General features: G+C 37.8%; 1 non-coding gene across 1 annotated transcript; it reads left to right on the top strand.

Moving 5' to 3' along the window:
• Positions 1-136,136: 136,136 nt before the first annotated feature.
• Positions 136,137-136,243, top strand: LOC111886734 (small nucleolar RNA R71). The gene has a single exon (XR_002848537.1). It is a non-coding gene; the product is annotated as a small nucleolar RNA R71 (small nucleolar RNA).
• The last annotated feature ends 7,936 nt before the right edge of the window (positions 136,244-144,179 follow it).

Raw genomic sequence — 144,179 nt, 5'->3', positions numbered from 1 at the left:
TGCTAAAATGCAGACGAGTACCCAGCTCATCATGAAACTTCCTCCAAAACCTGGAAGTGAACCGCACATCCCTATCTGAAATCATAGAAGCTGGCACACCGTGCCGCACCACCACCTCTCGGATATAGACGTCGGTCAACTTCTCGACCGAGATGCTCTCCTGAATCGGGAGACAATGGGCGCTCTTGGTCAATCGATCGATGATGATCCATATCGAATCCACTCCCCGCACGGTCCTGGGAAGCTTGGTGATAAAATCCATCGTGATGTCTTCCCATTTCCATAGCGGAATATCCAACGACTGCATCTTGCCGTGAGGTCTCTGATGCTCAGCCTTGACCTTCCTGCAGGTCAAGCACCGCTCCACGAACCATGCCACATCCCGCTTCATGCAGGGCCACCAATAGTCCAGACGAAGATCCCTATACATCTTCGTCTCCCCGGGATGAATGGAGAACTGAGATTTGTGCGCCTCCTCCATCAGAACCTGGCGCACACCCCCATGGTATGGCACCCACACCCTACGATGTAGTGTCAGTAATCCTCGGATGTCATAGTCGAAGGAGGAAACCTGCCCTACGATCCGATTGCTCTTCCGACGTTCTTCCTTCATGCCCTCCTGTTGGGCTTCCCGAATCCGCTCCAACAGCGGAGTCACCACCGTCATCCTCAGGAAGATATCCCTGATCGGCGCTGCCTTGCGGCTAAGCACGTTAGCCACCACATTGGCCTTACCCGGGTGATAAAGGATCTCGCAATCGTAATCCTTTACCACGTCCATCCACCGATGCTGCCTCATGTTTAGATTTGGCTGATCCATGAGGTACCTCAAACTCTTATGGTCCATGTAGATGGTACAGCGAACTCCGTAGAGGTAAGATGCCAAATCTTGAGGGTGAATACAACAGCCCCCAACTCCAAATCATGCATCGGGTAGTTCGCCTCATGAGGCTTCAGCTGCCTTGATGCATAGGCGATGACATTCCCTCTCTGCATCAATACTGTTCCCAAACCTGAGATGGACGCATCGCAATACACAACAAAATCCTCCATGCCCTCTGGCAGGGCTAAGATTGGCGCCTCGCACAATCTCTATCTCAGTGTCTAGAATGCGGCCTGCTGCTCAGGCCCCCAACGAAAGACCATGACCTTCCTTGTTAGTCTGGTCAGAGGTACGACTATCTTGGAGAAATCCTGGATGAATCTTTGATAGTAGCCGGCTAATCCTACGAAAGTCCTAATCTCGGATGGAGACTTCGGAACCTCCCATCTCATCACGGCCTCCACTTTGGGCGGGTCTACTGAGATCCCCTTCTGGTTGATGAGATGACGAAGGAAATGCACCTCGTGCAACCAGAACTCACACTTGGAGAACTTAGCATACAAGTTCTCCCTCCTCAAAGTCTCCAGAACCTCTCGCAGATGCTCCTCATACTCCTCCTGCGTCTTGGAGTAAACCAAGATATCATCAATAAACACTATCACAGACCGGTATAACATCGGTCTACAAACGCGGTTCATGAGGTCCATGAATGCGACAGGAGCATAGGTGAGCCCGAAGGGCATCACCACAATCTTGTAGTGGCCATAGCACGTCCGAAACACAGTCTTCCGCACATCCTCCTCTCTGACCCTCATCTGATGATATCTTGAATGCAGATCAATCTTGGAGAACCAAGATGCTCCCCGTAGCTAGTCAAATAGGTCATCAATCCTCGGGAGTGGGTAACGGTTCTTCATCGTTACCTTGTTTAGCTCCCGATAATCTATACACATCCGATCTGACCCGTCCTTCTTTCTCACAAATAGATTCGGGGCTCCCCAGGGAGAGCTACCCGGTCTAATGAATCCCTTATCTAACAGCTCCTGCAGTTGTGTAGACAACTCCTACATCTCGGGAGGAGCCAACCGATACAGTGCCTTGGCTATCGGAGCCGCACCAGGGACTAGGTCAATCCTGAACTCCACCTGCCTCTCTGGAGGTATCCCTGACAACTCCTCGGGGAATACATCTATAAACTCTCGCACTATGGGCACATCGCCCACTGTCTCCTTATCCGCCTCCTGGGTGTCCATGACATAAGCGACATATCCTGTGCAACCCTACTGAAGGTAACACCTAGCTCTCAGTGCTGAACATACCGCTGGTCCTTGCTGTGGCCTCTCGCCCTGAACTACCAACTCTCCGCCACTTAGGGTCCTGATCCGAACCAGCTGATGTGCGTAATCTATCACTGCTCCATTGGGGCTAAACCAATCCATGCCTATAATCATCTTATTCCCTCTCAACGAAATAGGAACTAGGTGCACCAGATAACGCTCCTTGAATAATCTCATCACACAGTCTCGGAATACCGTCGATGCTCGCACCGATCGGTCATCTGCAATCTCTACCTCTAAATGGCAATCCAACATGCCCGAAGACTCAGGAAACTTCTTGCTAAGCGCAAGAGAGACAAATGATCAGGTAGCCCCTGAATCAAATAGTACCTGAACTGGGATACCGTTCACATGGAACGATCCTAAACATAGCACATACATAACATATCAAAATTACAGCAGCGCATCATAAAGCATAAGGATAGGAAATCATACCCGTCACCACATCAGGTGCAGCACGTGCCTCCTCAGTAGTCAACTGGAATGCCCGGCTCTTCACCACTGGAGCCTCTGCCTTGCCCTGTCGGCCATCAGTGATCCGCAGGATTGTTGGAGTTGGCGCCTTCACTGGCGCTGATGTTGTTGTCAACTGGGGGCAGTTGGCCTTCTTGTGGCCCTTCTGGTTGTAGTGGAAACATAGCAACTCAGACGTTTGAATAACCGGTGCAGGGGTAGTACAATCCCCGCTGAAATGCCCCGTCTTTCCGCACTTGTAGCAGCCCAACGATCCCAATCTACACGCCCCCTTGTGTGGCCTGCCGCATTTCATGTAGCGGCCCGGTCCTGACTGGCCTTTCGGACTACCGTCTGATCCTTTGGGCTTCTTCCACGAAGCCCAGTCGTCTGACCCTCCTCTATCTTTCTTTTCCTGACATGCTCCAGATCAATCTCCCTCTCCCTTGCCCTAGTAATCATGGAATCCAGGGTAGGGCACGCTGAAAAACTAACATGCTCCCGAATGTCGGCCCGTAGAATGTTGTGGTAACGGGTCCTCTTTATATCCTCATGTCCCACATATTGGGGCACCAGCAATGCCCTCTCCCGGAACTTGGCAGTGATCTCCGCAACAGTCTCCGTAGTCTATCTCATGTCCAAAAACTCTCTGGCCAGATGCTGAAGCTCTACAGCTGGCACAAACTCTGCTCGGAATCGGGTCACAAAATCTAACCATGTCATAGCCTAAACAGCCGAGGCTCCCAGAGAGTCACCAACCGACTACCACCAATCCCTGGCCCGGTCCCTCAAACACCTGCTGCAAATCGTACCTTCGACCCCTTGGGGCAGAAGCTGGTCAGCTGCGCAGACTCAATGTCCGCAATCCATCGTCTGGCAGCAATGGGGTCCTTCGCCCCATGGAAATCCGGTGCACCACTGCTCCCGAAGTCCTTAAAGGACAGTGTGCGGGATCCTGACTGGCCAGACACCATGTCACTCCTAAACGCCCTGATGCGATCCTCCATCAGCTCGACTATCCCTTCCTTGATCGACCCGAAGATGATGGGGGTCGACTCAAGGATGCCTCTGGTGATCTCTGACGCGATGAACTCGCGTAGCCTCTCATCTACTGGCTCATAACCTGATCCCAAACCCGATCCCTCTCCTGAACTGCCAACTACTGGCCTCTGCCGTAGTACCACCCTTCTGCAAAACATAATACCAACCGTTAGTGATACCGATACATCTCGAGGGATCACATCCACCACAAGTTCCCTGGTCTTGTCTCAGCCTTCCTCAATTTAGGTACGCATCCTCTGCTTTTAGTAGTACGGGCCCATACTACCTTCCACGTCTATCCGTACCTTCCTCAAGGACTGCCTTGACTCCACCAAGTCCCCTTTTACCACTGTTGATTCTCTGTTATTCTCATTTTAGGCTTACCCTAGGGAAAATCTCTAACTCCACCCCAAACCGGGCCTCAGCTGCTGAAAGCCTCCTTGTAATGCCAATTAGCCATTACCTGAATACCATCACATGTGAAGAGGCTCAGATAATCCTTCGAGTAACAGACTCGTCCCTACAATGGTTAGACTCAGACAAGAGCTGCGCAATAGGGCCAAATCCAACACTCTGAGATTATTCAACCCTGATCACATGTGACGTGACGTATTCACCTAATGGCTAACTCCCATCACTCAGAGTCCCACAAAGCACAAAGCAAGCGACATTTGGATGCAGGAAAGCTACTCAAGAAAATCTGTCCTCATAATAAGAAGCTGACCTAGCATATAATGTTAAGCTCATACTACCAGACATAACCTAAACAGGCTATCCTACTACTGTCTACTCAATACTAGCATGCGATTCTCATAAGCTGAAGCACATAAAGCAGGCACATAAGACATCATTCCTAGATCCTCAGTCCTATTCTAGCATGTTGTTCTACTGAAACTGATAAACATAAGATAACTGGTATGGTACTATGGGGAATACTTACTTGAGCTCGGCCGGTTGCGCACATCACACACTTGTTCCTTCTCAAAACTCTTTTATCTTAGATTTTAGAAAGTCATTTTCCTTGTAAAAATCTTTTAATCCCTTGGTTTGAGTCCACACACCCCCGAAGGTGTGTCCGAATCCCTCAAACCAGGGCTCTGATACCTGATGGTTTTTAGGTAAAACAAATAAACTAGAAAACAATTCCTAAGTTCACATGCAACCTACTTTGGATATATGTTTTAACTATTGAACATACAACTTTGAATTATAAAACAAGAACCCTAGAGGAGGAGGCTATTTTCGAAAATAGTAAAATAGGGTTAGGATTACATACCTTTCAATTGTTATAGCAAACAATTGATAATTCCCTTGATCTTAATCTTCTTGGAAGCCTAGCACCACAAGTGTAATGCCTCTAATGGAATCACACCCAAAACTTAGCAAGAAAGGAAAGTAGAAGAGAGAGGGGAGGGAGTATGCAATTTGGCCAGGGTTTCTTCCAAAGAAATCAGTGTCCTCAAATGTGAACCAGGAGGTGCCTTATATAGTTGAAGGATCTATGGTTAAGGGGAAACCCTAGTTATCCTTTGCTTAGGGCCTAAGCAAAACCCAAGGGCCTTATCTTGGACCCCTTGGATGAATTTTCTAGGGTTTCCCCTAGGGTTTTCGTCCACCTCCTTCCAAGGGGGTTCTGGATCCTTCCATTCAACTATCAGTTAATTGCAAACTAGTCCCTGCACTTTATAATTAATTCTTTTAACCCCAAAATTAATTCTAATTAATTCTTGGTTAAATATTAATTAAACATAATGATTTCTAATTAATATATTAATCTTTTAGCATATTAATAAAATCATTTATATTAATTTATTAATCTTATAATTAATTAATATCTCTCCTTTCATAATTTCTTTGTCCGGTTGCTAGGTTTGAGGGCAACCCAAAAGGACTGTGCTGCTATCAATTCAAGTACATACCATTTATAGTTATGGGTTTAGACACCTAATCCAACAATCTCCCACTTGGATAAGTCTGTAACTATAATTGCTAGTATGCCTTCTAAATTTGACCAGCAAATTGTAGCTTCCAAAAAGCTGCTGCCGAACTCTGACCCAGTCACTTACGTGTCCTAAGATAAGAGATCATATAATCCTTCGTTCTACAAGATATCCCTAGACAAAAGACATGGAATGTAATCAATCTCTTTGTCCAGAATCTATGTTTCCCGATTCCTGATTTGTGATGATGTAGGACTTCTAATTGAACACATCAATTTAGTCCTGGCTGGGCCCAGCACATAAGTCAACACCAAATCATCGAGGGGCCCATAGATATCGCTTTTCTGGTTAGGGAAAAGGAACGAATAAACGTTGAATCATATGCTTGTATCTTTTACTCATCAAATTATACATGAATATACGTTTTATAACACAAAGTTACCGATGCGTTTTCGTATCACCAATGCATGACCGACTCGAAATTACAACTCATATATCTTCGTTTCAAGATTATAAGATATTATCGTCTCAGTATTACTCGTGATGAATTCCATGAAGTAATACTCTAAGCGAGGGTTTATCCAATACTCGAATCTCAATTTCTGAGTACTCATGAACGTTGCAGCAAATCTATTGCCATGTCTATCCTTAGACAATCTGCAATCCAGTTCATGACAGTCTTGATTCACTACTTACTTCCAAAAGTACGAGCGACTGTGGAGTTTTGAATAATCTTATTATTTGGGAAGTAAAACATGCAAAAAATGAAACACAATAATAAACAATTGACAAAAGGTAGAACCCAAACTTATAATTAATACTTTATTATTTAATCACCAAAAGTCAATTACATTTACTTTGTTACAAGTTTCAGAACAAAACTAATCTAACTGCTAAAACTAATATCATCTTTCAGTCCTATGCTCCGAGCATGCTGAATATGCTTAGCCCTACTCAGACCCTTTGTGAGGGGATCTGCTGGGTTATCTTCAGATGACACCCTCTTCACTATAAGATGGCCTTCTTCTACTCTATGTCTGATGAAATGGTACTTTCTGTCGATATGTATGGTTTTACCATGATCTATCGGTTCCTTTGTCAAGGCAACCGCTCCTTCATTATTGCAGAACAGTTCCATAGGCTCCTGGATGGTTGGAACAACTTCGAGATCCCCGATGAAGTTCCTCAACCAAGCTACTTCTTTCGATACTTCACTTCCTGCTATGTACTCTGATTCACAAGTAGAATCAGCCACCGTATCTTGCTTGGAACTCTTCCAAGTAACTGCTCCTCCATTCAGTAAAAATACCCAGCCCGAATGAGAACGGAAGTTATCTTTATCCGTCTGAAAGCTGGCATGACTGCAACCATCTACTCTCAAAGTATCATTACCACCAAGCACAAGGACCCAGTCCTTCGTCCTTCGCAAATACTTGAGTATATTCTTTATGGCTATCCAATGAGCTCTACCTGGGTTTCCCTGATAGCGACTGACCATGCTCAAAGCAAAGGCCACATTAAGGCGAGTACATGTCATAGCGTACATGATCGATCCGACAGCGGAAGCATAAGGTACATGACTCATGTCATCTATTTCCTTATCTGTACTCGGGCATTGAGTCTTACTCAATTTGGTATTGCTCTGGATAGGTAGCTCTCCCTTCTTGGAATTTTCCATACTAAAACTCTTAAGTACCTTATCCAAGTATGTGCTCTGACTAAGTCCAATTAGTCTCTTCTTTCTATCTCTCAATATTCTAATCCCAAGAATATAGGCGGCTTCTCCAAGGTCTTTCATGGCAAAACACTTTCCAAGCCAAGACTTAACTTCATTCAAGGTTGGGACGTCATTACCAATGAGTAATATGTCATCGACATATAACACCAGAAAAGTTACTATACTCCCACTAGCCTTTATATACACACAAAACTCATCTTCACTTCTAGAGAAACCAAACTCTTTGACTTTCTCATGGAAGCAAAGATTCCAACTGCGAGATGCTTGTTTCAATCCATAAATGGATTTCTCAAGCTTGCATACTCTATTGGGAAACCTTGCATCAACAAAACCCTCTGGCTGACTCATGTAAACATCCTCAGCCAACTTCCCGTTAAGGAAGGAAGTCTTGACATCCATTTGCCAGATTTCATAGTCATGAAAGGCAGCTATGGCGAGCAATATCCTAATAGATGTAATCTTAGCTACTGGCGAAAAAGTCTCATCATAGTCAACCCCTGGGGTTTGAGTGAAACCTTTTGCAACCAGTCAAGCCTTGAATGTATGCACATTCCCATCCATGTCTGTCTTCTTCTTAAAGATCCATTTGCACCCAACTGTCTTACGACCTGGTGCACTATCAACCAAATTCCAAACTTGGTTGTCATACATGGACTTAATCTCGCTGTCCATTGCCTCTTTCCACTTGGAAGCCTCTGGGCATGCCATTGCTTCCTTATAAGTGACTGGTTCATCTAAGTTTACCAGTGTTCTGTCACTTATGAATGTGTCACCATCTGAAGTAATATGAAAACCATACAATTCAGGTGGCACACACCCTAGTGGATCTTCGAAGAGGTAATGATTTATCAACCGGTTCAACAGGAACTATTTCCTCTGGTTGAGTGCTAGTGTCATCTAAGGTTCCTTCATTGGTTGACTCTTGAATCTCTTCAAGGTCAATGGTACTCCCACTGTCCTCTTTGAATATGAGCTCTCTTTCTAGAAAGACTCCTCTTCGAGCTACAAACACCACGTTCTCACTAGGTCTGTAGAACAAATATTCAAAAGACTGCTTTGGGTAACCAATGAAAACACATTTCTCACTTCTAGCTGCTAGCTTGTCGTGAGTCTCTCGTCTTACGAAAGCTTCACAACCCCAGACTTTAATATGTGCTAATGAGGGAACTTTCCCTGTCCGCATTTCGTGAGGTGTTTTGGCAACCTTCTTTGTAGGGACAAGATTGAGGATGTGGGCGGCTGTCTCTAAGGCATACCCCCAGAAGTGAATAGGAAGCGATGCACGACTCATCATAGAACGAACCATGTCTAACAAGGTTCGATTACGCCTCTTAGCTACACCATTTAACTGTGGTGTCCTAGGAGGAGTCAATTGTGAGACTATCCCACATTCTTTCAGATAGTCGTTGAACTCGATACTAAGATACACCCCGCCTCTATCGGATCTAAGTATCTTTATCTTTCTGACAATTGATTTTCGACTTCATGTTTAAACTCTTTGAACTTTTCAAAGGTTTCTGACTTATGTTTGATCAAGTAGATGTAACCATATCTGCTATAATCATCAGTGAAAGTCACATAGAATCGATTAGCATCCCTTGTGGTTGATCTGAAGGGCCCACACACATCTGTGTGTATGAGATCCAGCAGACCTTCACCTCTTTCACAAGACCCTGTGAATGGTGATTTTGTCATCTTTCCCAAAAGACAAGACTCACACATATCATGTAATTTTAGGTCAAATGATTCCAACACTCCATGCTTTTGGAGTTGGGCTATGCGTTTCTTGTTAATGTGTCCAAGACGACAATGCCACAAGCATGCCTTGTCTACACTATTAGACAAGTCAATATTAAGTACACTATTTCCTAAGCTATCAACACAAGTCACTGTTTCATACACACCATCACAAGGTAAAGCTTCAAACACAAAAACACCATTCTTATAAACAGAAATTGAACCATTAAAATCATTAAAAGAATATTTAAAACCTTGTTTGAACAATGCATGAAATGAAATAATGTTTCTCGTCATCTCAGACGAATAGCAATAATTTAGTAAATCTAATCTAACATCATTACTGAGCAAAAGTTGATAAACTACGATATTGGTAACTAATGATGACTTTCTGTTCCCCATGATCAAGTTTATCCTCCCATGCTCTATCTCCTCACTTTCCCTTAGCCCCTGCAAATCAGAACATATATGAAAATCACATCCTGTATCAAGGACCCATGAACGAGAAGATAATGAGTTATTAGCAGAAATAGTGTAAATACATGCCGAGGATGGCTTCACTTTGCCATCCTTGATATCTTGCAGATATTGTGGGCAAGATCTCTTCCAATGCCCCTTTTGATTGCACTAAAAGCAAACGGCCTCTTTTGGATCAGAAACTTGGGGAGTGGAACCATTAGGCTTAGCCTTTGGGCCATTACTAGATGACACAGCTTGAGCCTTTCTCTTCCAATTTTGCTTGGGAGGACCTTTCCTCTTCCTCCCCTTTCCTTGTCCAATGGCCAAGACAGGGGCACTTGCAGGTGTGGAGGCTATACTTTTACCCTTCATCCCTGCCTCAGCTGTCTGCAACAAGTTGTGCAATTGGGCCAATGTCTGCTCAGTGTTGTTCAAATGGTAAGTTAAGATAAACTGACCATAACAATCAGGCGATGAGTTCAAGACCATGTCAATGGCCAATTCCTCATCGAAGTGAATTTTGAGCTTGACCAAACGCTCTATGTAGCGTTGCATTCTTTGCACATGAGATACAACAGATTCCCCCTCTTTCATCTTGCAAGCCATGAGTGACTTGACTACTTCAAACTTTTCTTGACGAGCTCACTTATGGTACTTTTCCATAAGGTCCTTGTTCATCTCAAAAGGCCAGTAGTCCTCATAGTACCTCTGTAGTTTTGAGGACATGGTTACGACCATGATGCATGCCACTTTGGTAGCATCATCATAGTGCTTCTTGTAGGCAGCATACTCTTCGGGAGTGGCTTTGGACTCATCAAGTTCTTTGAGCTCCTTCTCAAGGACATACTCTTTGTCCTCGAATCTAAGCGCCATCTTGATGTTACACATCCAGTCGTTATAGTTTGAGCCATCCATAACGACTTTAGAGCAGATGTTGAGTAAAGAGAAGTTGTGGCTGGAGGATGATGAAGCAGAAGTGTTTCCAGGAGTAGACATCTGAAAAGAAATATAGTTTTAGTTAGATTTCATGACACCTCAATATAATAACCCAAATATATCATATCAAGGTTAGGACCCAACTATGACGATTTACAACTTAGAAATGGGATGCCGAAACCCAAGTTCAAATCTCATAAAGGTAGGTGAATGACGATTCACCAATTCCATCATTAGACAAATAAATGAAGTGAAATTCCTAATTCTTTTGAGATACATGAAATTTTTTTAATGGAATGTTTTAACCTCGGATTATGCTCTACTATTTGTGACTGGGATACCGAACATCACAAACTAGATGTGAATAACCATGCAAATGTGCTTGGTAACCTTATTGTCTTTATCATTAACTATTGATGTGCCACTAAACCACACACGCTCCATTAAAATGATAATTATAAGATACCCATTACTACTCTTTATTAGTGTCTATTAGTGTGCCAGTTATCCACACACGCTCCACCAACGACCAATAAAGCATAATGTGCAATTTCATGGATTAGCATACTTTTCACATTTTTACTAAAGCAACTAGAGTTGGGATTTTGGAAAAATAATGTTCTAGTACTTTCTTTAATAGCATTATAATTTTAATGAGAAGTAGTTGTCCTATCAAATCCGTTCTGCTAACGACCCTCCACTAATCAAGGAAGTTGTGGGTGAGAGTGGACACCCATTCAACTACCATTTTATAGGCAGTTTTCTTATACCCCCTTATAGACTAGCTTCGTGAATGAGACATACTAGCGATTTGACTGACCATATTCTTATACATATATAATATTTAACTTTTAATTATAATATATATAAGGTGTGTTTTAAAACATTTTAAAACTCCAAGGGTTTATATAAATTTCGAAATTTAAACTTATAAATTTTAAATTTAAATAAACCAATTAACTAGATTTAAGATTTATTTGTTAATTAACTTTTAATTAATTTATAAAATCTTGTAAGGATTATCTAATTAAATTAATCAATTAATTTAATCCTAATCCTTATCCCTCTAAATTTCGAAAATTAGGGTAAGGATAAATACCAAATTAATCTAATTAAGTAACAATTATCCAAAACAAGAAACCCTAAAATACCTAGCATATTTCGAAATTTACAAGGGAGGAGGCTAGGGTTTTCAAAACCCTAACCCTAATTTTGAGTAGGGTTCTTTGGAGGCTAGGGTTTTCGAAAACCCTTTGATCCACAACCCTAAAAAATCGAAAAAATGGCCTTTAGGGTTTAATAGCTATAAACCCTAATTTGCAATTCAACAATTATAGCAATTCAATTTAAAACAAACAATGGCTCTGATACCACTGATGGTTTTTAGGTAAAACAAATAAACTAGAAAACAATTCCTACGTTCACATGCAACCTACTTTGGATCTATGTTTTAACTATTGAACATACAACATTGAATTGTAAAACAAGAACCCTAGAGGAGGAGGCTATTTTCGAAAATAGTAAACTAGGGTTAGGAGTTACATACCTTTCAATTGTTATAGCAAACAATTGATAATTCCCTTGATCTTGATCTTGATCTTCTTGGAAGCTTAGCACCACAAGTGTAATGCCTCTAATGGAATCACACCCAAAACATAGCAAGAAAGGAAAGTAGAAGAGAGAGGGGAGGGAGTATGCAATTAGGCCAGGGTTTCTTCCAAAGAAATCAGTGTCCTCAAATGTGAACGAGGAGGCTCCTTATATAGTTGAAGGATCTAGGGTTTAGGGGAAACCCTAGTTATCCTTTGCTTAGGGCCTAAGCAAAACCTAAGGGCCTTATCTTGGACCCCTTGGACGAATTCTCTAGGGTTTATCCTAGGGTTTTTGTCCACCTCCTTCCAAGGGGGTTCTGGATCCTTCCATTCAACTACCAGTTAATTGCAAACTAGTCCCTGCACTTTATAATTAATTCTTTTAACCCAAAATTAATTCTAATTAATTTTTGGTTAAATATTAATTAAACATAATGATTTCTAATTAATATATTAATCTTTTAACATATTAATAAATTCATTTATATTAATTTATTAATCTTATAATAAATTAATATCTCTCCTTTCATAATTTCCTTGTCCGGTTGCTAGGTTTGAGGGCAACCTAAAATGACTGTGCTGCTATCAATTCAAGTACATACCAATTATAGTTATGGGCTTAGACACCTAATCCAACAATACCAACTTGTAACGACCCAATTCTCACGTCCAAAAATTTCATTTTAGATTAAGTGATTTGCAAAACATTTGTAAAAGAATATCATCCGATCATATCATTTAATAAAAACATGTCTCGTTTCTAGAAACCGAATCGTAAAACATAATAATGTTAGAGTACAAATCCCAAAATAACTTATAGTGCGGAAAACAAAGAGTGTGTGTATGATGTGTCGCTACCGTGCCAGGTCCTTCCCCTTCGCTGAAGAGGTACCTGAAACCAACACTGTAAACTGTAAGCACGAAGCATAGTGAGTTCCCCCATCGTAACATAACCCCTATAATCACATAGCATACATACTGCTGGGAAATTCTGGGGTGTCCGACCTACCCGATACGGCCATTTTGGGGTGCCGACCTACCCATGCGGCCATTCTGGGGTGCCGTCCTACCCATGCGACCTTTCTGGGGTGCCGTCCTGCCCATGTCATGCCATTCTGGGGTGCTGACCTACCCGTCGGTCCTAACAACCGACCCTCGGGGACTATTCCACCCCTTACTGCCACTATCACATATTTCATAACGTAAACATACTATCAGGCATATCTGGGGTGTTCGAACTACCCTTCGGTCCTAACAACCGAACATGGGGACTATTCCCCTCCTACTACCGCTATCACATATAACATATCATGCCAGCATATAAACATATCAACACATATTATCAGACATATATGGGGTGTCTGACCTACCCTTCGGCCCTAACAACCGAACTCTACTACTATCACATATAACATATCATGCCAGCATATAACATATCAAGTAGCAGCAAACCTAGATTATATCACAAAAACAATCATCTAACATACAATTCCTACTGGTGGGCCGACATTGTGGCCGTAGACCCACCGCTACTGGAAGGTAACTCACCTCGTAGTAGCTGTTGATGTGTGCGGGAATCCTCTGATTGTTGCCGTTGCTGCTCCAGAAATCCTCTGACTATAATTCCCACAAAACACTTAGTCATACACTGCTAACTGCTCTTAGGTTAAAATAACCATTTTACCCCTGACCAAATCAAAGTCAAAGTCAACTTCTAGTTGACCTGAATCGCCGAGTTGGCTCGCCAACTCGTCGAGTCCCTATCCTTCCATTTGTCCTTATACACGTCTCTACTCGTCGAGTTAGGCGATGAGTCGACGAGTTTTCCTTCTAATGAACATCGAGTGAATCTTTATCCGACTCACCGAGTTGTATGAACAACTCGTCGAGTTCATCTTCAACTGATACACAGGTCCTGTCCTTGACTCGCCGAGTTGTATGAACAACTCATTGAGTTCATCTTCATCCTTAAGAAGATTGCATTGGACTCGCCGAGTCTACTCATGCACTCGCCGAGTCCCATGAACTTCCAGAACAATGGCTTAGTCCAGAACGTTGGGTCACTCCCCGGGACCCCGTAAAACCTTTCCACACTCAACTGGGTCCTCATGACCCTCAACTGATACGGGACAGAAGCCTAGGACTCGCCGAGTCCAAGAATGGACTCGTCGAGTTGGTCACATCCATTCACTAGATCCTCGATTTCTGATGTACAACCCTTGATCAAAAGACAGATCTATGCTTCTACAATCGATCTAGCACGTAAAGTTACAACCTTTACGTTTTTGCATGGGAGTTTGAGCTCAAAAGGTCCTTAAACAAGCTCTTTTAAAGCATGGGGCCCTCTTTGAGTGCAAGAGCCACTCCTTTCTGCCTTGTAACCCCTCTAAGGGCCTAGATCTGAAACATCAACCCCTAACCATGCTTGCAATCATGGTTGGTGACCAAAATGGCTTAGAAAAGCCCTAAAACTCCACAAAATGGGATCTATCAAAAGTACAAACAAGATATAGACTTTATACCTTCTGTAGACTGTAAATGATGCTCAAAATCGGATCCTTCTAGCCTCCTCTTGATCCTTCAAGCTTTTCCTTCCTTCCTTGGGTCACAAATAACCAAAATCACTCCAAATGCCTTAGATTGCTTCAATAACGGCTAGGGTTTGCTATGGGGGTCTTCTGGGAGCAAATGGGATGAAGGAGGCCGAGTTAAGGTGTTTAAATAGAGTGCAAACCCTCGGATTAGGGTTTTTGTCCAAACAGGGCCTATTCGCCGAGTCCGAGACCCGACTCGTCGAGTCCACTACTTAAACCCCGTGTCTCATCCCGCTTCTACTCGGCGAGTTGGTCCTTCAACTTGCCGAGTCTAAGGCCAAAATGCAAAACATTTTAAAGAATTAATAAAAGAATACGTACCAAGAACCAGGTGATACAGATACAAGAAAATGTTTTGAAAAAGTATTAGGTGTTCGACACGGACATATCAGAGGAATTGGGCGTAAACCTCCTACCGTTGTGTCTATGTACGATCAGGAACAACCAATGGCACAAGAACCACCACAATCACAAGTAATTGTTTGTTTAAGTTGAAAAGTATAATTCTACAATGGAAAACGAAAAAAAGTAGTATGCTATAATGATATGTTGGTAATTGTGTGTTTAGTCTATAGTACAATGCTATAATCGAAAGTAGAACGCTATAATGATATGTTGGTTACGGTTTGATATGTTGTAGTTTGGTGATTTTTGGAAAGTAGAATGCTATAATGATATGTTGGTTATAGTTTGATATGTTGATATTTTGTAGTTTGGTAATTTTTGGAAAGTAGAATGTTATAATGATATGTTGGTTATGGTTTGATATGTTGATATTTTGTAGTTTGGTAATTTTTTGAAAGTAGAATGCTATAATGATATGTTGTTTATAGTTTGATATGTTGATATTTTGTAGTTTGATAATTTTTGGAAAGTAGAATGCTATAATGATATGTTGGTTATGGTTTGATATGTTGATATTTTGTAGTTTGATAATTTTTAGAAAGTAGAATTCTATAATGGTATGTTGGTTATGGTTTGATATGTTGATATTTTGTAGTTTGGTAAATTTTGGAAAGTAGAATACTATAATGTTATGCTGGTTATAGATATGTTGGTATTTTTTATTTTGGTAATTTTTGAAAAGTATAATACTATTATGATATGTTGGTAATATATTTTGTTTTCTTTATAGTTGGAAATGCTGCAAATGATATTGAAAGACCCGACATGTTCTGCAGCATTTGAAAAGTGGTTTCATTGATTGCCACCACCAAATAATGAAGGAAATGATGAGAGTGATGACGATGAGTATAAATTTTAGGATTTTATGAAATGTTTGTTTAGAAGAATACTTTAGGTTGTATGAACTAATATTTTGGATTGTGGATCAATATTTTATAAAAGTTATATTGTTTTTGGTTGTGTATGAGTTAATTGTAACAAATTTTATAAATGCGTAATAGATTTTATAAAATTGTGGAGGAATATTTTATAAAATTTTAACAGATTTTATAAATGTTATATTGTTTTTTTTATAACTTTAATATTAAATAAACCAAAAAAAAAAAAAAAAAAAACAGTTTTTGCGGCAACGCCTTTAGCGGCGACGACATAGAAGTATTAGCGGCGATTTTGAAGAATTAGTGGTGACAAGTCAATAGCGGCGACATGTTTGTATTAGCGGCGACTAACAAGGCATTAGTGACGAAACATTAGCGGCGACGTATTTGCAGCGACATGTCACCGCTAATACCTTTGGCGGTGACACCCGCTATCTTTTGCAGCGACGGGCGTCGCCGCTAATGTCCACATTTCTTGTATTGTACACATGAAGCCTTGCTGGGAATCGACTAGAAAAAAAACGTTTCCTCTATGATCGACGTCCCTTTGCTTGTCGATATTTTTTTCAAACTTCAATTGATTGCTATACATTAACTTGTTCAAAAAACATTGAGGTTTTTATTTATTTATTTTTTTGGTACGTTTTTTGGCATTTTAATTTTAAAACCAAACTATAGCTATTTTTCTTTTTATTATCGACAGTGGGCATCAAACAAAGAAAAATAAAGAAACTAGATGTTTCCTGCCTTTCCATTAACGAGGGATTGTAGACATATATTTTTTTGTTTGTTTCCTTTTCATAACCCAAAAAGCAACACAAAATGAGTATTTTTTGCATTTATATTTCCGTGTTTGTGAGTCTCATCGAATCTAATGCACGAAACTAATTCCAATTATCAATTTTCGGTTCTAACCAATTTGATACCCACTTTACACGGTCCAATACCCGAAACCGAACCAGAACCAACTCCACTGTAGCGGTCGTGTTTCGGGTCTCCAAAGCCTTCAATTTGGACTCCATGTATAAGTTCAATCGGGCCGGGTTTGAAACCACTTTCCTCATTAATTGCAACTAATGATGTGACATTTTTTGCTGCCTTGATGGTAAAGTGCACAAAGTAAACAGTAAAATACAATCTTACCAAAAAGGCATGGGCAACTTTATTAGATTACTTCCTTGCCGATATAGCATTTTTTGTTGACATGGTTATTAAGTCTTCAATCATTGCAGGATCCATCTTTATCCCGACTTAACCTAAAGACTCAAAAAATTTATTTCCTCATACGAAATTGACATCTTGACACTTTAGCATATAATTTCTCTTCTTTCAATGTCATGAGTACACATCTTAGATGCTCTTTATGCTCCTCTATCGTCTTTGAATAAATAAGAATGCCGTCTATAAATATTATCACAAACATATCAAGATACGATTTACAAATCCAATTCATAAGGCCCATAAAAATTGCGGACACGTTGGTTAAGTCGAAAGGCATCACCAAGAATTGAAAGTGGCTTTATCTAGTTCGGAAAGTTGCATTCTCTACATCATCATCTCCTACTTTCAACTCATGATAACCAGTTCGAAGATCAATATTTGACAAATATCTTCTCATTTCACTACAATTGATCAAAGAGATCACTTTTAGGCACGTCGTTTACACCTAAACAAATAATAAAGGTGACCGCTTTATTGCACTAATGGGTTGCACAACTAAGCATAGTTGAATCCACGGGGACACAACCTGAAAGTCAATTTCTTTTTGCATTGGACATAGTTACTACTCCAAACAAAAATAAAAAAAGAGGGTTTTATTTAGTATTAAAACATAAGTAAATATAAAATTGAAAAAAAATAAAGTGCTGTGACTCTCATAATTTTACAATTAATCTAAATATGGTTATTTAACAAGTGTTCTATCTAAGCTGATATTTAAAACTACTAATAAGTTCTAACATGTTTTCTTTTACCAAATTAATTAACTCTTAAAGCTCTTCGAGTTAATCCTAATTTTTTTTTACTAACCTAATCAAATAAACTCTTAATTAAATTAGAAAAGTTGCATTATGATATGTGTAAAATTCACAGCAATATGCAATAATTCTCACAAGTTAGTTGATTAAAATAATTACAAATTCTAAAAACTGATTAACTAGATTGAATTAATCCTATTTCAAATGGCCAATTTAAATAGAACTAAAAGCCAAACATTTATTAAGAACAAATCGAAACCACTAGGGATAGAAACACAATTTAAAAATCAAATCTAATGATTAATCATAGAAGTCAAAGTATTTGATGAACTTAAAAGTAGATGTTTTAGCCAAACATGGCTAAAAGTAAACTAATATTGTTAAAATATAGACGATAAAGTAAATACGAATAAACTAATCTAATTGGTCGAGTCATAATCTTCAGGTCTTTATAAATCATCGGAAAATGTCTGAAACAGCTGAAAATCATCTGAAATTCATCTAGAAAAGTTTTGCATCAGTCTTCCAGATCTGGAAGTAATGGGGGGGGGGGGGTGTATTTAGAAGCAACTAGAAATGTTAGATTAGGATTCTTGGGTTAAAATGGTCGTGTTTTTGAAAAACATGTTTGCAAAAAAAATGCAAAAAACACGCTTGGATAAATTTTAATGAAGTAGGTTGATATTTTTGGAGTTTTGAGCCAAAACTGTTTGGTTGTGAGGATCTTTGGCCATAAAGACACATAAAATGTAAAACAATAAATCATGTACCCAAAAGAAGATTTTTGTTCAACCAATCTAAGTAACCAAAATCAACCATAAAAAAGGAATAAAAAACATAGATTCGAAGTCTTCGTACTATTTCTTCTCACCGGTTGATTGGATGGGGAGGATGCTGGAAGTACCAAACAATTACCAACACATACCTTAATCGAAGAGGGTTTCTGATTGATTTATGTGACGTGTGTATAGATCTACGTGGCATATTAGATGTGGGGTTTTGGGTTTTAGAGAAGGGAGAGGTCCACCTTCTTTTAGGGTTTTCACAATTGCATCAACTCTCAAAGCGATTCTAGAGGCATCTATTTATAGAAGAAGGATTTAAACCCTAAGGGATAACACTAAGTAATTATCCTTATCTTTGGTAATTATCTGATTTTTGGAATGTTTTACTTAGATCTTATACTTAGTCCCTTCTAGATCTACAAGTTTCATTTAAATAATTAAAGACTTAATTAATTAACAAACCAGATCCCTATAAATAATCTCTAACCAATGTTACATATATGTGTTTTTACTTATAACTGAAAAGAACCCTAACGTTAATTGTAATATTACAAACTATTGTGACTATGGACACTATTTCCAGCAGTTTTTTACTTGCATAAGTAACTCGACGCGTTTGGTACAATATTTACTAAAAATTGACACAGAATGTGTCAATTAAAGCAGCTACTATACTTATTTCAACTTAGCAACAAACAGCCCTTGTACTGTGATAACATACTCCTTTACTCTTTAAGATATCTATATGAACATGAGTGATGGATAACATTTAAATCTTACTGTTCGATATTATGTTTACCGATTGAGATTTCTAATGACCATATTAGACAAAGAGGGTGTCATCTAAAGCAACTGCTATACTTATTGCAACTTAGAAACAACTACTATACTTATTGCAACTTAGAAACAAAACAACGCTCATACTAGTGATAACATATTCCTTTGCCGTTTAGGATATCTATATAAACTGAAGTCATGGATAACACATTAATCTTATTGTTCAATATTATGTTTACCAATTGAGTTTTCGGATTGCCAATCAAAAAATAATTGAGGGGACCAGAGATATCGATTTACCTAGTTAAAGCAGAGGGACCGAAAAAACTTTGACTATACAGACTTGCCCTATTCTCATGTTATATCTGATCAATCTCTATATGGCTACCAGTTATAAACAATGTTGTGGAAAAACCAAGGCATAAGAAATTGTATGACAAAATCTTATGCATCTTCATTTGAAGAATATGAAATATTCTCATCTTAGAATTTCTCATGGCATAATGCACAAATAAATCTCTAAGTGTAGTTCACTCCAATACTTAAAATCTGCATTTTCAAGTACTCAAGAGTATTGGTAATAATCTTTATGCTATGTTGATCTCCATAAACAATCTACCAATTCTCCATGACAATGTGTCACACCCCCAAACTAGAACGGCGGAATCGTTCGAGGGCGGATGAATTCATGTAGTATCGTAACAGTTCAATACATAGCAAAGAAAGTAAAGCAACCATCATATATATATATATATATATATATATATATATATATATATATATATATATATAATTTTAAAGTTACATTGTTGAATGATACTTGTTTCAAATCAAATTACAACATGATGTCAAAATGAGTTTTAAACTAACGCCTTAGCGTCACTTCTCCAAAAGCTGAAGCTTACCTGTATTACCGAATCCCTGAGAAATACAAGTAGATTTGAAAGAGTAGATCAACATTTAAGTTGGTGAGTTTATAAGTATTTAATGTCAATGTTTGTATAAATTTGAATGAAATTATTTGTAGGTGTTTGAAAACTCCTAGCAAATCCCATATTTTCTACTATTATAAAAGTAGTCTTCTAGCAAGACCTGACTGTTTTGAATGTTTGCTTCTAGAAATCCTAGATTTTTCCATAAGTGTGTGGTAGTTTAAAAGTTCCAAAACTGTAATGCAGTAGTGTTTTTAATTCCTAGAATAGTAGATTTATGTATGTATAAAATCACTAAGGCATTTGATATCCCTGTAAATCAATGAGTTTTTAATACTCCCTAAGAGTTTTATAACCATGTTATTGACCCAGACTACCTGTAACAACATTCTTCATGCATTGGAATGTTATGACGTTTGTCACCCCAGACCTGCCGGTCTAACTGTAGCTAACAGATTAGGCACGGGGTTGTCAATCCCGTATAGATCTATACACAAGTATCACGCTCTCCCTACAAGAGATTATAATATATAATACAGGACTTTAACTACATACTTGAAAGTACGTGAAGTTGATTGTCTCACAAAACTTAGTATCAAATAGATTTACGTACGAAAAGTGCATTTGTTCTTGTACATGAAAGTATTTCCTTGATATAGTACTTATAGTATATAAAATCTCATGAATATCTAGTAAACTATACCTATTATAGTTTTTCCAAATGTGTGATTCGTTTGTATGATAAACCCTAGTGTAGTGTCGACATTGTATGTAAAGTATAACATTTGTAATAACGTTATTGAACATTTATATTCAAAATATAAATAAAGTTTTTGATATTTATATAACAACATGTTTCATTCCAAAAAGATAAAGTGTTATCATGATATGTTGTATGAGAACGTTTTCGTATGATAGTTATAAATCACATATGATTTAGTATATAACAAATGTATAGCAAAAGATTGATGTTTTTCACACGAGATTAACCGTGTGTGTACTTGTACTCCCCCCCCCCCCCCCTTAAAATTGTATAAAAGAATTTACAAAACATTTGAAAACGTAATTATAGGGGTATGAACTCACTTGATAGATTGAAGAAGGTGAGACGAAAACCTAGCAGAACTTCGACTTGAGAATGTTGATTTCTTAGGATTCTCGGGAATCTCGGGAATCTCGGAAGTGTAAAACCTTCCTTTGGAACTTGGATGTGAAGACCGGGGCTTCGGGATGGTTTCGAGGGTTTAAACGCAGAGTTTCGACACGAGAAAGAAGAGAATTGAGCAATGAAAACCAGAACCCTTTGAGCTCTATTTATAGCTCAATTTTTGGGTCCCACGCCGTGGCAAAAGGGTTTGCCATGTCATGGAGTCGATCCTATACCCTTCCATGGACGAGACGTTTGCTTCCAAGCCTGAAAACCCATCAGTCATGGTCCCACGTCGTGGCCATCTGTGCCACCTCATGGCCAGCCTGACAACCTCGGATTTTGTGTCTCGAACTTGTAAAATCCATAACTTCCGCGTACGAGCTCCGTTTTCGACGTTCTATATATGCACACGTAGGTGAGAATATGCTCTACAACTCTCGTTTAGATTTCATCGATTATTTTTGAATTTATTTTGAATTAATTATTTTTAACAGGCCGGGACACGAAAACTACGTCATAAATCCATAACTTCTTCATCCGACGTCCGTTTTCTTCAGACTTTTACCGTTGCACTACTATTGTTGAGATCTTCGATTCTCATCTAGGTTGTTTTGGCAAAAAGTCTCTCGATCTCTATTTCGAGTTTTTAGCTGTCTATATGTAACGACACTATTACATATTATATGAAGACACTATTACATATTATATGAAGAGATACTATTACATACGTTACGGGACTTACCATTCTACACCCGACTGTTAGCTACGGTGGGAAAATGCACATCGGCGGATGTCTACAGTTGTACTATTCGGCGAGTTACTATGCCGTGTTTATCCTAGACAAATGGATATGATTTCTTATTAGCCTTTATTTTGTGACACATTCACATAAACGATTTCAATGATTACATAAATTTCCCTTTTACTTTTATCTTGTGACACATTCACATAAACGATGAGGTAGACTATATTTTGATAATAATAGTTGTACATGGGGAAAAACCTTCATTCATACGGAGAAGCAAACCTCTAACACTGTCGGGTCTTCGTAGAAGACTACATTTTATACTAGTAGGAAATATGAGATTTTCTAGGGTTTTCATACTTATACGAACTTTTTCATCAAACATTTACAAGTCTTTTCTTTATAGTTTTAAAAATCAAACACACTAAAATAATTATAAATTCACCAGCTTTATGCTGATCTATGCTTTCAAAATAACTTATATTCTCAGGTCACCAGTAGACAGGTACGACGACCAGGTTTTGAGAAGACGGAGCAGTCAAGACTCGTCTTTTATTTTGATTACTTATTTTCATGTCCTATTCTATGAAAGAACAAACTTGTATTAAAATTATACTTTACACTGTTGTGATACTTTACTTGATGTCCTCCACCCCAGAATGTTTCCGTCGTTCTTGGTTTTGGGGTGTGACAGTGTCTCCAGATCTTTAGTGCGAAAACGACTGCTCCCAGTTCGAGGTCGTGTGTAGTGTAGTTGACCTCGTGCGTCTTGAGTTGTCTCGAGGCGTAAGCAATGACCTTCCCTCGTTGCATTAGAACACATCCAAGACCTTGATTAGATGCATCACAGTAGACCATGAAGTCTTCCGTTCCTTCTGGCAATGACAATATGTTGGGTTTTGAGCATTCTAACACTTCCTAAGTGGAAATGCAACCCTAGTAAACCTTGGATCTATGTTTGTCTAAGGTACATGCAAAATATTATTTTCCAAGGTTTATAACCTATCTAGCATGGCATGGGGTACTTTTAAACATAAAAGAACTAGATGAATTACATACCTTATTATTGATTGTTGACTCCTTGGAGTTTGAGACCCAAGCACAAATAATGTGAATGCCTCAAATGGAAATCACAAATCACCACAAACTTGGAAAATGTATGAGAGAGTATACTAACACTTAGAAATTGGCCACCATTATTACACACGCACTAGGGTGTTTTTCATGCAAGATAAGCTTGTTTATATAGTGTGCATGGTTAGGGTAAAACCCTAATAACCTATGTCTTTTCCTCTTCCAAGGATCCATGGATTAAAGCTCCATGGATCATCCATGGACTTCCATTTTAAGCTTAGCCCATTCCCAAATGAGTGTTAGCCCACACCATATAAATATAATAGCACATGATTTAATTAGTCTTCCTTTTAATCACTAAATTAATTCATAATTAATTCAAGATTAAAACTAATTAAATAACATGACTTTATATTAATATATTATAACTTATAATATATTAATAAATCATAAGTATACAATTCTCATAAAATTATCCATAAATAGTTTGGGTGAAGTGCAACCCAAATGGACCATGCCGGGTCGGGTCAAGTATATACCAAATAAGTTATGGACTTAGACACCTTATCCAACAGACTCCCACTTGGATAAGTCTAATAACTGTATTTGCCTATATTACTTTAGGAACCAACCGGCAATCGTAGCTCTCGAAAACTCTGTTGAACTATGAAGCACCATTTTAGATAAGTGATCATGTAGTCCTCTGTTCTCATGATATCAGCCGGACAAATACATGGAACAATGTCTTACTTATTGTTTGGCAGTTGTTTCTCGATTTCCGATTTTTTTGACAAAGAAATTACCTGAGCACATCAATTTAGTTCTGACCGGGCCCGGTACATGGGTCAACACAAAATCATCGAGGGGCCTAGATATCGCTTCTATTTCTAGAAGGAACAGATAAACTTCGACTCATATGCTTGTTCTACTACTTGTTGAATTGTACACAAAGGCACGTTTTATAACATCAAGTTACTGATGTGTTTACCTGCTATCAATGCACAACCAACTCATAGGTAACAACTCATATCTCTAGGTTTGAAGAATTGTATGATATTATCATCTCACGATCACTCGAGATAAATTCCATGAAGTGATACAAGTGAGCGTGGGTTTATTCCAATACTCATAACTTATGAGCACTCATGAACGTTGTAGCAACCATTGCTATGTCTAAACACCTTTAGCCATCTAAAACCCAATTCATGACAATCTCGATTACATTTTACAAGTTTCAGAAAAGGCTATCTAATCTGTAAAACTAATATCGTTCCTCAGCCCGATGCGCCTCGCATGCTGCAAATGCTTAACCCTCGTCAGTCCCTTCGTAAGGGGATCCGCAGGGTTCTCATCTGACGATACCCTCTTTGCCACGAGGAGTCCTTCTTCAATCTTGTGTCTTATGAAGTGATATTTTCTGTCAATGTGTCGGGATCTACCATGATCTCTCTATTCCTTGGCTAAGGCAACCGTACTATTGCTATCACAGAAAATCTCCATAGCTCCTTAATAGCTGGTACAACTCCAAGGTCTGCAATGAAGTTCTTCATCCATATCGCCTCCTTCGCTGATTCACTCGCTGCTATATACTCTGATTCACAAGTCGAATCAGCCACAGTCTCCTGCTTGGAACCCTTCCAAGAGATTGCCCCTCCATTTAGAGTAAAGACCTAGCCCGACTGAGAGTGGAAGTTATCCCTATCAGTATGAAAACTAGCATCACTATACCCTAATTCTCTCAAGTCATCACTCCCACCAAGGGTAAGGATCCAATCCTTAGTCCTCCGCAGGTACTTGAGAATGTTCTTTACCGCTGTCCAATGAGCCTTGCTAGGGTTCCCTTGATATCTGACGACCAAGCTCAAAGCAAAGGCCACATCAGGGTGGGTACAAGTCATAGCATACATGATCGAGCCCACAGTGGAAGCATATGGTAATCGACACATTTATGATATCTAGGACTCTGTACTCGGACTCTGAGTCTTACTCAGTTTGGCATTACTTTGGATCGGTAAATCTCCTTTCTTGGAATTCTGCATGTTGAACCTTTTCAACACCTTATCCAAGTAGGTATTCTGACTAAGTCCAATTAGTATTTTACTCCTTACTCTTAATATCCTTATCCCTAGGATATAGGCAGCTTCCCCTAGGTCCTTCATAGCAAAGCACTTCCCAATCCTGTACTTAACCTCCTGCAACGTTGGGATGTTATTTCCTATAAGTAGTATGCCATCTACATACAGTACCAAGAAGCTAACTATACTCCCACTAGCTCTGACATACACACAAGACTCATCTTCACTTCTCGAGAAGCCAAACTCTTTGACCTTCTCATCGAAACAAAGATTCCAGCTACGAAATGCTTGTTTTAATCCATAAATGGATTTCTCAAGCTTGCATACTCTATTAGGGTATTCTGCACTGACACAACCCTTTTGTTGATTCATGTACACATCCTCAACCAACTTTCCATTAAGAAAAGCGGTTTTGACATCTATTTTTCATATTTCATAATCATGAAATACAGCAATGGCTAGATTAACCCTAATAGACTTAATCTTTGCTACCGGGGAGAATGTTTCATCATAATTAATACCCTGAGTCTGAGTAAAACCCTTTGCAACCAGTCGAGCCTTATAAGTGTGCACTTTTCCTTCCATGTCGGTCTTCTTCTTGAAGATCCATTTGCACCCGACTGTTTTACCACCTGGTACATTGTCAACCAAGTTCCAAACTTGATTGTCATACATGGACTGTATCTCACTGTCCATAGCCTCCTTCCATTTAGCAGACTTCGGGCCTGCCATGGCTTCGTTAACACTGTTAGGTTCATCCAAATTTACCAGTGTACTATCGCTGATAAATGTATCACCTTCCGTAGTAATATGAAAGCCATAATAAAACTCAGGTGTGTTCCTAACCCGTGTGGAATGCCTTGGAGGTACAGACTCGTCAGCTGGCTCAACAGGAGTTTCCTCCTCAGGTTGATTGCTAGTGTCTGAGGTTCCTTCACCAATTGATTCTTGAATTTCTTCAAGATCAATTTGCCTCCCACTGTCTCCTTGGCTCATAAACTTTCTCTCATGAAAGACCCCTCTTCTTGCTACAAATACCACATTCTCACCGGGTCTGTAAAAGAGGTAACCGAAGGATTTCTATGGGTAGCCGATGAAAATACACCTTTCACTTTGGGGTTCGAGCTTATCATGAGTCTCACGCCTCACGAAAGCCCCGCAACCCCAAATCTTGATGTGGTCTAAATTGGTAACCTTCCCAGTCCACATCTCATGAGATGTTTTGGTAACCTTCTTTGTAGGGACTAGATTAAGGATATGGGCGAGAGTCTCTAAGGCATACCCCCAAAAAGAGATTAGTAGCAAAGCTCGATTCATCATAGAGCAAACCATGTCTAACAAAGTTCGATTACGTCTCTCAGCTGTGGTGTCCTGGGAGGAGTCAATTGTGAAACAATCCCACACTCCTTAAGATAGTCAAGGAACTCAGTACTAAGATACTCACCACCTCGATCGGATCGAAGCATCTGAATGTTCCTGCCCAATTGATTTTCTACTTCCTGTTTGAATTCTTTAAACCTTTCAAAGGTTTCTGACTTATGTTTGATAATGTAGACATAACCATATCTACTAAAATCATTAATAAAAGTCACATAATACCGATTAGCATCCCTTGTGGCGGTTTTGAATGGTCCACATACATCAGCATGTATTAGGTCCAACAAACCCTTACCCCTTTCACAAGTACCAGTGAAGGGTGATTTTGTCATCTTTCCAAGTAGACAAGATTCACAACTATCATCTTATTTAAGGTCGAATGACTCCAAGACTCCATTCTTTTGGAGTTGGCCTATGCGTTTCTTGTTTACATGTCCAAGACGACAGTTCCACAATGATGCTTTATCTAGGCTAGTAGAAGAATCAATATACAATACATTATTTCCTAAGTTGTCTACAATCGACATAGTTTCATACACACCATCACAAGGTAATGCTTTAAAATAAAACACATTATTAAAGAAAGCATTAATACCACCACATTCATTATCAAACAAAAAGGTAAAAGCTTGTTTGTACAAACCACGAAAGGAAATAATATTTCTCGCCATTTCAGATGAGTACACACATTTATTCAAATCTAATTTTAACCCATTATTCAACAACAAAGTATAAAATCCAATCTTGGAAACAGGTGAAGCCTTCCTATTCCCCATGATCAAGTTTATCTTTCCGTGCTCCACATCCTCACTTCTTCTTAGGCCCAACAAATTTGAACATATGTGAATACCACATCCTGTATCAAGCACCCAAGAGTTAGAATATGGTGAGTAATTAGACAATATTATGTAAATACCTGCATGGGTGGGTTTCACTTTCCCATCCTTTAGATCCTACAAGTACTTAGGGCAGTTTCACTTCCAGTGCCCGTTGTCCTGGCAATAGTAGCAATCAGCATCCTTGGGAATGGCAGAAAGAGTGATAGAACCGCTCTTGGTCCTTGATGAGGAGCCTTCAAGAGACTTTCCCTTGGTACCCTTCGAAGGGGACTTCCTCTTTTTCCCTTTGCCTTGCCCGATAGTCAAAACAGGGGTAGACGTTGGAGTAGGAGTAGTAGAGGTAACAACCGCCTTGCCCTTAAGACCGGTTTCAGCGGTCTGCAAGAGTCCTTAAAGTTTGCTAAGAGTAACTTCCTCCTTGTTCATATGATATGTCATACAAAATTGGTCATAACAATAAGGTAAGGAGTGCAAAATGATGTCAATTGCCAACTCCTCAGGGAAGTTCACATTCTGCTTAAGCAAACGGTCCACATACCTTTGCATCTTTTGCATGTGGCCTATGATGGATGCACCATCCTTCATGCGGGTTGTTATCATGGTGGAGATTATTTCATACCGCTCCTGACGAGCACTCTGATAGTACCTTTCCACCAGATCTTGGTGCATCTCAAAAGGGTAGAAGTCCTCATAGGACTTTTGGAGCTCGGCTGTCATCGTGTCCATCATGATGCATGCCACCTTAGTAGCGTCTCTCTCATGTGTCCTGAATTAAGCGATCTCCTCAGGAGTAGCAGTGGATTCATCAAGCTCCTTTAACTCCTTATCAAGGATATATTCCTTGTCCTCATAACGAGTAACCATCCTGATGTTCCTAATCCAGTCCATGAAGTTGGAACTATCAAAGATGACTCTCCCACAAAGATTCATGAGAGAGAAAGAGCCAGTTGGGTTAGAGCCCGAAGCACTAGTGTTGGAAGACATCTGAAAGAAGAAAGCAAGTTTAGATTAGATATATAGAGTCCTTAATAAGACACCAAAATGTAATATTAAGGCTAGGATCCAATCACAATATATTATACTTAGAAGAGGGATGCCATAGTCTAAGTAATAACATATTTGAAAGGTAGGTGAATGGCGATTCACCAATTTCCACCACGAAAAACAAAATGAATTATTAGGTTTTAATTGGATTTGAAATTCCTAGATTCTTTTGAGATTCATTGAACTTTTCAATGGTATGCTTCAATCTCGATTGTGCCCTTCAAGTTTTGTGACTGGGATGCCGAGGATCACAAAACAAGGTGTGAATAACCATACTTATTCACTTGGTACCCTTAATATTATCACCTAATCAATGTGCCGGTTAACCACACACACTCCATTGATCTATGAAAAACATTAAGTCACCCTTCGTGATCCTTACTAGTCCAAGTTAGTGTGCCGGTTAACCACACACGCTCCACCAACAACTTGGTAAGGTACAAAGTGTGAATTCCATGGACTAGTACCATGTTCACATTTTTCCTAAAGTAACTAAGATTGGGAATTAAAATATTTAGTTACTTTATAATCATTATACTTTTAATGAGGATTTAAAGTCATTGTCCTACCCATTTGGCTAACGACCCTCCACCGATCAAGGAAGCGGTGGGTGAGAGTGGAGACCCATTAAGCTAACATTTTATATGCAACAACCTTATACCCCCCTTATAGACTGGCTTCGTGAATGAGGCCTACTAATGGTAGAACAACTTATTCTTATACATATATATATATATATATATATAATAATTAACCATTAATGCTATAAATAGTATAAGTGTCGAATTTTAACTATTAAAACTCTAAGGGTTGGAATTAAAATTTATTAAAGTGTGTGAAACTTTACAAATTCCAAAACTTGAGGACAAATTTTGTAACTATCCAAAACTTTTCATTTCATAACTTATGAATTAAAGGTTCATAAAAATGAAGACTCTTCATTTTTGTGTAACTTATGTGTTTTAAATGTGTGTTTAAAAGAAGTGACCTTTGGATGTCCATAACTTGAGGACAAATTATGGACTCCATTAAAACACATAAATGATCAAGAATTAATCCTAAACAATTCAGCAAATAATTCCTATCATCTTCTAAATTCATAAGAACATGAACATGATCATCAAAGTTTCAAGAATCATATGAACACATACAAAGCATGAAATTTTGATATAAGCTATTGTAAATGGATTAGAACAACCATTACACCAACTAAAACAAGTTTTAAAACACCAAAACAGTTTAGGGTAATGTTTCTAGTCCATTTCCAGCAGCAAAAGTCAAAAATCTGCATTCTAAGGCTCCTACTCGCCAAGTGCACGAACCTACTCGGCGAGTAGGATGAGTTTACACATGAACTCGGCGAGTCCACCCATGGAATCGGCGAGTTCATTAGGCAGAAAGCATAAAATTCTACTTTTTTCATTATTTTGCATCAAGTATCAAACAACCAAGCCTAGGCTCTGATACCACTGTTGGGTTTTGAGCATTCTAACACTTCCTAAGTACACATGCAACCCTAATAAACCTTGGATCTATGTTTGTCTAAGGTACATGCAAAATATTATTTTCCAAGGTTTATAACCTATCTAGCATGGCATGGGGTACTTTTAAACATAAAAGAACTAGATGAATTACATACCTTTTGTTGATTGTTGATTCCTTGGAGTTTGAGAGCCAAGCACCAATAATGTGAATGCCTCAAATGGAAATCACAAATCACCACAAACTTGGAAAATGTATGAGAGAGTATACTAACACTTAGAAATCGGCCACCACTATTACACACACACACACACTAGGGTGTTTTTCATGCAACATAAGCTTGTTTATATAGTGTGCATGGTTAGGGTGAAACCCTAATAACCAATGTCTTTTCCTCTTCCAAGGATCCATGGGTTAAAGCTCCATGGATCATCCATGGACTTCCATTTTAAGCTTAGCCCATTCCCAAATGAGTCTTAGCCCACACCATATAAATATAATAGCCCATGATTTAATTAGTCTTCCTTTTAATCACTAAATTAATTCATAATTAATTCAAGATTAAAACAAATTAAATAACATGACTTTATATTAATATATTATAACTTATAATATATTAATAAATCATAAGTATACGATTCTCATAAAATTATCCATAAATAGTTTGGGTGAAGTGCAACCCAAATGGACCATGCCAGGGTGGGTCAAGTATATACCAAATAAGTTATGGACTTAGACACCTTATCCAACACAATATAGGTGCGTGCATAGTGCTTGCTTCAGTGTTTGGAATGAAGTTTCTTGTCTTTCTTTCCAATTGAAAGTTACACCCTTATGGGTCAAGGTGGTAAGTGGTTTAACAATCTTCGAGAAGTTTTGTATAAACCTTCGGTAATAGCCACCAATGCCCAAGAATTGTCGGATTTCCGTTGGGGTTCTGGGAGCTGACCAGTTCTCGATTGCCTTGATTTTGGAAGGGTCCACGTGTATCCCGTCTTTGCTAACCACATGACCTAGGAAATCTACTTTCTGAATCCAAAATTCACACTTTGAGAATTTTGCGTATAGCTTCTATTTTCTTAGAGTTTCCAAGATTTTTCGGAGGTGTTCACCATGTTCCTCTTTACTCTTCGAATAGATGAGTATATCGTCTATGAACACGATCACAAATTTGTCCAGGAATGAACGACACACTCGGTTAATTAAGTCCATGAACTCTGCCGGTGCATTTATAAATCCAAAGGGCATCACTACAAACTCGTAGTGACCATAACGAGTTCGAAAGGCTGTTTTATGAACATCTCCTTCCAAGACTCGCAGCAGATGATACCCGGATCTCAAATCGATCTTCGAGAAATAACTCGCTCCTTGAAGTTGGTCGAACAAGTTGTCAATGCGTGGTAGGGGATATCGGTTCTTAATAGTGAGCTTGTTGAGTTCCCGATAATCGATGCACATGTGGAAAGATCCATCCTTCTTCTTTACGAACAGGACTGGTGCTCCCCAAGGTGAGAAGCTCGATTTGATGAGTCCATTGCTGATTAGTTCATTTAATTGGCTGGATAATTCCTGCATCTCAGCTGGCGCTAGACAATACAAAAACTTAGCTACTGGGGTAGCTCCGGGAATCAAATCGATCCTGAACTCGACTTGTCGTTGTGGTGGGACTCATGGAAGATCTTCAGGGAAGACATCGGGAAAATCGCAGACCTATGAAATGTCTTTGAGGTCTTTTGCTTCTTTTTCCTTATCTACCACGTGGGCTAAGAAGGCATGGTACTCCTTATGCAGGTATTTCTGGGCTTTGACGCAAGAGATGATTTGTAAATTGGTACCGGGTTTGTCACCATAGATGACAAGAGTTTCGCCGTTTGGCAGATTTAGGCGAACGACCCTTTCGTGAAAAAGTATATCGTCATGGTGCAGGATTAACCAACCCATACCGATGATGACATCAAAGCTCATTATAGTGATTGACATTAGATCGATTTGAAATGAATGTTCGTTTAGAGTTAGTGTGCAACCTACATATATATATCTTTTGTGCTTTCGGTTTTACCGTTTGCCATTTCTACTTTAAATATCTTATTGAGTGATTGAGGGTTCTGTTTTAGTAAGTATTTGAATTTATGACTCACAAAACTCCTCTCCGCATCACAATCAAAGAGTATGCATGCATAGACATTATTAAGGAGAAACGTACCCGTGACCACCGTGGGATTAGCTATTACTTTGTTCTGCCCTATTGCCATCACTCTTCCTATGCCGTCAGCATTCCTTGCATTAAGGAAGTCTCTCTTGTAGTGTCCAACCTCACCACACCCATAACACGCCTGGCCCACACTGACTCCAGGGACTTGGGTGATTGGTCGTGCCGGTGCCTTACAGAAACGGGCAGTGTGCCCTTTCCTGTTGCAGTTGTTGCAGTGAATCTCCCAATAATTTCCGTTGTGATGGAAATTGCATTTGCTGCAATTCGGTAGGTTCCTAGCATATTGCCTTGCTGGTGTAGGGGTAACAGGAGCACCAGTGGGGGTAGTAGCGGCATGGACTGCCACTATCTGTTGCTTCTTGGAAGGTTCTTGTGAAAACTGACTCTTCCTCTTGTTTAAAAACTTCTTCTTGCTGTTGTTGTTGGTACTGTTGTTGTTGTTGTTGTTGTTGTTGTTGTTGTTTCCTATGGTTTGCTCCGGAACCACTGTTGCGAAGTGTCACACCCCGAAACCGACGGCGGAAACGTTCCGCAGCGGAGGACGTCATGCGTAGTATCACAACAGTTGTATCATAGTAAGTGAAGTAAACACAATCATTACATTATAATATGAATATTTACATTGTTCAAAAACATGATTTATACATAACAATATATAGCAAAAGTAAAAGACGTGACTTCAGAATGTTCCGTCTTCTCCAAAAGTTGGCAAGAGTACCTGTCTATTGATGCCCTGAGATACAAGCAGTTTTAAAAATATCAGCATAAAGCTGGTGAGTTCATGAGCGTTTAATTCTGGTGAAAGAAATGTTTCTTTGATTCTTTGAAAAGTTATATCCTAATAAAATCCTATATTTTCTTATGAAAAAGATTTGACTATCCATTAGTTATACGTTAAACAACCTGTTTATGAAAGGTTAAGTTATCCTAGGAAAATCCTATATTTTCCTTAAAAGTTGCTAGTTTATTTTCGATTCTGATACGAAGTGTACAAGTATCCATCATACCTGTATCGATAGATGTAGTTTCTTTGAACAAACCTTGATTACTCGCTGTGAGATATATTAGCCTTATTACATAAATAAAACTAATAAAAATAGGTAGTGAACTAGATCCTAAGGGCGTTACTGATGCCCTCTAGTAATCAAATCGGTTATTACTTTGAGGTTAGTTCACTTGTTTCATTATTACATAAGTAAATTCTCGCTACTAAGTTGTGAGTGCCATAACCGTACTTAGACTGGATAAGGCACGAAATGGGGGCTAGTATCTTTTATGACTTTGTCACCCCTGAACCTAACGGTTCTGCTGTAGCTAGAAGCGAGGGTGCGGGAGAGTCAATCCCATATAGATCTATACACAATAGTCACGCTCTCCCTCCAAGAGATTCTGGTTATAAGTCGTAGTCCTCCACTCACGAATCCGATGGAGTGTTACCAAGGACATGTCTCAAAACTTAACCTAACAAATTTAAAAGTAATAGCACGGAAAATCCTGTTTATGATTTGCATGAATCCTTTATAATATAATACATATTATTACGTGATTCACAAGTTTCTTGCTTTAGATTTGAAAACTGTTTCTACTAGTTGATTTCCTTAATCGATTGGTAAAACGGTTTTCTGAGTTAAAAGCATACTGAACATAAAATCATGCTATCTAAAATGAGATAATTTGAGCACAAGTCTCCTTGTACTTTTTGCTTATATTCCCCCCTGAAAGCATGAAAAACTCAGAAAAAGCGTAGGGGTATGAACTCACAGTTGACGTAGGATCTGGGTGTATGATCGGTTACGAATGCTGAGTGTAAACTCATGTTTCTTATGCAAGTGGATCCTATTAACATGTGATAACACATATGTGTGTTATAATTTGGGTGTTTCATGGTAAACATGACGGGAAACCACCCTAAAGACTTGGAACTGCTTGTCGGGACCCCATATGATTAAATAAGGGAGGTGTACGACCATTTGAGTGAGTGTGCGGCCAGGGTGTGCGACCAGGTTGTGTGTGCGGTTGCACATAGGAGTGTGCGGCAGTACAGAGGATGTGTGTGGCGGTACACTCCTCATTCGTGCATGAAATGTCAATTTTGAAGTGTTCTTGTGCTAATATCAAGTCCTACTAGTGAATGAAGACCAAACTCTTCACTTTGGAGAGTTTTAGTGTGTGTGCAGCCACCTTATGAAGGTGTGCGGCCGTACACCTTCAAAAGATGCAGAGCACGAAGAACACTATGAGTTTTACGCTTAGATTCAGGTGTCTTACCAATATAACAAGCTAAACAATGAAGTAGTTCACGTTTTTGGGGCCTTTTGAGTGTTTTTGGATGAAGTTTTTAGAAAGAGAAAGTAGTGAGAGAAAGTAGAGTGCATCCAAAGGAAAGAAATGAATGAACGGGGTCTCCTTATATATATAAGGGGGAGTGTGCGGCTGGAGGGTGGGTGTGCGGCCGCACACCCATATGTGCGGCCGTACACACCTCTCAAGAGGGTGAATGGTCCGGTTTTGTCTCTATACGACTTGTTGACTCATTTCCAATCTCATTCCCGACTATACTCAAGCTTAGAACATTTAAACTAACTCTTAAACAGTGTTAAAAGATGATAAAATCGAGTTTAATATTGATATACGGATCAATTGTACAAGATAAAAGTTTCGGGTTGTCACACAAAGCTTTGGTAGACTCCATTGTCAACGAGAGTTTGTGCCAACTGTTTGGCACTATCGAAAGTGACAAGTTTCGAAGCTAGTACACTTCCTTGAATCTGGGGTGACAGTCCCTAGATGTACCTCTCGATCTTATTGCTCTCTAGAGCAACCATCCCTGGCAAAAGGATTGCCAAATCACTAAACCTATTGGTATAGGTTGTGATGTCCGAGCCTACCATAGTAAGGCCCCAAAGTTCCTACTCTAGCTTTTGTACCTCGCCCCTTAGACAATACTCTTGCATTAACATTTGCTTTAGATTCTCCCAGCCCATAGAATTTGCCACTACCAGAGTTAGTGACTTGATATGGCCATTCCACTATGTCAGAGCTCTCTTGGAGAATATAAAAGCAGCAAACTTTACCTTGCTCCCTTCCAGACATGCACAGATCTCGAAAAATGCTTTTGTTTTCTCTATCAACTGTGATAAAGCCATTATCCCTCTGGATCCATTAAAAGATATGGGCTTGCTATTGGTGAAGTCCTTGAAGGTGCAATCCCCTGAATGACCCTGATGTTGGCCATTCGTAGAGCTATTTACTCCCCCTCTAGACCCATTATTACTCATCTGAGCCATTGTTTCTGTCAATGCAGCTGTTACAGTAGCTATTAAGACGACATTATCCGTTGATGGAGGTGGTGGTGGTGGAGGTGTTACGTTGTTGACATGGCGTGTAGATCTACGGGGCGGCATGTCGGCATCGTGCTGCTAAAGAAATAGAATGAAGACCATAAGTCTTTAATGATTGGAAGCCGTGTGTTAATAATTTGTTATTTTCATCAATTTATGAATTTGACTGACCTACCCAAGGTTTAGAGCTTGATTCATTATAAAAGTTTGTATAATGATAGATAAACTTATGAATCTGAGTGGTATTCAAAGAATTAACACACAAAGGAATTTCTTCATATATATTAAACATACGTTGAGTTATATTTTGAAGTTAGGAAAATTTTGACCCTTCTAAGGGTCTCTGATACAGAAATTAAAGGAAAGTAAGACTTTTAGCCGAGTTCCTATTCTATAACAATTTTTTTGGGATTCGGGCAAGTACTACTTGCGACGTAGGCTGCGCTCAACCTCGCTTCCATAAGGCGCCTATCAAAGGCGGCTTGCTGTTCACTCATTTCCCTTATCTCAGAGAGGGGTGCAATTAGTTGCTCTTGGAATGTGTCGGTGCGGAGTTGGGCATTATCCTGTAACCTGTCCAGTCGAAGGATGTCGGAAGTGTGAACTTGTACTTCCACGTTGACTTCACGAATCTGGTTTGGTTGAACCCCGGATTGATAGTAGGGGTTGGCTGGTTTGCCCACCATGACCGGGAGTGCTCGGTCGGCTGAACCTCCACCCCTGACGTCGTAGAAGTCCCGACGCATACCGTAAGGAGGACGTAATCCTTACTGTCGGCTCCAATGGTGAATGTGACTTCCCGAAATGGGAGTTGGTCTCTGAAAGTTTCCCCTAAATGCGCGAGGTTGAGCGACTGGTGCGTCGATTACTTCTGGCTCTGAGTCTATCCCAGAGTCCTCCCCTTCCTCGAACTCTATAGGTTCCTCATCCTCATTGGGGTCCTCCTCTACCCATCCTCCATTGCCCTGATTCGGGTAGTAGGGATCCCCGGGTGGATAGAACCCAACCATTGCGTCTGTGTGAGAATAGAGATATGAGAATTGTCTAGAAATTAAAACATGTAAATCTAAACATGTAAGTGAAACTATTGCATTTAGCAAATACTCCTATAGTATTTAAGTTTGTATGTTTGATACAGTGTTATTTTGGTAAGTTTTGACTTGTTGCTCACTACGACCATTACTTGACATACATTAGTCCGATCTCGGATAAATATAGTTGATCAGGCTATATTCGCCCCAAATCCGATTACATATTTCAAGGCCTAGTTGTATTGTCCAACTTGTCTTAATTCTTCTTGTATAGTTCTAACTATGAAAATAAATCGTTGTATTGGAACCCAAATAATTGAAGTTAAATGAAACGCGGTTTAGGTGTAACAACTTTTTGTCAGAGAGTTTTAGTCCCCATGCATTTATAGTTTGTGTATCCTATGTGGTTCGATATACTTAGTTCACTATAAACAATGTTCTGATACCAATCTGTCACACCCCCAAACCAGAACGACGGAATCGTTTGAGGGCGGATGACTTCTTGTAGTATCATAACAGTTGAATACATAGTAAGGAAAGTAAAACAACCATCATATATATAATTTAAAAGTTACATTGTTGAATGATACTTGTTTCAAATCAAATTACAATATGATGTCAAAATGAGTTTTAAACTGACGCCTTAGCGTCACTTCTCCAAAAGCTGAAGTTTATATTACTGAATCCCTGAGAAATACAAGTAGATTTGAAAGAGTAGATCAACATTTAAGCTGGTCAGTTCATAAGTATTTAGTGTCAATGTTTGTATAAATTTGAATGAAATTGTTTATAGGTGTTTGAAAACTCCTAGAAAATCCCATATTTCCTACTAGTATAAAAGTAGTCTTCTACTAAGACCTGGCTCTTTTGAATGTTTTCTTCTAGAAATCCAATACTTTTCCATAAGTGTGTGGTAGTTTAAAAGTTCCAAAACTGTAATGCAGTAGTGTTTATAATTCCTAGAATAGTAGATTTATGTATGTATAAAATCACTAAGGAATTTTTTGATATCCCCGTAAATCAATGCGTTTTTAATACTCCCTGTGAGTTTTATAGCCATGATATTGACCCAGACTACCTGTAACAACGTTCTTCAGGTGTTGGAATGTTATGACATTTGTCACCCCAGATTTGCCAGTCTAACAGTAGCTAACTGTTTAGGTGCGGGGTTGTCAATCCCGTATAGATCTATACACAAGTATCACGCTCTCCCTACAAGAGATTATAGTACATAATACAAGACTTTAACTACATACTTAAAAGTACATGAAGTTAATTGTCTCACAAAACGTAGTATCAAATAGATTTACGTACGAAAAGTCCATTTGTTCTTGTACATGAAAGTATTTCCTTGATATAGTACTTATAGTATGTAAAATCTAATGAATATCCAGTAAACTATACCTATTATAGTTTTTCCAAATGTGTGATTCGTTTCTATGATAAACCCTAGTGTAGTGTCGACATTGTATGTAAAGTATAACATTTGTAATAACATTAGTGAACATTTGTACTAAAAATATGTTGTATGATATTTATATAACAACATGTTTCATTCCAAAAAGACAAAGTGTTATCATGATATGTTGTATGAGAACGTCTTCGTATGATAGTTATAAATCACATATGATTTATTATATAACAAATTTATAGCAAAAGATTGATGTTTTTCACACGGGGTTAACCGTGTGTGTACTTGTATTCCCCCCCCCCCCTTAAAAGTGTATAAAAGCATTTACAGAACATTTGAAAACGTAATTATATGGTTATGAACTCACTTGATAGATTGAAGAAGGTGAGACGAAAACCGAGCAGAACTTCGACTTGAGAATGTTGATTTCTCAGGATAATCGGGAATCTTGGGAATCTCGGAAGTGTAAAACCTTCCTTTGGAACTTGGATGTGAACACCAGGGCTTCGGGATGGCTTCGAGTGTTTAAACGCAGAGCTTTGGCACGAGAAAGAAGAGAATTGAGCAATGAAACTCGGAACCCTTTGAGCTCTATTTATAGCCCAATTTTTGGGTCCACGTCGTGGCAAGAGGGTTGCCCACGTCATGGAGTCGATCCTATCCCCATCCATGGACGAGACGTCCGCTGCCAAGCCTGAAAACCCATCAGTCATGGTCCTACGTCGTGGCCATCTGTGCCACGTCGTGGCCAGCCTGACAGCCTCAGATTTTGTGTCTCGAACTTGTAAAATCCGTAACTTCTACGTATGAGCTCCGTTTTCGACGTTCTATACATGCACTCGTAGGTGGGAATATACTCTTCAAGTCTCGTTTAGATTCCGTCGGCTAATTTTGACTTTATTTTTAATTAATTATTTTTAACAGGCCGGAACACGAAAACTCCGTCATAAATCCATAACTTCTTTATCCGACGTCCGTTTTCGTCAGACTTTTTACCGTTGCGCTACTATTGTTGAGATCTTCGATTCTCATTTAGGTTGTTTCGGCCAAAAGTCTCTCGATCTCTATTTCGAGTTTTTAGCTGTTTACTGCTATATCCGAAACTTGGAAAATCATAACTTCCTCATTTGAAGTCAGACTTGGACGTTCTTTTCACGTACATTTACGGTTTAATGATATCTACAATTTTCATTTAGCTACCGAAGGCTAAAAATTATTGTATTGAAACTTCGCGTTTTACGTTTAACAGTGTTGATGGTTTTGCTGTGAATCTTAGGTTGATCATAACTTCTTTGTTATAACTCGGATTTCAGTATTCTTTATATTTCTGAAACCCTTGACACGATATATATCATTTATGCAACCCATTAGAGACTTTTGAACATTTTATTTTTGACGATAATTTCATTATATCAAAAGAGATTACAATTTTTGACTTTTTAGGTCATTACATTGATTCGAAATATCGGGTTGTCACACAATGTTTAATCATTACTTACTTCTAAAAGTAGGATCAATTATGGAGTTTCGAAAAAACTAACATTCTGAAAGTGGTTCAAAACATTAAAAAAAGGAGCACATAAATATATTTATGTAAATGGTAGCAATACAACTTATTATTAGGTCTCCATAAAATAATTAGCAAATCAGATCAAATATCATACTATATACTAAGTAATTAAACCAACCCACTAGAAAATCTAATGACCATCGATCTAGTATAACCATCATGCTTGATTTGTGGCAAAGTTATGGCCGACAAATTGTTGGTGGTTTTAGTGTTATACATATATTTTAGTGCAACTATAATTACTATTGAGACAGACTGCATTCAGTTTACTATCTGATAGTGGAGGTGTGGGGTGCATACGTGGAGTATTAAATATAGACTCGGGTATATAGGAGTTCAAGATTTGTGTCCCTAGTAGTGGTTCCGATCACATATTTTTTTTTTTGCCAAAATAAGTTATGACATCATGATTTTGTAAGAATCAATTTTGTCCTATAACCGCCATTCAACCAACTGATTTTGGTTCCAATTACTTGTGTAGCCACTTTTAACCACCTTCTAAAGGAAGTTGAATGTTCCATGAAATGGTTAACAAATTTGATACTCGAAATTGATTGTTTGAATTTATCTTCCAAATTGTTATCTTTGGATTATCCCAAGTTAGATTTTGTGATACTCCAAGCTATAGGGTTGAAATCTTAAATTTTGGAAAGTTTTGCAATCATGATTCTTGAATTATTCAAGTTAATATTAATGTTTTCTGACCTAAACTCTAACACATATTAGCTAAGTTGTCATCAGATGGTACACGACTCATTATAATGCCTCCTTCTTCCATGGGCTTCTTGATGTAGTGGTATTTTCTGAGCATATGTATTATGCACTTGTGTTGTCAGGCTTCTTTATCCAAGAAGAATGCACCCCCGTTGTCACAGAATATATAATAGGATGACCTATTCTGGGAATAACCACTACATCGCTAATGAATTTCTTCAACTACACAACCTCCTTTGTAACTTCATTAGCTACTATATGTATTGACCTAGTTGCTGAATCCACTAATATGTCTTTCTTGGAACTCGTTCGAGTCACTGCTCCTCCATTCATCAAGAACACGAATCCTGACTTTGGTCAAGAATCGTCTCTATCAGTTTAGAAACTTACATGCATGTAACCTTTAAATTTTAGCTCTTACTTAGGACGATAAAACAACAACATATCGTACGCCATGCTAAGAAACTTCTTAGTGTTCTTCACTACACTCAAATGATTCTCCCAGGATTGGCTTGATAATGGCTTAACATGCTCAGAGCACATGGGACATCAAGTGTAGTACATATCATGGCGTACATAATCGATTGTCATACCCCTGACCTGCGGCGGAAACGCCATGCTGTACAATGTCATTGTAATCAAATTCATTGAACATACGTTGCTCTATACAAACGTATAACATAATTAGTGATCGTATTATTCTAAAAATGATTACAATAACATTCAAAGTTTACAATAATATATGAGTCAAACATCAGGCTACAACCTTCATTACTATTCTATAGGTGATGTTGACTTCACATCTTGACTTCCGGGTGTGCAACTTCCATCTCTTGACTTCCTAGGAATACATGCAATTTTGATAACGTCAACATAATGTTGGCGAGTTCATAGGTTTTAGCAGTTTATATCGTAAGTATGAAATATTTTTTTATAAGTATTTTTACTTATACTACTTATAAACTTTTTAACTAAAGATGGCGTTTACATATATAATTAATATTTCAACTTATAGTTAGGGGAGTACATTTATTCCATGGGTGTTTTACGATATATATAAGTGTTGTTTTAGCATTGTACCTTTATCCCAAAAGTTAATGTTTACCAAATATAAGTATTGTTTTAGCATTTTACCTTTAACCCAAAAGGTTGATTGTTACCATTTATAAGTATTATTTTAACTTATATAAATAAATGAGGAATTGTTATTCCATAATGGTGTTTTAATAAATATATGTTTTGTTTTAGCTTATTTTAGAATTTTTCCTTAAGGCACACTGGAGGTGGTGTTGAAATGAGTTCCCATAACCGAGCTGAATGACATGTGCATTATCTGCCATCCATCGACACTTCATTGACGTCAAAAAATATGTTTTAGACATCTATCGCTGCTATGAATCTACCTTTAAGGATGTAGCTAGCAACCATAAGTGGGCGTGTCAGCCCCGTATAGAACTATACATAACTCTCCCACTTACTTAAGATTTAACGACTACGGGGCCAGGGTGTCAACTAAATATTTAGCATAATATGATGAATAAACGTCATTAACACTGAGCAAATGTGCCTTATTAGTTTCCAAGATTCCATGTTTCCATGTTTCCAAGGTTTTAGGATAATGTTGCCATTTTAGATAATTATATTTGCTATATAATTATGAAATATAATTGTCTTTGAAATAGTACTGATATAATTCTTTATTATTATCTATTAAAATGAGCAAAGTAATGACATAATAGTTATCTATTACACACTTAAAATGGATAGACTAATGACATAATATTTATCTATTATCCATTTAAAATGACTAGATTAACGACATAATATCTTTATTATTATCCATGAAAAATGGATAGCATAACGATATAATACTTTATTATTATCCATTAAAATGAGCATAGTAAAGCCACAATATTTTATTATTATCCATTAAAAATAGGCACGATAGTGTCATGATATTATTCATTTAAACGATCAGGAAAATAATTTAATTTTGAATAATACTCTAATAATATCATACCAATAACTAACTACTTAAGCATGTATCCCCCTATAAATTTGAGAAAAGTGTGAAAAATAGGTCGTGAAACTCACCCTTCTACCGTGCTCTTACTGGCTCTTAGTGCTACTGCTAAAAGACATTGGGAGGCTCGAGACTGCTTGAAAGAGGGAGGAGGGTACCTTAGTCGAGATTGAGAGAGGGAGGTCTAGAAATGGTATGAGAATGCAGGGTTCAAACCTGCTATTTATAATAAGTCTTTGGGGGAGCGTGTCACACTTTAGGTGGGGCGCACCTCACCATGGCTCCAAAGAGGTGTTGCCACATGTAAATCTCTCACTTGCTTACATCAACTGAATCTAGACGAATCTGCGCATTAGTGGTGCCACGTGGCACACTATGGGCATACCAGCATGCTTTATTCAGTTAAAATCTCTGATTTTCAAAAAATCAGAACTTTCACATATGAGCTCTTTTTTCGACGTTATTTATATCCACACATAGCTATCGACGAGTCCTAGAACTTTCCTTTAGATTGTTTTGGCCAATTCGGTCTTTATTTTAGCCCATATGTTTTGAAAGGGGTATACCTAAATGATCTTTCAAAAAATAGAACTCTCTTGTACGAACTGCGTTTTTTGTGAGCTTTATCTCACCGATTTTATATCGAGGAGTACTACGATTCTCCTTTACATTATTTTGGCTAAAACTCAACCAATTTTCTCTACCTTTTTACGACACACATTCTTGTGTGTGATTGATTTTAAGACTTACGTAACTTCCACATACAAAGTCAAACTTTTTACATTCTTTATATTTACAGAATCGCATCGACGTGTACTTTCCGAGTATGTTATTATTTTTATAAAATATTAGAACTTTTTTGCACACCTAATTTCTTGGTTTTTGGACATTTCGACCAATTTTTCTTACATATGGGAATGGATAATCTCATGTTTTTATTTTAAAATGATCAAATATTATATAGCAGGCTATTACGTCGTAGTTCATCATGGTTGTAATCGGTGATTGGTGATGATTCTTGGCGATTGTTACATTGATCCGATAGAACTCGAATCATCCTATGCAATTCCACATTGGTACTAGGACACTGAATCAATTAACATATTATTTTTCTCCTTTTCCTTATGCTATTTGGGTCATGAGGCCAACCCAAAAGGCTATAATATTATTAGAATTATTGCCAAAATAGTTAACAACCCTAGACATTATTTCCAACAGTCTCCTACTTGTACATTGATCAACTTTTTGCAATAAAATATTTCACTAGCAATTAACTGAGAGTAGTTCTCTATGCAACTGCTAAACTCTGATTAGAATTCAATCCTTAGACTAGTGATCCATTTATTACTTTGTTCTCGATATATTTATGAATATGTGTCAATCTTAATGTTCAACATTATGTTTCCCGGTTAACAGTTTCTGAAATTACATCTAACTAGTAAATCGAACACATCAATTTAGTTTGGGCTCGACTAAGCACTTCATATGTCGACACCAAATCATCAAAGGGCATCTTGGATGCTTTTGTTCGCCGATTTAACTAGTGTTGATGGTCATGTTATCCATTTTTCTTTTAAAGGTTGTTCTTCAGTTGCAATTTGTAATTCAGAATGTCCATAAATCGGAATGTACACAAATTGTTAGACAGGCCGAATTACTTTGACAAAAACCCTTTGAAGTATAAGGTTCATACCATCCTTAGCATTGATCTCTTTCTCTAGTATCTGAATCTGCTTCTCAGGACAAACATGAGTTTGCTTGATTAGTTCGTTGGTGTTAGATTTCATGTCATCATGGATCTTCAACATACGTTCCACTATGTCAATTTGATTCTAGAGATTAGATTTGTAGCCTTCCTTGGATTCTTCCATAGTGTGCTTCAATCGAAGAGATATCATCTCATCTTGCTTCTTTTCACGGTCTTAAATAGAAGGAGTGGAATACTTGATCTTAGAAATAACTTTGAGAACTAGATTCATTTTAGAATCAGGTGAGCCAACCTGAGCATTTACTAAATCGACCTTTGCATCAACCTTGATGACATCTCAATAATGGAAAAAGGATCACAAAATAAATCATCCAAGGATCTTGTATCCGAAGTGGAGTCCTCTTGGATATTAACAACCATATTATCATCATCTTTACTTTCCTTTTCTTCATCATCACCTTCATCATAACATTCATCATCTCCATCTTCTTCTATATCTTCTAAGGAAGATTGTAGATCTATTGTAGCTAGTGCTTTGTAAGAAGATGGTTACATAAATAGAATCAATGAAATAGGTTTTTGAACACCGGTTATTGTAGTCTCACCTTCTTCAAATATCATATCAACACTTGCTTTATCTTCCTCTTCATCATTGATGTTGACATGAGGATCCTATAAAACCTTAATGGAGTTAAGCACTTATCTTGTCGGTTGATCTTTTCTGAATGGTGGACCATCTGAAAGAGGATTTGAATCGGGGACATCACCTTTATCTTCATTACCAAGAGGATCATCTAAGCATATTATGTGGTTAGGAACATCTAAAATCGGTTTGGAAGTGTTTTTATAGGAAACATAAACCGATGGGTTATCCAAGATGTTTGGAGCCTCATCAGTGGTTTATTCAAGATCAAATTGAGAGAAGAATATGGCTGCTATTGAAAAGAGATCTTCATCGGCAATAGAGCTATTATCTATTTCAATAGGAAAAATAGCAAGATCTTGTTCCTGCTTTTTAGAAGAAAGAAAAAAATGTTCTATAAAGATTGCTTAGGGTAACGTTTGTACAATCTGAGAACAACAGGATGAGAAACCATGATATTAGTAGCAGTTGAACATTCTTTATTAGTGGTGGGTATCGGTTTGGTTAAGGCGACATAAGTGGGATGGACTCTCATGACTTCAAATTGCTTAGGAGTTCCAACAAATGCCAAAAATCATGTATGTGAAGAAGTTGAATGCTTCTAAATGACTTGTGTATGTGTGTGTCTGAGGGGGCTACATGTAAGGCCCGCAAATTCAATCTAGATGTTTAAAGTATAATTATAATAATTATACATTTTATCGAATTAAAATCTGTAAATATGATAATTGTTTTTCGTACGCATTACGAGTCAAATAAATATTTATTTACACACATTAGGGGGACAAAAATTATGAGTATATAGTAATTGTATAAAATCATTTTTAAATTATAATTTATCGTTAAGCGATAAATAACTTTTTTAATAGTGGATTATTTAGGTTAAATAATTTTAACGAAAGTTGTAGTAATCATTATTACAAAATCAAGAATATAAATAACACCCAAATATGACATCATATGAGTAAGTTAATTATGGTAAAAGGATAGTTGTATATCATGTTGCGACAATATAGCTTAAATACGAAATTAGTTTTGTAAGATTGATTACAAGTATTATAGTCTTGCCTAATAATGAAATAAGACTTACAAATGATGCTTAGTTAGTTTAAGGTTGGATATTGGGTATCATCATATTAATGGTATGTATTACTTTTGGACATCTAAATATGGTGGGTCGAAATAGGCAACTAAAATGATATTTCTAGTCATCTCCTAGATTAAGATGACAAAAATTGATTATTCTAGACGGTCTTGTGAATTATATGGCTAGTGTGGATTTATAACCCGCATATGTATATGAAATTAGATACCTTATTCATTAAATACTCTGATTTCTTGAATTACCTTTATGAAGTACATTCGCCAAGGAAGCCCCTAGCTGTGTAGTCAAACCATTGCTCTCAACGATTCACCAGGTGAGTTGCTTTTTTTGATAATCTTGGAATAGGATTTGTGATAATCGGTTGGGATGCATATTTATGGGTGTAATGTTTTATAGATATGTAAGTTATGGGATATGTCTATATTATTTCATAACAATTGGTTTTCAGGGTTGATAATAATGGATGCTAACATAATAATATTGTGGGATTGAAAACCTTACGTGGCTTACTAGATTTCCAAAGCTAACTCACCCAAATTATATGTAACACACATAACATGCCTAAAACTACTGGAACTTAATTAGGATGTCGAGTAATTAAGAGACAACATGTAATAGTGTTCAAGACCATTAGGACTGTATGTTGTAACATATTTTGTGTATTTATAATGACATCCATAGGGTTTTGTATTTTGAGACTACATCTTTACTCAAGATACAAAATATTATGTTGTACTATGATTTTCTACAAACAAAGATATTTTGACTTTCAAAGCATAAAGAAAACATTTTTTTTTTCGAAAAATAGGGATGGATACGAGCTTTAGGGTTTACCCTAACAATCTATTTATGGACAACTTTTAGAATTCCACTCTAGGGTTTATCCTTATTTGATTTAAAGTAGCTCTATCCCTATTTAAGAGATGTAGGAACCCTGCATAATATGTCTTCCAGGACATTCTGGAATATTCTATTTAATCCCTAAGATTAATTAATATTGAACCTCTTTAATTAATTAAATCCTTTTAATGAATTTATCAAAATAATTTATAATTAATTTATTAATTCCTAAATCAGTTAACATATTACTTTTTTCCTTTTCCTTATGCTATTTGGGTCATGAGGCCAACCCAAAATATTATTTGGGTCATCAACTTTTTGCGATCAAATATTTCACTAGCAATTAACAATGAGCAGTTATCTATGCAACTGCTAAACTCTGATTCGAATTTAGTGCTTAGAAAAGTGATCAATTTATTACTTTGTTCTAGATATCTCTATAAACATGAGTTAATCTCAATGTTCAAGATTTGTTTGCCGATTAACGATTTCTAAAATTACATCTGACTAGTAAATCGACCACATCATTTTAGTCTGGGCTCGACGAAGCACTTTAGAGGTCGACGCCAAATCATCAAGGGGGCCATAGATATCACTTCCCAATTAAGATAAGGAACAAATAAACTTAAAATACATTGTTTTTACGTACTCATCTGTTCATATACGGAAATACCATTGTGTCACACCCCAAAAGCAAGAACGGCGGAAACGTTCTGGGGCGGAGGACATCATGTAAAGTATCACAACAGTGCAAAGTAGTAAACAAGCAACAACATCATCCATCGCATTAATAGTAAAATTTCAATACATGTGTGTTCTTTTATAGAATAAGACATGATAATAAGTAATAAAAATAAAAGACGAGTCTTGACTGCTCCGTCTTCTCAAAACCTAGTCATTGTACCTGTTTACTGGTGACCTGCGAATACAAGTTATTTTGAAAGCGTAGATCAACATTTAAGCTTGTGAATTCATAAGTATTTTAGTGTCATTGATTTGTAAACCTATAAAGAAAAGATTTATAAATATCTAATGAAAAAGTTTGTATAAGTATGAAAACCCTAGAAAATCCCATATTTCCTACTAGTATAAAAAGTAGTCTTTTAACAAGACTCGACTGGTTTGAAGGTTTGCTTCTCTGTAAAAATGAAGGTTTTTCCCATGTATAACTATTATTATCAAAATATAGTCTACCTCATCGTTTATTTGAATGTGACATAAGATAAAAGTAATAGGGAAAATTATATAATCATTGCAATCGTATCCTTTTATCTAGGATAAACACAACGAGGTAAATCGCCGAACAGTACAACCGAGAACATCCGTAGATGAACAGGTCCAGCTGTAGCTAGCAGCTAGGTGTAGGATGCTCATCCCCCTAGCGTGTAGTGTATTTACTGGTGTAGTGTATGTCTTCCCTGATTCTTATCATAGTAAGTTCTCTAGTATAGAATATAGTGTGTATGAGTAGTATCTCTTCATATAGTATGTAGTAGTATCTCTTCATATAGTATGTAGTAGTATCTATTCATATAGTATGTAGTATATTTGTATAGACTCATGAATGAACTGACTCCTGTGTGATGCCTTGTACTATGAATAGTAAATAGTATCTCGTAAACTATACCTATTATAGCTACTAGTAATGTATGTATATGAATGAATGAAAGTATGCCTTTGCTACCCAAAGGTACTGAACTGACTGATAGAACTTTTATGTCTACACATGTATACATAATATATAACTAATATTTAGGCGACAAACGGAAAAATAACCGATACCCTAAGTCCACATCTAAACAAGGAAAAGGAATTAAAGCGAGTTAGCAGTCCTAAGTCCTTTAAACATTACTTACATAACTATACATATATAGGCATGCATTTGACAATATAAAAGTTTAAAAGAAGTTTTGTTTGATATCAACAGTTTAAAGTATAAGAAAACCTTTGTTTGAAACATAGTTATAACAGACTTTGAAAGGAAAGATTTAGTATATAAAACAAGTTTGATAAAGAGGTTAACATGTAAAAACGTTTGAGAAAATATTTTGAAGTGGTTTGCTTGGTAAAACAACTAAAAGTGTAGTAAATCCACAATTTGATAGTTATTAATCACATATGATTGATATAATAACTATAATGATTCAACTTGTATCCCCCCCCCATAAAAGCATTTAAAAACATTTAAAGGTTGATTAAGGGGTATGAACTCACCTGCAGTGGGTGGATTGGATGGAAGTGTTGGACAAGGTGCTAGGTGTCAAGTCAGGACTTGAACACACACAACGATCCTGTTAACATATAAAGACACACACACACACACACACACATATATATATATATATATATATATATATATATATATATATATATATATGTAACTAATTAGTGATTATAACACTAATTAAGCAAGTATAAACACCCTAGAACTAGGAAAACACTTGGATTTAAGTGTTATAAGAACTTAGGGTTACATCTAAGGGTTGTAAGTCATTGCGATTGAGTTCACGGCCCAAGGACCACTCTCCATGGAGTTTATGGCCTAGGGTTTATGGCCCTAGTGAGTTTACGGCCGTAAACGCATGGAAAACTCTCCCAATTCGTATATTAAGGTACTTAGCTCAATTTTGAAGGGTTCTAGTTCAAGTGCTAAGCCTTAGGAAGGAAGTTAGGGAATCTATGCACCCTTTTATAGAGTTTACGGCCTTCGGAGATGTCCTGGCCATAAACTCCATTCCATTCCAGATTTCTTGATGTTTCTAAGGTATAAACAAGTTCATTCTATTATACAACAAGCTAGGACAAGAGTACTTAAATATAGAAGCTTGTTTGGGTGTTTAAGGTCCAAGAACACTAGTGTGTGTTCTTGGTGTTCTTGGTATTTTGAAGAACACTTGAAGATCTATCCAAAAGAAGAGATTTCATGGATGAAATCATGTGTGAATCAAGAAGAAGTGAGGTATAACACTTAGATGAAGTGATTTACTTACATGAATGGAAGATTGGAAGGAAATTTCTTGATGATACTTGAGACCAAACTCGAGTTCTAGGTTGGAAAGTGTGAAAATGAATGAAAATAGCCAAGTTTTTCATATATAGGCATGGAGTTTACGGCCACCTTGAGTTTACGGCCGTAAACTCCAAGGTCTTGGCCGTAAACTCCTATTTTGAGGGTTTATGGCTCGTTTGACAGGTTATAAGTTCAACTGACACTCTCATTCACTTATTCCTTTGATGAATTAAAGCCCAGAATGCTCAAACAGACTCAAAACTATGCTAAAAGTTAGTAGAAACGAGCTTGACTTTTAATGAAGTGCTTGACTGTATAGGATAAAAAATTTCGGGTTGTCACACATTGATGACTACCTGTTACAGATAGCATTGGATCACACCAATGAACAACATATTATGCAAACAAAACCCCATATGTATCTTGGTTTCAAGAATAAGGGATATATTCGCTTAAGAATTATTTGTGACTTCATCCATGATGTAATCTCTTAGTGCATGTTGTTCTGATACTTAGTATCTCTATTTTCAAGTACTCATGTAATATTAGTGCAATCTCTATTGTAATATCCAAAACACTTTGTGTAATAATTACAAAAATTGTCGCGGATCACTAAACACTAAACATAAGGAACATCAAATATAATAGACTTAATATGAAATATGTATCAATCTATGATAAAATTACAATATCTCGCATTCCAAAATATTAGAAAAATTAGTCAAAACATCCGAAAAATATAAAAATAAGTGCACGAAAAATTATGTTATTTTCTATAATATGTTGTTCCGATCTCGAAAATTTAAATTTCATAAAAATCTAACTTCATATGAAGAAGTTATTATTTTTCTAATTTTTAAAAATCAGCCGCACACAAGGGATGTATGTCATAAAAATTTGAAGGAAAATCAGTAGGGTTTTAGCAAAAACTATGTAAAGGAGAATCGAATTAGTCCTCATTATAAAATTGACCAGACAATGAATGTGAAAAGTGGAGTCAGTACGAGAAGCATATGATTATTACAAAATCGTTTAGGATTATAAAATTAGAGAGTAAAAATAAATTAAGAATTAGCCAATGCAACCAAAAGGAAAGTTACAGTACTGTTTGAAAGCTACATGTGGATATAAAGAATGTCGAAAGTAGAGTTCGCATGAGGAAGATAAAGATTTTTAAAAAATCAATGTTTTCAGCGTGCACGCGGGCGTCAGGTGCGTTGTGCATGCATTCTAGAAGGTGGGAAGCGAACCACCCGAAAAGGACATGTGGCAGCAGAATTTTGGAGCTAGCAACATTGGGCGCGACACACCCTTAGCCATGTGCGACTCACTTAGTGAGAATTTCATTTATAAATTGCAGCTAAAGCTTGTCCATTATGCACATTTAAAGATTAACTCTAGCTGAATCTTTCCTTTCTCACTTCTTTGAAAATTTTTCCTTATTTTTTTATTATTTATATATTTTAATTTTATAAATACTTTTTCTTCGAGCATGATTCATCCCGTGCCCCGATGCCACCAACCACAATCCTAGGGTCTAGTAAAGCACGCTTCAACGATGACTTTACGACCACACTTTTAGGTTTTTAAAAGATTTCTAAGGAGGGGGGGGGGGGAATACATGCTAGTTAATAAATTATTGAATTTACCACTATTTATTATATCAAAATTTATGTAACATTGATATATTCCAATTTTTAGGATAGTATTATACCTGGTAGTTACTTTGCTCAATTGTCATAGATAATATGATGCCTAGTGTAATGTCCCAATAATACCAATAAAATTTCATTTTTAAACCATCAAATTGATACAACCATTTGTTCCAAAACTAACTAGAGTAAAATTGATCTTTCAAACATCAGAGTTAAACAAAAATAATTAGTATGGGAAAAGCCATTAAGGGATGATGTTCAGTTAAGCCTGGCCCTTCCCTTTGGAGGTGGAAGAACTTGTAAATATTAAACAATAAACTTTACGCACAAAGCATAATAGTGTTGGATTAGGTGTCAAAGTCCATTACTATATTTGGTATGTACTTGACCTGATTTGGCTTGGTCCATTTGGGTTGCATGACATCGGAACAATTTGGATAGACTTTTGTTAGAAGAGGATATTTATGGTTTATTAATATATTATAAGTTCTAATATATTAATATGAATTATTTAATTAGTATTGATCAAGAATTAGTTTGGAATTAATTTTGCGATCAAAAGAGACTAATAAAATAAATAGGGATTGATTTGGTAAATCATTCATTCTTTTATAGTGGGCTTATGATTAATAGTTCTTCATTTTGAGCTAAACCCATGTGGTTACCCATGGATACTCCATAGAGGTTTAAACCCATAGATCATGAGGAATATGGAAATGCATGAGTTACATGGTGTAACCCTAATGTGCACACTATATAAAGGAGCCTCGTCCAAGCAAAATCGACACTTAAGTGATTCTAGAGAGGACTAGCCGATTTTGGTGCATATCAATCTTCTCTCAATTTATTCCAAGTTGTTGGTGGTGTTTTGTGAAGTATTTGAGGCATCACAATTGGGGTGCTAGGCTCAGAAGGTCTTAAGAAATTGAAGCTACAATAAAGGTATGTGATTCTGCTAGTTTTATATTACATATACCCCAATTGTCTGCTAGTTAGGATAAAACCTTGGAAAAATCAATGTTTGCATGTATAATAGAGAAAACATAGATCCAAGGTTTCTATGGTTGCATGTACACCATAGGAGTGTTAGAATTCTCAAAACCCATAACCGGTATCAGAGCCTAGGCTTGTTTTCAATTATACTTGATGCTACGTGTTTTTCCAAAGTTGATATTCTACCATTTTTGCATATGACTGCTTAGCACGACGTGGCAGTCTTTACCATGACGTGGTGATGCACATGTGTACATAATTTTGGGTTTTTTCTTGCTACTGGATGAGGATCATTACCCTAAACTGTTTTTGAAACTAGAAACCAGTTTTTCAAGAGGGTAATGTTCTTTCTTGTCGAATTGAAAGGTGATTGTCAAAATTTCATACTTTGTTTTAGTTTATATGATTAATCTAAATTACATGGAATTTTTTTTATTTGAATTACCTTAATCATATGAGTTTAAGAAAGAACTTGAACATTCTTGTTTGTTAAATTTTTGTCCTTGATGATTTTAATGGACTCCATAACTTGCCCTGAAGTGATGGAATTCCAAAAGTTTTTTCTTTTAAATAGATCATTAAAAGTCATAGGTTATAAAAAATGAAGAGTCTCATTTTTAAAAACCATTAAACTCATATGGTATGAAGTTGAAAAGTTTTGAAAGGTTTCAAAACTTGCCCTCAAGTCTTGGAATTTGTAAAGTTACTTTAAAAAACTTTAATTCCAATCCCTAGAATTTTAAAAGTTTAAAATTCAACCCTTATACTTTATAGTATTATAAGTTAATAATATATATATATATATATATATATATATATATATATATATATATATTTATATATATATATATATATATATATATATATATATATATATATATATATATATATGTATGTATAAGATCAAGTCAGTCTTACCGTTAGTAGGCCTCATTCACAAAGACGATCTATAAGGGGGCGTGTAAGGTTGTTGCCTATAAAAGGGCAGCTTAATCGGTGTCCACTCTCACCTACCGTTTCCTTGACTGGTGGAGGGTCGTTAGCCGAACGGGTACGACAAAGACCATAATTCTCACTAAAACTATAATGATAAATATAAAGTAACTAAACCTTTTATAAATTCCCAATCTTAGTTACTTTAGGAAAATGTGAAATTGATGCTAACCTATGAAATTACACTTTGCACCTTGCTAAAAGGGTGGCTTAAGGTTTATCATAGATTGGTGGTGCGTGTGTGGTTAATCGGCACATCAATTAGGTGATAAAATTAAGAGTACCAAGTTAATTTGCATGGTTATTCACACCTTGTTTGTGATCCTCGGTATCCCAGTCACAAACTTAAAGGGCATAATTGAGATTGAAACTTGCTATTGAATTGTTGAATGAATCTCAAAAGATCTAGGAGTTTCAATCCAATTAAAACCTAATAATCTATTTCGCTTTTCTTGGTGGAAATTGGTAAATCGTCAGTTACCTACCTTCAAATATTTTGTAGCTTGGATTACAACATCCCTCTTCTAAATTATAGAGTATTGTGTTGGGTCCTAACCTTAATATTTCATTTGGGTGTCTTATTAAGGATTCTATATCTGATCTAAACTTGTATTTCTTCCTTTTCAGATGTCTTCCAACAATGTTGCTTCTGGCTCAAACCTTACTCGCTCCTTCTCTCTCATGAACCGTTGTAGGAGAGTCAGATGCCCTCTTTCTAGTGGACTAAGGTCAACTCTGGATGAAAAATTGATGGAACTAATTTCAATGATTGGATTAGGAACATAAGGATGGTCACTCGTTATGAGGACAAGGAATATGTCCTCGACAAGGAGATTAAGGTCATTGATGAGTCTTCTGCTACTAACGAGTAGATTGTTGAGTACACTAGCCATGAGAAGGATGCCACTAAGGTATCTTGTATCATGTTGGCTACCATGACAACAGAACTCCAGAAATCCTATGAAGATTTCTACCCTGATAAGATGCATTAGGACCTAATGGAAAGATACCATCAGAGTGCTCGCCAGGAAAGGTATGAAATCATCACCTCCATGATAACAACAAGAATGAAGGATGGCGAGTCTATCATGGGTCATCTGCAGAAAATGCAGAGATTCATGGACCAATTGCTAAAGTTAAATGTGAACTTTGATGAGGAGTTAGCAATAGATATTATTCTACACTCCTTAGCCTCTTGTTATGATTTGTTCCGCATGACCTATCATATGAACAAGGAGGAGGTCACACTAAGAAAACTTCAAGGACTTTTGAGGACTGGTGAAAGTAGTCTCAAAGGTAAGAATGTTGTTACCACTCCTATCGCCGTCCCTATTCTGGCAATCGGGCAAAGGAAACGGAAAAAGAGGAAAACCCCTTCGAAGGGTACCAATGGAAAGTCTCTTGATGGATCCTCTTCGAGTGGAACCAAAGGTGGTTCTACCACTCCCTCTTCGAACCCGAAGGATACACAATGCTTCTACTGTTAGGAAGATGGGCACTGGAAGCAAAGCTGCCCCAAGCACTTGCGTGATGTTAAGGATGGGAAAGTTAAACCCACCCATGCAGGTATTTACACTATATTGTCTAATAACTCACCACATACTAATTCTTGGGTCCTTGATACACGGTGTGGAATTCACATTTGTTCTGATTTGTAGGGCCTAGAAAGAAGTGAGGATGTGGAGCACAGGAAGATAAACTTGATCATGGGGAATAGGAAAGCTTCACTTGTCAACAAGATTGGAGTTTATTCTTTATTGCTTAGTAGTGGGTTAATATTAGATTTGAATAAATGTTGTTACTCGTTTGAAATGGCGAGAAATATTATTTCCTTTCACGGTTTGTACAATCAAGGATATACGGTTTCATTTGATAATGAATGTGGTGGTATTAATTCTTTTTCTAATGGTGTTTTTTATTTTAAAGCATTACCTTGTGATGATGTATATGAAACTGTGTCGGTTGTAGACAACTTAGGAAATAATGTATTGCATATTGATTTTTCCACTAGTTTGGATAAGGCATCCTTGTGACATTGTCGTTTTGGACATGTCAACAAGAAGCATATACAGGATGAGTTTTGGAGTCATTTGACTTAAATTCAGATGATAGTTACGAATTTTGTTTACTTGAAAAAATGACTAAGTCACCCTTCGCTGGTGCTTGTGCTAGGGGTGAGGGTTTGTTGGATCTCATACACACCGATGTGTGTGGGACCTTTAGATCCGCCACAAGGGATGCTAGACGCTTCTATGTGACTTTTACTGATGATTATAGTAGATATGGCTATGTCTACTTAATCAAGCATAACTCAGAAATCTTTGAAAGATTTAGAGAGTTTAAACAAGAAGTGGAGAATCAGTTGGGAAGGAAGATAAAGATGCTCTGATCCGATCGAGGTGGTGAGTATCTTAGTATTGAGTTCCTTGACTATCTTAAGGAATGTGGAATTGTTTCACAATTGACACCTCCAAGGAAACCACAACTGAACGGTGTGGCTGAGTAGTGCAATCGAACCTTGTTAGACATGGTTCGTTCGATGATGAGTCGAGCTTCATTACCAATCTCATTCTGGGGGTATGCCTTAGAGACTACCGCCCATATCCTTAATTTAGTCCCTACCAAAAAGGCTGTCAAAACATCTCACGAGATGTGGGCTGGGAAGGTTCCCACTTCAGACCACATCAAGATTTGGGGTTGCGAGGCTTTTGTGAGGCGCGAGAGTCACGACAAGCTCGAACCTTGAAGCGAGCGGTGTGTTTTCATCAGCTACCCACATAAATCTTTTTGTTATCTCTTCTACAGACCGACTGACAATGTTGTCTTCGTGGCGAGGAGAGGAGTCTTTCGTGAGAGAGAATTCTTAAGCCAAGGAAACAGTGGGAGGGAAATTGACCTTGAATAACTTCAAGAGTCAAGCGGTGAAGGAACCTTAACCACTAGCAATCAACCTGCGGAGGAAACTCCTGTTGAGCCGATTGATGAATTTGTACCTCTGAGGTATTCCACAAGAGTTAGGAGCACACCTGATTTTTATTATGGTTTCCATATTACTACAGAAGGTGATGCATTTATCAGTGATAGTACACTGATAAATTTGGATGAACCTAATAAGTTTAAGGAAGCCATGGCAGACCATTAGTCTGCCAAATGGAAAGAGGCTATAGACAGCAAGATTCAGTCCATGTATGGCAATTAAGTTTGGAACTTGGTTGACAATGTACCAGGTCATAAGACAGTCGGGTAAAAATGGATCTTCAAGAAGAAGACCAACATGGATGGGAATGTACACACTTATAAGGCGCGACTGGTTGCAAAGGGTTTTACTCAAACTCCGAGAGTTGATTATGATGGAAATTTCTCACCAGTACCGAAGATTAAGTCTATTAGGGTTATGCTAGCCATTGTGGCATTTAATGATTATGAAATATGGAAAATGGATGTCAAAACCACTTTCCTTAATGGAAAGTTGGCTGAGGATGTTTACATGAGTCAGCCAGAGGGTTTTGTTGATGCAAAGTACCCTAATAGAGTGTGTAAGCTTGAGAAATTGATCTATGGATTAAAACAAGCATCTCGCAGATGGAATCTTTGTTTCGATGAGAAGGTCAAAGAGTTTGGCTTTTCTAGGAGTGAGGATGAGTCCTGTGTATATGTTAAGGCTAGTGGGAGTATAGTTAGTTTTTTGGTATTGTATGTGGATGACATACTACTCATAGCAAATGACATCACAACCTTGCAGGAGGTTAAATCCTAGTTGGGTAAGTGTTTCGCTATGAAGGGCCTTGGAGAAGCTGCCTATATCCTAGGGATAAGGATATCGAGAGACATGAGTAAGAGACTAATTGGACTTAGTCAAAGTAACTACTTGGATAAGGTACTGAAAAGATTCAGCATGCAAGATTCCGAGAAAGGTGACTTGCCGATCCAAAGTAACGCCAAACTGAGTAAGACTCAGAGCCCAAGTATAGAGGTTGAGATAGTTGAGATGAGTCGAGTACCATATGCTTCCGTTGTAGGCTCATTCATGTATGCTATTACTTGTACTCGCCCTGATGTGGCGTTTGCTTTGAGCATGGTCAGCAGATATCAAGGGAATCCAGGCAAGGATCACTGGATTGTGGCGAAGAACATTCTCAAGTACCTGCGGAGGACTAAGGACTGGGTCCTTACCCTTGGTGGGAGTGATGACTTGAGAGTAGTGGGTATAGTGACACTAGCTTTCAGACTGATAGGGATAATTTTTGCTCTCAGTCTGGCTGGGTCTTTACCCTAACTGGAGGAGTAATTACTTGGAAAAGTTCCAAGCATGAAACAATAGCTGATTCAACTTGCAAATCAGAGTATATATCAGCAAGAGAGGCGGCGAAGGAGGCAATATGGCTGAAGAACTTCATTGAATTTTACCAGCTATAAAGGAGCCTATGGAGATTTTCTGTGACAAGGAGAGCCCAACTGCCTTAGCCAAGGAACTAAGGGAGCACGGGAGATCCAGACATATCTACAGAAAATACCACTTCATTAGACACTGAATAAAAGATTGACTCCTCGTAGAAAAGAGGGTATCATCGGATGAGAACCCAATAGATCCCCTCATGAAGGGACTGTGTAGGGTTAAGCATTTACATCATGCGAGGCGCATTGGGCTGAAGGATGATATTAGTTTTAGTAATTAGATAGCTTTCTACACTAGTAATAGTTTAAATGTAATTTCCATTTAATGTTTAAATAAAAGGTGTCTTTATTTACTAGTATGGTACTGTCTAGTGTCAATCATTTACTATTGTTTCATTTTGCATGTTTTGACTTCCAAAATAATTATGTTATGGTACATCAAATTATTCAAACTATCCACAGTCCATCCTACTTTGGAAGTAGGTATTGCAATAAGACTGTCATGAATTGGGTTTGTAGATTTGTCGGAATTGTATTAGACATAGCAATTGTTGCTGCAACATTCATGAGTGCTCACAAGTTTTGAGTATTGGATTCAACCCATGCTCACTTCTATCACTTCATGGAATTTATCTGGAGTGATCGTGAGACGGTAATATCATATAAGTTTTCAAACCAAGAGATACGAGTGGTCGACTATGAGTTGGTTGTCCATTAATAGTATGAAAATGCATCAGTAACTTGATGTTATAAAATGTGCTGGTGTACACAATTTGATGACTAGTTAGTATAAGCATATGAGTCGAAGTTTATTTGTTTCTTTTAGTCCCTGGAGGATTAAAAGCAATATCTTGGGCCCCTCGATGATTTTTTTTTATTTATGTGTCGGGCTCGGTCAGAATTGAATTGATGTGTTCGATTAAGTTCTATGTCAAACAAATCGGAAATCAGGAAACAAATTGCTGGACAATAAGTATGACTTTGTTCCATGTATTTTTCCAGCTGATAACTTGAACAGAGGATTATATTATCACTTATCTAAAATGGAACAACTTTTTTCCGTGAGACTTTGAAAGAGCTACGATTGCCGATCGGATCCTGAAGTCGTACTTGTAGTTATACTTCTTAGACTTATCCAAGTGTGAGACTGTTGGATAAGGTGTCTAAGTCCATAACTATATTTGGTAAGTACTTGACCCGATTTGGCATGGTCTATTTGGGTTGCATGGCATCGGAACAATTTAGATAGACTTTTGTGAGAAAAGGATATTTATGGTTTATTAATATACTATAAGTTCTAATAAATCAATATGAATTATTTAATTAGTATTGAACACAAATTAGTTTGGAATTAATTTTGTGATCAACAGAGAGTAATTAAATAAATGGGGATTAATTTGGTAAATCATTAATTCTTATATAGTGGGCTTATGATTAGTAGTTCTTCATGTTGGGCTAAAATTATGTGGTTACCCATAGATACTCCATAGAAGTTTAAACCCATGGATCATGAGGAATATGGAAAGGCATGAGTTACATGGTGTAACCCTAATGTGCACACTATATAAAGGAGCCTCATCCAAGCAAAATCGGCACTTAAGTGATTCTAGTGAGGGCTAGCCAATTTTGGTGCACATCAACCTTCTCTCAATTTATTCCAAGTTGTTGGTGGTCTTGTGTGAAGCATTTGAGGCATCACATTTGGTGTGCTAGGCTCACAAGGTCTTAAGGAATTCAAGCTACAAGAATGGTATATGATTCTACTAGTTTTATATTACATACATCCCAATTGTATGCTTGTTAGGATGAAACCTTGGAACAATCAAAGTTTGCATGTATAATAGAGAAAACATAGATCCAAGGTTTCGAGGGTTGCATGTATACCATACGAGTGTTAGAATGCTCAAACCCCATCAAGTAGATTCCCCAAAATACTACATACCTTGCATCGGATAGGGAATGATATGGACCGAACCATAGTATTACTGTCACTATCAGCCACGAGCAAAATCATGGTCTTTCCTTGCCACACCAGGAGATAAATCTTGGTCTTACATACAATTTCCAAGAGTCATGCTAGTCTTCCATGCAAGCATCACAAAGACAACTAGCATCCTACATATAACTTTTAGCGCCCAGACCCTAGTCTTGTATATAATTGCCAGGAGCCACATACTGGTGTTTCATAAATTTTCCAAGGGCCAAACCCTACGCTTTCATATATATGTCATGGGCCACACCATGGTCTACCATGCAAGTATCACAAAGAAAACTAGCATACTACATAATATAGTGAGAAGACTCACCTTGCCGTCATAGTCAATCGGTAACAACTCTCACAACCAACGAACATGTGCTATACACCTCCTAGTAAACCACATAAGGTAAAACCTTAGTCTACCTTCTAAAACTTGTCCCCTATCCAAAACTCTAGTTACAAATAACTCAACCACGATTTAAAACCACTATCACATCATGATTGTCTTGCCACCACGTCCTGATACATTCCGTCCAAAACAATCTGTGAGTCTTATCGTCACGTCGTGATCTCCATAGGGTCATGTCGTGACTATTGAATTTGAGGGAACTTAATGCATTCAACCCTTAATCCTTTAAGCCATCCATTCTAACTTTCCATAGGGCCTTCTTACTCCAAAAAGTAATTCTAAAAATTGATGCTTTATAGACATGCACGTCCAATGAATGTCATGAGCTCATTTTAGGTCACAATAATGAAAAATGGTACCACAGTCACACGTATATCTTCAAGACTTAGCCATACTTTAGATCCAAAATATATAACCCACAAGGGGCCTCATAGACCCATAAAGTTGCCAATTTTTTGGAATCCTTCCATCTAAACTTCCATAACAAGAAGAAAAAGGGACAAGGAGCAAAGATCTAGAAGCATGCAACATAAAGCTTGGACCTTGATCACTTACAATGGTTTACAAATGGCGCAAATGAAATCTCCTAGCTTGCTAAGAGGTTCTCTATAACACACAGGCCTTCTTATTCCTTATAAACATACCAAATCACCAAAGGTAAGCTCAAAAATGGAGAAGAGAGTATTAGGGTTTGCTTCAAGGTTCTTGAGGGTGATGTAGGATAGAAATGATGCCTTAAATATTAGATGTGAGGTTTTAATATGGGGACCCTAAAAGATCATGGGCTTGGGCTGTAACTACCATCATGTCGTGATCATACACTTGTCACATCGTGACATCCATTCGAAAACACGTTCACATATTTGGTATGTCACGTCATGACAATCTTATTGTCACGTCGTGACATATGGTTTTACTCAAAAACCACGCCTTTAGATATCATCCTCAAAATCATTCCTTTCGGTTAACTCCTTACCCTACAACACGGGTCAAAACCGCCGGAACCACCGGAATCTGTTTTAGCACTGAGAAAACAAAAAACAAATCACATAGGCGGCCACCTTCAGATACTGATACCTAATCCAATCTTATCAGAAATCACGCGTCTTGAAAAATAAACGTATATTAACATGCCGCACATAACCAAAAAAGAGAAGGTCTAAGTACTTTGCCGAAAATATGAAAACATTATGTTATACTCAGCTTTAAGACAAACGTTACCACTCAAGCCGCATCAATGATGACTAGAAAACATACTTCATGACTAGCCGATGATGTCTGCAACCTTGAATTCGACTACAAAGGAGAATCCTACAAAGAGTCCCAACCATTGGAGGTACACCATTTTGATAATAAACAGGAATACAAAATCCTCGGCCAATTGCTGAAGCTGATAACCTCACATATGGTCCACCATGAGACTCCAACCAAGATTCTGTATGACAAAGGATATCCTTGCCTATCTATCAACATGGAGTAAACAACCATCCAATACATAAAAAGGACGACTGACCAATCAATGAAGAACAACAACAATTCCTTTTCACCCCAGGTGAATACTAAGAACCAAGTTGTAGTATTCCATCACATCTGAACCAACTCAACCAATAATTTACTCAATCAGAATGGTGTGGCCTTCTATAATCCTAAAATCACTCCTGCAACAGCCTATCTCAACCTAATGAATGCTATGGCTCAAACCGTAGTCTTACAACACTCCCATGTTTGCCTATCTCAAGCTAGTGAATGCTATGGGCCAGACCATAGTCTTACAATACTTCCACAATTTCCACGGGCCCACCCCATTATATTGCTAGTAATCCATAATGATACCTAGAAAAATTCAACACAATGCAAAAAACTAGGCCCTATCAGGCATCAGGGTCATGCTTCAATCCCTAAAGCCTTAATCAGGCAAGAACAGGAAGAGAGGCACTCACACAACCCCTACCAGAACCTAGTCACAACCTAAAATGCGTCGTTGTCGATGCTTCATGTCTACGGTCGAGCTAGCTTGACTCCTCTACATATGCTTCCCTAATTATAACTAACCAATTAACATCATTCCTTGGATAAGATCCGATTCAACCATAACTATCTATCCTCTTGTCTTTGGATTCATAAGGAAACCATGAACCGTAGGTGGAATGTAACATCCAAGATTAAAAAGGTACTAAATATATTATTATTAGCTTAATGAATGGAATTGGTTTGGGATGGGACCATTGGATCCTTGTTTTTGGACCGAGAAGTGTCGTACGCGGGGCATACAATGCCAAGTACGCTCAAGGTACTCATGAGATGAAGACGTGCATGCCATGCACGTACGCCCAGCGTACCAAAGGGTACACGCAACGTACGTATGTAGATTCTAAAACCCTAAATTTTAGGTTTTGATCCATATGTAAAGGACCTTATGCCTTTAGTCCAGCCTCCCTCTTACAATTAGACAACCACCACGAAAACCCTAACTCATATTTGTGTGTTCTTGTGATTTGGTAGCCGTTTGAGAGCATTTTAGTGTTGTTTTCGTGTTTTGGAAGAGAAAGAAATTTGAAGAAGGAGGAAGGATTCAAAGGGAGCTTGTAGATCCAGGAGATTAGCACCATTTCTAACTCATTAGAGGTATCAAGCTTCAAACTTGATCATTGCATGTTTAAATTTGATTTTGGGGTGTTTTATGTCACTTTTGGACTCCATTGTTGAGGTTGCTTGAATCTTGATAGTTTCAGACCATAAGAGCTGTCCTTTGGAGCTCTTAGAAGTCCTTAGAGTCATAAAAATCAGACCTTGATGGTTAAGCCACAACCATGCAAGTGTTTTATTGTCACAGAGTTTAGTTAAGGACCAAAATCATGTTTTGACCCTCAACGATGCATGCAAGCACATAAAGTTTGGGACTTTATGCACTAGGATGTCTTAAAGGAAATGGATCTAAATTCTGGAAGTGAGGACTTAATGGATTAAGTCACAAATAGAGCCCCAAGGAAGCTGGTTGGTACGCTGGGCGTACTGTTGGGTTTTGAGCACTATGACACTCCTATGGTGAACTTGTAACCCTAAATGCTTTGGATCTATGTTTTCTATAATTATACATGTATATTTTCAATTCTCCAAATCATACATCCTAACTAGTATACAAAATTACATTTGAGCAATACTACTAGTTAGATGACTTACCTCTTAGAAGGACTTGTAGTTCTTGACCTTTGAAAGCTTGAGCACCTCAAGTGTGATGCCTCTAATGGTTTACAAACACCAATATGCAAGAGGAGGCTTGAGAGAATAACTTACTTAGCATAAAATCAATACATACTCTCCAAGAATGTTGTGGCAACATGTGTAAGCAATTTTGGTAATGAGGGGTTCCTTTTATAGTGTTAGGGTTACGTCTTTGCAAACCCTAATGACCTTTCATATTACTTAGGCTCCATGGGTTAAAACCTCCATGGACTATCCATGGGTTATCTCATTAGTTTAGCCCATCCTAAATTACCATGGATCATTAGCCCACACTATTAGAATCATTGATTTACACAATCAATCCTCATATATTTAATTAGACTCTTTTGATCACAAAATTAATTCCAAATTAGTTCTTAATCAATACTAATTAAATAATACGATTTCATATTAATATATTATACTTGTAATATATTAATAAATAATAATAACCTTATTATCAAAAGTCCATCCTATCAACTTACACTGGTGAAGGCAACCCAAAAGGACCATGTTATAATCGGGTCAAGTACATCCCAGTTATAGTTATGGGCTTAGACACCAAATCCAACACGTACACCCTGATATGTTGCGTGTACTGGGTCAACTTCCTGCTTTTGGTCAAGGCCAGCACACGCTGGGCGTACGTGCCAGGTACGCCACGCGTACGTATGCAGAGTGGCGAACTTGGGCTTTTGTGCCTTAGAAGTTTGGGCCTAGATAGTTGGGCCCCATGGCCCACTATGGAGTAGAGTTTCTAGGCCTAGAACTGAGATTTAAAGTATTGGGCCTTTTAGGACATATTGGGCCACTCGAAATTATTTATTTTGGGCTAAGGATTTATTGGGCTTGTGAGAAGGCCCATTTGAGGAGTTGGGCCCAATTTAGAAAATTAGGCCATTAGTAGGCCTTTAGTGGGCTGGGAAAGATAAGATGGAATTGGGCATTAGGTGTGGTCAAAATTAGACCAAGGAGTATTATGGATTTTGACTAAGTGTTGTTATGATAATGATAATCGGGGAGTCATAGGAGCAACTGTTAGAGATTCCTTTCCATGATATTCGACACTCAGCTTTACGAGGTGAATTACCTTCTAGTAGAAGTGGGTCAAAGGCACCAATGTCGACCCACTAGTAAGTGTTATAGTAGAGATGATTGTCTTTGTGATAATTATCTGGTATGCCACTATCTGTTATGAATTATGTGCTAGTATGTGATGATATTATGTGAAAGTAGTAGGAGGGGTAGGATAGGCCCCAGTACCGGTCGAAAGGACTGAAGGGGTAGGCCAACACCCTGATATGCTAGGCAGTATGTGACTTATGTGTTTATGTACTAGGAGATTACATGGTAGAATTAGGGGTGAAATAGTCCCCGATACCAGTTGAAAGGACCGAAGGGGTACGCCAGCACCCTGATATGCTAGGCAAGGTACCGGTCGAAAGGACCGAAGCGGTAGGCCAGCACCCTGATATGCTAGACAAGCTACTGGTTGAAAGAGACTGAAAGGGTAGGCCATGACCCTGATATGCTAGGGAAGTTACCGGTTGAAAGAGACCGAAGGGGTAGGCCAGTACCTGGACATGTTAGACAATATGTTTATTGTATGGTATGTGGTATGATGGGGGAACTCACTAAGCTTTGTGCTTATGGTTTTCAGTTCTTGTTTTAGGTCGTTCTTTTTTGAAGGGAAAGGAGTCGGCATGATAGCATCACATCACACCATAATTTTCTACACCATGATGTTCTTGGGATTTTGTACTCTGACATCATCATATTATGACATGTTTTGAGACATATGACTTATGGGTTTTTATGATATGAGATAACTTCGTGATGTTTTCAATAATCTGTTTTTTGAATTTTTAAATTAAAAATGAAATTTTTGGTCTTGGATTTTGGGATGTTACATGCAAACTTAAAAACCTTGAAAACTACGTATCTCACATATAATCACCTAATAATAACATAAATAATAAAAGCAGATAGGAAATGAATACGATATGTACGAGCTACAACATCTAGTGGAATTCGGGCCTCCTCAGCCTTCAATTAAAACACTTGGCTCCTCACCATCGGAGCCTCCACGCTACCCTCACAACCCTCAATAATCCTCAGTATAGTTGGAGTAGGTGCCCTTACTGCTCCACTCAATATTCTCGGGCAATCACCCTTCTTGTGGCCCCACTCGTTGTTGTGAAAAAAATCAAACTCGATCCCTGGGGGCAGTCCCTGTTAATATGAACAATCCTGCCGCACTTGTAGTATCCCATACCTCATGATAGACACACTCCATCGTGCATTTTCCTGCACTTTTGGAAATGGTCCCATCCCGACTGGTCTCTTTCTCATGAATAAAAAATCATGGGCTTCTTTGCTAAACACTCTAATGTCTAAACGGAAACTAGTTTCCGCTTCTTCCAAAGCTCTAACTCAATCCCCTACTCCCGAGCTCTAGAAATCATATCCTCCAAGGTCTTGCAACTCAAGAGGCTCACAAACTTACAAATACCATACCTCAACATATGATGGTATCCCGTCTTCTTCATCTCCTCATCCGTAGCATAATGCGGAACCAGTAAATCCCTCTCCCAGAAGTTGGTGATGATCTCTGCCATAGTCCTCGTCGTTTGTCGAAGGTCCTGAAACTCCCTCTCTAATTGTTGTACTTTCACGGAAGGTGTAAACTCTACCCTAAATATTAATACAAAATCAACCGAAGTCTTGTGTGCTACAACCTCAACTCCTAAAGACTGACTAACCTCCCCACTCTAGTCGTGGGCTCCATCATTCCGAAGGCAAGATGCAAGTCCCACATTCGATCCCTTAGGGTAAAAACTTGTTGTCACAACTCAAAAATTTAGACCCAGTGAAGCCTAAACCTTAACCAAACACAAGTGATAGTCCATTGCAATCCTTGTTGCATTGTATCATCTATAACCATAGGGATTTTGAATAAATCTAACAAAGAAGTTTGGATTGAAACCTAAACTAAATTAGAGGGATACAAATAAAAACAAGTGTAAAGACTAAGGGTTTAAAACATAAGTAAACCACATAAAAGTGTTTTCGCCCAAAGTGAATGGAGTTTACGATTCGTAACTAATTCATTTAAGTGTTGACAGTTTTAAAATGGATTTAAGGAGGTGTTCACGATTTTCCTAGCTCCGAAAACACAATCCTAAGCCCATTAGGGGCGAAAACTCAATAAGGTAGGGGCAAAAACTCACTTTAAAGCCCATTAAGGATTCGAAAACTCTTTTCTCTTTGACTGTAGATCTGAAAACACACTTTCTAGAAAATAATTTATCTGTAAACACTCCTAAATATCTTCATATCATATCCATAGTTAGCTTCCAATGTGATTTCCTCCGTAAACCTCACATTCACCATCTCATAAGTTCCTTCACATATAAGTCACAAGAACCATTTCTCTCATTTCACATAAGCAGTAAACGAATACATTCTATTTTCTCTCTCAATTAACAAGCCATATTCCTTCCATTCTTAAGAAATCAAAGACCAAAGTCCCCTGGATCATATAATTGAAGCTTCATCCCTAAGATACTATAGTAAGTGTTTTTCAACTATTTAGATTTATAGAATACTTGTGTTGTAAAAAATCATCTTATTCACACACTATTATGTGTTTAAAACCGTTAGGATCACGACATCTTTCCCGTATTATATCCCGAAGGTCACTGCTTTCATTTCGATATCTAGTCAAAACCGCACATAAGGTGAGTTCATACCCCCATATTTTTCCAAGCTTTTTTGATGTTTTTAAGGGGGGGGAATACAAGTAAAACGCAAGAAATTTTTTGTTTAAAAATATAATTTACTTATTATGTTTTCCTTACCATTATTATGTATTCAAACGTGAAATTTGTTAAAACATGGAAATAAACTTATAAACTATAACAGGTATAGTTTATGGATCGTATGAACTATTTTACTAAGTCTAGGTTAAAACATTGAAATGAGCTTATAAATTATAATAGGTATAGTTTATGGAACAAAGGGATCTTTTTACAAAATTACCTATTATTTATAAAAAAAGTTTTGGCATTATTTCTCATAAATTCGTTGAAGAAATTTGTGAGACACGTCTTCGCGTACTTATCTAAGTACCAGTGGAAGTCCCGACTTATGAACTAGAGTCTCCTGGAAGGAGAGCGTGAGTTTGTGTATAGATCTATACGGGACCAACAATCCCGCGCCCTGACTATTAGCTACAGTTGTTCTGGGTGACAAACGTCATTAACGATTTGGCATCCGATTCACGTCGTATAAGGATATCCGTCATATTAGTATGGTTATAAGAACATACGAAGAGAAAAAAACGACTTATTTATGTGGTAATATACTTTCTCTTAAACAGTCTTAAAGGATATTAACTATGTGATTACTCAGTATATACAATAAAGTTATATAAAATTGAAGTCCGGTAGACAATGGAATGTGTGATTTCCGCCTTACTTTTTGTTCCTTGTTTGGTTGTGGGCTTAGGGCAGATTCACCCATTCAACTGTCTGTTCATTTTCGGTTATATACAACTCATATGTACTAAGTGATCATAGGAGAGTAGTATCGTCGCATCGAGTTTTCAAAGCAAACACATCTTCAACTAGTTTTACTTATAGATAAAACTAGGTATCATTAAACTAACTATGGTAATTATACTTGTGCTTTTCGGTCTTGGAACGATTAAGACTACAAATCGGTTTTATAGAAAATATAGGATTTTCTATGATAAAAATCATATTTACAAAACGTTCAACAATTATTTACAAACTAGTATAACATTAAGGACCTCTAATGGTTAATTTTATAATTACATAGTTTATACATCAGAGTTATATATAAATAATATCCGATAGGTAGTGGATTGTGTGATTTCTGCGTTACTTCCTGTTCCTTGTTTAGTTGTAGGCTTAGGGCGGATTTACACATTCAACTATCCGTTCGATATTAGATTATATATAGCTAGTATAAACTAAGTGATTGTGGAGGGAACTATTGTGGTCACCATTTTACCAAGAAAATATAGGATTTTCTGAAGGAAACCCATTCATGATATTTAAAAGTATCAGTAATGTTAATTCTGTGATTACTTAGTGAATACATTAGAGTTACATATAATGAAGATACGATGGGCAGTGGGATGTGTGACTTCCGCCTTACTTCCTGTTCCTTGTTTGGTAGTGGGCTTAGGGCAGATCCACACATTCAACTTTCTATTCGATCTGTATTATATATAATTTGTATTCAGTAAATGATCGCATAAGGAACAAGTACGGTCATAATACTGATTAAGAAAATATAGGATTTTCTGGAGGAATAGGCAAACTTTTCCAAATAACAAAGAGTATACTTTCTATAACAAAAATACTTATGAACTCAGCAACTTTAATGTTGACACTATTTCAAACCACTTGTATTCTCAGGAATGTTAGTAAATAGTTACCCTCTCAGGTGTTGCAAAGATGGAGCTTTACGTCTTAACTTTTTCTATATTTTTAATGTAAACCATGAAATGTTTTGAAGGTAATGTAAAATTTATATTATTAATACGATGGTTGTTGTTGCTTTGATTACTATTATAAAATTGTTGTGATACTGTACATGACGTCCTCCGACTCCGAACATTTCTACCGTTCTGGTTTGGGGGCATGACAGATTGGTATCAGAGCATTGTTTATAATGAACTAAGTGTATCAACCCATAAAAGAAATACAACTATAAATACTATGGGGCCCAAGTGCTCTGACTAAAAGTATATTTTTATAATATAAGTATATTTATATGAGAAGTATATATACGTGTATATATATATATATATATATATATATATATATGTATATATAGGCTTAGGTTATTCTATTCAAACGAATTATTGTACATCTATCGTATGCTATGAGAATTACTAAAAGAATAAGTTGTTTAGCAATGCGAATACCTTCAACCTTACAAGAATATTGTCATTTTCATGCATTCTCGGTAATTAATTTTTTTTTCTCACACATCGTTTTTTCACTCATTTTCATTATGACAGAATACAACCCAATAAAACATTCTAACAGAAATGAGAATAATAATAATAAGTAAATAACCTTACAGACGATTTAATTGGTGAGAATGTGTGTTAATGACAATAATTATGTAAGATTGAACGTATTTATTATATCAAACAACATATTTTCTTTATCATTATCATAATATACGATAGATATAAAATAATTAGTTAGAATACTTGAACCTAGCTTTCTCACTCTCTCTCTCTCTCTATATATATATATATATATATATATATATATGTATATATATGTATATATATGTATATATATATATATATATATATATATATATATATATATATATATATATATACTAGAACAAGTATCACAAGAAGAATAAAACAAAAGTATTTCGATGTTGGACACTATAGTCAAACCTAGACAGTTATATAATCATATATGGGATAAATATAGCCTGATCAACTATATTTATTTGAGATAAGACCAACATGTGTTTGGGAGTAATAGTGGTGTTACAACAAGTCTAAAACTTACCAATCTATATACAAATAAATGCTAGCACAACACATAAGGTTAAAATACTATAGGAGTATTTTAGGTACTATAAATAACTTATGTGAAAATTAAAAGACCCTTACTGGTAGGTCTATAGTTGCTGAGGGTATATGTTAAGGTTATATATAATTGAGATTTTATAGACTTAGAGTTTGTGATCTTCACTCTACTTCCTATTCCTTGTTTGGTTGTGGTCTTATAGTAGGATAACTTATTCGAAGGTCTATATGATCTTGGTTATATATAATCTATATACACTACGTGATTATAGAAAGACCCGGTAAGGATCATCCTTGTAAAAATTTATTTTTAATAGAAATGTTTTTTTAATCTCATAGATTCTTTTGACACTCCGATTCTCGCACAACCGACACACCTAGACCTCGCAAACAACCAATAGAGGAGCCGAGGTAGAACCAAAAGAGGGTTAACGAGGAGAATTCCGTGAAAGGGTCGTACGAAGAGAAAGGCACTAGAGAGATCATTAACAAACCTTACCCTATCTGGAACAAACTAGAGAGCATTGTATGCGTCACACTAATAACTAAGAAACTTAGATATAGGTTAGTGAGTTAGTGATTACACTACTCACACTATGTGTTAAGTTTACCGTACCTTTCGTCACAACTAGTAACAATAAAATCAAGAGAGATACACCCTTCCAAAACCCATGAAACCTGATCAACATAAGATTTCAATATCTATACTCTATTTAATTAAACTTAACTTTGATAAAATAATTATTTCTACTCTCTACCAAAAATACATCATAGGGATGTAGGTCGAAACATTAAGAATTGTACAACAAAATGAGAAATTTATATGTACATATGAATGGATATAGTACAACTAGCAACGAGCATAGTTATTAACGAAATTGCTTCACATTTTGTAACAGAATCATGTCTTCACATGGAAATAACCGGCCAACCAATGAAACCCCCGATTCTACATATGGACTCTGCTACATTCCAAGCCGCCGTAATAGCTGTCATGGCGCAATTCAACGCTAACAACCCAAACGAAAATGGAAACAGTTTTGACAATTTAAACCGTAGTAACAACCAAGGAAACCGACAAGTGCCTACCTATAATGATACGCCAACTCACAAAGATAAGAACAATAAAAAAATTTCTGGGACAAAAAAGAAGCATATTATCTCAAAGACTTGCCAAGAGACAGTAACCCATGGCAACCCCTGTGGCCACAACATCTGTCGCCCCTACAACCACAACATATGCCACTACGACAAAATGTTGGAATTCGCCCAAAATGCAACAAGTGCAACTTCCATCATCATGGATCCTGACGAGTGTTGCATTGCAAGAATTTTAACAAGAAGGGGCACACCACTCTTTTTTGTAGGACTCCAGCCCAACACATCACTTCTACCACCAATGATGGTACCAGTCAAATATGCCATGCATGTGGTCAAACGAGACATTTGAAGAGAGATTGTCCAACAGAGAGAAATAATGGAGGAGAAGGATGATTTTAACGATAGGACATAAAGGAGCAACGAGAAACCTTCTAGGACTTTTGGTACGTCTCCAAACAACAATAATCAAACATCAAACTTTCAAGAAAAATATTTGACAATTAAAAATTTAAAAATAAAAAAGTAGCACATCATTCATATAAAAACTAAGGATCCTTACAGGTGAGCTATGATGGCTTAGAGTATACACTAGGGTCATTTATAATTAATATTTGTAGGCTTAGAGTGAGTGATTCCGCCTTATTTCCTGTTCCTTGTCTGGTTGTGGATTTAGGGCAGAGTCACTCAATCGACTGTCTTTCCAATCTTAATTATACATGACCTGTATACACCAAGGGATTATAGAAGGACCTAGTAGGGATTATTTTATGAAAGTTAATTATTTTCAATTATCAGGACACGCGTACTGCTAATACTCGCTAAATGCGATATAAAATATTTGCATTAGTAATAACAAGGAAAAAACAAAGAACACTAAATACATAAACATAGAATGTGCTACCACTCTAGCAAACACTTCTTCCTAATCGACTTGACAACCGTTATGATAAGAAGAAATGGATTGACTTGGTCCTCACCATACCAAGTTCATGTGCCACGTAAAAACCCTTCGCCTTAAATGACCGACTAACGAAACTCTCGTTGCTCATAATGACAAACCAGATACGAAATCGTCTCTCATTTCAAACCTCCGAAGTACTCATGTGAGGGGTACTATATCCTTCCTTAGCCCTCCCAAGGTATCCCTTGTAGATCTCCTGAGAAAACCACTCGTACAACAAGTCAAGTTAAAATAGTAGAGACTAAGTACCCATGCGACTAACCTATCATTGTTGAGCGTATACGTGAGAGTGGTATATAATTAAGATTTTACAGATTTAGGATGTGTGATTTCACCCTATCTCGTGTTCCTTATCTGGTTGTGGACTTGGGGCAGAGCCACCCATCTGACCGTCTTTTCAATCTTAATTCTATACGACTTGTATACATAAGGTGATGATAGGTGAATCTAGTACGAGTCTTACCATGAACTTTAGGACGAGACTACCCAGGACTGCGAGTGAGCATTCTACCATTCGGATGAGCATAAGCAATTAAACCGAACCTACACACTCCTGACCAATCTAGACAACAAACGTAATAGTGAAGATCCGCTGGAACGTCAAGCGAGGATCAGAATTCACTTCTAGACCAGAAGATCACATGGAGCAGAAGTACCCACCTCTCTCCCTAGTTCGTGTATTACCACTCAGAGATTCGAATTTGCGAACGAAATTCCCTCTAACAGGGGGATGATGTTACAACTCAAAAGTTTAGACCCAATGAAACCTAAAACCTAACCAAACATAAGTGATACTCAATTACAATCCTTGTTGCATTGTATTATATCTAACCTTAGGGCTTGTGAATAGAACTAACAAAGAAGTTTGGATTGAAACCTAATCTAAATTAAAGGGTTAAAAGTAAAAATAAGTGGAAAGACTAAGGGTTTAAAACACAAATAAACCACATCAAAGTGTTTTCGCCCAAAGGGAATGGAGTTGACGGTTGATAACTAATTAATTTAAGCGTTCATTGTTTTAAAATGGATTCAAGGAGATGCTCACGGTTAGAAAAGTAATCAAGGAGGTTTTCACGGTTTGCCTAGTTCCAAAAACACAATCCTAAGCCCATTAGGGGGAAAAACTCAATAAGGTAGGGGCGAAAACTCACTTTAAAGCAAGGTTGTAGAACTCGCTACTCGGTACCTGCTCGGCCGAATGGGGAGTAGCGAGTACTCGGGAGTACTCGGAGAGTACTCGGATTCGGTAATTCATGTAGAAATATTTTTTTGAAAATTATATATGTCAAAATAATAAGTTAAAATTATAATTTGATTGAAATATATAAGCAAAATTAGATACATTTGAATACATAAAAACTGAAATACATATAATTGTCTCACTACGTGGATAATTACTGAAAATTTAAGATATATATGTAGTAATAATCACATGTTTGTGTTAAATAATAAATCATTAAATGCATTATACATATTAATCTTGAAATTCTTGATTTTTTTTCTCTTTTTATGATAATTTTGACTATTGGACCGAGTTTGACCGATTTTGACCGAGTTGGCCGAGTTTAACCGAGTAGGCCCGAGTAAGACCGAGTAGGCCCGAGTTTGACCAAGTTTGTCCGATTTTTTACCGAGTTTGACTGATTTTTGGCTGATTTTGACTACATCCGAGTTTTTTGGTCGAGTGGACATTACTCGCCTCGGTGGAGGGTTGATTCCGAGTAATCAGCCGAGCACTCGGCCGAGTAGGCCGAGTTTTGCAACACTGCTTTAAAGCTCATTAAGGATTCGAAAACTCTTTTCCCTTTGATTGTAGATCCGAAAACACACTTTCTAGAACAGAATTTATCCGTAAACACTCCTAAATATCTTCATATCTTATCCATAGTTACTTCTCAATGTGATTTCCTCCGTAAACCTCACATTCACCGCCTCATAAGTTCCTTCACATATAAGTCTCAACATAAAACCAGTTCTCTCATTTCACACAAGCGGTAAACGAAAACATTCTCTTTTCTCTCTCAAGTAAAAAGCCATATTCCTTCTATTCTTAAGAAATCAAAGACCAAAGTCCCATGGATCATATAATAGAAGCTTCATCCCTAAAATACTATAGTAAGTATTTTTCAATTCTTTAGTTTTATAGAATACTTGTGTTGTTAAAAATCATCTTATTCACACACTATTGTGTGTTTAAAACCATTAGGATCACGACATCTTTCCCGTATTATATCCTAAAGGTCACCGCCTTCATTTCGATATCCAGTCAAAACCGCACATAAGGTGAGTTCATACCCCCATATTTTTCCAAGCTTTTTCAATGTTTTTAAGGGGTGGGGGGGGAGATACAAGTAAAACACAAGAGAATTTATGTTTAAAAGTATAATTTACTTATTATGTTTTCCTTACCATTAATATGTATTTAAACGTGAAATTTGTTAAAACATGGAAATAAACTTATAAACTATAACAAGTATAGTTTATGGATCATATGAACTATTTTACTAAGTCCGGGTTACAACATTGAAATGAACTTATAAACTATAATAGGTATAGTCTATGGAACAAAGGGATATTTTTTTACAAAATTACCTATTATTTATAAAAAGGTTTTCGCATTATTACTCGTAAATTCGTTGAAGCAATTCGTGAGACATGTCTTCGCGTACTTACCTAAGTACCAGTTGAAGTCCTGCCTTATGAACCAGAGTCTCCTGGAGGGAGAGCCTGAGTTTGTGTATAGATCTGGGACTGACAATCCCGTGCCCTGACTATTAGCTACAGTCGTTCTGGGTGACAAACGTTATTAACGATATTGGCGTCCGATTCACGTCGTATAAGGATATCCGTCATATTAGTATGGTTATAAGAACATACAAAGAGAAAACAACGACATATTTATGTGGTAATATACTTTTTCTTAAAGAGTCTTAAAGGATATTAACTATGTGACTACTCAGTATATACAATAGGGTTATATAAAATTGATGTCTGGTGGACAGTGGAATGTGTGATTTCTTCCTTACTTCCTGTTCCTTGTTTGGTTGTGGGCTTAGAGCAGATTTACCCACTCAACTATTGGTTCGATCTTGGTTGTATACAACTCGTATGTTCTAAGTGATCATAGGAAAGTAGTATCGTCGCATCGAGTTTTCAGGGCAAACACATCTTCAGCTAGTTTTACTTATAGATAAAACTAGGTATCATTAAACTAAGTATGGTAATTATACTTGTGCTCTTCGGTCTTCGAACAATTATGACTATAAATCAGTTCTATAGAAAATATAGGATTTTCTATGGTAAATATCATATTTACAAAAGGTTCAACACTTATTTACAAACTAGTATAACATAAAGGACCTGTAGTGGTTAATTTAATAATTTCTTAGTTTATGCATTAGAGTTATATATAAATAATATCCGATAGGCAGTGGAATGTGTGATTTCCACCTTACTTCCTGTTCCTTGTTTGGTTGTGGGCTTAGGGTAGATTTACACATTCAACTGTCCATTCGATATTAGATTATATATAGTTAGTATAAGCTAAGTGATTGTGGAATGAACTATGTTGGTCACCATTTTACCAAGAAAATATAGAGTTTTTTGAAGGAAACATGTTCATCATATTTAAATGGATCATTAATGTTAATTCTGTGATTACTTAGTGAATACGTTGGAGTTATATATAAGGAAGATCTGATGGGCAGTGGAATGTGTGACTTCCGCCGTACTTCCTGTTCATTGTTTGGTTGTGGGCATATGGCAGATCCACACATTCAACTATCTATTCGATCTATATTATATATAATTTGTATTTACTAAATGATCGCAGAAGGAACAGGTTCGGTCATATTACTCATTAAGAAAATATAGGATTTTCTGGAGGAACAGGCAAACTTTTCCAAAGAACAAAGAGTATACTTTCTATAACAAAAATACTGAGCGTTATGTCTTAACTTTTGCTATATTTTTAATGTAAACCATGAAATATTTTGAAAACAATGTAAACTTTATATTATTAATTTGATGGTTGTTGCTGCTTTGATTACTATTATAAAATTGTTGTGATACTATACATGACGTCCTCTGCCCTCGGACGTTTCTGCCGTTCTGGTTTAGTGGTGTGAGACTCGTCCTCAAAGCATTGTTAATGTATGTAATACACCGTCCATAATCAATAAGGTACTGCTTGATTGGTTTTGATAAAAAAGATAAGAGTGTTTTTCATAAAAACCGCAATAGAAGTCTTAAAAAAAATAACAAGTTTATTTTACAAGTTTATAACAAAACCAAACCATGTAAGATCCATTTATAGAGGTTAAAATTATATTAAAACAACCAAAGAGTGTTTTAGAATTACAACCATTGAAGCCATTGAACCCACTTGGTTTTGGGGTGTTTGTGAAGTTAGAAAAATCAAAGAGTTTGATTTTTTCTATAAGCATCCACAATTAAGATTAAGGCACATGGAATGCTAGTTCCTTCTTGTATTCTTGAGTGTCTTAAAGTAGCTTTAAAAGAGAGAGAGAAAGATGAGAGGAATAAACATGGTTTCGGTTACCATCTTAAAGAGAGGGAAGAGAGCTTAACAACTAGCCAAAAAATCATGCAAAGGCCTATCTTATATACTCCCTTGAAAAACATACCTTTAAATTATAATAATATAAAATTTTGATAGCCTTTTAGGACCATGGGGAACAAATGTGGATGGTTGACAAAAAACCTCCCATTTATTTAGAAAATTCGGCCATGTTTAAGAAATACGGAAAAAATTGTCTTCTACTTTATTAACCACAATATGTTAACTCAATAAAATAATTGTAGTTAACCAAAGTGTGCAAAACATTGTATATGACCTATTTTATAATACCATATGAAATAATAACTAGTTATACTTTCTTTTAATTATTATTTTTACAAAACAATAACTATTACCTAATTAAATACAAGAATTGATATTATTTATTTATAATCATATTAACAATAAATATAGAAGATGTGCTAACTTGATAAAGATGTGATGCTATAAGACCATATATTATTATAAATATGACTCAATAGGTATTCTTGGGCATATAGATTCAAGAATCTCTTACTTGCACAAGATTCATTATAGACTGATATAGACAGTATCTAACATCTAGCAATGGGCTACTACCCTTAACAACATACGAAGGGCTCCATCACATCAATAGCCAATTCCAGGAGCTCTAAGCTACAATGGTTACTAAAGGTGTTCGAATCAGTTATTCCTTTGTCTTAGACATCTTGTTTAACATGAGATATGGATCGCTATCAATCTCATTTAGTGTTCAACTTTTAGTAAGTTATTAGATGTCTAAATCTCAACGAATAAGAGGAAAAAAATCCCATCTTAACTACATACGCCCATCATGTAGTTAATTTCATACCCAATGATGGCCCTTATGACTTCCTTTTATGGAACAAAGTTAAAGCATGAAAAAGCACAACAATTTCTACACTTCAAGTACCAAATATGTATCTCAGGTCTAAGAATACAAAGATACAACCTTGATTAAAATATCACTCATAACTACGATCCATAAACTGATTTTGATTCGGGTCAAGTCGAATACTTATTCTCCTAATCAAGTATCTACGAAGTTTGTAGCATCTCTTGGTATTCTATTCTCCATGAGAATAAACCAGTCCATTCATATTAGTTTTACCTAGAAGATGCTCCCACAACTATAAACGACTATGCACATTTACTATAACCTAGTTATTGAAGGATTTAAACAAGCTAATATAGAACACACAAATTATTTAATGAAAGACTAATATGTAATATTTAACCTTTGCAACATGTAACTTAACATATTCATTTAATAGTTAACTCAAATCAATATAAGCCCTACAAGGCACAAAACAAGCAACATTTGAGCAGTAAAACTCTGTGGGCAACAAAACATCAAAATGTATCTTTCCTAATAGGCATTATATTATGCAACCCTAAACGTATGTTTATGCTAACTTCTAGCATGCAAAACATTCTATAACACATACAAAATATCATCATGTATGGGTATTCTGGGAATCAATTACTTGAGATCGGATGAGTGCAGGCATCACACCCCTTTATTTGTACCAAATATTTTAAGAAAAAATTATTTTCATTCAAAAAGGTTATCAGTTCTTCAGTTTGATTTCAGACACACTCGAGAGTGTGCCTGAATCCATCGAACCCAAGCTTTGATACCAACTTGTAAGATTCCATATATACTAATAAAATTTTCTTTTTTAAACCATCAGGTCCATAATACTATTTGTTCCAAAACCAATCAGAGTAAAATGTATCTTTCAAACATCAGAGTAAAAGAATAATAATTAGTATGGAAAAGCCATCAGGGGATGTTCTACGATCAAGCCACGCTCTTCCATTTTGATTGGAAACTACCTGAAAATATTTAAACCACAAACCATAAACACAAATCTTAGTGAGTTTCCTAACATACCATATACCATATTCATGATAAGAAATGATATGGGCCAAACCATAGTCTTACTGTGACTATCATCTATAAGGCAAATCATTGTATTTTCTTGTCTTGCAAGGGGCCAAATCTTGGTAGGGCCAAGAGCCACATCCTGGTCTTCCATGCAAGCATCATAAAGACAACCAGTATCCTACATATAATTGCCCGAGGCCTGACCATGGTCTTGTATACAATTTCTAGGAGCTACATCCTAGTCTTTTATACATTTTCTAGAGCCTATAACCTTATTCTTTCATACATAATCCAAGGGTCACAGCCTGGTCTTCCATGCAAGTATCATAAAGACTACTAGAATCCTATATATTATAGTAAGAAGACTCACCTTCCCGATATAGTCAACCACTAATAGCTCTTACAACCAACAAAAGGGTATTATACACCCCCTAATAAACCACACAAGGTAAACCCCTACTCTACCTTCTAAAACTAGAAATTTAACCAAAAGTCAATGGTCAAGGTCAAAGTGAACACTCAATGTCACCATCAGTTGATACTATGTGATGCCCGTTCTAGGTATCATTTGATTTTCTTTAAGTCTTTAGGGTATTGTACTAGGACTTGACGCTTAGGGGATCCCAATTCGACGAGTACAGATCGATTTTGGACGTGGGACTTAAGGTATACTCGACGAGTTCGAATGCCCCAACTCGATGAGTAGACACTGTAAAGGAAAACCCAAATTTTCAGGGGTTTATACCCTATTTAAGGAAGTTATTGATCATTTATGGGCTCCCTCATCGTCCTATCTGTCCAGAGAGAAACCCTAGTCGTGCTTTAGTGCCTTCTTGAGATTGTGTGAGCTTTGGAGATTGAATCTTGTGCTTTTTGGAAGGAAACTTGAAGGTTGAAGAGATGGAAGTGAGGGGAGGGCTTTAGATCCGACATCTATCTGGTGTAAGCATCTATTTTGAGGTAAAAAGTTTCTACCTTCATCTCCATTTCCTTAGATCTCATTTCATGAAAGAATATGGTCAATTTTGGTGCAAAATGGTGTCATACTCGGATTTGGACTTTTCATGAGGATATGATTCCAGATCTGGACACCTCTAGGTCTTCATGGACATAAAGTTGCTCCCTTTACCTAGTCTAGACCCTTTATCATGTCCTAAATATTGTAGGAACCCTAGCTTTAGTGTTTTAGCGATTTGAGGCCTGGCATACACGTAAAAGTTGTAACTTTACGTGGTATTTCATTCCTCAGGGATTGGATCTGCAGCTTGGAGGTTTAGATTCGACTCAGCGAGTTGGAGCAGGTTTTCCTATTTTCGGTCTGTAAAGTAAACTCGGCGAGTTGATAGGATAACTCGACGAGTTAGATCGGGTTTTTTTCGTTTTGGTCCGACAAGTAACTCGGCGAGTTGATGTGACAACTCGGCGAGTTGGTTAGGGTTTTCCTCGGTTTTCTGAACACTAGAGGAACACGACGAGTTGCTAGATGCATTCGACGAGTTGGGTCAACAAGGACTGTTTACCTTGAGTTTTACAAGGGTTGACCAACTTTGACTTTGAGGATATTTATGATATTTTGGGATATTGACATGTTAATCACATGATATATATAGCCAGTTGAGTTGGTGATGTGCGTTAGGACTTATCTGATCCTACCTTATCAGTTCAGCATTCTTGAGAGGTGAGTCTCCTCACCATACCAATGGGTCGAAGGCACCAAGGATGGCCAATTTTATGATATATGGTACACTAGTTGAAGTAGTGTTATGCGGAATGTTAACTGGTTATGTGCTAGGAGGTATGCTAGTTCTATATGTGGTATACTTGTATGGAAAACCATGCGAGAGCTCGTGACACTTGGATGTAAGACCATGTGGAGAGCCCATGGCTTTCCCATTAAAGACATTGAGGGGCATGGCACTTAGGTGTAAGAACATGTGGGGAGCCCATGGCATCGTGGGGTAAGACCCTAGTGGTGCCCACGATATCCCTATATGTTATATGCATGGATTATATGGTTTATATAGTTTTTATAGCTAATATGGATTATGTGATTGTGTGGATTGTGTGGGGTATGCTCTGGGGAACTCACTAAGCATTTGCTAACAGTTTGTTGATTTGTTTTACGTAGTTCTTGTTGGATTAGTGTCTAAGTCCATAACTATTTTGGTATATACTTGACCCGATGGTGCATGATCCTTTTGGGTTGCCTTCACCTAAGCAACTTGATTGGAGAAATAAATAGAGAGATAGAGGTTATTATGATTTATTAATATGTTAGAAGAATAATATATTAAAGGAGAAATCATATTTGTTTAATTAATATTGCTCAATAATTAATTAAGAATTAATTTTGTGATCAAGTGTAATTAATTAAACTAGAGGGGATGAATTGTAATTATGTGATAGTTACAAAATAAGGTAAGGATTATCTTGATTATAGGGTGAACAAATTTAAGCAGATAATGCCTTAGAATTCGACTAGGATAAGGGTTTCTAAGACTTATCTTATGATTGCTTGGTGGGCAAGCAACTAGATAAGGATAAGGACTAAAACCCTAATCTTTACACCTATATAAACCCCTAAGGCTCATGAATTCGTCCATGCCTTCCCAAGAAGTCCTAAGACGAATTCCTACCTCACTCCTCTCTCTTTATACCTTCTCCACTTGCTTATGGTGTTTGTAAGCCATTAGAGGAGTGACACTTGTGACTCTAAGCCTTCCAAAGTCAATTCAAGGAGGAATTGGGAATGTTATTACTACATAACAATCAAGGTAACATTATAAACTTATTCTCATGTTAATATGATAGTATTAGGGTTTATAGTCTTGGATTCAAAGCATCTACAATAGAGAAACCTAGATCCAACCTTTAGGGTTTGAATGAGCACATAGGATGTTGTTATGACCAAAACCCATCAGTGGTATCAGAGCCATGATTGGTTTCTATTGTATTGATGCCTTGTATGTTTAAAAAATTCGATTTTTGTGATTCTGCTTGATGAACTCGGTTCGTACCACAGTGTACTTGGCGAGTAGGCCTCAACTCGGAGAGTATAGTGTGGTACTCGACGAGTTCGAGCATCAGATAAAGCCATATCCAGGATTTCTTGCTGTTTTTGCTTAAGGATAGTTACCTTATCATCCTAGATCAATATAAATCCGATTTTATGATATATTTGACTATATTATTGATCTAATTAAAGATATTTATCAATTAATAAAATATTTATTTCCTTATGTGATAATTGTTTAATTATTTTGATTAAATTGGTAAATTGTTTTGCAAGAAATCATTAAATAAATCAAATATGGATAATTATGTGATTTAGATTATTTGTTATTTGATCCTTGTTGTTATGAAAAGTTTCATATTTTGCCCTTTAGGTTTTATAGTTTAAATTTGAACCCAAAAGTTTTGTTGTTTTGAAATTTAAATAGTTGAAACCCTAATGTTTTGAAAAAGGTTTCAAAACTTGCCCTCAAGTTTTGGAATTTAAATTTTTGATTAATAGTTTAATTTTGATGCATATTTAAATTCTAAACCCTAATATGTTGAAATGTTTCAAAACTTGCCCTCAAGTTTTGGAATTTAAAAGTTGATTATAAGTTTAATTAGGAATGTTAAATTCAAAAACTCTAGTATTGTTTTGAAAAAGTTCAAATCACACCCTTATGGTTTTATTAATTAAGGTGTATAATTAAATGAAGTTTAATAAATCCATAAAAGTTTAGGTTTACAATTTAATTGAATGAAAAGTATAATTGTTAAATTAGACCACCAAGTATTTTGAAAGTATAAAATACACCCTATACTATATAACATTAAAAGTCTAACATTATATATATATATATATATATATATATATATATATATATATATATATATATATATATATATATATATATATATATATATATGTATGAGTAAAAGTCAGTCTTACCGTTAGTAGGCCTCATTCACGAAGCTGGTCTATAAGGGGTGTTTAAGGAAATTGCCTATAAAATGGCGATTGAATGGGTATCCACTCTTACCCACCACACTAGTCGAGGATCGTTAGCCGAACAGGTAGGATAGGACGAAACCTCCCATTATAAGTATAATGATATATAAAAGTAACTAAATGTTTTCATAAAATTCCCAATCTTAGTTACTTAGGCAAAAGTGAATTGATGCAATTCCATGAAATTACACTTTGTGCCCATGCTAAGACGTTAGTGGAGCGCGTATGGTTAACCGGCACACTAAATGGTTCTAAGCAAAGGTAGCAAAGGGTGACTAAATGTTTTTCATAGTTCGGTGGAGCGTGTGTGGTTTACCGGCACATCGAATAGGTGACTGTAACATGTGAGGGCACCATGTAAGTTTGCATGGTTATTCACACCCGCTTTGTGATCCTCGGCATGCTAGTCACAAACAAGAGGGGCATATCGATATTTAAACATGCCATTGAAAGTTCAATGAATCTCAAAGAATCTAGGAGTTTTCATAGATTTAAAACTTAAATTTCTTTTTCGTTTTTCGTGGTGGAATTAGTGAATCGTCATTCACTTACCTTCAAATATTCTTCAATTAGGGTTACGACATCCCTCTCCCGAGTTGTAGAATATTCTGTTGGGTCCTAGCCTTAGTATTTCATTTGGGTGATTTACTAAGGACTCAATCTATCAACTAACTTGAATTTGTTTTTCTCCCATTTTCTAGATGTCAAAGTTCGACAACTATGGTCTTCTCAAATCCCGTGGAACAAGCATTCCACATGAAGATGATATTCCACGATTCGATCGAGGAACAAGAATTCATGCTTCACTTCCTCCTCCTCCTCCTATTATTCTCCCTAACCAACAAGTTCAAAGGCTTGAAAAGTTCAAGATCACTCAAGCCCTTTTGGCAAGTAAACATAAAGAAGGAAAGTCCGTGTGTGCACACATCCTAGGGATGAAGTCACACATTGATAGGTTAAGAATGTTGGGATCCGTTGTCTGTGAGGAAATGGCTGTTGATTGAGTTCTTCAGTCACTTCCCAACTCATATAGTGAGTTCGTAAGAGAGTACTATATGATGAACTACGATCTGACCCTTATAGATCTCACCTATGTGCTTATTGCTGCTGAATTTGCAATGATTTGGCGCAATAGAAAAAGCAAAGTTGATTGGTGAATCTGCCTTCAAGACCTCTATGGATATAGACAATGGCAACGAAAGACATGCTGTGATCGAAAAGTTTGATCATAAGAGAAAGGCGATGTCTGAAGTAATTCAATGTCCTGTTCCAAAAGAGTCGATTTGCTTTTATTGCCAAGAGAAGGAGCATTGGAGACGAAGCTGCCCTATTTACCTAAGAGATATAAGAGATGGGAGAGTCGAAACGTATGGCTCTAATTTAGGTAAAATCCATTGACTAACTCTTTTAAGCTTCATTCTAGATTCTGAATACATAATGTGATAAGATTACAATTGATGTATCGAAGAAAAGAAAGGAAGCTTAAGGGAAGAAGTGAGCAGAATCTAACCGTGAAGGAATGGATTTCGATCGCGTTTCTCGAAGATTAGATTATTGAGCTACTACTTAGAGTTAGAATTAGATTGCTAAGAAAGATGTATTAGCATAAGTTTTTCAATGAGTTGCATTGTAAGGACAAATTTTTCCGCAATAAAATAAATTTTGACTTTAAATTTTATTTATTTATCCTTACAATGGCGTGTATGAAAAATTGATGTTTCTATAATGGATTTGGTTCTTATTATGTTATTTATGGAAAGTCGAGAATTTACCAAATAGGGAGAGTTTCTCATCACCCAAGTTTCAATTGGACAGAAACTTGGAATCATGCAACTTGGTTGCACGATGAATGAGAAATTTCATATTTGGAAATTAGACTAATTCGTTGACAAAGTGTCAAGTGAAGGACTAGAAGATCGAGTACACAAGGTTATGTGTTGATCAAGTCCACCACAAGGGTAATAAAGATATTCGTCATGATTTACTAAAGGATTAGTAAATATGATTATACTTATAAGATTAAGTATAATTCTTAGTTGATTGAAAAAGGTTTAAATCAATAGCAGAACGAATAAAAAGAATCAAAAAGGCAGAAAGATAAAAGTTTCTCCATTCTAAGAAGAAGGGAGAGTATCTTTTATGCTTTGTGATAGGTCTTAATGATTAAGAACAATATTTCAATTGATCCTCTAAGTACAATTGTATGTTTAAGAAGAGGAATCAAGAATTGAAGAAATGGTTAAATCAAAAAGTCAATCATACTTCGTTCCAAAACAAGTCTTAAAGTTAAGATTGTGACATTGAGTGAAAAAGTATTAAGAAGGTTTATAACATTCAATAAATGTGGTAAGTTGTGATGTCTTGGATAAGACAAAGACCAACTAGTGCTAATTTATGAAGTGTTTTGATAAAAAGCTACACTAACTCTTGAATATTTGTTTGTCAAGAAATGGTTAATGACAAGAGAATCTTATATGTCAAGGAGTCAGTGGGAGTCTTAATGGTCTTGAAAGGTTTCGAGAACAAATCAAATAAACCTTATCGATCATCACTAGCACACGACTTAAGGTTTACAACCTATCGTGATGACATTATTTTGATTCTGTGGCAAATCCAATCGAGTTAATTATACATGAGAGTTCTATGAGTTCTCATTTTGAACGCATAAAAGGCAAAGCACCTTAATCAATGAAAGGTACATTGATAGGAAAGGGTGAGCTGCTTAACTACTTGGAAGACATGGTGGGCAGCTGTGCTAACCTAAAGGCAAGAAATCAAGATTAAGAAAGTTTGGTCCATATGAGTTTGAATTTGTCATAAACTTTGGTTTTAACAAATTCACATGGATAGGAACACATACACTGTTTAAAATCTAAGTGTCATGAGATATCCTCCTTCATGAAAATGATTGTGAGGAAATGCTTTCAATAAGAAAGATTTTAAGAAGATAGTGATTGTAAAATTGCATTCTCGAATTCAATTATGGTTACGGCATCCCTTTCCATAATTTTAATTGTGAGGTTTGGCAATTAGTCTTAAGTGTTTAGACACACATATGAACTATCTAAGGTAAAGGTGTATAAGTTCAAGAAGCCTTGATAAAAGATTATCAAAGCACTAAGTATTAGAAACATGAACTTAAGAAATTCAATAAGCATTGTTTTTCTGAAAGTTAAGATGTTTATGAATACATGTCGAAGTTAGTGGGAGCGTAAGTGTTATGTTTTATAATAATCATCATGATAGTGGGAGCATAAATATTATGATTGTATGATTATTAAGGCACGTATTGCAAGTTGGCAATATTAATTATAGAAAACAAGAGTTATACCTTGCAAAGTAGTAAGGGTTGTAAGGTTGTTTTGCTATAATTAAGGGAGAGAATATTTGCATGTTTTGACTTCCAGAATAATTGAATTTATTAAGAATAATCGAATTATTCGAACAGGGCCACAGTCATTCATATGTTGGAAGTAGATATGAATGAAGACTGTCGTGAATTGGTGTGTGGATTGTCTAAAAGAGTATTAGACATAAGCAAATGTTTGCTGCAACGTTCATGAATGCTTACGAATATGAATTTTAGCATTGGATTAAACCCACGCTCACTTGGATCACTCCATGAATTAGATCATGAGTGATTGGTGAGACGATAACATCTTATATTCTTGAAACCGAGATGTGTGAGTTGTATCTTGCAAATTGGTTGCACATTGATAATATGTAAACGCACTAGTAACTTGGTGTTATAAAACATATTGTTGTGTGTGATTTAGTGAGTGAGTGCAAGCGAACATTGAATCAACGTTTATCCGTTCCTTTTATTCAGAGTAGAATAAAAGCGATATCTTTGGGCCCCTAGATGGTTTAGTGATGACAAACGTAAATGCTCGGCCGGGCTAGGGCTAATTTGATTTGTTCAATTAGTTAGTCGTCATAAATCAGAAATCGAGATATAGTACAAAGAGAATGATTTGAAATCATATCTCATATGATATCTAGAATGGAGGAATATATGATCCCTTATCTAAGGACACGCATATCTGATAGGATCAGAGTTGACAGCGGCTTTGGAAAGCTAAGATTGCAGATCAGGATCTGAAGTCATACGCTGAATAGTTATTAGACTTATCCAAGTGGGAGACTGTTGGATTAGTGTCTAAGTCCATAACTATTTTGGTATATACTTGACCCGATGGTGTATGGTCCTTTTGGGTTGCCTTCACCTAAGCAATTTGATTGGAGAAATAAATAAAGAGATGGAGGTTATTATGATTTATTAATACGTTATAAGAATAATATATTAAATGAGAAATCATATTTGTTTAATTAATATTGGTCAATAATTAATTAAGAATTAATTTTGTGATCAAGTGTAATTAATTAAACTAGAGGGGCTGAATTGTAATTATGTGATAGTTACAAAATAAGGTAAGGATTATCTTGATTATAGGGTGAACGGATTTAAGGAGATAATGACTTAGAATTCGACTAGGATAAGGGTTTCTAAGACTTATCTTATGATTGCTTGGTGGGCAAGCAACTAGATAAGGATAAGGACTAAAACCCTAATCTTTACACCTATATAAACCCCCTAAGGCTCATGAATTCGTCCATGCCTTCCCAAGAAGTCCTAAGGACGAATTCCTACCTCTCTCCTCTCTCTTTATACCTTCTCCGCTTGCTTATGGTGTTTGTAAGCCATTGGAGGAGTGACACTTGTGACTCTAAGCCTTCCAAAGTCAATTCAAGGAGGAATTGGGATTGTTATTACTACATAACAATCAAGGTAACATTATAAACTTATTCTCATGTTAATATGATAGTATTAGGATTTGTAGTCTTGGATTCAAAGCATGTAGAATAGAGAAGCCTAGATTCAAGCTTTAGGGTTTGCATGAACACATAGGATGTTGTTATGACCAAAACCCATCACTTCTGAGCAAAGGAAAAAGGCAAGGCTTTATGATGCGACATGCACTCTCTCTCAGACATTTTTATGGAACACTCTGATATTTGAAATAAAATTGTTGATGTTATGAATTTGATAACAATTGTTCGTGAGATTTTCTGGTTTATTGGAAATGTTTGGATAATTTAAAAATGAAAATTTTATTTTGAAATTTGGGTCGTTACAAGTTGGTATCGGAGTTTTGGTTTGAGGAATTCGGGTACACTCTCAGATATGCTAGGACTCAAACTAAGGAAATGGTAAAATTGTTTTCAAAAATCAAAAGTTAAAAACTTCTTAAATGGAAAAAAGAGGAGAGTGTAATGCGTCTGATCAGCCGAGCTCAAGTAAGTAGTTCCCCAACTTGTTAGCCATGTGATACTGATATTTAGATTATGATAGTCAGATGGATATTGCTATGTGTATGCTTTTAAAGTTGTATATGGTTAGGAGCTTATAGCCTTAGAACGGCTGATTTGGCCTTATTTCTTGTTCCTTGTTTGATTGTAGTCCTAGGGTAGAAATTATTATTTGAAAGTCTATTTGATATTGTTTTGTGTACAATTTGCATGCATAAAGGCAACCTATTATGATTGAGTTCTGGTTTGTTATGGATGGAAAAAATCACTATCTGGATCCGGGTCAGGCAATGATACCGAGCCTATTGATAAGAGGCTGTGCGGGCTCATTGCAGCCGAGGTTACGAGGGGCATCCTTGATGCTACCCTAATGATTTTTGGGGCTGTAAAGGAAGGGATGATGGAGATTTTAGAGGAGAGACTCAAGTCATTCAGAGCGTAGATTGCTGCGGGCCAGGTCGAGGCCCGAAGTCCCTCGTTCCGGGAGTTCAAGGCATGCGGGGTGCCAGAGTTCTTCGGGGTCAGGGACCTCATAGTTAGCCGACGCTGGGTGGTGGACATGGAAAATGCCCAACGCAAGATTTCCTGCCCTAATGCGGAAAAGGTGGGTTTTTCTTCATGTATGCTACAGGATCGAGCCCGAGATTCATGGGGAGAGGTGACTAGCCAGGTGGGAGCAACCGGTGTGGGTGAGATGACATAGCCATAGTTCGTCAGAGATTTCGATTTGGAGTTTGCACCACCTATTGAGGTGTAACGGCTAGTGAGGGAGATTCATGAACTCCAGAAGACCACCGAGACTGTGGCGGTGATCACCGCCAAGTTTCGGGAACAAGCACTGTTCATCCTACAGTATGTTATAGATAAGGATATGAGGAGGTCGAGGTATCATTCCATGACGAGGGATCATATCCGAGAGATTGTGAGCTTTACAGGGTAAAAAAAACCCCTGAATGAGATGGTGGAGAAGGACCATGAGTGGGAGATGGAGTTAGACTTCCACACCAAGCAGAAGCTTGAGCAGGCAGATACAGTAGTAGGTCAGGCTAAAATCCTAAGACCTCGGATTCTTCCAGTAGGGGCCAGCAGGGCTGTGGCTAGTGTGCCAAATGCAGGAAGCCGCACAATGGGTCTTGTCGGACAACAGGCTCAGGAAGCTACGCATGTGGCCAGTCGGGCCACGTGATCAGGGATTGCCCTAAGAAGAGCTTTATTTTTTTCGTTGCAACCAGACCAGCCATAAACAGGCCGATTGTACGAGGTTGTAGGGAGGGGGAGGAGAAGTGGCGGTGCCTGCACACACCACAATGAGGATTATTGATGGCCGACCTGCTAAGGCGGATGCTCTGGCGGTGAAGAGCCGCGCATTTCAGTTGAATGCTGACGAAGCTCGGGCAGTGCCAGACATCGAGGCTGGTATGTGTTTTATCTTTCTTGCTTCATATTGATTTGTATTGCTTATGTGTATACATGTGCTCCTGTATAGGGAGCTTTTTGGTCAATGGTATATCATCTCACGTTCTATTCGATTCGGGTGCTACCCGATCGTTTATATCCCTTGCACTTAGCAAGAAGTTCCAGGACACGCCAGGGACTTTAGGTTGCCCGCTTAAGGTTGAGATTGCAGATGACCGCACTTTGAATGCCGCGAGGGTGTATGAGGAGTGTGTCTTGAATGTGCTTGGGGAGAGGTTTCATGGTAATCTAGTCTCGATACAGTTGCGAGGGCTAAAGGTAATCGTTGGGAAGGACTGGCTGGGGGCCAATGGGGGCAAGATTGATTGCGAGAACCAGCTTGTGAGGGTTCGAACCCCAAGTGGGCGGGGGGGGGGGGGGGGGGGGGGGATGGTTATTCATGGAGAGAGGGCCTCGCAGGGGCCAACCCTCTATTCAGTTATGAGGGCTATGAGATTGCTTCATTAGAGTTGTTCGGGATTCTTGGCTTATACCTCATATATGAGGGTTGAGACCACGACGAATGTGGGCAGTGTACTAGTTGTACAAGAGTTCCGAGATGTCTTTGCCGAGGAGTTACCTGGAGTTCCTTCGGAGAGGTAGGTGGAGTTTTGCATTGATTTGGTGTCGGGTGCTGCTCCAATAGCCAAGTCACCATACTGGCTAGCTCCACCCGAGATTTAGGAGCTATCTACGCAACTTCAAGAGCTAATGGACCGAGGGTTTATTCGTCCGTGTAGTTCCCCGTAGGGAGCACTGATCTTGTTCGTGAAAAAGAAGGATGGGTCTTACAAGATGTGTATTGATTATCGAGAGCTGAACAAGCTAACTGTGAAAAACCATTATCCGCTCCCAAGGATAGATGATTTGTTTGATCAGCTGCAGGGTGAATCTTGGTTTTCCAAGATTGATATTCATTCGGGGTACTATCAGATGAGGATATACCGGAGATTGCCTTTAGGACTCGGTACGGGCATTATGAGTTTGTGGTGATGCCATTCGGGCACACAAATGCCCCAGCAACATTCATGGATCTCATGAACAGGGTGTATAAACTGATGCTGGATCGGTTGGTGATCGTTTTTATTGATGATTTCTTGGTCTATTCTGAGACCAAGGAGTAGCATGAACAGCATCTGAAGGAGGTGTTGGAGACACTAAGAATGAAAAGGCTTTATTCCAAGTTCTCAAAGTGTGATTTCTGGTTGCGAGAGGTGCAGTTTTTGAGGCACATCATCAACCAGGAGGGTATTTCGGAGGATCCAGCCAAGGTTGAGGTAGTGATGTGGTGGGAAGTACCAAAGAACGCATCTAAGATTCATAGCTTCTTGGGTCTAGCGGGGTACTATCAGAGATCGATCCATGATTTCTCCAAGATTGCGGTGCCTTTGACCCGCTTAACCAAGAAGAATGTGACATTTCGATGGGGCCCGGACCAGCAGTTCGCTTTCGAGACCTTGAGACATAGGTTATGTGAGGCTATGATTCTAGTACCACCTTAGGGGCTGTATGATTTGGTAGTGTACTATGATGCATCGATCTCAAGGTTTGGTGATGTACTGATGTAGAGAGTGTTGGGTTTTGAGCATTCTAACACTCCTAAGTGTACATGCAACCCTAAATACCTTGGATCTATGTTTTCTCTATTATACATGCAAATAAGAACTTCCAAGGTATTATCCTAATCTAGCATACAAAAACAATGAATGTAACAAGATAGAATACATACCTCTTTGATGTAGAAAGTCTTCATGAAGCTTGAGTGCCTAGCCCCAATAGTGTGGGAGCCTCAAAACGGAATCACAATCACCAAAACACTTAGAATAACTTGAGAGAATTCTACAACTCATAAAATCGGCTAGCCCTTTCGCTATACACTCTAGTGGCCGATTTTTCCCAAGAATGTGATCTTTATATAGTGTTACAATTAGGGTAAACCCTAATTGTCATGACTTTCCATTTCCTTGGATCCATGGGTTCAAATACACCATGGAGCATCCATGGACCATCCTATGGGTTTTAGCCCAACTTGATTATCCATGGAGCTTAGCCCACTATACAAGTATGGATGATTTACACAATCAACCCATATATTTAATTAGTCTTCTTTTGATCACTTAATTAATCCTAGATTAATTCTTGATCAATACTAATTAAATAATCTCTTTATTCTTATTATTAATATACTAGAACTTATAATATATTAATAACTATGTGTGTCTTATTTCTCTCATTTAGTCTATCCAAGTGCATGATGCCATGCAACCCAAATGGACCATGCCGGGTCGGGTCAAGTCTTACCAATTATAGTTATGGACTTAGACATTAATCCAACAGAGAGGGCATGTGATCGCGTACGCTTCGAGGTAGTTGAAGCCTCACGAGGCGAACTACCCCACTCATGACATGGAGTTGGGGGCGGTGGTATTTGCCCTTAAAATTTGGAGGCACTACTTGACTGGAGTTTGGTGCACTATCTACACTAATCACAAAAGTTGGAGGTATTTTATGGATCAGCAAAACCTGAACATGCGGAAAAGGAGGTGTTTGGATCTATTCAAAGATTATGATTGCGAGATCTTGTACCACCAAGGAATGACCAATGGGGCGACCAATGCTTTGAGCCGCAAGGCGGCAAGTGCTCCGATTAGGGATGTATTTTTGAAGATGACAGTGATCTCCCCGTTATTGGATATTATCAAGAAGGCTTAGGTGGAGGGTTTAAAGAAAGAGAACTAGAAGATAGAGCGGATTCGGGGTCAGTTTCTCTTGTTTATTCGGGATGGTCGGGGACTTTTGAAAAGTGTGCCCAGGAGTGGGTAGTAGTGATTGGGGGAGTGAGACAGAAGATATTGGAGGAGGCACATAAGTCCAAGTTCTCTATACATCTGGAAGCTATAAATATGTATAGAGATCTGAGGCTGAGCTACTAGTGGCCCTGCATGAAGCCGGAGATCGCTTGGTTTGTGGAGCGGTGCTTGACCTGCAGGAAGGTCAAGGCTGAACATCAGTATCCGTATGGCAAGGTTCAGCCGCTACCCATTCCTATGTGGAAGTGGGAAGAGATCACCATGCACTTCATCACGAAGTTACCAAGGACAGCGAGGGGTGTGGATGCCATATGGGTGATTATGGATAGGTTGACGAATATTGCCCACTTTATTCCGATCTCCAAGAGCATCTCCACTGAGAAATTAACGGATATTTATCTGCGAGAGGTGGTGGCTAGGCACTGGGTGCCAAAGTCAGTAGTCTCTGACAGAGATGTTCGATTTACATCTAGATTCTGGAAGAAGTTCCACAAGGAACTGGGCACTCAGTTACATTTCAGCACGGCATACCACCCCCAAATAGATGGCCAAAGTGAGAGGATGATCTAGACACTCTAGGATATGCGTCGGGCATCCCTGTTGGATTTTGGAGGGAGTTGAGATACATACCTCCCACCGGCTGAGTTTTCATATAACAACAACTATCATGCTAGTATCAACCGACCTCCGTTTGATATGTTGTATGGTCGGAGGTGTAGGACCTATGTTTGTTGGGGTTGAGGTAGGGTACCGAGTCATGGGGAGCACCGAGGTGGTGCTCAAGACTATTGAATTGATTCAGCAGGTGCGTGACCGGCTACGAGGTGCCTAGAGCCGTTAGAAAAGCTATGATGACCAGCACCGATAGGATCTTGAGTTTCAGGTGGGGGATTCCATCTTGCTGAAAGGGTCACCATGGAAGGGTGACATTAGGTTTCCGAAGAGGGGCAAGATATCCCCCCCATATATTGGCCAGTTTAGGATTTTGGCCCAGGTGGGCAAGGTGGCTTACCATTTGGATCTACCGAACGAGCTCAGCTATATACACAACACCTTCCATGTGTCACAGATGAGGCCGCGATTATTTCCTTGGACGACATTCAGGTAGATGAGATCCTAAACTACATTGAGAGGCTCGTTGCGATTTTGGATAGGAAGACTAAGGTTCTTCGGAACAAGGAGGTGAAGTTAGTGAAGGTGAAATGGCAGCACCGAAGAGGTTCCAAATGGACAAAGGAGCCGGAAGAGGAGATGCGAGATCACTACCCGGATTTGTTAGCATCAACAGACTTCGAGGACGAAGTCTAGTTAAAGTGGGGGAAATTTGTAACGTCTGTTCTATTTGCTTAGATCTCATTTCATGAAAGAATATGGTCACTTTTGGTGCAAGGGGTGTCATACTCGGATTTGGACTTGTCACGAGGATATGGTTCCAGATCTGGTAACCTCTAGGTCTTCATGGACACAAAGTTGCTCCCTTTACTTAGTCTAGACCCTTTCCAATGTACTAAACATTATAGGAACCCTAGCTTTAGTGTTTTAGCCATTTAAGGCCATGCATGCATGTAAAGGTTGCAACTTTATGTGGTATTTCAGTCTTAAGGAACTGCATATGTAGTTTGGAGGTTTGGATTCAACTGGAAGGACTGGTTGTGTTGAAGCAAGGGAAAACTTAACGAGTTGCCCTAGCGACTCGGCGAGTTGGAGCGGGTTTTCCCATTTTCAGTCGGCAGAGTAAACTTAGTGAGTTGATAGGATCACTCGATGAGCTGGATCGGGTTTTTTCCGTTTTCTGTCCGAAAAGTAACTCGACGAGTTGATGAGACAACTCGTTGAGTTGGTTAGGGTTTTCCTTGGTTTTTCGAACATTGGGGGAACTCGATGAGTTGCTAGATGCACTCGACGAGTTGGGTTAACATGGACTGTTGACCTTGACTTTGAGTTGGTTGACCAAGTTTGATTTTGAGGGTATTTATGGTATTTCGGGATTTTGACAAGTTAATCACTTTATGGTTATAGGAAGTTGAGTTGGAGCTGCGTGTTAGGACTTATTTGATCCTATCTTCTCAGTTCAGCATTCGGTTGAAGGCACCAAGGCCGACCCATTTTATGATATGTGGTACAGTAGTTGAAGTAGTGTTATGTGGCATGTTAACTGGTTATGTGCTAGGAGGTATGTTATTTGTATATGTGGTATAATTATATGGAAGACCATAGGAGAGCCCATGGCACTTGGATGTAAGACCATGTGTAGAGCCCATGACTTTCCTATTAAAGACCATGGGAGAGCCCACGACACTTCGATGTAAGACCATCTGGAGACCCATGGCTTTCCCATTAAAGACCGTGGGGGAGCCCATGCTTCTTAGGTGTAAGACCATGTGGTGAGCCCATGGTATCCTGGACTAAGACCGTGGGGAGGAGCCCACGACATCCCTATATGTTGTATGCATGGCTTCTATGATTTACGTAGCTTTTATAGCTAATATGGATTATGTGATTGTGTGGGTTGTGTGGGGTATGCTCTGGGGAACTTAGTAAGCATTAGCTTACAGTTTGTTAATTCGTTTCAAGTACTTCTAAGCCTAATGTCAAGGGCAAGGTTGATGGCACGACATGCACTCTCTCCCAAGCGTTTTTATGGGACACTCTGATATTTGAAATAAAATTGTTGATGTTATGAATTTGAAAACAATTGTTCTTGAGATTTTGTGGTTTATTGGAAATGTTTTGATAATTTAAAAATGAAAAATTTCTTTTCAAATTTGGGTCATTACATACTCACGTCGTGAAAATCCCATGGTTACATTGTGGCTAACAAAATTAGCCTCGGTCCAAAACTGTAGTTACAAACAACCCAGCCGCTATCAAAACTACTTACATGCTGTGATGGTCATGCCACCAGGTCGTGACAGATTCCGTCTAAAACTATCGATAGGTCTCAACCTCACTTCGTGACCTCTATATGGTCCTTTCATGATTATTGTATTTGGGGAAAGTTAATGTATTTAGCCCTTAATCCTTCAAGCTATCCTTTCCAACTTTCTAGAGGGCCATCTTACTCCAAAAGCAATCTAAAAATCGATGCTTTATAGGCATGCATGGCTAATGGCTGTCTTGAGCTTATGTTAGGTGAAAATGATTATAAATGGATCCACAACCGGATGTACGTATTCAAAACTTAGCCAAACTCCAAATCCAGCATATATAATCCACAAAGGACCTCAAGGATCTATAATGTTGATAACTTTAAGGAATCCTTTCGTCCAAAGAGGTTCTTTGTACCACAAGAGCCTTCTCCTTCTTACAACAATGGTCTAGAAGTGGCTCTAATGAAATCTCCTAACTTTCCAAGAGCTTCTTTGTACCACAAGAGCCTTCTTCTTCTTACAAAATGCACCAAATCACTAAAGGTAAGCTCAAAAATGGAGAAGAGGGTATTAGGGTTTGCTTCAAGGTTCTTAAGGGTGATGGAAGCTGTAACTGATGCCCTAAATCTAAGATTAGAGGTTTAAAAGTAGGTGAAAAACTACAAGATCATAGGTTTCGGCTACAAGTACCCCCATGTTGTAACCATACTCTTGTCATGTCGTGACATCCATCTGAAAACGCATTTACATATTTGGTATGTCTCATCGTGACAGCCTAATTGTCACGTTGTAAGCATACTCTTTATGCCAAACATTGATCCATTCTGGGATATGGGTGTTACAACTAGTTGTTACGCTACACAAAAGTTTAGGATAATATTATGGCTAGCCATTACTCTGTGCAAATCTCTCGAATAATATTATGCCTAACATTTACTCTAGTCAAATTTATCGAATAATATTATGTAAGATTACACCTTATGATCCGATGAGTCAAGCACCTTATACACTGACCACCAGCACCAATGCCAATAGCAACATCAGTGCCAGTACCTCAAGACCTAATCAACATCAACTTCTAGACAATGATCTTATGTAATCTTTCTATATTAGGCAATTATACAAATATGTATAGAATATATAGCAAATCAGATATCTTAGTGATAAGGATTATTTCTTATTATAGATTAGATACAATCCCTTTGTTGAAGGGGTATACTAATATAGTTTAGTGTATATTCAACATTATGGTGAAACCCTAATGTAACTTTTGGTGACTGTCATTGTGACCTTCGTTCTCTTGCTGAGAACAATCTTTTTCTTGGTGAAAGACATCTTTGTGATTAAATTGTGTTCTTTACAATTTAGGTTCTTTATTTTGTTTAGTTAGTTTTTTCTTTGCTAATTATATTTGAAGTGTATCTGATCGATACAAACCTTCAGCTGGTATTAGAGCGGGTTTTTGATACACTCAAGTAATTATGTCGACCTATTACAATCCCAAATCGACTACTTGCAACAAGATCCCTCCTTTTGATGAACTCAACTTCAACACTTGGAAATCAAAGGCCATGGACGCTCTTCAGATCATGGACTATGACATGCTCGACATCTTCAACAAGGGTCCCATCGTCGTTACGCATTAATTATCCAATGATGGTGCATCTAATAGTGAGCTAAAGAAGAAATTTGTGCTAGGATACAACAAGGAAGAGAAAAGGGTACTAAATATTGATGTAAAGGCGAGAGTTCTATTGGAAACCCACTCCCATATCATGTCTATCACTTGGTTCAACATTGCTCGACTACACAATAAATGATGATCCTATAATCTGCTTTTGAAGATCTCTCAGATGATGAAGTTTCAAAAGGTAAATGTCTCATGGTTCATATCGTTAAATCTCACATTGATACATCGTATGACAATATTGGCACTCTTGACACTGATCTTTCTCAAGCTGCTACAAACCTTAAGTCTGACTGGGACTGAACCTCATCGTATCAGGTAAAAAATCTTGTTAACTGTTCTTCCATCGAAAAAGTTGACAGGATTGATCACTTGCATTTCGATTTATCTGTTTCAAACAAAGAAATATATTCTCTCAAAATTGAGTTAAAGAATCTAAAAAAAACTCACCTTTTTTCAATAAAATATCTTTCTCTTTTAAAAAATGAAAACACTTGTATCTCACTGACAAACAATTTTCTTCACTTTTAAAAGGAAAAAGTTGTTTTTCATGCCAGATGCATTCAACTTATTTCAAAAAAGTGGGGTTCTTCTCAACATAATGTCACGAAAATTATTAATGATCAGATTCTTATCAGCGTGAGAAAATTCTTAGATGCAATATAGAAGGTGTTGTCTTCTTAACCAAAAAGGTTGAGACAAAACAAACCTTTTATAACGCTGATTGTCTAGAGAAAGACTTTAAAAGTAGATTTGTAAGTACCTATTTTATAAATCAAACTTTAATTAATAGTCATTGGACTACCGACTCTAATGGTAACTCCAAATGTGTATCTCATTTATCTGCTCTTGATTCTTTCCACCAACCTCTTCCATGCAAGTATCACAGAGACAACTAGCATACCATATAACACGTAATGGGTTGGCGTTGGTGCCTTCGACCTATGGATATAGTGAGAATACTCACCTGAACTACTCATCAAAAGCTCAACAACTACCCAGTAGTAGAAGAACGAATCCAAGCTACCTAAAGCCAAACTGAGACCATTCCTTAGTCAAATACTCAATTTTATCCAAGTTTGACCAAAAGTCAAATTGGTCTAAAGTCAAAGGTAAATTCTCATCCAATTGACGTGTCAAGAAATGTCGCCTTTTTATTTGTCATTCTTATTCGACGAATTATCTTATAAGGCAAAACATTTAAATATATATTGTCCCCATTTTAATTCAAAATATAGGTATTTTTTTTATATAGCTCATCTCGACGGTTGAGTTAAACATACTTGATTAATTCATAATGATAATTCATGTAGACTCTAATAATTTGTTTATCGAACTAAATAAAACTCAAACCATATTATTTAAATTTATAAAATACTAATAATAAGTAAGACTCCACTTGATTCACATTTTAATATGTTTGAATGATAATGTCTAATTATATTGGAATAAAACAGTTATTATCATATTCTTTCAACTTAAATAACTTCATGGTCGTTAGGTATAATATGATACATATTGCATTGGTCCAAAATTCAGTCACTTGATTACCCAATGCGTATTTCCATTGGCCTGAAAGCCAAAGCCCAAAATTCTCAAACTCTTCCCCTTAAATCTAAATCAAGGATCTAGATTTTAGAAAGTTGAAACTAAACAAGGTTCAGCTTAATACCTCACAATCGGCGCTGCCTCACACTTCATCCATCTCTGGTGACAAATCGCCTCCGGCATAATATTCTTCTCCAGTGCCCACGAGTTGCCTTCTACTCCACCGAAGCCTCCATCTCCGGCAGAGCTTCATCAATCGAACAATGTTCAACCATATACCTTCATCAATTGACTTTGTATTTGTATATCTTTGTTTCTAGTTCAATGAAGACAATGAAGCTTCATGTTTCATTCATCTTCCTCTCTATTTACTCTGATATACTTCTTGTGTTGAACTTGCAGGAATCCAGATTATCAGATGCACACTACTCAAAGGAATCACCTCCATTACTACACTTGTTACTCGCCAGAAAATGTCTTAAAACACCTTGAAGCATCAACGGAGTCTCATCACAACACGTCCGACATCCATTCCGACACACTGCTTGGTTGTCGGAAACACACCCATCGCCACCCACTTCGCCGGAGGTCATGGCCGAACTCAGAAGTCTTGTCACTCTTCTTGTTAACGTAGCCCCAGCCCCAGCCGAAGCAGAACCATGCATTATACAAAATCCCACCATCGTCTTCCCTCTATAAACTTTGTTTCTCACGTACTTGCCATTGTGAGTCCTTCAGAGGTCTAACCGACTCTCTCATTCTCTTCTCCTCTCGATTTCATCTACCATTGGCGGCTCACAAAACAAAAGGAAAAAGTAGCGTTGAATTGAAAGAGAATCTGATGCATACGTCCAAAAACAATCAGGAGGATATACCCCTATATAAGATGCGTCCAATGAAAGGGACAACATGTCCAAATTTCTTAATATGGCATCTTGGGTCCCTGAAGTTTGGTCTTATGACAGAATCTACCCTAATCTCAATTACTCTTAATAAAACTGATTTCTAAACAATTCCTCAAAACCCCTTGTACTTATATTCGATTATTATTATTATTATTATTATTATTATTATTATTATTATTATTATTATTATAATTATTGTTGTTGTTGTTGTTGTTGTTGTCATATATTCCTCTATTAAATGGTTCAATGGAAAACAATGGTCCTACTGTTATATATGGAGATAATGGCAAGGGAGCTATAAAGGGTTATGGAACCATAAAGTGCAATTTTGTTATATTCGAGAATGTCTCTTTCGTGAAAGGTCTTCAGCACAATATCATTTCAATTAGTCAAACTGTTTGGCACTTGCTATGAAGTTCACCTTAATAAGAGAGAAAGAATGGTAGTTAATCAAAAGAATGTCATTGTTTTGACTGCAAATCGACATAATTACATGTATGTTTTAGACACGGTCTATGCTGACAATTCCCTTCGTCGCTATTTCTTCTTTCGTGCCCAGTCTGATCTTAATTAGCTATAATACAAGAGCTTATCTCACTTGAACTTGAAGAAAATATAAAATATTTTTGGGAATCAGCTTGTAAGAGGAATTCCCAAGATGTAGTTTGTCAAAGATAAATTATGTTCAGTATGTGACAATGGAAAGAAAACCAAGTCCTCCTTCAAGCCAAAGTCCTGCTCCTCCATCATCAAACCAATTCGTCTTCTTCATATTGACCTTTTTGGACTAGTCCCAATTAAGTCTAGAGCTGCCTCGAGACCTTGACTACCTTGAGAATTCAAGAACATACACTTTACCTTTCACGTCTTTAACTTGAAAAGTGTTTGTCTGATTAGACTTTTGTCATCCCAGTCGATTAGATCAAGGTAAATGAGAACCTCAACTTTGTGGAAGAATCCGTAGAATTCTAGAAAGTAAAGTCATTAGGACTAATCAGATCCCCGTACCGATAGTGAGAGTCTGCTGAAGGTACATAGCGAGGATCCAAATTCAAATGTCAGACTCGTTTCTGCTATCTTTTAGCATTGTTTAGGGTCTATTTGAGTGTTCTAAGCCTAGTACATTAAAGGTTTGGTTTTAGGGATGAGTTAACTTCAGTAGATCGTGTTGCATTCGAGCCAAAAACACCATCAAGTGGTGTGTACGGCCGTGAACATAAGTCTACGGCCGTACACTCAATGTGGCCGTACACCACCTCCCAGATATAAGATATTGCGTCCATTTTTACCATTCCTCACACTTCCAAGTCTAGAAAATCGGTTCTCTCTCAACTATCATCAAGCCATTCACCTTGATCTTCAATTATCTAAGTATTCCTTCCATTTTTTTAGTTGATACACTCATTGACCTAGTATCACCCTTTGATTTCATCCTTGAAAACACCGCTTTTGGTTTAGATCTTCAAGAACACCAAGAACATACACTTGTTCTTGGGCCATGTACCCCCTAAAGACATCCAACAGTGTGAGTATCCCATCCATCATCTAGTTATATATGTTAAACACATGTTTCTAGCCTTGAAACATCATCAAACTCATGATCATCAAGAGTGTACGGCCGTACACTCTTTCTACGACCGTATACCCTTGTTTAGTTCATAACCATGAACCTTAAACACTTCTAGGTACTTACCATCCATTAGAACTGTTGAACCCTTGAATCCCCATTTATTAAGACCCAAATTGCACCATTTTGTTGTATGTACGACCGTACATACTTGGTGGGCCATGAACCTTGGCCGTACACACCTTAGGGTGGCCATGAACTACCCTTTGATCAATCACATGTGATTCTACACTTCATTTCAAGTATTCCTTAGTCCCTTAGGTTGTTTACCTTCATGATTAGTTGTTTTTAGACTAATTATGTACATATAAGTGTCAATATATGTCATTTAGGACTCATTTGTGTCGCGGGACTTCATTCGTGGAACTTCTCATCCTTACTCGAATCTGCAATTGAATCACCCACATAAGGTGAGTTTATACCCCTTTAATATACCTTTTTAAATGATTTTAATGCTTTTTAGGGGGGTGGGGGGATACAAGTTGAATTCAATTGTTAAATTGTGTTAATAATTGTATATGATTTCAATTACACAAAGGATTTTCTTATGCTTTTAAGGATTACCTAATACTTCCAAAATGACTTAAAGTCATGTTATATCTTTAAAGTCGTGTAAACTCTTTTTGAAACGCTGTTAAAAACTATTTTAATATTGTTAAACTCTTTAAAAAAGATTTTATAAACTATTTCATATTATTATTGTCAAAATCATGCTCATATGTATATAAGTATATAAATAAGACTTAAAGGGCTGGACTAATGAGTTGCCTTATCTCCTTTTCCATGTTGGGATGTGGGTTTAAGGTAAGGTTATTTGTCCGAACGTCATTCCTTTCTTAATTATATACATTATACATATGGGAATATAAAAGGTTATTTCAGTCGGTATCATTACCTTTCTATCATGCTGAGCAAAGGGATATATTCAGGAGAGATCAGGAAAATCAGATAGAACGTATAAAATATAATAGGTATAAGTTATGATTCAAAACGAAATATACCAGTATGATTCACGATTGTATACTTTACATTTCAAGTAAATTAGGAAAGGAAAGTACTAAGAATTCAATTATTTACACCAGGATACGTATAATACTTTTAGTATATGGATAATATATTAAAGAAGTAATAATACATCCTCCCGGGTTTGCACTAACAACGGTACAAATACAACGTACCAGGGTTAGCAATCACGGGGTAATAATACATCATATCGGGTTTGCACTAATAGGGGTACAAATACAACGTACCAGGGTTAGCAATCACAGGGTAATAATACATCATACCGGGTTTGCACTAACAGGGGTACAAATACAAATTACCAGTGTAAGCAATCACGGGGTAAAAATACATCGTACCAGGTTTGCACTAACAGGGGTACAAATACAACGTGCCAAAGTTAGGAATCACGGGGTAATAATAAATTTTACTGGAAACGAATGAGAAATCTATTTTTCTAGATAAGTATAGGAGATATAAACAATTTTATCACATTTTAAACTCTAATTAACCAGGATAATATTAGGATAGTTATTCACCAGTAGTTTATTCTTTTTAAGAAATACTACTCTAGTATTCAATTTTCATAATTCAAATGAAACGGTTTTTATGGGATTTAAAACCACTTTTCATCAATAAGAAGGAAGACATCCTTCTTATAATATAATAGATAGTTAAAATTATGTTAAACCTTATTATAAGTATAATATTACTTATATGGAACAATTTTATGGAATTAAAACTATTTATCAGTTGTAAAACAGAAAATATGGAATTTTTGGAACGTCATCATTCGTTAACTTAAAACTAGTATAACAGAAAGGACCATAAATGGTTAACTTTATAATTCCTTAGTTTATACACCAGAGTTATACATAATTAATATCCGACTAATAGTGGAATGTGTGATTTCCACCTTACTTCCAGTTCCTTGTTTGGTTGTGGGCTTAGGACAGATTCACACATTTAACTGTCAGTTCGATATTAGGTTATATATGATTAGTATAAACTAAGTAATTGTAGAGGGAAATATTATGATTATCATATTGTCATATCAGAAAATATAGGATTTTATGGAGGAACCAATTAACTTTTCCAAGAACTTATAGTATACTTCATATAACTAAAATACTTATGAACTCACCATCTTAAATGTTGATCTACTCTTTCAAAATAACTTGTATTCTCAGGAATCCAGTAGACAGGTACACTCCCGAAGCTTTTTAGAAGATTGTCTAGTACAGATCTGCGACTGTTTTCTTCTATTGTATCTACTTTGATGTTTGAATATGTAATGTTTAAACACTTATGTAAATCTTATACTTATAATGCAATGGTTGTTTGTACTTTGATTACTATAATGCATGTGTTGGGGGTGCGACATGTTTCCTGAGGACTTACCATGAGTGCCTCTTGAGAGACATGTTAAGTTGAAGATTTATCTAGTATAAAGTGAAACTCTGATAGACAAGGCACCTTATCATCTCACACCTCCTAAACTGCAAAAATGTTTCATGCATCTTCAAAAGTTGTTGGACAACAGGGTTATCTGACCGAGCAATTCACCATGGGGATCGCCTATCTTGTACCTTAAAAATAAGGAAGGAACCACGGGGATCACCTATCACCCAAGGGTGTTGGGAATTTCATGGTCTACTGTGTTGCTTTAATCATAAGACTGTGAGTTATACTCATGCAATAAGGGAGAATTATTGTGTATGTATTAAGGCAGTTGAAGCCTCACGAAGCGAATTATCCGACTTATAATTTGGAGTTAGGGGCATTGGTCTTTGCCCTCAATATTTGCCATCAGCATTCATATAGGGTTTAGTGTACCATCTACATGGACCGTAAAAGACTGAGATACTTGATGGATCAACTAAATCTAAATAGGAGGCAATGTAGGTGGCTTGATGTGGTGAAGGATTATGATTGCGAGATTTTCTACCATCCACGGAAGGCCAATGTGGCGGCTGATGCCTTGAGTGGAAGGGTGAATAATGCTCTTATTTGGGATTTATGTGCAAGGATAACTATTGTTACCCTAATGGTGTATATCATCACATTAGCACATACATAAGCAATCAAGGAACACAAATCGGAAGAGTGTGAGGGTTTTTGGTCAAGTTTCGGCTTTTGATGTTAACAATTTTAGTTTTTTGACCCTTCATGGCAGGATTTGGGTTACTTATTTAGGTAGGCTCGACATACATTTATTGAAGAGGCTCACAAATCTATGTTCTCGATTCATGCATGGGCGATAGATATTTATAGGGATTTGAGGCGCAATTACTGGTGACGTTAGAAGTGTCACGATAAGATTTAGGCTTTGGATATCCCATTATGGAAGTGGGAACAAATTACTATCTATTTTATTACCAAGTTACCCAATATTGCTTGTGGTTTTGATACTATTTAGGTCATCATGGATTGATTGGCCAAAAGTGGTCACTTCCTTGCCATTCAGGAGAGTTCTCCAGTGAAGAAGTTGGCTAACATTTATGCTGGTGAGATAGATTCTTTATATGGAGTGCCAGTTTTTATAGTTTCTAATAGAGATGTGAGGTTTACTTCTAAGTTTTTGCAAGTGGTTCCATGAGGACTTGGCTACTCAATTTCTTTTCTTAGTACAACATATCAACCCCAGACTGATAGGTAGAACGAGAGGACCATTCAGACACTTGAGAATATGTTGATGGCTTGTATTATTGAATTTGGGAGTAGTAAGTGTAAAAACTCTTATTTTTCATAAACATTAAACATTTAATTTCCAAAAAGTTATTAGAGTTAAGAAGTCATAACAAAAGAGTTTCAAAAATCCTTAAAAGTATTCCTAGAAAAATCAATAGGTATTACCAATTCATATCCTAACCATAATTAAAGCAACAAGGATAAACATGAAACACATGTTTGGTATGATGTCCTTTATGCTTCTAAGCCCACACACTCTATGGTTTGCTTCCTAAACCTGTAAACACATGGAAACAATATTTGTCACACTATAAGCCTTGTAAGTTATAACATAACATAACATACAACATAATCATACCATAATAATCATATTCCACATATCTAGCTACTCAACTAAGTGACCATTCATTTATACATTTGTCGGATGTTAAATAACCAAACATCATCATATTGTTGTTTCCATGCAAGACACCAAGCACACTCTTTCCTAGGGGTCCCTAACTCTTATTCATTACATTAATGTGCACACACATCATAAAACATCATATAATTTGTTCAACTTAACAAATTTTAACAATAATGTAATAAAAATTTACATCTGTATATCCACATGCTTTAACATAATCTATTTCTCATAATCATACTCTAAAAGGATAGTATTATTCACATCTTGTAATGGAATAATAACCTACTTCCAAGTTCTTCAATGCTTCTTTTGACGGGCTCCGATTCCTTCCTTGCCATAACATATGGCATTCACATACATTAATCCCATTAATACTTTTCTTAACCCATCAATACATCGTTAGAGATTTTAACCCAAAAACTAATATTTTGTATAAAAATCCAACTTGACAATAATTTGTCCAAATACTTGATAAACAAATCCAATCAAGCTACTGAACACTTAATCTAACTAGATCATACTATATAAACACCTTTTCATCATTTTCTATTTCTAGGGTTTCAAACTCATCAAGTCATGAAGTTCAACATTGAAAACTCAATAAGAACAATGGATTAAGCTTCTATGAACTTATTCATACATTAAACAAGTTTACTAGGAGAAATTATGTATAAACAACTCAAACTCAAAATTCACCGTTAAAGCCTTAAAATGCTTAAAAATAGGGAAGATATTCACCATAGGAGTTTGAGGTGTTGATTTATTGCCTCAAGAAATCTTAATCGACTCTTGGACCTGCTTTAGTTTGAAGATTGTCAGAGGTAAGATGCCAATGCTTTAGGTGTGCATTTTAGAAAAAAATGAACCCTAAACTCGGATTTCTCGAAAACGTGAAGTGGTGCGTCAAATGACTATGTGGTCTTCTTTTTACCACACCATGGAGACTAATAACCATGGAAAACGAATTTGACAACCACACTTTAGTACTCATACACCATGCCATGGAGCAAAGTACGTTGCCCATGACTTACGATGGAGGATTCACCTAAATCATCGCTTTGCCACCACGTCACGGTAAGCTTGTCACCATGTCATGGTGAGGCTATAATCAATCATTCCTTTCCTTTATCCAAGGCATTTAATCCCAAACTCACATCACTCAATTCCATTCGATTCTTAATCATGATAACTATAACACTAGTCAAAATAGGTCAATAACAATCACATGTGATTAGGCCAATCATGTAATGTGATTAGTAATGTGATGAAATTACTATGTAGTTCATGATAAATTCTAATACAAATATGAACTTTCTTTATAATACAACTCAAAGTATATGTCCATTCGATTCCAAAGATATAGAGAATGACTAAATATGATTTTGCGTGAAGTACTTATGATAAACCGAACACTATAAATCTCTATAATAATAGGAATTTAAATAGACTTATAATTAGCTATTGGAGTCTAAAAGAGAGTTTTAGTACTCACAAATACCTACCTGTGGATATAAAGAACGTCAAAAACAGAGTTGGTATGTGAAAGTTACGACCTTCCAAAGATTCAACTATCATAAACCCTAATCTGACTGAGCTCACGAAATGAGCACAGAAACTCACGACGTGAGGAGTCATTTTACCACATTTTGTGACAACCCGGAACTCCTATCAAGGTTAAACTTGACTACGTCACATTTTAACAGCGTTTAAGGGTTCGTTTAAGTGTTCTAAGCTTGAGTACAAACAAGATTAAGATTAGGGATGAACTATAAAGTCGTGAAGTAGCAAAAAAGGGCCATACACCCTCGTGGGAGGTGTGTACGGCCATACACATGGCTGTGCGGCCGCACACCCACCTATCAACCGCACACCCGGGGTGGTGGGTCACCCCCCTATAAATATGTGGAGACCCCTCTCATTCATCCTTTTCTTCCTTTGGCTGCACACTGTTACTTTCTCTCTCTAGAATCTTCATCCAAGAACACTCCAAAGGCATCAAAAACATAAGTGATTCATCCCCTAGCTTGTTATACTTGAAAGATTTCCTTTATTCTTCATGTTTTATGCTTTGTTCTTTATCCTTTGAAGGTGTACGGCCGCACACCTTCATAAGGTCGGCCATACACACCTTAAAGCCCCTCCAAAGTGAGAATTTGGCCTTTATCTTCTAGTTGGACACGACCCTAGCCTTGATTCTCTTGAAAAATCAACATTTTGGGCAACGATGAACGGTGGACGACCACACACTCCTCTGTACGACCCCACATCTCCCAGAATCGTTAACACCCACTTTGATGTTCATATTTGTCCTTAAACATGCGAAACCACTAAGTATGGGACCTAGAACTCTCCTTGGATGCTTGTAGAACCTTGGAAACTTCACAAAAGCACCCCTTGTCATGAGTGTATGTCCGTACATTCATGGAACATACACCCGTGGTCGCACACACCCTTAGGGTGGCCATATACCTCCTTTACTCAATCACATAAGGTTTTAACACTTAGTTCAAGTGTTTCCCAAGTCCTTAGAGTGGTTTCCCATTATGTCTAGTCGTGAAATACCCTAATTTTTACTACATGTATGTGTTATTACATGTTAAATAGGATCTAATTGTGTTCAAGCCTTCTCTAAGCACTCAACATCTCATACCGATCATTGTTTCAAACCATCCACTCAAGGTGAGTTCATACCCCTACATTTTTCCGAGTTTTTCATGTTTTCAGGGGGGAATAAAAGTAAAAGTACAAGGAAACTTGTGCTCAAAATATATTATTTTGTTTAAGATAATTATATTTTCAATATGCTTTTAACATGGAAAACAGGTTTTACCAAACAATTAAGAAATCGGCTCGTAGAAACAATTTTCAAACTAGGGTAACTAACTTATGAATCATGTCATAAAAAATATTATTTTATAAGGGATTCATGTTAATCATAAAAGGATTTTCTATATTATTACTTGTAAATTTGTTAGTGTAATGTTGGAGACACGTCCTTGGTAACACTCCACCAGAATCCAAGTGTAGGACTAGCACTTATGACTAGAATCTCTTGTAGGGAGAGCGTAACTGTTGTGTATAGATGTATATAGGATTGACTATCCCGCACTTGAACTGCTAGCTATAGTTAGGCAGACATGCCTGGGGTGACAAACTCATAAAAGATACTGGCCCCGTTACGTGCCATATCAAGTGAATGTGTGGTTATAAAACTCGCAACCTAGATAACATAGATTTACTTTTGTAATAATGAATCAACTGAACTAACCTCAAAGTAATAACCGATTTGATTATTATAGGGTATTAATAATACCTTCAAGAATTAGTTCATCACATGTTTATTACTTTTATTTAAGTAATAAGGCTAATCTACTTCAAGTAAACATGGTTTTTCAAGGAAACTATGTTTAATCTATATAATTATGGTAGATATTTATACTTTCTGATTTAAATCGAGTAAGTCAATAGTTTTCACTTATGGGAAATATAGGATTTCCCGGGGTAATCACCGGTATTTTATAAATAGATGGTTTATGAATCAACTAATGAGAATTCATTAATAATTCCATGATTTCTTAGTTTATACATACGGGTTATGTATGAAGAATATCTGATAGAGTGTGGAATGTGTGGTTTCCGCCTCATCTCCTATTCCTTGTTTGGTTGTGGGTTTTGGGCAGATCCACACAACTAACAGTCTGTCCGATGTTGGTTTATACATAACTAGTATGAACTAAGAAGTAATAGAAGGAATTGGTTAATCATACCTTTCATAAGAAAATAAGGGATTTTCTTGAGGGTCAATAGCATCAAATCAATACTGGATAACGTTGTAAGTACGTTGTGAATACTTCAGGATTATGTACTTGAGAATCTGACAACCAGTGGAATGTGTGGTCTTCACCTCTTTTCCTGTTCCTTTTTTGGTTGTGGGCTTGGGGCAGAACCACACAGTCGACTATTTGTTCGATTTGGATTGTATATGATTTGTGTACACTAAGTGCTCGCAAGATGAACTTGTAAGGTTTTTTGGAGAAAAATAATGTACCTTTCGAAAGAATAAAGAATCCTTTTTCCAAAGCAAAATGCTTATGAACTCACTAGCTTGACGCTGATACTCTTTCAAAATCTACTTGTATTCTCAGGCCTATAGTAGACAGGTACACCCCCGAAGTTTTGAGAAGACCGCTTAGCACTGGACTGCGACTCCTGTTGCCTTTTGTATTTCCTTGATGTTAGAATGTTTAATGTTTAAAACACTTATGCAAAACTTATATCTATTAATGCTATGGTTGGCTGTACTTTGATTACCATAATGCATGTGTTGTGATACTTACATGACGTCATCTGCCCCCGAATGTTTCTGCCGTTTCGGTTTGGGGGTGTCATAGCTTGGTATTAGAGCCTTGTTTATAGTGAACTCAGTATATCAATCATAAAATATATACAACTATAAACACTTTGGGATACTAACACTCTGACCTGGAATTATACTTTAAAAATATATACCATTAAGTTATAAAAGTATAAATATATATTCAGAATATGAATTTACTAGAACAAGAATCGTAAGAAGCACAGAATAAAGGTATTTGGAGGTTGAACACTACAGTTAAACGTGGGTAGTTTTGTAATCATGTCTAGGATCAATATAGCCTGATCAACTATATTTATTCGGGACATGACCAACATGTGCTTAGGAGTGATTGTAGTGTTGCAACAAGTCTAAAACTTACCTAGATACCCGGAAAAAAAATTCTTGAACCAAACAAAGATGGTTTAAAATACTATAGAAGTAGTACTAGACTAAACATCTGTTAAGTATCCCTGTACCCCTATTGTCGTGTAGATATCATGGAGGGATTCCATCTCCCTAGCGACCCGTACTTTCCCAACCTAGTAAATGAAGGATGGCTTGATGATGAGACAGAAGAAGAACCTGCAATCCCCTTGGATGATCACTCTGTCGAGAACTATTCGGAGGGTTCCGACTCCGAGCCTGAAGTCACTAATCTACCTTTGGTGGCTCCTGTCCCAAATCCTAACCCTCGTCCGGTTTATCAAGGCCCGACGCCTCCATGGGTGGAAAGTCTGGAAACATGGAGTCAAGAACAAGATCAACCTATGCCCTTCAATGGAGACAGAAGCTTCTACCATCTAAGCAAAGGGGGCTCAACAGACAGAGTCCTCCCAATCCTGGTCTGTAGGGTTGCTCGAAACGAAATACAGGGTAGGACAGCCCTCAACAGAATCATGGAAGTGGATGCCAATGCAAGAATGCATACAGTCTGCACCATCCACCTTGAAGATGCTCATTAGAGGTCTTTGAGAGACAACGAGGTCCTGCAGCGACAGCTTGCTGCAACCCGAGCTGAAGTCATAAAACTCCGAGCATGCCAAAGACTATGCGAGCGACACCTTCTTAACATGGAGCGCCAGCTGGCAAACTTAAGGATCCGTTTGAGGAGTACCCGTCGCCAGTAGGAAATACTCTACTCATCATTTCCTTTAGTTAAGAATGGCCTTCCTACTTATGCTCTAAGTAGCACTTTTCCCCCGTAAACATCTCTGTATTGTAAAGTACTGTTTTACTAGTTCTTCTTGCTATCAAGTTTTCCCTCTGTTGGTATGTTGTAGACCTACTCGTAAGTCAAAATTTTCCTAACTCTGTGTAATCATAATACCAACTATAGAGACAATAGTCTTAATTCAGTTAAAGGTCATCGTTAGCAAACGTATATCTCAGATCAGTAACCTATGAACTAGGTAACTTTATGAAATTCGTATCACCATTTCAACTGCAAAACGTATTCATAGACTGTACTCTTACCCTGGACGATCACTCTTTTCCCATCAAAATCACGCCATTTTCCCTAAAGAAAACTTCGATGTTATTATCGACATGGATGGGATGAACTTCAATCACATGAATAACCTTTGTTTCGAGAAAACGATTTGTCTTAATCTTCTCCTTGACGAAGCCCTCGCTATTTTCCGTGTTAAGCTCAGTTCGAAATTTCGTATCATTTCATACTTCAAAACCCCGAAGCACTAACTGAAGGAATTCTTTGCATTTCTAATTCATAGAGTGGATGGAATGCAAAGGTTAAAGAGCACGAGAGCTTTCCCCGAAATCTGCAATTTTCCTGACTTGCTTCCCAATAATCTTCCAAGGATTTCTCCCGAACGTCAACTCCAATTTCATATCGACTTAACTCCAGGAGCTGCCCCTGAAGCTAAACCTTCATATCGTCTAACGCCGGCGGTAATGCAAAAATTTCCAACCAGCCCACTAAACTGACCAACGAAGGATTCATAAGACTGTCTTATGTAGGCCTTATTATGGATTGTTTCCAAATGTTTTTGAAAAATCGAAATCAATGTTCACCAATCGAAGATAACTTAGTTCGGATAACACTCGGTCTCTAACCATTCTAAAAAACCTACTTCTATTCCTGCTAGGACAACATCATAGGGATGTGGGTCGAATCCATGAGAACCAGATGACAAAATGAGAAATTTTCATGTATATATATATATATATATATATATATATATATATATATATATATATATATATATATATATATATTCTTTTAGAATACTTCTAGAGGCAACCATTGTTGCTCACAAACTCCTTTTCTTGACATGTAGCAGATCATGCCTCCAAAGAAACATAATTAACCCGCTTGTAAAACGCCAAACCTTCAGATGGATGCAGCTACGTTCCAAGCTGCCATCACAGCAGCCATAGCAGCCGTCATGGCTATCCTTAACCCTAACTGTGCGAATGATAGTGGGAGTGTTAATGGCAATCCTGATCGTGGTGATATCCAACTTCAGCAACAAGTGCCTGCTAGAAAAGACACACCTGACTTTAAACCTAATACCATGAAACGCAAGTTCGAGAACAAGTTAGGGAGTTATTCAACCCAAGGACCTACTAAAGGGCAACGAACTGGGGCAGTCAGTACCCCCGTCAGTTGTGCTATTGGTACACCAACCACAACCTACTTGGGAAACCTCCTGTATTTCAGCAAATGCAACTACCATCACTGTGGAGTCTATCGAGTGCCGCATTGCACTAGATGAAACAAAAAGGGACACACCGCCTGCACCTGTAGGACTCCAGTCGAGTGCATCACTCCGACTACCAATGATAAGGTTAGTCCAACATGTCACCTTTGTGGTAGAATGGGACATTTTAAGAGAGATTGTCCAACAAAGAAGAACGACGGAGAAGCAGGAGGAGTTTGACCCCCAAGAGAAATGGTTAAACAACAGGGAACTTTGCCATATTTTGGTATGCTTTCAAAACCCCAATAATTGCCTATAATTCTGATTACTCTTTCGTTCAAGTTAAATCACAACATTCGTATAAACTTTGAAGCCCTAATGAGTAAACTATGATGGGTTAATGTATACGTCTGGGTCAGTTATAAATTACTAGTATACACCAAATGATTATAGAGAGACATAGTAAGGATCATTTCATAAAAAGTTCATAATTCCAAAGTATCAGAACCCTCGTACCGGTAGTACCCGCTAACGTCGAACCAAAAACAAGAAACATCAGAAATATACACCTTGTGACACCAATGTTCAAACAAAATGCTCCATCCGAACTAACTTAATGTGCAGTTCAACGACGTCATTCCGCTTAGTCCGACTAAGTCTACGTGATACCAAACCTGCACATCCCTAAGGATACCCTTTGACTTACACCATTCGAATCCCAAAACCCACGTCGCACATAAAGGCAAACTAGATGCGAACTTCGAAAAGTACATCTCCCTTTGGGAACCCGAAAGTATGAACGCGAAAATTATGACATCCACCCGCAACCTTCCTTAAACATTCTTGATAGACCAATCTAGGATTCCTACTCGCGCAACAAGCCAAGTTCAAGCACAGAGACTAGGGACAAATACGGCTAGCCTATCAATGTTAAATCTACACGCGAGGGTGGTATATAATTCAGGTCCTATGGACTTAGGATGTGTGTTTCCGATCTATCTCCTGTTCCTTGTTTGGTTGTGGACATGAGGCAAAGTCACCCATCTAACCATCCTATCAATCATAATTATATACGACTTGTGTACACAAGACAATGATGGAGGGACTAGGTATGAGTCCTATCATGAACTTCAGGACGAATACCGCTCAGAGCTAAACGAGAGGCTACACTTCATGGAAGAATCATCTTCATCTATTCCGAGTCCGCTATTTGTATTCTATGCTTGAATTTCGGGACGAAATTCCCTTTAATGGGGGAGGGGGGGATTATGTGACAACCCGAAACTTCTATCAAGGTTAAACTCGACTCCGTCATCTTTTAACACCGTTTAAGGGTTCGTTTAAGTGTTCTAAGCTTGAGTACAACCAAGATTAAGATTAGGGATGAACTATAAAGTCGTGAAGTCGCAAAAATAGGTCATACACCCTATTTGGAGGAGTGTACGGCTGCACACCCAACCCTCAACTGTGACAACTCGATATTTCGAATCAATGTAATGACCTAAAAAGTCAAAAATTGTAACCTCTTTTGATATAATGAAATTATTATCAAAAATAAAATGTTCAAAAGTCATCTATTGGATTTCATAAATGATGGATATCGTGTCCAGGGTTTCAGAAATAGAAAGAACACTAAAATCTGAGTTATAACGAAGAAGTTATGACCAACCTAAGATTCACAGCAAAATCCGTCAGTACGGTTAAACGTAAAACGAGAGATTTCAATAAAATACTTATTAGCCTTAGGTATCTAAATAAAATTTGTATATATCATTAAACCGTGAATATCCATAAAAAGAACGCCCAAATCTGACTTCGTATGAGGAAGTTGTGATTTTTCGAAGTTTCGGGATAGCGGTAGACATCTAAAAACTCGAAATAGAGATCGAGTGATTTTTCTCCGAAACAACCTAAACGAGAATCGAAGATCTCGTCAATATTAGTACAACGGTAAAAAGATAGATGAAAATGGATGTCGGATGAAGAAGTTACGGATTTTTAACGGACTTTTCGTGTCCCGGTCTGTTAAAAATGATATATTAAAAATACACTCAAAATTAGCCGACGGAGTCTAAATGAAAGTTGTAGAGTACATTCTCGCCTACGCGTGGATATAAAGAACACGAAAAATGGAGCTCATATCCAAAAGTTACACAATTTAGAAGTTGGAAAAATCACATTACGCCCCGCGTAATGTGTTACGCCCCGCGTACCAGAGGATAGAAGAGTCGTACCATCGGCCAATGGGCTCTCCCATCGGACCTCCCATCCGAAGTTCGTCATTCATGACGTCCGGTATGCCCCGCGTACCGAGGGTTTCCAACCCCTGTATAAAGGGTGTGAGGGTTCCGTGCATAATTGCTCATTTTATCTCCTTCTCTTGCGTTTTTACCCCTTTTTGCGTGCAAGGAATATCCTGAAGTCCTGGTTTTCATACCCAAGTCCCGAAAGAACTTTTTACGCTCCCGAGATTCCCAAGAATCCTGAGAAATCCGCTTTCTCCTGTCGAAGTTCTGCTCGGTTTTCGTCTCACCTTCTTTAATCAATCAAGTGAGTTCATACCCCAATAACTACGTTTTCAAATATTTTGTAAATGCTGTTATACACTTTTAAGGGGGGAATAGAAGTACGCACACGATTATCCTCGTGTGAAAAACATCAATCTTTTGCTATACTTTTGTTTTATAATAAATCATATGAGATTTATAACTATCATACGAAAACATTCTCGTACAACATATCATGATAACACTTTGTCTTTTTGGAATGGAACATGTTATATAAATATCAAATACTTTATTTATATTTTGAGTATAAATGTCCAATAATGTTATTACAAATGTTATACTTTACATACATAGTCGACACTACACTAGGGTTTATCATACAAACGAATCACACATTTGGAAAAACTATAATAGGTATAGTTTAGTAGATATTCATGAGATTTTACTTACTATATGTACTATATCAAGGAAATACTTTCATATACAAGAATAATTTGAATTTTCATACATCAATCTTTTTGATAGTAAGTTTTGTGAGACATTCAACTTCACGTACTTTCAAGTATGTAGTTAAAGTCCTGTATTATATACTATTATCTCTTGTAGGGAGAGCGTGATACTTGTGTGTATAGATCTATATGGGATTGACAATCCCGCACATAAATTGTTAGCTATAGTTAGATCGGCAGGTCTGGGGTGACAAACGTCATCACATTCCAACGCCTGAAGAACGTTGTTACAGGCAGTCTGGCTCAATAGCATGGTCATAAAACTCACATGGAGTATTAAAAACACATTGACTTATAGGGTTATCAAATGCCTTAGTGATTTTATACATGCATAAATATACTATTGTAGGCATGAAAAACACTATCGCATTACAGTTTTGGAACTTTTAAACTACCACTCACTTATGGAAAAATATTGGATTTAGAGAAGCAAACATTCAAAAAACAGTCTGGTCTTGGTAGAAGGCTACTTTTATACTAGTAGGAAATATGGGATTTTCTAGGAGTTTTCAAACCGCTACAAACAATTTCATTCGATTTTATACAAACATTGAAATTAAATACTTATGAACTCACTAGCTTAAATGTTGATCTACCCTTTCAAATCTACTTGTATTTCTCAGGGATTCAGTAATACAGGTAAACTTCAGCTTTTGGAGAAGTAACGCTAAGGCATCAGCTTAAAACTCATTTTGTCATCATATTGTAAATTGTTTTGGAACAAGTATCATTCAACAATGTAACTTTTAAATTATATATATGATGGATGTTCTACTTTCTTTTACTGTGTATTCAACTGTTACGATACTACATGAAGTCATCCACCCTCGAACGATTCCTTTGTTCTGGTTTGGGGGTGTGACAGATTGGTATCAGAGCATTGTTTATACTAAACTAAGTATATCGAACCACATAGGATATACAATCTATAAATGCATAGGGACTAAAATTCTTTGACAAAACGTTGTTACACCTAAACCGTGTTTCATTTAACTTAAGTTATTGGGTCGAAAAAGCACAAATACATGCATACAACGATTTATTTTCATAGTTAGAACTATACAAGAAGTATTAAGGCATGTTGGACACTACGACTAGGCCTATGAATATGTAATCGGATTTGGGATGAATATAGCCTGATCAACTATATTTATACGAGATCAGACTAATGTCTGTTGAGTAATGGTCGTAGTGAGCAACAAGTCAAAACTTACCAAAGTAACACTGGTATCAAACATACAAACTTAAATACTATAGCAGTATTTGGTAAATACAATAGTTTAACTTACATGTTTAGATTTACATGTTTTAATTTCTAGACAATTCTCATATCTCTATTCTCGCACAGACACAATGGATGGATTCTATCCACCTAGGGATCCCTACTACCCGAATCATGGCAATGGAGGATGGGTAGAGGAGGACCCCGAAGAAGATGAGGAACCTATAGAGTTGGAGGAAAAGGAAGACTCTGGGACATAATCGAAGCCAGAAGTAATCAACCCACCAGTCGCTCAACCTCCCGCATTTAGGAGAAACTTTCAGGGACCAACTCCCACTTAGGGAAGTCACATTCACCATTGGAGTCGACATCAAGGAGTACGTCCTCCCTACGGTATGTGTCGGGACGTCTACGACGTCAGGGGTGGAGGTTTAGCTGACCGAGCCCTCCCAGTCATGGTGGGCAACCTAGCCAACCAGTCCTATCAATCCGGGGTTGAAGCAAACCAGATTCGTGAATTCAACGTGGAAGTACAAGTTCACACTTCTGACATCCATCGAATGGACAGGTTGCAGGTGTAACAACCCAAAATTTCATGTCACTTCTTGTACCACAACTTGTAATCCAATCCGATCAACCAGACGTCATTTCCAATTTCGCCATTTTATTAAGTCATTAGTTTATATTGACCTAAAACGACTTAATGGGTGTCTTAATACATTTAGAAATCATTTTAACACCCCACTTTAGAAATCGGAATAATTATAGTATCGGCCATATCGAGTCACGACAATTTGGTCGGGTATGACCAAAAGCCTCACTTAACGTCAGTATCTGGTAAAATTCCGTCGTGTCCAATTCCCGAACACTATATAAAGTGTTTTAAGACTTCATTTGAAGCCTTTGGCCAATTTCTCACTAAACTCTCACAACCTCTCTCCTCAAGCTAGAATTAAGGTCCAAATCTCAAGTTTAAGGCTTCAAATCTTTAAGGTAACCTCCCTAGCATGTTATTCAACATCTTTAACCTTCAAATTGATGAATTAATTGAGTTTTGGGACCAAGAACATGAGTTTACGGCCAAGGAGCAAGCTTGGGCTGTAAACTCCATTAAATGGGGTTTTTAAGCCGAATTACCCTTCCAAATGAAAGTTGGGACTTAGATATGACTATAAGGCTTGCAAATCTAGACCTAAAACAATTGGAACATGAATTATGAGGGACAAAAGAGAGTTTACGGACAAGGTATGTTCTTGGGCCGTAAACTCCTCTTAAATGGGGATTTAGTGCCTTAAAACATGTCAAAATGCTTTCAAACTCAACCAATGGCCTTGTGGTAAAATCTAGATGCATCTAAAAATAGTTTAAAGGTTTGAAACATATCAAAAATGTCATTTATAGGAGTTTACGGCCTAGGAACACACCCTTGGCCGTAAACTCATAAAAATCATGTTAATGATGCATCAAATACACTCATATGGCTTGTATAAATTTCTAGAATCACATGTGATTGTTTTAAGCATCAAAAACTAACTTTTTCATGGGTATAAGAGAGTTTACAGCCTTAGAACATACCTCTAGGCCGTAAACTCCAAAAAGTGTGATGAATGATGTTCTAAATTCATAACAAGGCTTGGAAAATTAACTAGAATCACATGTGATTGTCCTTTGAAGCTCAAATCAATTTTCCTTGGCCATAGGTGAGTTTACGGCCGTAAACTCTTATGGGGTGGCCGTAAACTCCCAATTAAGTGTTAAAATTTCATTCCAAGTGTTCCAAGGCATTTTACATAATCCATTCTAACAATCCCCATGTCCATTTAAGCCCTTAAACCATCGAAATCACACCAACATGAGTTTACGGCCGTAAACTCATGTGTGGGTGTGTTTTGTGGTTGTATACTCATTTAAATGTTTACTTATGGAGAGTAAGCTCAAGTCCCAAGTCCCTAGTGCCATTACAAGTCCAAAGATATCACCCGGGTCACTCCAAACGCTCGTTTTGAGGTGTTTAACCTCATTGGAGTGTAATGTTCCATATGATTAGTGAATGTATCCCTAATTGTATATATATGGACATTATTTCATTTTACATAGGGACATCGCGAGTAAACAATCCTCGAATCAACGTCTAGTATCCAAAACCGACACATTCCCGAGTCCGGTGAGTTCATACCCCTACCCTTTTTCACTGTTTTTCACTGTTTTCAGGGGGGGAACACAAGCAAACTACAAGGATTTTCTTGTACTCAAAACTTATTTTCATGTGTGTACTTCGCATTTCATATGCTTTTAATATTGATTTCACAACCGATAACGAGTTGAATACACAGATTACTTAAACATTTATTTATGAAATGAGTTTTATAAACTATTATGTTTTATATATTTCACAAATGGTTTCCACATTTTATTAGTTAAAAGCATGACTTATAACACATGAATAATATATTTTGTACACTGTCTTGTCCTCGGTAACATTCCACAGAAATACGTGAATGGAGGATTACCCTATTATTACTAGTAAATTTGTTATTCCGTATGATTGGAGACACGTCCTCGGCAAACACTCCACAGAGATATGCGAGTGGAGGACTACACCCGTAACCAGAATCTCTGGAATTTAGAGAGCGTGACTTGAGTGTATACATATATACGGGGCTGACTACCCCACACCTGGCTGCTAGCTACAGCCGAATCGAAATGGTTCAAGGGTGACGAAAGTCATAAGGATTGTGGACCTCTTATTGCCACAGGTTCAGTCTTTAGTATGGTTATGGAACTCGCAACTAGGATAACAGAGATTTACTTATAGTAATAATGAACCACATACCACATTTTACAGATAACCAGGATTCAGTTTACATCTTTTACAAATGATAACCAACATTCAAGAAGGTATGGGACCTTCCTGGGAAATCTTGTACATAACCAGGTCTAACAAAATACATCTTTCACATTGAAAACCAACATACAGGAAAGCATGGGGCATTCCTGGGTAACATACACATAATTAGAAAAGAGTAACCAACTAAATAACATTACAATTTTTACAATAACTAACAATTCAGGAAAGTATGGGACTTTCCTGGGAATACACTGGTGCATAAAAGGAATAGAACGATAAAATGGATAATCTAACTATACTTTAGTTTTTGTGATACAACAACCAACTTTTAAGAAAATATGGGATTTTCTTGGCGTGTGTTACATTTTCTGAAACAGAAAGGAAACATAAACATTTTCACAAAACAAAACTGCTTATGAACTCACCAGCGTTATGCTGATTTTCAAACTGCTTGTGTTCTCAGGTCAACGATAGTACAGGTACCCGAAGACTTACTTGGTTCAGGATCGTGTGCGTGCAAGGCTCGTTCGTTTCGTTTATATCTATAATATGTATCACAACTGTATAAACTGTGTCTTTTGAAACAAATTGTAAAACTCTTAATATGTAATGTAATGTTTGTTTCACTTTACTTACTATGTACATTGGATTTGATACTCAACGTGGAGTCAACCCCGGAAATGTTTCCGCCTTCGGTTTTCAGGGTGTGACAGCAGGATAATGCCCAACTCCGCACCGACACATTCCAAGCGCAACTGATTGCTGAGATAAGGCAAATGAGGGAAAAGCAAGTTGCCTTCGATAGGCGTCTTATGGAAGCCAAGCAATCAGACACGGAGTCGAGCTCCAAGCGCAACCTACGTCACAAGTAGTACTTACCCGAATCCCAAAAAAATTGTTATAGAATAGGAACTCGGCTAAAAGTCTAAGTTTTCTTTAACTTCTATATCGGAGACTCTTAGAAGGGTCGAAATTTTCTTAACTTCAAAATTTTACTCAACGTATGTTTAATATATATGAAGAAATTCCTTTGTGTGTTAATTCATTGAATACCACTCAGATTCATAAGTTTATCTATCACTATACAAACTTTTATTATGAATCAAGCTCTAAAAACCTTGGGTAGGTCAGTCAAATTCATTAATTTGAAAATATAGCAAATTTATTAACACTCGGCTTCCAATTACTAAGACTCATGGTCTTCATTCTATCTTTTTAGCAGCACGATGCCACCCCGTAGATCTACACCCGGTGTCAACAACGCAACAATTCCACCACCACCACCTCCACCAACGGATAATGTCGCCTTGATAGCTACTATAACAGCTGCAGTGATGATAGCAATGGCACAAATGAGTAATAATGGGTCCGGAGGTGGAGTAAATAGCTCTACGAATGGTCAACATCAGGGTCGTTTAGGGGATTGCAGCTTAAGGACTTCACCAATAGCAAGCCCATATCTTTTAATGGATTCGGAGGGATAATGGCTCTATCGCAGTGGATAGAGAAAACAAAAGCGGTTTTCGAGATCTATGCATGTCTGGAAGGGAGCAAGGTAAAGTTTTTTGCTTATACATTCTCCGAGAGAGCTCTGACGTGGTGGAACAGCCATGTCAAGTCACTAACACTGGTAGTGGCTAATTATATGGGTTGGGAGAATCTAAAGAGAATGTTAATGCAAGAGTACTGTCCAAGGGGCGAAGTACAAAAGCTAGAGTAGGAACTTTGGGGCCTTATTATGGTAGGCTCGGACATCACAACCTATACCAATAGGTTTAGTGATTTGGCAATTCTTTGCCCATGGACGGTTTCTCTAGAGAGCAAGAAGATCGAGAGGTACATCTGGGGACTGTCACCCTAGATTCAAGGAAGTGTACTGGCTTCTAAACTAGTCACTTTCGATAGCGCCAAACAGTTGGCACAAGCTCTCTTTGACCATGGAGTCTGCCAAGCTTCGCAACTGCTGTCCCGGAGCAAACCATAGGAAACAACAACAACAAGTACCAACAACAACAACAATAAGAAGTTTTGGAACAAGAGGAAGAGTCAGTTTTCACAGGAACCTGCCAAGAAGCAAAAAAATAGTGGCAGTCCAAGCCGCTACTACCGCCACTGCTGCCCTGTTACCCCTACACCAGCAAAGTAATATGTTGGGAACCTACCAAAGTGTAGAAAATGCAATTTCCATCACAACGGAAATTGTCGGGAGATGCACCACAACAACTGCAAAAAGAAAGGGCACACTGCCCGTTTATGTAAGGCGCCGGCAAGGACAATCACCCAAGTCCCTAGATTCGGTGTGGGCCAGGCGTGTTATGGGTGCGGTGGGGCTGGACACTAAAAGAGAGACTGCCCTAAGGAAAGGAATGCTGGCGGCATAGGAAGAGTGCTGGTAATAGGGCAGAACGAAGCAATAGTTGATCCCACGGTGGTTACAGGTACGTTTCTCCTCAATAACACTTATGCATGCATACCCTTTGATTGTAGTGCGGAGAGGAGTTTCGTGAGTCATAAATTCAAACACATACTAAAATAGAACCCTCAATCACCCACTAAGATACTTACAGTAGAAATGACAAACAGTAGAACAGAAAGCACAAACGATATATACCTAGGTTGCACACTAACTCTAAACGAACATTCATTTCAAATCGATCTAATGTAGATCACTATAAAGAGCCTTGATGCCATCATCGGTATGGATTGGTTAACCCTACACCATGCCGATATACTTTGTCACGAAAGGGCCGTTCACCTTAATCTGCCAAACGGCGAAACTCTTGTCATTTATGGTGACAAACTCGGTACCAATTTACAAATAATCTCTTTCATCAAAGCCCAGAAATACCTGCGTAAGGAGTACCATGCCTTCTTAGCCCATGTAGTAGATAAGGAAAAAGAAGCGAAAGACCTCAAAGACATTCCATAAGTCTGTGATTTTCCCGATGTCTTCCCTGAAGACCTTCAAGGAGTCCCACCAGAACAAGTCGAGTTTAGAATCGATTTAATTCCCGGAGCTACCCCTAGTAGCTAAGTCGTTGTATCGTGTAGTGCTAGCTGAGATGCAAGAATTATCTAGCCAATTAAATAAACTACTCAGCAAAGGTTTAATCAGACCAAGCTTCTCACCTTGGGGAGCACCAGTCCTTTTCGTAAAGAAGAAGGATGGATATTTCCGCATGTGCATCGATTACCGGGAACTCAACAACCTCACTGTCAAGAACCGATATCCCATACCACCCATTGACGGCTTGTTCGACCAACTCCAAGGAGCGAGTTACTTATCGAAGATCAATTTGAGATTCGGGTATCATCACCTACAAATCTTGGAAGGATATGTTCCCAAAACAGCCTTTCGAACTCGTTATGGTCACTATGAGTTTGTAGTGATTCCCTTTGGATTAACAAATGCACCGGCGGTGTTCATGCAATTAATGAACCGAGTCTGTCGTTCATTCCTGGACAATTTGTGATCGTTTCCATAGAAGATATACTCATTTATTCGAAGAGTAAAGAGGAACATGGTGAACACCTCCGACAAATCTTGGAAACTCTAAGGAAAGAGAAGCTATACACAAAATTCTCGAAGTGCGAATTTTGGATTCGGAAAGTAGATTTCCTAGGTCACGTGGTTAGAAAAGACGGGATACATGTGGACCCTTCCAAAATCAAGGCAATCGAGAACCGGTCAGCTCCCAGAACCTCAACAGAGATCCGACAATTCTTGGGCCTTGCTGGTTGTTACCGAAGGTTTATACAAAACTTCTTGAAGATTGTGAAACCACTTACCACCTTGACCAAGAAGGGTGTAACTTTTAAAAGGGAAGAACGACAAGATGCTACATTCCAAACACTGAAGCAAGCACTATGCAACACACCTATATTGTCCTTGCCAGAAGGAATAGAAGACTTCGTGGTCTACTATGATGCATCTGATCAAGGTCTTGGATGTGTTCTAATGCAACGAGGAAAGGTCATCGCCTACGCCTCGAGACAACTCAAGACGCACGAGGTCAACTACACTACACACGACCTCGAACTGGGAGCAGTCGTTTTCGCGCTAAAGATCTGGACACACTATCTCTATGGCACGAAATGCACAATCTTTATCGATCATAAGAGGCTTCAACACATCTTCAATAAAAAGGAACTCAACATGAGGCAAAGACAATGGGTTGAACTGTGGAATGACTATGAATGTGAAATTCGTTATCATCCAGGGAAAGCGAATGTGGTAGCTGATGCTCTTAGTCGAAAGGAATACTCGGACCGCCGAGTAAAATCCATAACTATGTCGATCCATTCATACATGTCCATACAAATCAAGGAAGCTCAGAGGGAAGCCTTGAAAACAAAGAATGTGATGGGTGAAGCCTTAAGGGGAATGGATAAGAATCTTGAAGTTAAGGGTGACGGAGTTCGTTACTTCGTGGATCGGATCTGGACACCAAAGTTTTGTGGATTCAGAGACGTGGTCATGAATGTGGCTCGTAGGACTAGATACTCCGTGCATCCAGGTTCAGACATGATGTATTTGGACCTCAAGAAACTCTATTGGTGGCCGAACATGAAAGTAGAGATCACTACCTATGTGGGCAAGTGTCTGACTTGCGCCAAAGTCAAGGTAGAGTACCAAAAGCCCTCGGGATTACTACAATAGCCTGAAATACCCGAGTGGATGTGGGAGTGGATAACCATGGATTTCATAACCAAATTACCCAAGACAACAGGTGGGCTAGACACCATCTGGGTGATCGTCGATAGTTTAACAAAATCCACAAACTTCTTACCAATAAAGGAAACCGACAAGATGGAGAAGCTAGCTCGAACATACATCCGAGAGATTGTACGACTGCATGGTGTACTAATATCCATTATCTTCGACAGAGATAGTAGGTTGACCTTGCGATTGTGGCACTCGCTGCAAAAATCTCTAGGGACGAGACTAGACGTGAGTATCGCTTACCATCGACAAACCGGCGGTCAAAGTGAGAGGACCATACAAACCTTGGAAGATATGCTAAGAGCTTGTGTAATCGATTTTGGTAAAGCATGGGATACCCATTTACCACTAGTCAAATTCTCATACAATAATAGCTATCACTCGAGCATTAAAGTTGCTCCATTTGAATCCCTCTATCGCAGCAAGTGCAGCTCACCACTGTGTTGGGCCGAAGTGGGTGACACACAACTAGCTAAGGGACAAGTACCCGACACCGCTCTCACAGGCCCAAAAATTATAAGAGAAACAATTGAGAAGATTGTACAAATTTAGGAACGACTAAAGGCTTCAAGAGACAGACAAAAGAGTTATGCGGACAAAAGACGGAAACCCTTAGAATTTCAGGTTGGGGACCGAGTGCTATTGAAGGTCTCGCCCTGGAAAGGGTTAATACATTTTCGAAAACATGGGAAACTATACCCAAGGTATATAGGACGATTTATTATCCTTGCAAGGATCGGCCCGGTAGCAAACAAACTTCGACTACCGCAGGAACTCAATAACGTACATCCTACCTTTCATGTGTCAAACTTGAAGAAATGTTTGTCTGATGATACCCTCGTCGTCCCTCTAGATGAAATCAAAATCAATGAGAGTCTCCACTTTATAGAGGAACCAATTGAGATCATGGATAGGGAAATTAATAGAACAAAACAAAGTCGCATACCCATTGTGAAGGTCCGCTGGAATGCAAAGCGAGGACCTAAATAGACTTGGGAGCGCGAATATCAAATGAAACAAAAGTACCCGCATCTCTTTCCCTAACGGGGGGATGATGTGACAACCCGATATTTCGAATCAATGTAATGACCTAAAAAGTCAAAAATTGTAACCTCTTTTGATATAATGAAATTATTGTAAAAAATAAAATGTTCAAAATTCATCTGCTGGATTTCATAAATGATAGATATCATGTCCAGGGTTTCATAAATATAAAGAACACTAAAATCCGAGTTATAACGAAGAAGTTATGACCAACCCAAGATTCACAGCAAAAACCGTCAGTACGGTTAAACGTTAAACGAGAAATTTCAAATAAAATACTTATTAGCCTTAGGCATCTAAATAAAAGTCATAGATATCATTAAACCGTGAACATACATAAAAAGAACTCCCAAATCTGACTTCGTATGAGGAAGTTATGATTTTTCGAAGTTTCGGGGTAGCGGTAGACAGCGAATAACCCGAAATAGAGATCGAGCGATTTTTAGCCGAAACAACCTAAACGAGAATCAGAGATCTCATCAATAGTAGTACAACGGTAAAAAGACAGACAAAAACGGACGTCGGATGAAGAATTTACAGATTTTTGAAGTTGGAAAAATCACATTACGCTCCGCGTACCAGAGGATAGGAGCCTCGTCCCATCGGCCAACAGGCTCACCCATCGGACCTCCCATCCGAAGTGCGTCATGCATGATGTCCGGTACGCCTAACATAACCTAGAGGTATGCCACGCGTACCGATGGTTTCCAGCCCCTATATAAAGGGTAAGAGGGTTCCGGGCATAATTGCTCATTTTCTCTCCTTCTCTTGCGTTTTTACCCCGTTTTGGTGGCAAGGAATATCCCGAAGTCCCAGTTTTCATACCCATGTCCTGAAAGAAGTTTTTACGCTCCCGAGATTCCCGAGAATCCTGAGAAATCTACTTTCTCCTGTCGAAGTTTTGCTCGGTTTTCGTCTCACCTTCTTCAATCTATCAAGTGAGTTCATACCCCTATAACTGCGTTTTCAAATGTTTTGTAAATGCTTTTATACAATTTTAAGGGGGGGGGGGGAATAAAAGTACACACACGGTTATCCTCATGTGAAAACATCAATCTATTGCTATACTTTTGTTATATAATAAATCATATGTGATTTATAACTATCATACGAAAACATTCTCATACAACATATCATGATAACACTTTGTCTTTTCGGAATGAAACATGTTGTTATATAAATATCAAACACTTTATTTATATTTTGAGTATAAATGTACAATAATGTTATTACCAATGCTATACTTTACATACAAAGTCGACACTACACTAGGGTTTATCATACAAACGAATCACACATTTGGAAAAACTATAATAGGTATAGGTTACTAGATATTCATGAGATTTTACATACTATAAGTACTATATCAAGGAAATACTTTCATATACAAGAATAATTGGACTTTTCATACGTAAATCTATTTGATACTAAGTTTTGTGAGACATTCAACATCATGTACTATCAATTATGCAGTTAAAGTCCTGTATTATATACTATACTCTCTTGTAGGGAGAGTGTGATACTTATGTATAGATTTATATGGGATTGACAATCCTGTACCTAAACTGTTAGCTATAGTTAGACCGGCAGGTCTGGGGTAACAAACGTCATAACATTCCAACGCCTGAAGAACGTTGTTATAAGCAGTCTGGGTCAATAGCATGGTTATAAAACTCACATGGAGTATTAATAACACGTTGATTTACGGGGTTATCAAATGCCTTAGTGATTTTATACATACATAAATCAACTATTCTAGGCATGAAAAACACTATTACATTACAGTTTTGGAAGTTTTAAACTACCACACACTTATGAAAAAATATTGGATTTCTAGAAGCAAACATTCAAAAACAGTCTGGTCTTGGTAGAAGACTACTTTTATACTAGTAGGAAATACGGAATTTTCTAGGAGTTTTCAAACAACTGCAAACAATTTCATTCGATTTTATACAAACATTGACATTAAATACTTATGAACTCACCAGCTTAAATGCTGATATACCCTTTCAAATCTACTTGTATTTCTCAGAGATTTAGTAATACAGGTAAACTTAAACTTTTGGAGAAGTGACGCTAAGGCGTCAGTTTAAACTCATTTTGTCATCATATTGTAATTTGTTTTGAAAATAGTATCATTTAACAATGTAACTTTTAAATTGTATATATGATGGTTGTTTTACTTTCTTTACTATGTATTCAACCGTTATGATACTACATGAAGTCATCCGCCCTCGAACGATTACACTGTTCTGGTTTGGGGGTGTGAGATCAACCACAAGCCCGAGGTGGTGGGTCACCCACCCCTATAAATATGAGGAGACCCCTCTCATTCATTGTTTTCTTCTTTTGGCTGCACACCGCTGCTTTCTCTCTCTAGAATCTTTATCCAAGAACACTCCAAAGGCATAAAAAACATAAGTGATTCATCCCCTAGCATGTTATACTTGAAAGATTTCCTTGATTCTTCATGTTTTAGTCCTAGTTCTTCATCCTTTGAAGGTGTACGGCCGCACACCTTCATAAGGTCGGCCATACACACCTTAAAGCCCCTCCAAAGTGAGAATTTGGCCTCTATCTTGTAGTTTGAAATGACCATAGCCTTGATTTTGAAAATCAACATTTTCGGCAAGGATGATGAGTATACGGCTGCACACTCCTCTGTACGGCCGCACACCCCTTGTAACGGTGGACACAGCTCCCAGAATCATAAACACCCACTTTGATGTTCATATTTGGCCTTAAACTTGAAAAACCACTAAGTATGGGACCTAGAACACTCCTTGGATGCTTGTAGAACCTTAGAAACGCCACAAAAGCACACCTCATCATGAGTGTACAACCATACATTCATGCACCATACACCCATGGCCGCACACACCCTTAGGGTGGCCATACAGCTCCTTTACTCAAACACATAAGGTTTTAACACTTAGTTCAAGTGTTTCCCAAGTCCTTAGAGTGGTTTCCCGTTATATCTAGTCGTGAAATACACTAATTTTTACTACATGTATGTGTTATTACATGTTAAATAGGATCTAATTGTCTTCAAGGCTTCTCTAAGCACTCATCATCGATCATTGTTTCAGACCATCAACTCAAGGTGAGTTCACACCCCTACATTTTTCCAAGTTTTTCATGTTTTAAGGGGGGGGGGGGGGGGGAATGCACGTAAAAGTACAAGGAAACTTGAGCTCAAAATATATTATTTTGTTTAAGATAACTATATTTTCAGTATGCTTTTAACATGGAAAACAAGTTTTACCAAATGATTAAGAAATCAACTTGTAGAAACAGTTTCCAAAACTAGGGTAACTAACTTATGAATCATGTCATAAAAATATATTATTTTATATGGGATTCATATTAATCATAAAAGGATTTTCTATATTATTACTTGTAAATTTGTTAGTCTAATGTTGGAGACACGTCCTTGGTAACACTCCCCCGAAATCCTGAGTGTAGGACTAGCACTTATGACCATAATATCTTGTAGGGAGAGCGTGACTGTTATGTATAGATCAATATGGAACTGACTATCCTGCACCTGAACTGCTAGATACAGTTAGGCAGACATGCCTGGGGTGTCAAAGTCATAAAGGATACTGGCCCCGTTACGTGTCATATCAATTTAATGTATGGTTATAAAACTCGCAACCTAGATAACATAGATTTACTTTTGTAATAATGAGTCAACTGAACTAACCTCCAAGTAATAACTGATTTGATTACTAGAGGGTTGATGTGTGTTAAACCAACTAATTTTATTCCTACTTCTAAATTGTAATTTAATCACACAGAAGGTAGTGGACCTGTGAATTGGTGGTATAGATCTAATAAGCATGGTATCGAACTCAGGGAACGGCAATTAAAATAATTACTAAAATTATCTAAAAAATCAAAATCACAAATAATAAAAGTGGGGTTTTCTCTAGTTTTACAAGACTAGAAACTTACTAAAAGTTAAACTAAATAACTAACTAACAACTAAGCAAGCAAAGACCAACTAAATTCAATATCTAAAGGGACTTTTGTTTAGGTTCGACTCAATTGATCCTATGGTTGATTTAATGGTAATAGTGCAATGGATTAACATTTCAATGGCTACTGATTCAGGTGATTAGGTTCACATTCACTATCGCTAATCCTGAGAAAATAAACTAATTCAGGCAATGGCCAGTTGTCTAAATTAATTAATTCTCTAGGTTATTTATTCAGGTTAAATTAGACTTGTAATGGTTAATCAAATTAAAAATTCAATTAGCCTCTTGTTGTTGGTTAATCAAACAAGCTCACACATTAACATACCCATTCTCTAATTAATCCTAGTTTGAAATTCGCTAATCCTAGGCACATAATAAAGTGTTCACATAAATCACATGAGGTAAACAATTAAGAGATGTTCATGCAAACTAATTGCCTTCCAATTAACAGAAAACAATTATGGTTAATGCGTAAGGATCTTTAACAAGCTTAATTGAACAAAATCACCAATTCAAAGTTAATCCTACCATTAATCAAACCAAAGCCTTAAAATTGTCTTGCCCAAACAGAAGCTAAAAGTTTAGCTCATGATTAAGGAAGTAGAAAACTAAAAAACGAAATTTAGTAACATGAACATGGTTTAGGTACTTAATCTAGTTAACAGAAATCGAATTATGCCTTAATTATCCTTCAAAATTGGACTTAGGTTGGATCTTCACTCTTCCAGATGCCTCTCTTTGTTCTAAATCGCAGCTCCTCTCTCTATGGTTCTCAGAATTTTCGTGTATCGATCTGGAAGGCTCCTTTTATAGATTCTACTCGACTCGTCGAGTCCCTCATTAAATCCTCGTGTACGGCAAGGCAAGGACTCTTCTGCTTCGCGAATATTTGTGGGAACTCGTCGAGTCAACGTCAGACTCACCGAGTCCTTTGTGGTTTTTGGTCATTTCTTCTTTTGTTCACTCCAAAGTTTCTCGATAGCAACTCCTACTTCCTTTTTCATCCGAGCACTTCTTTTGGATTGAAAATATAATTCAAACATAATTAAGTATCTTTTTTCCATAATATACAATTAATTAGCTAATAAATGATAAAAAATATACTAAATATAGGGCTAAACATGCACATATCAAAATACCCCACACTTGACTTTTGCTTGCCCCCAAGCAAAACTGAATTTTAAACATGCTAGCATCATAGAAGACAATCCCAATCGAACCCAACCATCATGCCAAGACCGAACGCATGCATTTGTGTCTAAAATTTCCTAAGGATCCCCCTTAATTCTAAATACTAATAATCCTCATAAACACCCGCCCACTTCTTTTGACAATGCTCATTTTATGCATCCCTCCGAATCCATCTGCAGAAAACCTCCTAACCTCATGGTATTTTTGGCTGAGCAACCCAAGCGTACATAAAGTAGAAAATTACAATTCTTGATACCCTCATACAACTTTTTGGAATTCTTCACTCTTGATAATTTGACTTTAATTTCCTTGAATTCACCATCTTTTGATTTTTCGGTATCTTTAACTTTTGAACTTTTGAGATTTTGATTTTTGATCCTCATACGTTAATCTTCATAACTCCAAAAATTCTAGCAACTTTTTATTGTAATTCCCTCTTTTTTTTTCATGTACTCACTTTTTTTTACTCAATACCTACATGCTTAAGCTGGGGCGCTCAACCTCAACCCTTATTGGTTAAAAATAATAATTTTCCTGGATACATTTCAAGTACACGATCCTAAACATTTTGCATCCCTCAAACCAAGCGAGGTTGTGTTTTTGTCCCATGATTTCACTAGAGTAAAGGAGGCCACAAATGCATTATAAAGTATATTGGCTCAACTAAACATTTGGGTCTTCAATGAATCATCAAACACAATACCAACATGATTCCTAATTGTTTTTACCAATATTTCCTAATTTAACCCTAGCAATTTTAATGCAAAAATTTCAAAATTTTCAAAATTTAACTAAAATTTAAAGTAATGTAACCAACCCCTACCTCACACTTAATTTATGCAATGTCCGCATTGCATGGTGTGCATGAAAACTTAAAAGTAAAGAGAGAATTTGAACAAACTCCCCTGGGATAGTAGTTACAAGGTTGATTTTCTTCTTTAAAAGCTCCATCTTCAATTGACTTTAAACATGGGAACAACTCATCCATGTTTTGGGTGTCAAATCTTGTGTGTTACAACTCCAAATATGCAGGAAAATAGTCTTGAAAAATCTTCGGGAAATAGCTTTGAAAGAAAATGAGTAAACCCATATCAAATATGGTCAAAATCCAAATGATGATAGTGAAATATTGAGTGACTCGCCGAGTAAATACGGCTGCTCGATGAGCATAATGGCTTTAGCAGAAAAGTTATGGTTTCATAAGCGGACTCGCTGAGCCCAAAATATGCACTCGGCGAGTACATCGCTGAGTGATAAATATGTCTTCTATGTTTGAATCCGTTACTGTTGTGGTTGGGTATAATAATTTAGTGTATTTCTTTCATTTTTATTTAATAAGCAACTCTCTTAAACCCTCTGTTGACAAAGGACTCAACCTTAAACTCAAAAATAGCTCATTTTCTTCCAGAACCGACCCTTACTCTCGCCTTCACACTTGAAACTCTTGCATGCATCCTAGCCTCAATCTGAAAATAAGAACAACCACAAGTGATAAAAAATCCTACTTAACGTCCTAAAAGTTAGAGTTCCAAACAACCAAAAGAAGAACAAACAAAACAAATTGTTTTTAAGCATCCAAATTGAACACAAAATCAATCTTCAATCTTCAACTTCCTCTTCATCTCCTTGCAGCCCACTCCCTCCAGCTTGGTTTCTCCTTGCTAGCATTCTTTCGTCCCAACTTGACACATATGGGATAATGGGAATCCGGGTCCCGGCCTTGATGCGAAATTCATTTGTTAAAATAAATAAACAAATGACTCGTTAATATAATTCACGCCTCTCCCAAGGTCATCTTGGTACCTTCTCAACTCAATGTTGTACCAATCCATGGGTAACTCTTCATCCACCAGAATAATCGGTGGGTCTTCCCAGACTCACTCTCTCCTTTGTCTCACCCTTCTTCCCAGTTCCTCCGGCACTAGTGGTCCATCATCAGTAGGGATAGAAATATGCCCCCACCAAAATCCTCAATAATCCTAGCTCTCCTGAATAATGTTGTGGTAAAGGGAGGACTAGGAATCATTGTTAATGCTCGTGCCCCTTGTTGGTCCAAAATACCATAAATCCTTGCAAGCCTCGTAAAAAACATGCCCCTGTTAATCTTTGAAGTGACCCGCTCCTTAAATGCCACTTTTGCTAAATATTTTTCCATACAATATGGAAAATTGCAAAAGACATTAGGAGTGATAATACTCCACCTGTAGAAAATGTCAAGAGTAGGGACTTTATCGTCATCCTTTCGCATGTTAATAGAACTTGCGATCAGACGATGTATCAAGTGATGAATCGGGGAACAGATGCTCCCCTCTTGGGAGGATGAAGGAATGTAAACCCGGTTTGCAATTGTGGTCCACCAAGTTGATGCAACCACCTCTTCAGGCAAGCCTTTATGGCACTGTTCCAAGAATGAATCAACAGTCTCAGACATTATCACATGTTGATCGTAAATACCAAGCCTCCATGCCAGCTCTGCAATGCTGCACTAACGCAGCTCTCCTCCAAGACAGAATGAAATAACATTCGGATTGTAGTAGTCATTACCACCCCGGAACGAGATGGTGGCAAAGAACTCCCAGCACAGCTCTTGATCCATGGGTTCTTGAACCTTGAATAATCGAATCCACCCATCACAAATTATTGTTACCCCATTAACCTCAACAGATTTAACCCAATAACGGTTCAACTCTTCCTCCAACCCAGCTTGTCCTATCCATGCCCAATCTAATTCATTAGGAACGTAAATCTCTTTGTGCTTCAATGCCTCCAGCTTGTTTTTTACAAGTGCAAGTGAAGACTTTGAAGTTATTTGAGCAAAATTAAGCCACTGAATGTCCCCATGGCTGCCTTCTCTTGAAGTTTGTCCCCTCCTGGACATGTTTTCTGCACAACACAACCAAGAAAACCATAAAGAAAGAATAGGAAAATAAAAATTGTCAGATTCTGGCCATCAACAGCATGGACTCGCCGAGTCCACGAACAGACTCGGTGAGTAGGACGAACATCACGACTCCAAATCTGTTGGATGGAATTAACCTACCAAACCTATAAATTACTCCAGGGGTTTGCTTCAGTATGTCCTAGGAGCATAAATATTCAAGTAATTTTTGTCTAAAATGTCCTAATTTAACAAGAACTCAAAACCCTAAAATCCAAGTTCAGTCAAAATTGGGATTTTGTAGATATTAAAGCTGTAAATCTACCAAAGGTTGCAGCTTTTACAAGATTAAGGGTGAAAAAGATTACCTTTGAGTCTAAATGGCAAGAAACTAGAAGAAATCAAGATGGAAACTTGAGAGGAACTTGCTCGTCATGTAAGGGTGGTGGCTGGATGAATTGTTGAAAGTGTTTTACAATTAGGGTAAAACCGCTTTTACATAATGTAAAAATGAAAGTTTTTTTTTCGAGTATATACGTGGACTCGCCGAGTAGATAAACCTACTCACCGAGTAGTAACGCGATTCCGTGTATAATCGAGACTTAACAAATGGACTCGCCGAGTAAGTTGAGGGAATCGGCAAGTTTTTCATTCTGTTAAAGTTTTGAGTGTAAATTTTAAAATTAAATGCCAGCAACCCCACACTTGGGCATTGCTTGCCCTCAAGCAATCATTTATGGATAAAAATGAAGATTGAAATAGGAAAATCCTAAATAAAACTTAAAAAAATGAAAAATAAAATGGAAAAAGAAAAGAAAAGCAAACTCTTTTGTCGGGTTGCCTCCCGTTAAGCGCTTCTTTTTGAGGAGTCGTTAGTTGGACTCCTTCCCGTTCTATAATTCTTCATTTTCCTTCATCAGGAATTCATGCTTAATCTTTTGTTGTTTATACTTTGTCTTGTAACGTGTATCTTTGTCTTATATGCTCGTCGCAATTCTTCTTTCCTTTTCCTTGTTGCATCGTCTTCAATTGCATACTTGATCTGTTTCCCAACCTTCTTCTTCTTCACCCCATTCTTTGGACCCATCTTTTGTACTTCTTCTTTGTCAATCTCGATTTCCCGTACAGTTGCCACTTCATCATCACTTGATATGAAGGATTCTTCCTCACTTTCGTCACCTACTAAAGAATCTGGTAATTCAAATGTAAATACTTCATAATTAGTAGAAACTCGGGCTCGAGTTTTGGTTCTTTTGATTTTAGTTTACTCAATCTCTTACTTAACCATGTGTGACTCAATGGATGAGTTATTCATGTCATCATTCCAAGCCTTTTCATTCTCCTTTTCTCCTAAGATTACCTTCTTGTCAAGTTGAATTGCTTCCTCTTTTTGCATCATCGTGTCAAGGTAAGCCAATTGTGCGTGTTGGAAGTCACAAAAATTTTCAACAATTTCACTCTCTTCTATTGGACTTTCCAAAGGATCAGGAAAAGTGTGCCTGTCAAGGCCAGAAAGGGGATTTGTAAGTAGCAGGACAAGATCTTCATCATTTTTGAAGTTGTCGTTTGGACTCGTCGAGTCAGTCGATGCTACTCGGTGAGTCGGGGAGGTTTCCATAATTTTTATTGTTTCTTTTTGAACCAGCTTCCTCTAGCAACCTTTTTTATCTCTTTTAAATCTTTTCCAGCATCGAAATTCCCTCCAGAAGGTAATAGAAATTCATTTGGATTTTCTTCTTATAAAAGCGCAAACTCTCTTTCTAACACTTCATCATCCAAATCTTTTGAGGAAACTTTTCCGTCTTTTGTCCTTTCATGCTTTTTCTCTTGTTCTACTTTAAACACCACTAGATTCGCACACATCGACTAATACACAAGCGGTATTCAAGAATGGTCTCCCAAGAATGATTGGAACTTTAGGGTCTTCTTCCATGTCAAGCACTACAAAGTCCACGGGGAACACAAATTTATCGACTTTGATGAGAAGATCTTTGCATGCTCCTTTTGGATGTATTATTGTCTTATTGGCTAGATGGATCTTCATATGAATCGGCTTTGGCTCTGGTAAATTTAGCTTCTTTAAGAAAGAATATGGCATTAGATTAATACTTGCAGCCGAATCGGCCAACGCATGAGTGGCAATTATGTTCCCAAATTGACAAGGTATGGAGATGCTTCCCGGATCACCCCTCTTTACTGGCAGCTCATTCAATACTATTTCAACTACTTCTGCCATATGTTTTCTAGAAGAATAGAGACTCTTCAACAAGCTTGCATATTTAATTGTTTGAAGTATCGTTTCAACAAATGGAATGTTGACTTGAAGGGACTTTACATGCTCCAAAAACTTCCTATACTCTTTAACTTGATCATTAGGTATGGCTCGAATCGAAAATGGCAAAGGTGGACTAGAAGGATTTAAAGAATAAATAGTTTTGTCATCAGGCCTTGGACTCGTCGAGTCCATGACTGGGACTCGACGAGTCGAGTTAGGTTTTGCTGAATTCGAATTTCCTGTTTCTTCTGCTTGCACCTTTATTTAGGCCTTCTGGGTAGGGGTCAGAGGAGTGAAATTTTTTTCAGAACTAGTTATTATAGCATTCAAATGCTCCATTCATGGATTCTTTTCGGCATTTCTTGGAAGATCACCTTGTTTCCTTCGATTTATTTGTTGGGCCAGCTGCCCTAGCTGTTTCTCATTGTTATGAATAGATGCTTGCTCATTCCTTAGTATTGTTCTTGTATCTTGTATTGTAGCATCATGGTCATTGTGTCTTTTCTCAGATGCAGCTACGAATTTAGTGAGCATTTCTTCCAAGATTGGTTTCCTTTCTTGCACCGGCTCCTCCATTTGGTAAAAACCCCTTGCTTGTTGTCTAAACTTTTCCTCCTTCGCCTTTTTGTACTCATCATATGGTAGCCATTCTTTCTTCGGTTTTCGCCAATCATTATCAAATTTATCTCCGCTTGAATAGAAAAATTGAGCTTTCTTGTTTCCATTCTCATCCAAATCGCAATCTCTAGTAAGACGAGGTCCGTTACAATTCTCACATCCAACCCGAATAGGATGGATTGTTTGATCCATCTTATCCATCCTCCTATCCATGCTTTTCAACATTGCCATCATTGCTGCCATGTCCTCAAAAACAGAATTCACCTCCCCTCTAATTGGATTATTCCTAGAATTATATATTTTCTAGAATGCTTAGAGAATTCTTCAATTAACTCCTTGATTTCCGAGGGTGGCTTCTTTGTGAGAGGTCCTTGCAAATCAAGAAGCTGCCTTGTGATTAAATTCACACCATCATAGAAAATAGAGACTTCTTGTTGACTATTTAGATCATGATGCGGGCAGTTTCTTAGCAAGCCTTTGTATCTCTCCCACGCCTTGTATAATGACTCTCCAACTTGTTGTTCAAAGTTGGCAATAACTTTCTTTAGTTTGGCTATCTTTGAGGGAGGGCAAAATTGATCAATAAATTCTTCTTTCATCTTAGCACATGTAGTGATGGGTCCTGGAGTGAGTGACTTGAGCCAATCCTTTGCAGCACCTTTGAACGTGACGGGAAGCATACAAAGCAAAACAGTATCGCAGGCCACATGTGACAACCCGAAATTTCCATTTGTATGAACATCATCTATTACATAGGAGCCAGTTCAGTTTCAGTGATTTTCACACTTTTCCGAACAAGTTTGTGTACATTAGGGTTTATGTTTAAGGAGATATCAGGAGAGTGGATGCTCCTGGTTTTGTGAAATTTGGGCATTTCAAGTTTCAAAATGTTACAGTCCAAAATCAGGAATAAAAATATTTTCTGCCAAAATATTCCAGGACTATAAATAGATTTCTGAATTAAATAAATTCATTATTTACAATTCCAAATAGAGAAAAGCTATATTCTCTCTGGCGGATCTTCGGGTTTTCATCCCATATTGTGAGTCTACTTTACTAAATGTATTTCAATACTTGTTAGATGCTTATTAACATCAATAACATGTTTAGATTCCAAGATCCGGGAGTTTACCGCCCAAGAACGTTCTTGGGGAGTAAACTCCAAAATGGTACTTTAAGGCTTCCTAGACCCGATTCCTTGCTAGACATCTTGTAAAGGACTTTGTGTATGATCTTTATAGGATAGAAATCATCCAAGAAACCCAAGTAATTGGAGTTTACGGCCAAGGAACTTCCTTGGGCCGTAAACCCCTTTTCAAGGGCATTTAGTGCGCTAAACTTCCCCAAATGCTTAAAGACCTTAACCCTCAAATACTTGTGCTTAATTAGGACATCAAAACCCATCAAAATCACAAGTTTGTAGAAGTTTACGGCCAACAACCCCTCTTGGGCCGTAAACCCCTTTTTCTAGGGTAAAAAGCATTCCAAACACACCATAGGCCTTAAGACAATTTACCTTGAACACATGGGACTTGAAAGGAGAGTAAAACACATCATAATCACTCCTTAAAAGGAGTTTACGGCCAAGAAACATATCTTGGGCCGTAAACTCCAATTAATGGCACAAATGTGTGCCTCTTGTCCCCATTAGCCTTAGATAAAAGTTTGGAAGCTATCCTACACATGCAAGGGCCTCATAACAATTAAAAGCCATCACCCCATAGGAGTTTACGGCCGTAAACTCTAGGGGATGAGGTCCTTTGGCCGTAAACTCCCCTATGGAGCTTTCGAAGGCCTTAAACCACTTCATGTGTTATTCCAACAAAGCTAGGAGTGTTATAGGATCAAGATAGCACCATAAAACACCCAAAACCACCATGTGAGGAGTTCACGGCCATAAACCCATGAGTTTACGGCCGTAAACTCCAAAGGGTGGGGTTTGTTGGGTGGTGAACTCTTATGCAAGGCCATTTGATGTTTCAAACCCTTTTGCCTTGTCCCGTAGTAACTTAGATGCAACCATTTGGACCTTAAACACTTATAAAAAGTGTTTACATGTTTCCTAAGTGTCTTAACTTATTTATTAAGTTATCATTTGTCTAATTAGTTATATATATGCTTATTATATGATAACTAGGCTCGTGCGTGTAAACAAGTCTCCGTTTGCCACCTAGCATGGTATCCGACACTGCAATTCAAACAGCTCACCACAAGTGAGTTCATACCCCTTGAATCAACCTTTGAAATGATTTTAAATGTTTTAAATACTTTATGGGGGGGGGGAATACAAGTCAAATACTTATAGTTATTGCTTCAATCACATGTGATTGCATTTAATCACATGTGATTAATAACTAGGAAAACAACGATTTTTACACTGTTCAAACTGCTTTACTTTGAAATGTTTTACAAACTCTTTTACTATCCAAACTTATTCTCAAACTGTGATTCAAACAAATGTTTCTTATACTTAAACTGTTTTATCAACTTATGCTTTCAAATTGTTTTATAGATCGACATCAAGTCGATCTTCTCCTGAAATTATATTTATGCTTCAAATGTCTTATGAAAACTTATTTATGCTTTTACATATTCAATTGCATGCCCATATATGTATAGATATATAAATAATGTTTAAAGGGCTTAGGAAGGCCATCTGCCCTATTTCCTTTTCCTCGATTTGGATGTGGTCTGGTGGGATTTCGGGTGACCATCCGAAGGTCGTTTCCATATTACTTATATATCATATATACATGTATAGACCTAAAAGTGCTTCCATATTCATACTTATCAGTACATCAATAGCTAGTTACCATCGGGGTAACACAAGTACATATACAGCTATACTAGAAACAAGTACATATACAGCTATACTAGAAACAAGTACATATACAGCTATACTAGAAACAAGTACATATACAGCTATACTAGAAACAAGTACATATACAGATATACTAGAAACAAGTGCATATACAGCTATACTAGAAACATGTACATATACAGTTATACTAGAAACATGAACATATACAACTATACAAGAACGAGAAACATTACATATACATGAATACGTTAACAATTGTGATCCACTGTATCGGAGCATGCCTTAAATGTCATGGCCCGAGTTGTAGCCAGAATTCTCTTGGAGGGAGAGCGTGAGTTTGCGTATAGATCTATACTGGATTGACTATCCTACACCTTGCTGCTAGCTACAGCCGGACCTGCAGGTCTGCGGGTGCCAAACGTCATTTTTTTTATTACGACCATTCATTATGTCGTTGTTACCAGTCGATAGCATGGTGCAATTTATCACAATATACCTTAATATAAATCCGGTTTAAGGTAGTAGTATTTAGTACAGCAGTAGTCTTATTATACAAAGCTACAGTACTACAATGATTTACCCATTACATATTTTAGTGATAACCTCACTTAAGCATTAATGCACAAACTATATTTTAACAAATGATAGTTATACTTGGGTAATTACACACTTTTACAACAGACGAGTTTACAACACAGTTTAGCCTTGGTAGAAGGTTACTTTTATAGAAAATATAGGATTTTCTGAGAGATTCGAACTTTTACAAACACTTTCAAACAATTAATTACACTTTTACAAACTTATACATTGAGACAGGTTCAAACGTTTTGACAACAAACATTGACACTAAAATACTTATGAACTCACCAGCTTAATGCTGATAAACTCTTTCAAAATAACTTGTATTCTCAGGTCATCAGTAGACAGGTACCGAGGCCAGCTTTTGAGAAGATGGAGTGCATTCAAGACTCATCTCATATTATTTTGTGTTACATTATTTTTGGTGTCCATAACTGTATAGAACACTTGTGTTAAAATTATATATTTAATGCAATGGATGATATTGTTTGCTTATTTAAATTTACTGCGTTGGGATACTGTACATGACGTCCTCCGCCCCAGAACGTTTCCGCCGTTCTTGGTTTTGGGGTGTGACAGATTGGTATCAGAGCATTGTTTATAGTGAATCAAGTATATCAACCCATAAAAGATATACTAATCTATAAACCCAAAAAGGGACTAAAACACTCTGACCAAGAGTCTATACTTTAAATAATAAAATATTTAATGAAGTATACTAGTCTGCATTCATACTAAAATCAGTGTCACAATGACAAGAATAAAAGTATTACGATTGTTAAATATCACAAGTGAGCTCGGGGATGTATGGTCAGTCCTGGGAATAGCATAGCCTGATCAACTATGCTGGTCCTAGGAGTGATTAGGATATGCCCTAGAATGGTTGTGATATGTTAACAAGTCTAAAAACCTTACCAACACTACCATAAGAAGATCAGTAGAACTTAAAACTTAAAATACTATAGGAGTATTTTGTGCTACTAGTTACACGTATACTATATTCTTATACCTCTCTTCTCGCGTAGATCTAAATGGCTGGATTCCATCATGGCGACCCGTACTTTCCCAATGAAGGCAATGCCGGGTGGATCGATGAAGAGCCCGAAGATGAGCATCCAATCCCTTTGGATGATCACCTCGCAGAAGGTTTTTCTGATGGATCTGACTCCGAGCCTGAAGTCAACAACCTACCGCTTGTAGGTCAAGCCCCGAACAACAACCCTCGACCAGCGTTTCCAGGTCCTACACCCATGTGGGCAAACAACCTGAACCGCTGGAGTGATGAACAGGGTCAACCCTTACCATACTTTGGGGACCGAACGTTTTACAACATTAGCGATGGTGGCTCTGCTGACAGAGCTCTGCCGGTAATCATCCGCAGAATAGCTCGTAATGTCGAGCAAGGTCGAGCAGCCATCGACCGAGTCATGGAGATTGATGCCAATTCAGGCGTCAATACAGTCCGCATCCGCCGTCTTGAAGAAGACATGGAACGGACCCGGAGAACCAACGAAACTCTGCAGCAACAGCTGGCTGCCTCCCGTGCTGAAGTCTTAGAACTTCAAGCTCGTCAGAGAGCTCAGGACCGACACCTTCAAGAGGTGTTTCGCCAAGTGTCCGACCTCAGGGCTCGCCCGAGGAATTCCCATCGCCATTAGATGATGTCTAGTACATCTCTGTCTTTTGATTTAGGGATAGCCTTGAACTTATGTGCTCTAAGTAGCACTTGTCTGTAAAATATTCCTAACTTTCGATACTCTAACTAGGAATCTAGGACTGTCAGTCATGTCCTTATGGTATGATGTAAGACCTACTGTTAGGTCGATTTTCCTTGAACTTATTACATCAGTAATACCCGTACCATTGAAATCTATCTAATCTGTGGGAAAAAGTTGTATACTTGTGTATTCCTACTAATATTTCTTATTGTGATTTCAAACACTCATTCAACTGTTGGGCTATGGTTAGTTAGTCCATGTATCACTCTCAAGTTACTTGCAAATTGATTCTTACCATCTTTCTTATCTTTATAAACTTATAGCTGAAAGATGCCTCCTTGCAAATCTCCCAGGAATAGGAATAATCCTGCACCTCCACCGCCTCCACCGCCTCCGGTCATCGATACTGCAGCCCTGAATGCTGCCGTAGCTGCAGCAGTGGCAACTGCTATGGCTCAGTATCACTCATCAGATGCTAGCAGAGGTGGAACCCCTGTGGAATCTATTCCGATCGAAATCCCTGTGCGCTCGAGAGAGTGCTCCTACAAGGATTTCACAAACTGCAAGCCGATGCCTTTCTATGGCACCGGTGGAGTCATTGCTCTCTTGCAATGGTTCGAGAAGACTGAATCAGTCTTCGAAATCTGTTCATGCCCTGCTGCATGCAAAGTGAAATATGCCGCATGCACCTTTGAGGGTAAAGCCCTAACGTGGTGGAACGGCCACATCAAAGCCCTAACTCTCGTCGTGGCTAACGACATGGGCTGGGAAACGATGAAGGACCTCATGACTGAGGAATACTGCCCGAGGGGCGAAGTCCAGAAGTTAGAACATGAACTCTGGAACCTGAACATGAAGGGCACCGATGTGATCGCTTATACTGCCCGATTTAGCGAACTGGTGGCCCTATGCCCCAATATGGTTCCCACTGAAGGGAAAAAGATCGAACGGTACGTATGGGGGCTGGTGCCTCCGTACCAGGGGAATGTCTTAGCATCCAACCTCGCTACCTTCGACAGTGCCAAGCATTTGGCACAAAGACTCATTGACCATGGAGTCAAGACCCCTGCAACCACAACCACCCTAGCCATCCCAGAACCCTCTAAACCCGCTGGCACCAAGCGGAAGTTTTGGGATGAGAAGAAGAAGCAGTGAGCTTCAAAGAAACAGCAAATCGTGGCAGTACATGCTGCGGTAACCCCTACTACTGTTACTGCTCCGGGGAAGCAGTATGCTGGAAGTTTGCCGAAGTGCAACAAATGCAACTTCCACCACCACGGCGCCTGCCGTGAAATGCAGTGTTCTAACTGCAACAGAAAAGGACACACCGTCCGATTCTGTAAGTTCCCGGCGCAACCGATCTCCTAAGTTCCTGGCTCTGGCGCGAGCCCAACTTGTTATGGATGTGGCGAAACAGGCCACTTTAAAAGGGACTGCCCCAAGGCGAGGAATACTGGAGGAGCAGGGAGGGTACTAGCTATAGGCCACGGGGAAGCAGTTGCTGACCCGATAGTGGTAACTGGTACGTTCCTCCTTGATAACTCCTATGCATGCATTCTGTTCGATAGTGGAGCGGAGCAAAGCTTCATAAACCGCAAATTTGCTCGCATGCTTAACTAACAACCACACGCATTTAATGAACAATTCACAGTAGAAATGGACAATGGGAAAACTGAAAGTACTAATAGCATATACTTAGGTTGTCTTCTAACCTTAGATAACCATTCATTCCCAATCGACCTTATGTCGGTCTCAATAAAAAGTTTCGACGTTATTATCGGCATGGATTGGTTAAGTCTTCATCGCGCCGACATCATGTGCTACGAGAAAGCAGTCCGACTAAACCTCCCGTCTAACGAAACTCTTATAGTCTACGGCGACAAACCTGGTGCGAGTCTTCGCATAATATCTAGTATTCAAGCACAGAAATATCTGCGCAAAGAATACCACACATTCCTTGCTCACGTCGTCGACACGAACCTAGAAACGAAAGAACTGAAGAACCTCCCAGTAGTGAGCGACTTCCCCGACATTTTCCCAGAGGAACTACCCGGATTACCTCCGCAACGACAAGTCGAGTTCAGAATCGACTTAGTCCCAGGAGCTACCCCAGTAGCCAAGTCGCCCTACCGTTTAGCACCAGCCGAGATGCAAGAACTCTCTGGTCAACTTAACGAACTGCTCAGCAAGGGCTTTATAAGGCCAAGTTTCTCACCTTGGGGAGCACCGGTCTTGTTCGTTAAGAAGAAAGACGGATCATTCCGTATGTGTATTGACTACAGAGAACTCAACAAATTGACGATCAAAAATCGTTACCCTCTGCCGCGCATAGATGATCTATTCGACCAACTGCAAGGGGCAAACTATTTTTCCAAGATTGATCTAAGATCCGGATATCACCAGTTACGAGTGCTAGAGGAGGATGTGCCGAAGACAGCCTTCCGAACTCGTTACGGACACTACGAGTTCGTGGTGATGCCATTCGGATTGACCAATGCGCCCGCAGTTTTCATGGATCTGATGAATAGAGTATGCCGACCTTACTTGGATCAGTTCGTCATCGTTTTCATAGACGACATCCTGATCTACTCCCGAAGTAAGAAAGAGCATGGCGATCACCTACGACAAGTTCTAGAGACATTACGAAAAGAGAAACTTTATGTGAAGTTCTCGAAATGTGAATTTTGGATCCGAAGAGTCGAATTCTTAGGACACGTAGTAAGCGAAGAGGGAATCCACGTGGACCCATCCAAAATAAAAGCCATTGAGAACTGGTCAGCACCAAAGACGCCTACAGAAATTCGTCAATTTCAAGGTCTCGCTGGCTACTACCGCAGGTTCATTCAGAACTTCTCCCGAATAGTGAAACCTCTTACGACCCTGACCCAGAAAGGCGTGGCCTTTGACTGGGAAGAGAAGCAAGAAAGAGCGTTCCAAACGCTCAAACGAGCCTTGTGCACCGCGCCGATACTATCCCTTCCAGAAGGAATAGAAGACTTCGTAGTCTATTGTGATGCATCAAATCAAGGACTCGGATGTGTTCTGATGCAACGAGGTAAGGTCGTCGCCTACGCCTCGAGACAGTTGAAGACACACGAGGTTAACTACACGACCCACGATCTTGAACTAGGAGCAATAGTGTTTGCTCTGAAGATCTGGAGACATTACTTGTATGGAACGAAGAGCACTATCTTTACCGACCACAAGAGTTTACAACATATTTTCGATCAGAAGGAACTCAACATGAGACAAGGACGGTGGGTCGAGCTACTCAGTGACTACGAATGCGATATTCGTTATCATCCGGGTAAAGCCAACGTAGTAGCAGACGCCCTAAGTCGGAAGGAATATTCTGGTCGCAAAGTCAAG

The sequence above is a fragment of the Lactuca sativa genome, chromosome 2, assembly GCF_002870075.4.
Source record: "Lactuca sativa cultivar Salinas chromosome 2, Lsat_Salinas_v11, whole genome shotgun sequence".
NCBI classification, from domain to species: Eukaryota; Viridiplantae; Streptophyta; class Magnoliopsida; order Asterales; family Asteraceae; genus Lactuca; species Lactuca sativa.
This window is presented reverse-complemented; position numbering and strand designations above follow the sequence as displayed.